The sequence below is a fragment of the Molossus molossus genome, unplaced genomic scaffold (genome assembly GCF_014108415.1).
Source record: "Molossus molossus isolate mMolMol1 unplaced genomic scaffold, mMolMol1.p scaffold_m16_p_20, whole genome shotgun sequence".
Lineage (NCBI taxonomy): Eukaryota > Metazoa > Chordata > Mammalia > Chiroptera > Molossidae > Molossus > Molossus molossus.
The window spans coordinates 14,258,802-14,402,980 of NW_023425356.1; the positions used below are offsets into that span (position 1 = coordinate 14,258,802).

A 144,179-nucleotide genomic window follows, 5' to 3' on the forward strand; every position below is an offset into this window, starting at 1 on the left:
ATTATTATTATTTTTTATCCTCACTCGAGGACATTTTTTGCATTTACCTTCAGGTAGAGTGGGAGAGAGAAAGGGGTGAAGAGAGAGAGAAACATCAATTTGAGAGAGACACATTGACTGGCTGCCACCCACATGACCCCAACCAGGACTGGGGACAAACTGCAACTGAGGTATGTGCCCTTAGCAGGAACTGAACCCGGGACTCTCTGGTCTATGCGCCAATGCTCTAACCACTGAGAAAACTGGCCAGGGCCACTGTACATCTTTTAATTGGAGAATTTCAGCCATTTATATTTTAAATAATTATTGATATGTAAGGACATACTATCACTGTTTTGTTACCTGTTTTCTGATTGTTTTGAAGTTCTTTTTTCCCTCTTCCTCCCCTGCAATCTTTTTTTTTTTTGTATTAACTGATGATCTTTTTTGTAGTGGTTTGCTTTGATACTTTTCTTTTTATTATTTGTTTATCTATTATAGGTGTTTCTTTGTGATTGCCATGAGGCTTATATAAAACATCTCATAGTTATGACAATTTATTTAAGCTAATAACAACTTTATTTGCATAAAAAGTTCCATACATTTACTTAACTCCCCCGTTTTATGTTATTGGCCCCCAACTTACATCTTTTTATATTGTGTTCCATTAACAAAATATTGTAGCTATGGTTATTTTCAACAGTTCTATCTTTTTATTTTTGTATCCTCATCCAAGGATATGTTTGATTTTAGAGAAAGAGAAAGGGAGGAGGAGAGAGAAATCGCAATGTGAGAGAGAAATATTGATTGGTTACCTCCCTTATGCATCCTGACTGGGGATCAAACCTGCAACTTTGACTTCCGGTCAAGATGGCGGGTAGGTAACCGCAGTATCGAGTCCTCCCACAACCACATCAAAGTTACAACTAAACTACAGAACAACCATCATCCAAAACCACCTGACATCAAGCTGAATGGAAGTCCTACAACTACGGGATTAAAGCAGCAGCCACATCCAGACTGGTAGGAGGGGCGGAGGCAGACGGGCTGGTCCCACACCCACGTGTGGTGGATAAAAATCAGGAGGACACCTCGGCTGGGAAGGTCCTCCCTGAGGACTGAGGGGTCCCCGTCCCACACCAGGTGCCCCGCTCAAGGTTCCAGTGCCAGGAGGAGAATCCACATCACTTCTGGCTGGAAAAACCAGCGGGAACTGAGGCTCGGGGAGTCTGAGGGAGGCTGAGGCGGCTGGAGCCCCAGGCAGCTCCTCTTAAAGGGCTCATGCACAAACTTACTCAGACTCGCACCCTCCAGTTTCCAGCATGGGGGAGGCAGCTTGAAAGGCACCAGAGACATGCAGGGAAGAACTGAGATGTTTGGCACTGGAGTGAGGGCTGGAGAGGGGGCTTTCTCCTAGACAGACTTGCTATCAGAGGCCTCTTTGTTCCTTTGGTGAGCCCTTCCCTGTGGCAGCAGAAAGCCGCCATATTGGGGACTCCAGCAACTTGGCTCACGCTGTTTGCCCCTCATTGGTGACTCCCTGAGGCCCCACCCTGCCCAACTTTCAGGCCCGCCCAAGCTGTTGCCAATTGCTTTACCATAGGATTGGCTTGTCTTGGATCCTGCTTCAGGTTTTTCCTAAATTCTTTTAAATAAGCAGCGTCTGGTCTCAGCCCCATACCTCTCCTTAAGTAATACATAGAAACAAACACAGGGAGGCAACCAAAATGAGGAGACAAAAAAACAGGTCCCATATGAAAGAACATAATAAAACTCCAGGAAAAGAACTAAGCGAAATGGAGATAAGAATCCTAACAGATGCAGAGTTCCAAACACTGCTTATAATCTTGAAAAAGAAGGACAAAGTAGGTGGGATCACAATACCAGATATCAGGTTATACTACAAAGTGACTGTAATCAAAACAGCCTGGTATGAGCACAAGAACAGGCATATAGACCAGTGGAACAGAACAGAGAACCCAGAAATGGACCCAAGGCAATATGCTCAATTACTATTTGACAAAGGTGGCAAGAGCATTCAGTGGAATAAAGACAGCCTCTTTAATAAATGGTGTTGGGAAAATTGGACAACTACATGCAAAAAAATGAAACTAGACTATCAACTTACACCATACACAAAAATAAACTCAAAATGGATAAAAGACTTAAATGTGATCCATGAATCCATAAAAATTCTAGAAAAAAATGCAGGCAACAAAATTTCGGACATCATGCACAGCAGAATTTTCACTGATACATCACCTAAGGCAACAGAAACAAAGAAAAAAATGAACACATGGGACTACATCAAACTCAAAAGCTTCTGCACAGCAAAAAAAAACAATCATCAAAATGGAAAGGCAACCCACTGTATGGGAGAACATCATTGCCAATGATACATCAGATAAGGGGTTAATTTCCAAAATATATAGAGTACTCATACAACTCAACAAAAGGAAGAAAAAGAACTCAATTAAAAAATGGGCAGAGGAGCTGAATAGACACCTCTCCAAAAAAGGACATACAAATGGCCAAGAGACAGATGAAGAAATGCTCAACATCACTAATCATCAGAGAGATGCAAACTAAAACAACAATGAGGTATCACCTCACACCTGTCAGAATGGCTGCCATCAACAAATCATCAAACAACAAGTGTTGGCGAGGGTGTGGAGAAAAGGGGACTCTAGTACACTGCTGGTGGGAATGCAGACTGGTGCAGCCACTATGGAAAACACTATGGTGTTACCTCAAAAAATTAAAAATTGAACTTCCATTTGACCCAGTGATCCCGCTTCTAGGAATATACCCTAAGAAGCCTGAAACACCAATCAGGAAGAATATATGTACCCCCATGTTCATAGCAGCACTGTTTACAATAGCTAAGATCTGGAAACAGCCCAAGTATCCATCAGTAGACTAATGGATAAAAAAGCAGTGGTACATATACACAATGGAGCACTATGCAGCTGTAAGAAAGAAAGATCTCTTATCCTTTGAGATGACATGGAGGGATCTGGAAAGTATTATCCTAAGTGAAATAAGCCAAGCAGAAAAAGACAAATACCACATGATTTTACTTATATACGGAATATAATGAACATAACAGTCTGAGGAATACGGTAGACCCAGAAACGTGGAAGTAGGGCACAGATTGACATCCCTCAGAAGAGGGGGTGGGGGTTGGGAAGAGATAAACCACAGAACTTATATGCATGTATGCATGACCAATGGACATAGACAACAAAGCTGGGGACGGGGCGGGGAGGATCGAGAGGGGGGTGCCAATGGGGTAAAAAAGGAGAAACATCTGTAACAACAACAAAAAAAGAAGATGGCAGGAAGTTAAAAAAAAAAAAAGAAATAATTAGAGTGTTTTTAGGTTATTCACATTTCTATTTCTTTGGGATCAATTAGTAGGAAATTATTGTGTTCCTTTGGTGGTATCATGTTTTGATGTCCTTTGTCTACTAATTCTATTATCTATACCAGTTCTGGGTCAGTTTCAATGGATTAATTTTCTCTTTATTATGAATTATATTTTCCTGCTTCTTTGCATGCCCAGTAATTTTTTTTATTGAATGCCACATATTGTGGATTACACATTGTTGGGGGTCAGATACTGTATACCTATAAATATTCTTCACATTGTTCTCTGAGTCAGGTCTGTTACTCGCAAATAGTTGATCCTTTTGGGTCTTGCTTTAAAGATTTGTTAGGCAGGGTTAGAGCAGCATTTAGGGCAGATTTCTCCCCACAATTGAGGCAATACCCTTCTAAATATACTACCTTATATCCCACGAATTAGGACATTTTCTACTGTTGTTGATTGGAATAAGCACATTGCCTATCTCTATGTGAATCCCAGGACTGTTCTCTTTAATCCTTTCAGATAATCCTTTCCTCATCTAGTTTCTTCACATGCATGAGTTGATCAGTTTTCAGCTGAATATTCAGAGTTTATCTGCAAATCTCCAGAATTCTCTCTGTGCAGTTGTCTCCTCTCCAATGTGTTTCCCTGTGAACTCCAAGTGCCTTGGGCTCCATGGTCTCCCAGGTCCTTCTCCTCTATTTGAGGATACTTCTTGCCTCTGCCTTGATACCCCTCCCTGCACCATAGGCCAGAAATTTTCTTCCAGCAGTAAGCTGCAGTACTTTTGCTTATTTATTGTCTCTTTGGGAACTTTTTGCTTTGCTGCCTAATAGTCCATGGGTATAGAACCAGTGTTTCATATATTTTGTCCTATTTATAGTTATTTGAAATGGGAGAATAAATCCAATCTGGAAGTGAAAGTTCAATCTGCCTGGATTCTTTTAACACAGATCATATACATTAGAGTCCCTTTGAAAATAAAATTATTACCAAATGTATTATATTTTTTATAGTTTTCTAGTAGTAGGCCAAGAGTATATCAGTTACCTATTTTGTGTATATGTATGTTTCCAGGGATATGTATATAAATCTGCTAGAAACTGAGTATGTGAATCAATACTTTATACAACAGAGGCACTACTTCCATTAGAAACAAACATCTAACATTCTCATAGTCACTGTACTCTTACCATCTTGCGTGGAATTAAATTTGGCATCCTCATACTCACTTTACCTGTTTTCAGTTTCTTCTCTTACTACATAGTAGTTCACATTCCCTAGATTTAGGGATCCCTTAATGGCTAATTTTGGTACATATCCCAGATATTGCCTTAACCTCTCCATTCCCCCCTCCAGGTAGACTTGCCTGTACCAGGCCCCATTTTTTTCATTTTCTTTTATTATCTATAAACATGAGGACAAGTGAAGACTAGTGAAGTTGTCAATAATCTATAATAATATCTATGATTTACTGAGCATCTACCACGTGCTAGATGCCCTATATATTTTTTGTAATTCTATTAAAACAACTAACCATAAGGGAGGCCGTACAGACTCAGAGAAGGCTTTGCAGAAAGGGTGCTTTCTCAGTTAAGTCCTGAAGGATGAGTAGGAGTTAGGTGAGAGGAGGCATGGAGTGGTGGATCAGGCAGATGTTCCAGATGGAGGGAATGGCATAGGAAAAGGCTTAGAGGGAAGAGAGTGTGACTAATTTGAGGAACTCAGTTCACTTAGGCTGAGGAACATAGAAAGTGGAGAAAGGGTGGAGAAGTTAGGGGGAGAGGTTGGAACTGGCGAAAAATGGAATTAGCGATATGAAGGACTTTATAAATTTTACTAAGAAGTTTGGACTTTTTTCTGAGTATGAGGGAAAATTCTCATTGAACTCTAGTCATATTATAGTGAGGCAAATAGATTGAAAGGGGGTAAACTTGAGTTGTAGCTATGGAAATGGATAAAAGTGATTTTAAAAATTCAACAATTACAACTGGCCAGGTTGGGTCAGCAGTTAAAACATCAGCCTGCGGACCAAGGAGTCTCGGGTTTGATTCCAGTCAAGGGCATGTACCTACCTTGGTTGTGGTTCGGTCCCGGCCCTGGTTGGGGTCATGTGGGCGAAAACCAATTGATATTTCTCTCTCATGTCAATGTTTCTCTCTCTCTCTCTCCTTCCCTTCTTTTCACTCTATCTGAAGATAAATGGAAAAGTATCCTTGGGTGAAAATTAAAATTCACTTATTCATGCACTCCCTTAGCCATTTATGCATTCAACAAATATGGCTGCCTACTATATACTAGGCACTGTGGCTAAATATTTGTTAAGTAAATAGATGTTGAATTATTATAAATTAGTTATCAGTTATTGAACACTTAGTATATGCCAGACACAGTGTTAGGTGTTCTCCATAAACAAATAAAAGAAGGAACTGAAGTAAGGAGAGCTCAAGCATGCCAATGTCATATAGCTAGTAAATGGTAGAGCCAGGATTTTATATCAGATCAGTTGATATTGTGTCAGATTTGGTCATTTACTTAAATGACTTTTATTTCACATAAATTTTATGAACTTCCCTCTTAGGACTGCTTTTGCTGTGTCCCATAGATTTGGGGTGGTTGTATCTTTTGATTTCTTCCTTGATCTCATTGTTAACCCATTCTTGTTTAGTATCATGTTCTTTAACTGCCATGTGTTTATGTGTTTTTCAGTTTTTTTCTTGTAATTTATTTCTATTGTGGTTAGAGAATATGCTTGATGTGATTTCAGTCTTCTTAAATTTATTGAGACTTGTTTTGTGCCCTAACATGTGGTCTATACTGGAAAATGTTCCATGTGACCTTGAGAAGAATGTATATTCTGCTGCTTTGGGGTGAAATGCTCTGAAGAAATTAATTAAATCCATCAGATCTAGTGTATCGTTTAAGGCTGTTGATTCCTTGTTAATTTTCTGTCTGGAAGCTCTATCCATTGATGCCAGTGGGGTGTTAAAATCCCCTACCATCACTGTATTATTGTCAATCTCTCCCTTTATGTCCATCAAGATTTGCTTTATATATTTAGGTGCTCCTGTGTTAAGTGCAGAAATATTTACAAGGGTTATATCCTCTTGGACTGACCCCTTTATGATTATGCAATGTCCTTCTTTGTCTCTTATTATAGCTTTTGTTTTAAAGTCTATTTTGTCTGATATGAGTATTGCTACCCCAGCTTTTTTCATTAACATTTGCATGAAATATTTTTTTCCATCCTTTTACTTTCAGTTCATGTCACATGTAAACTTTACTTATTATTATTTTAAACACAAAGAGAAAACAAAATATATTGAACTAATGTTTTTTGTTTTAGTCAGAAATGTATATGCCAATTGTCCTGGATTTCCATTAAAAAGTTGCCTTTACTTTGTAGATAAGCAATAATTTTATTTATGTCTAAATGAGTGCTTTGGTAAAATTTGGGGCACTCAAGTCCCAAGGAAATTTTCATTCCCATGTTTTTCTTAGATGAAGTTAAGGTTTTCTCCCCCTCTTTCTGTGTATATCCTTTGGAATATTAATAAATATTAATAAAGGATGTATTTAAAAGGGTAATTTTATTTTGAAACAGGAGAAAGAAATATTTATGCTGCCATAATGTCAGAGTTTCCAGAGGAAGGTGTTGTGAAATTATTTATCTAAACATATTTTATTTGGGGTTCAGTATGAATTTTCAATAGATGTTTTTCAGATAAGGAAGCAGTAATTTAAACGCAGTTATATAAACAAGAAGATCAGAGAGGAATTATCCCAAAGAGTATAAAATGAACCAAGAGATTTTAGTCTGAGTCATTACAGCATCAGCTCACCAATGCAAAGTAAGGTAGGTGTATACACTGAGCAGGCTTTGCAAAATGAAATGTTCTTTTTCTTTTTTCACTTTCACCATTTTAGCATTGATTAAAAAATGGCAAACACTAAGTGATAGTTTGCTTGGATCAACTCTAAGAATTGTAATCATTGCTCCAGAACTCTTCAATGCTGGGTGAATTTCGTGAACTACATAGATAAGGATAACAAAAAATTGCATTAACTTGAAGAGGAACAACTGGTTAATTCCCTGACTGATGTTCATGGCTTTTCTTATTTACATTTCAATTTAAATATTTTTGTTAATTGAGTAATCTGTTTGTTAAATTATGTCAATTACTAATTGTTATCTTTGATGATAATATACCTCTGGGAAAACTTAAATTCAATTTTGAGTACCTGCGGGGGTAATTTACTTTCTCATTTTAGTTATTTAATAGCTAAACCTTGGATAGTGTCCAGGGCACACACTGCTTTATAGTACATTTTATTCTCTAGAAAAATGTGTTGCTTTAGTAAAGTTCCTAGATTGTTGATAGGGTGGGCAATTGATTCTTTTCATAGTGTAGTAAGGGATTTGGAGAGAAAAGATTGGTGAAGGAAATTAGCAGAGCAGAGAGAAATGTGCTTATTGAGAAGGAAGGTAGGGAGAGAACAGAAAAGGAAAGAAAAAGTGGAGTAAGAAGCAGAAGAAAGAAGATATCTTAGAATAAGGATAAACATTGGCAGTGTAGACATATATGGTTATGCCACTGAAAAAAGCATCGCTTATTATCTAGGGCCTGAAATCATGCCTTCTATGTGTAGCTGCTCAGTAAAAGTTATGATGATGTTAAAAGAGACAATTAGGTTGCCAAGATGAGAATTCAGGTGATAAAAACAGAAACTGTGGCAGATCATATAGGGTGGTATTAACTAACACTGATTCATATAGTGATACGTATGTACATTTATGTACATTATATATATTATGTACATTATATAGTCTTCTGTAGCATTCCAAGTTCATCACATGCATTGTTTTATTCTTTTTTTATGAGTTTAGGATGGATCATATGGAAAAATGAGGGCACAAAGATATTAAATTGCTCAGTTACACGCATTGCAATGATATTTGGAAGCAGAAGTCTAGGTCACTAACAATTAGACCAGGAGTCTGGCACTAATTTATCATATAGAATCACTGTTTATGCTGAAAAGAACTTCCTGATCATCTTCTGGTTCTAAGCTTTCCTTTTCTAGATAAAGAAATTGAGGCTTAGAAAGATTTTGTGGGTCGAGTTTTACTATTTGAAAGAATAATTTTTATTTTCTTTACATCCACAAAGTTATACAGCTACTTTGCTGAAAGTGCAGTACTTGTACATTTCCCTTTTGTTAGTTTAGAATTTTACATTAAGAGGAACTTTGAAAAAAGTATAGTGTTCATAATGAATATGAGCTTGGGTAAAAGTTCCAAAATAGTTTTTGTTTATCCTATAATTTATAAAAGGGCTGGGTGTACTTGTCTTTTTCTGTTTTCCAATTGGAGAGATAAGGCCCAGGCAGATTAAATATTTTAGTCAATTTCTCATAGATCCATGGGAGATCTTAAAATACAATTGTGTTCCTTAATCCAGAACTGATATTTTCACCACTAGGTTACCATACATCTATTTTACATAGAATCGTAGAGCTAAAAGTTAAAAAACATGCAGTTAATGATTTCCTATGGCAAAAATTCAGTAGCTGTCTGGTTAGACAGGCAAGAACATATGATCATGACAGTTGAGTATTTTATGTGATTTACTCAGTTAATATTTGTAAGATTCTGCAGAGAATCCTTCAAACCTGTGGCTCTAATTAAGAGAACCAATTCTATATTGGAGGGAGCTCACATTTGTGAAGCACTCGAGAAAACCAGATTCCATGAGCAACAGGTTTTTATATTTTCCATCCCTAGTTGAAATACCAACAAACTTCCAAGGAATGCTTGAATGTGCGGCATTTTATTTAAAAGAGTTTGCTAGAAAACCCTTCTTAATGGGTTAGTTTACTTCCTTGTCTATACAGAAGAAATCTTTGATACTTGTGGGTTTCAGAGTCATAATGTAGATTCTTTCAGAGCACTTAGAACACTATGTTTGTTGTTTTGTAATCCTCACCCGAGGATACTGTCTTTCTATTTATCTTCAGACAGAGTCGGGGGAGGGGGGAAGAGATTGATGTGAGAGAGACACATCAATTGATTGCCTCCTGCAAAACCCTGGACCAAGGCTGGGGACTGAACTGCAACCAAAGCATGTGCCCTTGACCAGAATCAAACCTGCGACTCTGGTCTGTGAGCCAATGCTCCAACCACTAAGCCAAACCAGCCAGGGCTGTATTTTTATTATTAGTGTTCATACTTACCTCCTCCATTAGACTGTCAGCACTTGAGGTCAAGGACCATAGCTTATGCCTTTTGTATTTCTCAGTGCCTGGTTCAAATGCTCAATATATATTTATCTAAGTTTCTAAGTTATCTGAAATTCTCATTCTGGGAATAGGAGACTGGTTAGAATGACCACTAATATCTGGAAGCTGACATTTATAATATATCTCTGGTAGCTTGTTGAATACGGTTTCAATTTTTTTCTTAAAAGCTAATTGAAGACATCCAGTGTGGCTTAGTGGTTGAGCTTCGACCCATGCATCAAGAGTTCGCCAGTTTGATTACCAGTCAGGACACATGCCCAGGTTGTGGGCCTGATCCTCAATGGGGGGCATGCAGGAGGCGGCCAATAGATGTTCTCTCTCATCGATGTTTCTGTCTCTCTCTCTCTCTCCCTTCCTCTCTCTTTAAAATCAACAAAGGAAAAAAAAATAGAAAAGAAAAAGTTAGTTGAAGACAAAATTCTGGTTAACTGAAACTGAATTTCTGAGATTTCAGTTAATGGAAGGTTTAGTGTATGCAACTTAAAGAGACTATTGGGATATAATGGACACGTTTGAGAAAATCTTGATACATTTTTGATGATTAAATAAAAATGTTTAGTGAATTATACCTTATCTAAAAGGTAAAAGGAAAAGCAAAGTTTGTGTTTAAAGATAACGCTACTTCATTAAGATGTATATTTTCTTTTCTCACAATACTTGAGAAGGGAAAAAAAAACCCAAATATACCTAGGTAACTGTACCATATTTGTAAGGTAAAACAATATTCTCAACCTTTGAAGTGATCAATTTAACATTCAAAAGTCTGGATTACCCGCTCTCACTAACAGAACTGAAATAATTGTGTCAACATTATCCAGCTCATTATGATGCCAACTGATGTTGAGCACTCTTCCAGCAGACAGGTTTTCTTGAGATGCACATTCTCTTTCTGCCTGAGGAGACCCTTTGCTGTCTTCCATGCAGCCAAACATATTTTACTTCCTGGCTAACCCACAATGGATCTGCTGTCCTTGATTGTATTAGTTCATGTGTCAACCTATATTTTTTGCACCTGAAATCTTCTTTTTAATCCTCACCTGAAGACATGTTTCCATTTATTTTGAGAGAGAGAGGGAGGGAGAGAAAGAGAAAGAAACATTGATGTGAGAGAGAAACATTCATCAGTTTCTTCCTTTACCAGGATCAAACCTGCACCGTAGGTTTGTGCCCTAAGAATTGAACTCTCAAACTTTTGGTGTATGGGACAATGCTCCAACCAACTGAGCCATCTGGCCAGGGCTGCATCTGTAATCTTTTTAAGAGAATGAATTTCATACATCTCTTGAGCAACATAATTTTTTATTTGTCCAAGTCTACTTTCAACCTTAGAGGAACATCCTAAGGATGGAGAAGCAGAGTATTTAGATTCTGGGTTAGCTCTTTAACAGCAGTGGTAATTTTACTTAATCTTGTCTGGACTTTCTGTAGTCTCATCTTGTCTTTCTTGACAGGCAATCGATAAAATTATATACAAGATTGCTTGCACTGAGATGGTACTCATGTCTGATTATGCATTTTCTTGGTTTCTTTGCCCTTTCTGATTATGACCCATTTGTTGGCCTTATTTTATTTTATCCTCACCCAAGGATATTTTTTCCCCTCATTTATCTTCAGGTAGAGTGGGAGGGGGGGAGAGAAAAAGAGAGAGGGAGGAAAGGGGAGAGAGAGAGAGAGAGAGAGAGAGAGAGAGAGAAACATTGATGTGCGAGAAATCGACTAGCTGCCTCCCGCACGACCCCCACCAGGGCCGGGGATGAATCACAACCGAGGTACGTGCCCTTGACTGGAATCAAACCTGTGACTCTTTGGTTTGCGTGCTGATGCTCTAATCACTGAGCCAAACTGGCTAGGACCATTTGTTGACCTTTTAACCAAAACTTTTTGAAAACTGCAGTTCTGGGAAAGCCCTTACTGAAGCCTAACTGTTAATTCACTTCTTCTAATCATCCAGGCAGGTATTTGGATTAGTTTCCATTGAATGAATTGTTTTACACTTAGTTGGTGTGTGTCTCTCTGCCATTTTTCTGCCATAGTGGTGTTTCAGGTGTGCCATTTCACTGCCCAGTGGAGCTAAGCAGCACTTGCAAACAGGACCTTCACTATATGATCTCATACATCGTGTGGTATGTGGATCACAGCCACATCTAAGTGTATACAGAAAAGTTATTGAGAGTATTAGCTATGTAAAAACATTTAACATAGGGTCTAGGACAAAGTAGGCATTGTGTTAAAAAATATATATATATATATTTTAGCTCTTTCCAAATGTCCCTTCTGAATGTCCTAAAGATACAGCTAATAGATTCTTTAATTTTATCTTTGATTTAGCATGACTGCTATCTTCCTGGTGTCCATGCTTTTTGGCCTTGCTTGTGGACAAGCAACATCTTTTTGTATTCCAACTGAGTATATGATGCATGTCGAAAGGAAAGAATGTGATTATTGCCTAACCATCAACACTACCATCTGTGCTGGATATTGTATGACACGGGTATGTAGTTTATCTCACTTCTTTGAGCTGTACATTAGGTAAACCTGGACTTAGTCCATTTCTATGCAGAAAGGAAATGCGATAAAGCACAACCTCATTTTCTAAATCTAATGGTCATTGGCTCCTTAGAGGTCGAATGCACAGGTTTCAATATTATATGTATGTACTCAGCACAACAGGTACAAGCAATTTTATAACAGTTTACTTCAAAACTTTATTTAAATCTTATTGTGTTCCCATGATCAAAGATTAAAGGGGGTGTGTGCCACAATTGTCTCTGTGGGATACAGTGAGGATGTGCTGAGGATGTGTACTGGGGAATGGGACTAAGGAGTGCTCCCCCAGTCCTATTTGTAACCGAGGAATATAAGTGAATTAGTTTGTGTTTATATTATCTACAAGTATCCTAAAGTCCTAGTATACTGATCCTTTTTCTGTTCTCTCCTCAGGATATCAATGGCAAGCTGTTTCTTCCCAAATATGCTCTGTCCCAGGATATTTGTACATATAGAGACTTCACGTATAAGACTGTAGAAATACCAGGATGCCCACGCCATGTTAGTCCTTATTTCTCCTATCCTATAGCTGTAAGCTGTAAGTGTGGCAAGTGCAATACTGACTATAGTGACTGTATACATGAGGTCATCAAGACAAACTATTGTACCAAACCTCAGCAGTCCTACATGGTGGGATTTTCTATCTAACTTCAATAGCAATGTAATTTGCAATTCAGTTCAATGTGTTTGCTTGGAATAAAACTCATACTATATCAATATATTTCACAACACACTGTGTACATTTTGAGTATTGTTTTATCCATACCTATAACCATGCGTGCATCAGAGACCTTGTGGGTGTTAGAAGAAAAGGTGACTGAGCTCATGTGAAGGATGGTTTCCACATGGAAGGGCAGAGCAGAGGTAAAATGGAGAACAGGGACATGAAATACTAACGCAAGTCAGTCTTGAGCAAGCTCTTTTAACAGTAAGTCACAAATTTTGTCTTGACATAGAAAATGAATGTTGGAATGCGACAGAGTTATAAGGAAAGGGTAATGTGATTAGAGGCTGAAGGAACATGTGGCATTAGGGTACCAGTTAGGTTTAAACATTAGACTCTTAACTCATTAATCACATATCTGTATTTGATATACAGTTATCAGAGGGGATGTTATAACCCGGCAGCTTTAAGCGTCCATGTTATCAAGTGACATGAGAACCCAAAGCCCCAGATTAGTATTTGGAAACCATGTTAATATCAACTTCCAAAGGCCTGGAGTGGAGGTGGACAGTGAGGAGTATGGGAAAGCTGCAATATAGTACGTTATCCCACTCATCCAAATGCACAAGGTAAAACTTACCCAAACTCATTAAACAGTGCATTCTATTTGAAGAACTATTCTCTTTCATTTAATTTAATTACTCTGGTGGGCTAACTGACTTATGAGAGTTATACCCCCAAAGCCTAGAAAAGAGGCCACGATCATTTTACATGTGAACGTCTAAATCCTTTGTAGTCTTTCAAGTAATAAGAGACAGTTTCCAACATTTATACCAAAAGCAACTTGTGCTGTTTTGGCTTTTGATTTCATGAAAACCTAATATGGTTAAGAAAGATTTTAGAGACTGGGGGAGAGTGCTAAGGGATTTAATAGAGTAGAATCGTCCTAAATTCTACTGTCTGTTTTCCTTTTCCTTCCGTAGGTACTCTTTCACGAGGGTTTGGTTTCAGTTAGATGCGTGAAGTGAGGCTGACCTAGTGCCCTGCAGACCTGACCCCCAAAATATGATTTATCCTGTATTTGTCCATTTCTCTCCATCCAAACTGCTATGATCAGGGTTACAATCAACTGTTAGCAGGGCCAGTTGGCTTTGCTGAACCCCACAGTCACTGGTTGCATCCAGCTGGGTATCTTGCAAATGCCCGCCTGCTGACAGAGTGGGGATGGTGACAGGGTGTGGCTGGCTAGCACTGAGCCCATGCTCTTCCAGTGGGGAAGGAATAGTGGTATACTTATATACAAAGTCAGGGATTCATAAATTATTTTTACCTTAATATCTGAAATTGATATTAGCATGGTCTCCAGATATTAATCCAGAGTTTTGGGTTTTCATGTCACTTGATAACATGGACACTTAAAGCTGCAGGATTATATAACATCCCCTCTGAAAATTGTCTGTCAAATACAGATATTTGCCCTGGCCAGTTTGGTTCAGCGGTTAGAGCGTCGGCCTGCGGTACAGAGAGACCTGGGTTCGGTTCCCGCTAAGGGCACGTACCTCGGTTGCAGTTTGTCCCCGGCCCTGGTTGGTCGTGCGGGTGGCAACCACTCGATGTGTCCCTTCACATCGATGTTTCTCTCTCTCTCTCTTCCTCTCTCTCCCTCCCGCTCTGTCTGAACAAAAAAATGCAAAAATGTCCTCGGGTGAGGATTTAAAAAAAAAAAAATACAGATATTTGATTAATGAATAAAAAATCTAATGTTCACAACTAACTGGCACTAATCACATATGACTTTCATGGAAACTGAGAAATATTTTCCAAGAACTTAACTGTGGAAAGACTGGAGGGTTTAGGGAGGCTACTTGTAAATAGTCCAGCTTAGAAGACTTTACTTAAGTGGGCTTCCTCAATCTAAAAGGGGGGAGGCTAGACATCATAACAGATGTGGTGGGCCTGTGCCAGTGTGGGCCACAGAACCCTAGAGTGGGCACCTCAGAGACACCTTATTCCCTTCTGATGGAGTACAATCCATTTGGGATAGATGCACATACAAATTATATTAAACTATACTTGACAGTGGAGTTGTCCACGACAAAGATTCCTAGGAGAGAGCTTAGGGACAGGCATGACCAACAATTTGCCCCAACTGGATCCAGAAACTTAGACATGGAAATGCTGTTTTAGAGGGTAGGGGATTCTTTGGGTTTAAGAGACATAGAAGGAGGAAAGAGCTTAGAAATGGGAAAGTAAAGTATCATTGCTCATGTAACAAGAGAAAGAAGGAAAGGTTGGAATATCTTCTGAAGTGGTCTTTAAATTCAACCTGAAGTTTAAAGGAGTCAGTTCTTGAAGTAAATTGAAGTCAGTAAATTGAAGACTCAGTGCTTTAAAAAAAAGTCTCTCTTGTTCCTCACTTGAATTTGAAATATAAAGAGTTCTTTTATAACTAAATGGACTGGTGATGAGTGCAACAGCGGGCCCTGCTTTTATAATGGCCCAACTCTTTAGGAGTAAGTGAATGTACCCGGATAGATATATTGACAGGTAACAGCATAATTCTTCCTGATAATGGAAAATTCAAGTAATAAAAGTTCTTTATTATATAAAAATTGCCCCTCTCCCTGTTTTGAACAGCCAGTCTAAGTGCAATAAAAATTCTTTTATTGTGGTAGCTTCTTTTCTAACTATTGTTCAATGTTGGTTTTTACCTACTCTTTTATCTGGTTAATTCATATTTATCTTTTAAAACAATACTGTATCATTTCTTCTACTTCTGTTACTTTCCTTCCTCCTGCTATTTTTGTCTTCCTAGCATCCATGTCCCTTCTTCTGGTAGCTGCGCTTTGATTTTCTTTTGGGGGCCTCCCTACCCCTGTCTTCATTCAAATGGTTCGAGTGGGGCTAACCACTGAGGTGGGCATGCTACTTAAGCTCAACTAAGCCTAATTGATGAGGGGTTAGGCATGTGACCCAATCTCTTCCAGTAGGAGTCAGTCCTGGGGCTTTTATGGTAACTTTTGAACAAAGAGGAGTCCTTGGCCTGTTGATGTTCCTAAGCTGATAGAAAGTGAGCATAGACTTCTGTCCATCTTTGGCATCTCCTGGAGATAACCTGCCTGAGAACAGAGCCAACCCCGAGGAGAGCAAGGAAGAGTGAGAAGGAGAGACCTACTGATATTATTTGAGCCTATTCTGAAGCCAGCATCAACCCTTAAAGAATCATAAGTTTTCTTTTTTGCTTAAGCTAAAAAGACACTTGCAACTTGCAAGTTTCTGACACTTGCAACTTAAAAGTACTGACTGATTTAGCATCTTTACCACTAGTTTCAAAAGATACTCCTGATTCCACCCTACATTTCCTCCAGAACCTTGCTGTTTCCTCTCGTATCTTCTCTCGCTTCCTTCTAATTGACTCCTCCTCCTCAGTATGGAGCAGCCTTCAATCTCTTCTCATCCTTAAAAAAAGCAAAAGCAAAAACAAGCAAACAGCCCTCTTTAGACCCTGTAAACGTTCTATTTATTTGCCCCTCTCCCCTCGAACTCTTAGTTCGGCTTCTTTGTGAAGGGACACTGGATAGTCCACTTGGGCTGCTGGACAGAATGCCATAGCCTGGGCAGCCTGTAAGCCACAGAAATCTGTTTCTCATGGCCCTGGAGGCTGGGAAGGCCACGGTCATGGTGCCAGCATGGCCATATTCTGGTGAGGGTCCTTTTCCTACTTCACAGCTGGCTCTTTCTTGCTGTGTCCTCACTTGGTGGAAGGAGAAGGAATCTCCGCGGGGTTTCTTTTATAAGAACCCTAATCCCATTATGAAGTGCCCACCCTGGTGACATAGGCAACTGCCAGAGGCCCTGCCTCCTGATAACATCATATTGGGCATTAGGATTTCAACATATGGATTTTCAGGTGAACACAAATATTCAGACCATAGCAAGCTCCCTACACTAATCATTTACTTTCTCACTTCTCATTCTCTCCTCAGTTCACTACCATTTGACCTACACTCCCATTTCCCCTTGGAACTGTTTTCTGTAAGGTCAGTAATGACTTGCTAATGGTCTAATATACAGGACACTTTTTAGTTCCGATCTTCCCTGCTCTCTCTGCTTCCCCAGAGTGCTCAATGGAGGTCACATATCTAAAAGGTCTGAGCCGGCGGGAGATCACATCCACAACCCACGGCCAATGTAGAGCAAAATGGCTTTATTGCATGTGCCTGGGTGCAGGCGGGCTGAGCCGAGAAGGGTTCAGCATTGACTAACAGTTGGGGTGTAGGTTGTACACTCTACTTTTAGCTTCCGGCAGTTCCTGCTGATGTTCTCTGCCCAGCTCATTGTCCACCTCGCAGTTGGACTGGTCTGGTATCTGGTCCTGCATCTGCTGGGTGATTCATTGTCTTGTGGGTAACCCAATAATCCTTATCAGTACTCAACAGAAGGCTGAGCACAGGTCATGCAAGCAACACAGTTTTTCACAGTTTCCACCTTTTGCAAGTTTTTACCCTTGCCCTTTAAAACATTACGAACCCTTTCAATATCTGGACTCCCAATGTAGTACATCCATGGAATTTATAATCAGTCCTAATAAGGCCAAAGTCAACATTTTTCTTTTTTCATGCTTTTTCTTTCTACCCCTCTTCTCCAGGATGACATAAAACCTATGCTATTGTCATTGGCAGGAACAATACTGTGTTCCAGACTGTACTTGTACTTCCTTTTGTGAATGTAATTTCGCCTGCTGATATAGGGGTGAAGATTATAAACTTTGTGAAAGAAGAGTTAGTGGTATGCTAATCTTGTGTGCTCTGTTGACCATTTGGACATTGTTAAATGTAGAGCATCTGAGACATGGATTTTACTAGTTCAACAGTGGATGTCCTAAGGAATTACACCCATTTCAGTAAGTGTTTAGATGGCAGTTACTGAAAGAATGCAGGTAGCTAAGAGAGACTCTAGTTTGAAATTAAGAAACGAATGGAGAGTAAAGAATTGTTTTGGGCTTTTAACTTAGAAGAGGATTAAATTTTTTTAAATTAAATTTATTGGGGTGACATTGGTTAATAAAATTATATGGGTTTCAAGTGTACAACTCTATAATATAGCATCTGTATATTGCATTGTTTACCACCCAGAGTCAAATCTTCTGCCATCATATGTTTGACTCCCTTTGTCCTTTACTACTCCCTCTTTTCTTCGGGTAACCACCATACTATTGTCTGTGTCTATGAGTGTTTGTCTTGTTCGTTTGAATTTTTTAAACCTTAATTTCTCACTGGGGTCCTAAACATCAGAGGTAGCTCAGAGTTCTGAGATCTGGGCATTACTACTTTTATGTTGCAGATTCCTAGACTCTAGTTCTAGTCCAGGCTGCTTTCCTGAGCTTCAGGCCATACATCCAGGGTCTGTGTCTGTCTTTCTGGATGTCCTGCAGTCAGCTCCAACATGGTCACTGCAATCTGCTTTTCCTCCTGTGCTCCACTCTTCCAGCCGCCAAGAAACGTGGGAACCATTCCAGGCTCCTCTTTTCCTCTAACATTTGTCTACTTCTTGGTAGGATTTCTAGTACATCAGTTAGAAATCCTCATGACTCTGGTCTCTGCCCTCAAATCGTTATTCATACTGAAGCCAAGAAATGTTTAAAATGTTCAAAACCGATTTTGTAACTCGTTTAAAATTTTCCCCTTGACCTCTGTACAAAGATAAGACTCCTTCGTGCAGTTTAACAGCCGTTTATCTCCCCAGTTCTTGACCTGCCCTCTTTCTCTGTTCCGGTCTTCTTGCATGTTGCCCCCCAGTACTCTCCTTTTCTTCCCTACCCCTGATATCACCTTTTATTTGGCTAATTTGTATGGGTTCTTCAGCACTCCATTTAGAGACCTCAAAATTTAGGAAAGCTCTCTCCCATGACCATCCTCCCCAAGGCTGAGTGGGTCTACTCGGGGTTAATGATGATCACAGCACTTACTTGATGATAATGAAACTTGCCAGCTCTTACCCACTCTAAGCTTCTTGAGGGCAGAGATTATTTTGTTCATCCTAGCATATCGGTGTTGTTATAAAGAATTTTTCCCAAATGTACAAAATAGTAGCCCCAAAACAAAGAAAAATACTTCTATCATTAGTGTGGGTTGCATTTTACAAGGCAGAGCAGGCCCAGAGAAAAATATAGGGATTTTAGCTGGGGCTATTAATACCAAGTCTTTTAATTAAAATAGAATTGGGAATATGTCGGAAGCTATTTCTTAATTCACCAAATGAATGTGTTCAAGTAGGTATTTGTGGAAGTATGTTTAGTTACACATGATTATGTATATTTGGTTTATAATTAACGAAAACCGTCCCTATCAACATAATTATAAAAATGCATACTATTCATTAGTTGCCAGGTATGCTAAGTATCTTGTTGGTTACTTTTTTAAATTTAAATTTCTTCTATTTAATATAAGTAAAACCATCAAAATTATACAGGAAAAAACAAAACCAAAAAATACCAAAGCTTTGGAAGGGTTTCTGGCACATGAGCTGAAAACTTTCTGGATATATTACGTGTATTCTTCATGCTTTCCATGTCTCCAGGACATAGTCATCTGAACACTGGATTCTTGGAATGCATTTAGCCTCCATTGTTATAATAAGGACATCACCAAAGTGATGAATGACATTTTACATTGGTGTAGTCTTTTTACCTCTGAAAGGATATCTACAAATACCTTACAGATCTATTTTATAAGAAAAGACAAGTAACAAAAATTAATTAATTAATTAAAAGACAATAAATCATTCTGAAAGAAAATAGAAAAATCTTTGTATTTCTTAGAATATGCCTTAACACAATTTGATTTTGATGAGTCTAAACTAAGATGATGTAGTTAATTAATTGACTAGCTTCAAGGGCCCATGAGTGCTTCCTCTAGGGATGGGGTAAATGGTTGCTAAAATTGAGGGGCTCGTGGTCAAAGCAGATATCAAGGGAGCAGGGATTCAGGAAAGTTGGGTTGTACTTCCTGAATTCCCAATTGCTGTCCTTGGAGCCATGGAAACCACATTTTTCCTTATAACCTCTGATAAACTTACTTCAGAAGGGAACATATGCTGTTATCTCCCCACAAGTCTCGTTCTCACCAAGCAAACTATTAGTATTCCTCACAGGGGAAAGGAGAGCAACCTCCATTCCTGGGGGCCACGTTAGACTCCAAACCAGTGTGCGATTTTACAGACTGAACCACACACAACAAAGGAGCTGTTCTGGGAAGAGGTCTACCTTGGGTGAAACAGTATTAATGGAAATATAACTGTATGCAATGAAAGTCCTTAGGTTCTTGCTTTTAGTTTTTATTTATTTATTTTTTTGTATATGCCCCTAGTGGGAACCGAACCTGGGAATCTCTGGTCCTTAGGCCGATGTTCCAACTGCTGAGCCAAACCGGCCAGGGGTTCTTGCTTTTAAGTTCAGCAGTTCAGCTCCCAACAGTTATCACTATAGAAGGGTTACCACTATTTTCTTTTCACATCATGTTTTTTCTGGTGGATTGGTAGTTGGACCTTGGATAAGTTGTGTGAAGGTGTGTATAAAGATATGACAGGATTTTAAGATAAACCAAACAAGCAACTCTAGTACATAGAAAATTTAATTTGAAATAATTTAAAATATTTCATCAAGAAGTTTCAATTTAGTGCTTTGGCACCAGATGCTTAAGAAAATGTTTGGGTCTGACCTCAGATTAATTCTGGTAAACAGATATAACCAACATTTATATGTGTATATGTGTGTATATATATATGTACACATATATGTGTACATGCATGTATACACATACACACATGTATACACATATTCAAGTTATATATGTATATATATTCAAGAGATACATATTTAAGAGCTATATATAGATTCAAGATATATAGGAATTCATCCTGTATACAGATTCAAGATATATATAAATCTACCCTCACTCAGAGGTTCTATTCTCTAATTTTACTCATGGCACATATTTTGGAAAAATTACTCCTCAAAGGGGCACATTAATCATATATGGAACAGATCTCTACTCTTCTACTTTTAACTGTTGTAGTCTTTTTTAAGGTTGTTAATCCAGGTATACAATGAATTTCACTTTGTTGAATCAGAGATGAATCTGCGCTGAAAGAAACCTGAGTATACACTAGGGTCTGTTTCCTGTCTTCAGGCAGACGGATGAACTAAAGCTACCGAGAGAGATGGACTGTTTGTTCTTTGCTTAAAAGGTTGTGTTTCTCATCTGGCCGGTGTGGCTCAGTGGTTGAGCCTTGACCCGTGCAGCAAGAGGTTGCTAGTTTGATTCCCCGTCAGGCACATGCCCAGGTTTCGGGCTCGATCCCTAGTAGGGGATGTGCAGGAGGTGGCCAATTGATATTTCTGTCTCACATCCATGTTTCTATCTCTCTCCCTTTCTCTCTCTCTAAAATCAATAAAAAAAATTATTTTTGTTTTAAAAAAAGTTGTATCTCTCAGCTACTGGGGTACAAACCACTATTGCATGAAGCAATTTTCTTAAGATAATATTTTCATTAGCTATAGATACAGTAAAGTAGCCATGCATAGTTCAATTTTTAGCTTGCTTCCAATCTGACTTTTTTCCTAGAAAAGCCTGGTAGCAGTAGCATGTAGGGCAGAAGAGGAAATGTGGTTCTCTGCGGGAGGGAGACGATTCAATCAGCTAAGCCTTCTCGGTAAAATGATTTGTAAAAGGTTCTTGGACGAGCACACCCAGACTGTGTTCTCTCTCACAGGTGCACAGATTACTTGGGAGTTTCCAAAGTCCCCAGTACTTTCACTTTTGTGTGACTTGAAAAAATATAATAATAATAATAACTAATGAAAATATTAAAAACTCCATGATTTACTAAATGTGCCAAGTTGTTACAAATATGTCCATTTAGATCCTAAATTTAGGTTTACATACTTAGAATGAAGCATCAAGACCATAGATTCAGCGGTTCTTAACTGTGGGTCGCAACCCCTTTGGGGGTCGAACGACCCTTTCACAGGGGTCGCCTAGGACATAATAGTAGCAAAATTATAGTTATGAAGTAGCAACAAAAATAACTTTATGGCTGGGGGGGGTCACCACAACGTGAGGAACTGTATTAAAGGGTCATGGCATCAGGAAGGTTGAGAACAACTACCATAGAAGAACATGCAATTTTTATTTTTATATTTTGATTTGCACTGGTCAAACCAATTTCTGCTGTGCGTGTGGAGATGTTTTTGTTTCCTTAGGTTGTGTCCCTTGGGCACACACAACCAGAAGATGCTTCGCTTTCTTTATGTTGGGTTGGCCAAGGATGCTCATGATAAAATATTTGACATAAAGGATTTTGTTTTATTTATTTTAAGTGGTGAAAACTATAGTTCTTAATCTATAAAGAAGGATTCTCTAGGTGAATAAATAAGAAAAATACAGAAAATTAGGAAAATATGTAAACTCAAGTTATGAGGTATTTTAAAGATACAGTGCCAGTGAAACTTCTCTTTCCACAATGTACAGGTCTCTTCCGCTAGTCTTCCTAGCCTTGCCTTTGGAGAAATACAGAAAAGCTAGAGGTAAAAGCCCTTTGGATGTGAGGCTCGTAGTAGTACAGAGCAGCGTCAGAAAAAGAAAGTAATAAAGCGGTATTTAAACATCTTTATATAATGACAAAAATATTTCCTTAAAAAGTCTTTAAAAGGCTTTTTTTTTTTAGTCCTTAAAACACTCGCTTTTATAGGACACATGATTGTCTGTGTGACCACTCTTTCCAGAGGGAAGTTTTTTTGTTTTTAAATACTAGGAAAAGATGACTTATTCAAATTAGATTTTCCATGCTATATTTAGTTTTACAGATGTATTTAGTTCTAAAACTGTGGTTTACTGTATTCTGGGGAGAGTTATGTATATAAAAAAATCCCAGGAACCCTTACAGTCTCCTCAGACAGTCAATTTTAACACTACACTGTGATGTCCATTCCCGTAGCTTATTGCTTCTGTTAACTAGAAATCCCTGAACTCTCTGTACCTAACTTTCTGCGGCTAGCCTCTGAGAAACCAATCCATTACCTTTTTTTTTTTTGAATAGCCAAGTTTTTAAAGTTTCTCAAAGTTATTTTTATATTTTTCTGAGAGTTAAATAGGTTATTTCTCTCACTGTATAACAAGAATCAGGAATTCCCAGCAAACCAATTTCATTCTGTATAATGCATATGCCGGAAGCACACAGATCACACACGAATGTGCTCTCAGGCAACGTACACAGGCATTCACTCGAGGGGTAAATCAGTAATGAGCCAAGCATACATACATGTGCAAATGTACAATCAACAGCAAATTATTTTAGATCCTAATGTCCTTTGAATCTTAAAAATGCACCAGGAAACAGCTCATGACATTTACATGAAAGCTCTAGAGAGCAATTTTCATGTAGAAGTAGCTTCATATCACATCTCGTGAATTTCGTATGGCACAGCAGAGGACCATGCTGAATATCATGCCGAAGATCTGAAACAGAAGAAAGCACTTATTAATGACTTTCAAATGACAAAAATTGATGGGAAGGTCAGCAAACTGCCTATGTGTCCGACTCAAGTTAACAATATAACCAACAATTACTAGTTATAAATGGCATTTTTATATATCTGCTTAATTATGACTACTGGTTAAAGTCTTCCGTATTAACTCTGCTTAAGATGCATTTGTATTTTATTATTGTTAAAAGAACAACAGGGCTCTGATTTAACAAAAGGGCCTAGTTCTAGCCTCTGGAGCAGTTTAACTGTAAAACACCAATAATACACTATTGGGTTGGGAGTTTTATATTTCAGGTTAATTTCAGAACTCATATATTTACTTTAAAAAGTGTATATAACAACTAGTTGTTTATTTATTTATTTTTATTTTTGCATTTATCTTCAGATAGAGCAGGAGGGAGAAAGGGAAGAAGAGAGAGAGAAACACATCGATGTGAGACACACTGACTAGTCGCGACCCATATGATTCCAACAGGAGCCGGGGACAAACCGCAACTGAGGCATGTGCCCTTAGTGGGAACCAAACCTGGGCCTCTCTGGTCCACAGGCCAACGCTCTAACCACTGAGCAACCGGCCAGGGCACAACTAGTTGTTTAAATATGCTTGTGGTTTAAGTAGTTTTCTATTGTTGGAAACGCTTCAAATTTTTTGCACCAGTGACTGCATATTAAAAAGTGCACCATCTTATTTCCTGTTCATTTTTAAGTATAAATGATGCTTCCCTATTTAACTTAGTAGTTTTACCAAAGCATAAATGAAGGTGTTTGAGCTATGATACTACTGATGTCTTCTATGTCTTGGATACTTCTCGGAGAAGCCTATTACTTGGCAACATCATAGCCACTTGTATGGTTTGAACAGAAGGGGCCACACAATCCTCCTGTTCTCAGTCATTCCCCTGCAGTTCCGCAGAGCGGAGGGAAAGCCCTGTGGGCACAGTGTTTATGAAGTACAGTCAGGGTTTGTTTAAAGAAGTCAGCATAGCTCTCTCGTTCTCTCTCAACCCCATCAGACTAGGATCTGTAAATGCTACGTTAAAGAAGACGTGTTGATCGGTTATTTCAGAAGGAAGGGGGTGGATTTAAGTAAGGGAATGGCCTCCAAACTTGGGCAGGGCTCCAAGCTTCTGCCTGACAGAACTTGGTACAAGTGTGTGGCAGGGGAGACACCTAATGGACATTTGGTTAACTGACTACACTGTGCAACTTAAAAAAAAATTTTTTAATCCTCACCCGAGGACTTTTGCATTTATCTTCAGATAGAGGGGGAGGGAAGGAGGAGAGAAGAGAGAGAGAGAAACATCGATGTGAGAGAGACCCATCAACTGGTTGCCACCCACATGACCCCAACCTGGGCCGGGGACAAACTGCAACCGAGGTACGTGCCCTAGCGGGAACCGAACCCAGGTCTCTCTGGTCCACAGGCCGATGCTCTAACCACTGAGCCAAACCGGCCAGGGCACAGTGTGCAACTCTTCATGAAGAAAAGAGTTAAAGGAGAAACTTTCAGGGTATTGATTCAAGATGGCCAACAGAGGGCATCCCCCCGGACCGTAGTTGTTGGGTTGGATGCGATCCCTAACGTTTATGGGTTGCACTCTAAAGAGATACCCCCAGAAAGAAACTTTACCAGCCTCCTCCTGACGCTGTCATGGGTCGGGTGACTGTTTCTAGGATGCTCATTCATGGAGACTGCTGAGTTGTGAGGAGGGGCTATCTGATGCCTCTATTATACAGAACATTTTCCACTATTCCGCCCCAGAGTGGCGGTCAGGCCAGCCCCAGAGCAGCCGGGGAGGTGTCCCTGGACTGGGCGGTCCTCAGCACAGTATATTCACCACTCCCCCACTCCCCGGGCTCTAGATGCAGAAAAGAGGACAGATGCTTCTGTGTCCCCTGAGAACTGCCAATTCATCGATTTCCTTGCAGTTCCCATTGCCCCTGTTTAGCTTAGGCCAGGAATGAATCTACATAGAAGGGTCGGAGGGTAAGCAGTATGTCAACATTAGCTGTTAGCACTCAACCCCTGGACAATGGAAATCAGCTCTTCACTGGCCCCACCTGATCCCCACTCTTGCTTCCCTTTGACTTTATCTTCATGCTGCACCACAAGTCCTTCTAATCATGGGTGGCTCCCCCTTTCTACCCAGCCTCTGATCAGGACACACAAAGACCTCAATGATGTGGCCCTCACACCCACTCCTTATCATCTCTCGCTTGCTGCTCCTACCATACCCTCTGTCCCTGTCAATTCGTGCACTTTGTCCTTCACCAGCGCCGAGCCGCCTGCAGGTCTGGAGGCACTCCACGCCCAAGTCACACACACTGTTCCCTTCGCCCGGACTCTGGGTTTGGGAAACAGACTGTAGGAAGATCCAGCACTTAGGAAGTGCTATGTTTCAGATACTGTATGAATTAATTTCTAATAATACTTTGTAAGTATTATCACACTCAATCGTCACAACAATCTTATGAGGTTGGTGCATTAAAATCCTCATTTTACAGGGACTTGAGGCATAGAGAAATTAAGAAACTTTCCCATAATCCTAGGGCTTGTAAGTAGTAAAACTAGGAGTTGAAACCAGACAGTGTGATCACACTATTAATCACCACACTGTGCTGACTCTGCAAATCACAGGTGAGAGGGGTTAACCTTATGTTATTTTAAATTCTAACAGTACAGCCCTGGGCAGTTTTGCTCAGTGGTTGGAGCGTCAGCCCCCGGACCTAAGGATCTCAGGTTTGATTCCCAGTCAAGGGCATGTACCTGGGTTGCAGGTTCCATCCCTAGCCCTGGTTGGGGTAGTGGGGGAGTCAACCAATGGATGTGTCTCTCTCACTTCGATGTTTCTCTCTCTCTCTCTCTCTCCCCCTCCCCCTCCTTCCCTCCCTTCTACTCTATCTAAAAATCAACCTTGGGTGAGGATTAACAAAAATAAAATTCCAACAGAAGGAAAGACCCAGAGTTGAAAAGCACTTGTCTAATTTAGGTTTGGTGGCTTTAAAATAGGAAGTTATTATAATAATAAACTCAAGGTCATCATTAGGTTATAGTATTTGCATCATATTTTAGAGAACTTAGTGTCAATGTATTTAATCAGCTTTGTTCTTAGATGTCCTGTCAACAAATGTCTTTGTTTTTTAGAAGACATCTCTCCTTAGACACTGCCATTCCATTTGAAGAGAAGTAAGATGCAAAGGTTCAGACTTCTTCTTTTTATCCTCACCCGAGGACATTTTTGCACTTATTTTCAGATAGAGCAGAAGGGAGAGAGGGAGGAAGAGAGAGAGAGAAACATCGATGCAAGAGAGACACATTGACTGGTTGTCACCCAAACGACCCCAACCGGGGCCGGGGACAAACCGCAACCAAGGTATGTGCCCTTAGCAGGAACCAAACCCAGGAGACTCTGGTCCACAGGCTGGTGCTCTAACCACTGAGAAAAACTGGCCATGGTAGGTTCAAGCTTCTTAGAGGACAAGAAGGTATGTTCTGAAACTCTCACCGTGAGGCCTGCAATTCCAATACCGACCATTCCGATGAGCTGAAGCTTAACACTGATTACGGTCTCAATTTCATCAATGCAATTCTGTTGTGGAAAAAAAGAGTCAGGAATAACAACTGATGGTACAGTAGTCCCCCCTTATCCATGGGGGATATATCCCAAGACCCCATTGGATGCCTGAAACCGCGGATAGTACCGAACCCTGTACATACACACCTTTGCACTTAGAAAAAGCACTTTACGACTTCTCTTTGGCATATTTGAATTCCCAGCATCACTACTCTTGTGATTTGGGGCCTTAAATGAGTAAAATAAGGGTGACTTGAACACAAGCACTGTGATGCCTATGACAGTCAGTCTGATAACAGAGGCTACTGAGTGACTAACGGGCGGGTAGCGTGTACAGCGTGAACACGCTGGACCAAGGGATGATTCACGTCCTGGGCAAGACAGAGGGGGACAGCTCAGGATTCATTATGCTGCTCAGAGCAGCACACAATTTTAAACATATAAATTGGGTTATTTCTGCAAGAGTCCATTTAATATTTTTGGACCACGGTTGCCCGCAGGTACTGAGATCTGTGGAGTGAAATCTCGGATCGAGGGGACTACTACTGCACGTGTGGATGACCGCCCTGCCCTTCTCTGCAGATCATGCTGGGAGAGTCATCCGTGTCAGCCTCTGCTTCTGTTAGGGCCATTCTCTTAGCTTCATTCTGACAAACCTAGAGAAAAGGTAGTTTGAGGAAAAAAATACAATTCTCTCCTTTTGCTGGAATTTTTCTATTTAGGCCAATGGCTACGTCAGAGTCTTGAAACCTGGTGGGAGGAAGCTATTCTGGGACCTGAAGGATTTAAAAATACTGGGAACTCTTCTTGCTTTCAGCAAATAAAAGTAAGCAAACTATCCCCCCCAAAATAGCCCCATGTTTTTCTTATTTTTAAAAATTTTTATTTATTTATTTTTTTGTTACAGATGTTTCTCCTTTTTTCCCCATTGACACCCTCCTCCCAATCCTGTCCCCTCCACCCCCCGACATTATTGTCTATGTCTATTGGTTACCCATACATGCATATAAGTTCTGTAGCCTATCTCTTCCCTCACCCCATCTCCTTCTGAGGTTTGTCAGTCTGTACCCTACTTCTATGTCTCTGGGTCTGTTTTGTTAATCAGCTTGTTTTGTTCTTTATATTCCACAAACAACTGAGATCATGTGATATTTGTCTTTCTCTGATTGGCTTATTTCGCTTAGGATAATACTCTCCAGGTCTCTCCACGTTGTCTCAAAGGATAAGAGATCTTTCTTTCTTACGGCTGCATAGTATTCCATTGTGTATATGTACCATGGCTTTTTAATCCACTCATCTATTGATGGACACTTGGGCTGTTTCCAGATCTTAGCAATTGTAAATAGTGCTGCTATGAAGATAAGGGTACATATATTCTTCCTGATTGGTTTCAGGCTTCTTAGGGTATATTCCTAGAAGTGGGATCACTGGGTCAAATGGCAGATCAATTTTTAATTTTTTAAGAAAATACCATATTGTTTTCCATAGTGGCTACACCAGTCTACATTCCCATCAGCATGTACTAGAGTCCCCTTTTCTCCACACCCTCGCCAGCACTTGTTTGATGATTTGTTGATGGCAGCCATTCTGGCAGGTATAAAATTTTAATTTGCATCTCTCTGATGATTAGTGACATTGAACATTTTTTCATCAGTCTCTTGGCCATTTGTATGTTTTTTTTTTTGGAGAGGTGTCTATTTAGGTCCTCTGCCCATTTTTTAATTGTTTTTTTCTGTCTTCCTTTTGTTGAGTTGTATGAGTACTCTATGTATTTTGGTAATTAACCCCTTGTCTGATGTATCATTCGCAATTATGCTCTCCCATACAGTGGGTTCCTTTTCTATTTTGATGGTTGTTTCTTTTGCTGTGCAGAAGCTTTTTAGTAAGAAAAATACAGGTCAATACTCCTGATGAACACAGATGCCAAAATCCTTAACAAAATATTAGCAAATTGAATCCAGCAATACATCAAAAAGATTATTCACCATGACCAAGTGGGATTCATCCCAGGGATGCAAGGCTGATACAATATTTGCAAATCAATAAATGTGATACACCAAATAAACAAAATGAAAGATAAAACCATATGATCATGTCAATAGATGCTGAAAAAGCATTCAACAGAATCCAGCACCCATTTCTTATAAAAACACTCAGCAATGTGGGAATAGAGGAATTATATCTTGAAATAATAAAGGCCATATATGAAAAACCGACAGCCAACATCATACTCAATGGGCAAAAACCTAAAAGCGTTTCCCTTAAGAACAGGAACAAGACAGGGATGCCCACTTTCGCCACTCTTATTTAACTTAGTACTAGAAGTCTTAACCACAACAATTAGACATGAAGAAAACATAAAAGAAATCCAAATGGGAAAGGAGGAAGTGAAATTGTCATTATTTGCAGATGACATGATATTGTACATAGAAAACCCTAAATACTCCATCAAAAATCTACTGGATTTAATAAATGAATTTGGCAAAGTAGCAGGATAAAAATCAACATCAAGAAATCGACGGCATTCTTATACACCAATGATGAACTCACAGAAAGAGAAACTAAAAAAGCAATCCCATTTACCATTGTGGCAAAAAAATTAAGATACCTAGGAATAAACTTAACCAAAGAAGTAAAGGACCTATTCACGGAAAACTACAGGTCATTGAAAAAAAAAAATAGAAGAGGAAGATATAAAAAAGTGGAAGCACATACCTTGTTCATGGATTGGAAGAATTAACATCATTAAAATGTCCATATTACCCAAAGCAATCTATAGATTCAATGCAATCCCCATCAAAATACCAACGACATATTTCACAAAACTAGAGCAAATACTCCAAAAGTTTATATGGAACCAAAAAGATCCTGAATAGCCACAGCAATATTGAAAAAGAAGATCAAAATAGGAGGGATCACAATACCAGATATCAGGTTATACTACAAAGCCATAGTAGTCAGAACAGTCTGGTACTGTCACAAGAACAGGCATTTAGACCAATGGAACAGAATAGAGAACCTAGAAATTGACTCAAGTCATTATGCTCGATTAATATTTGACAAAGGTAGCAAGAGCCTTTGTCAAATGGTGTTGGGAAAATTGGACAGCTACATGCAAAAAAATGAAGATAGACCATCAACTTACACCATACACAAGAATAAACTCAAAATGGATAAAAGACTTAAATGTGATTTGTGAATCCATAAAAATTCTAGAAGAAAATGTAGGCAACAAAATTTCAGACATTATACGCAGCAGAATTTTCACTGATGCAACGCCTAAAGCAAGAGAGACAAAGGAAAAAATGAGCCCCTTGTTTTTGTATTTTCATTTATTGTTTAAAGGACTTTCTATATACTTGATCCAATTTACTATACAACGTAGGCATTACCTAGTAAAAAGCTAGAAAGTCTATACGGGTTCAAGTTAAAGGAAAGCCAAATATTGGGAGCTAAAGGGCCATTCTTTTCTCTGGTACCTGGGCTTGGTGGGTCACTAGCCTTTCATATGTGTCCCATAGAGACATGGCAGGGCAGGTTCAAAGACCCCTCATGGATGAGGGAAAACTGAACAGGGAGCAGAATAGATCACTTATAATTGAAATTACTTTCTCCAGCTTCTATTTGAAGTCCCCTTATACAGAGAGGTTGGCTTTTAATCCAATCTTGTGTCTAGTCTGTCCAACTTATCACTTTGATACCCACAAAAGCTATATGAAACCCTTACCACTATCTTATCACACTTCATTCATTCATCATTCACATGTGTCCTATCATACCTCATTCATTCATCATTCACATGTGTCCTATCATACCTCATTCATTCATCATTCACATGTGTCCTATCATACCTCATTCATTCATCATTCACATGTGTCCTATCATACCTCATTCATTCATCATTGCCTCGTCTGTCTCCTCACTGGTGTCTGCCTACTCCTCCTAGTTTCCTTATTTGGCAGCTCTTCGTGGGCCCATTCTTACACGTTGTTGTTTCCAGAGTTCTGTCCTTGTTTTTTTCTCCAAACCTAATGCAGCAGATACAGTCTACAGCTTTAAGTCCCCAAACCTCTCTCCTGAGCTGCAAACCAGGTTTTCCAATGGCTTGCTGGGTGTTTCCACTTGGAAGTCCCACTGGCTCCTCCAAATCTCTGGGTGAAATACTAAACTCACTTTTTCTTTTCCCTCCAAAATTTGCTTCTTCTTCTCTATTCCTCATCTCATTCGATTATACCATCATCGCTGCAGATGGTGAAGCCAGAGCCCAGCAGGAGATCTGTCTTCTCTCAGGTCTAACTGGTCACCCGGTCCCACAGATTTCACTTTCTAACAGGCTTTTTCTCTCCATTCCTGCTCCTCTGTCCAGCTTGTTACCAGTTAGCATCTCCCGCCTTCCCAGCTGGTGTCCTCGGCTCCAGGTTGTTCATCTCCCATCAGTTCTCCATATGCTACTGCAGCAAACTCCTGGAAACGCCAAGGCCATCCCGGAGCCCACCTTCCGGTTTCCTAAGCAGACAGCGTGAAGTCCGGACTCTGGCTTCAACGAGGAGTCGAGGCTCTTCCAGAACAGGTCCCTCTTCTTCTAAGGACTCATCTCTGCAGGCACTGGGACTTCCAGCCCTCCGCGCTGCCTGCACCTTCCTGGGTGCAACTACCTTCTCTTGCCTCCATGCTTTTGCCCCGTGTCCTTTACCTGGAACACTCATTCTCTTGTTTACTGAACTATTCACCCTTCAAAGTTCATCGTGAGCGTCGGGCCAGGGGAGCCTCCCGTGCGCCCCCAGGTCCCTGCCCCCGGCTGAGTCTCACGTGCTGTCTGTGGGGTGATGCTCCCTGCACGTCTCCTCAGCCACCGGGGCACTTGAGGGCAGCGGGTGTGTCTTCTTCACTTCATCCGACTCGGAAGGACGCAGTCAGTGTTTGGTGGACGATTCACAACACACGCTGGGACGGAAATCTCATCCCGCCCTTCACGGCTGAAAGCCTCAGGCATCACCGTCGTGGTTCCCACATCCTCACATTCCCTCGTTCCCACACTACCTGCGTTTTCCCTCCGCTGTCCTGCACGTGCGGCCAACGCCATCAGCGATCTTCAAGCACCAAATCCACCCGCTTACTTCCAGCCTTCCTCTTCTTGTCCTCTTCCCAGCATTTGACTTTGTGGACAAGCCAGCTCCTCCCTCGTGTCCCAGGCGCGATTGTCGCTGGGCTCTCCCTGACTGCGACTCCTCCTTCAGTCTCGCTCCGGCTCCTTGTCCTCAGCTTACCCCTTGATCGACACTGTCTCACCCACTCTTTCCTTATTCCACACTCTCTCCCTGGGTCCCTGTCCATGCCCACGGCTTTAGCCACCACCAATGTGCTGGGGTTCCTCTACCTGTCTTCAGTGCAGATTACTGGCAAGTCCCCCAGCACCTGGAGTGCAAGCTTGACCAAGGCTGAAGCTGTCACCTGCACCCAGGACCTGCTCCTTTCCCTACACTCGCCTCACTCAGTGGTGGAGGCCCGCCCTCCCCTGCCCCCCCGCCCCCCCCCCCTCCAGCAGCCTGAGGTCTGGCCTTCGGCCCTCCCTCCCGCGCAGGCCCGATTCATTGCCCAGGCCTGTGGTTCGCCCCCGAACATCTCTCAGTCTGTTGCTCCCTCTCCTTCCCACTGTTGTGACTTGCTCTAAGCCCTCATCCCCTCTTACCAGGGTGACCACAGGTGTCACCTAAGTGGCCTCCGTTAATCTCGAACCTTCTACTCTACCAGGCACACCCAGCAGCCTAAGTACTCTTTCTTCAATACACAACTGATGTTAATCCTCTGCGTGTCCCAAGCTTCCAGGTGTGAAATCATGCTGTTGCCCGCTTCTCCAAAAATGTTCCTCACCATCCCCGCTGGACTCCTGTTCTGCAGTCCTGGAGTGTCATACTGCCGCGCCTCTCCCCTGCTGCTCGCTGGGCCTAGAGTGACCTTCCTGTCAAAACTCAGCTCAAGGAGCCCATCCTCTGGGCCGCTGTCCTAACCCCACCCTGCACCGCACTCCACGCAGAGATCAGGACAGCGCCATCGCTCCCGACCGGTCTGCGAGGCCACTGAGGAAGGGACCATGTGTTTTTCAGAGTTCTCAGAAGCTGGCACAATGCCCGACACACAGCACTTAATAGTCGCATGTGTCAGCGCTGTGCCTGCTGTGGAGTGGCGTGGCCAGCATTCCTGGGTGGCACCCCTGGTCCCGGTGAGCTTCATTAATGCCACAGCATCTTCATTGTGCCGCAGGGTCCCGGGACACTGGCACTCACACTGATTCCCTTATCTCACAAAGAATAAAGCGAAGGCCCAGAGGCACTGGGAGAGGGCCTCCCAGAATGACAGGCTCCATCCAGAAGGCAAAACCCAGCTTACACTACAGGCAGGAGAGGACCCTGCGGGACAAGCTTACCTTGTGTCCTGGAAGCTCCTTTGGGCACGTGGGCTGGACTTGTTCAGAACTTTCTTTTCCACAGCACTGAAACTAGAGAGTCAGAAAAGAGTTTTTAGGACACGGGAGAGAGAAGCTGCAGCTGCAAGTCTGGGAGCCACTGCTAAGGACCGGGTGTCGCGGTAGCAAAGCAGCTACAAGGCCCAGTCCTGCCACCCAGACCGCCATTTCTGGAAAGAGAGCAGAGTCACATAATTGTGCAGGCAGAACAAGAAAATGCCTTCTCCGAAGCTGTCTGCGCTCTCTGATGGGAAGTGACTCAAGGCAACCCAAACAAGGCAAGAAGTTAATTTCAGTGTCTGTGTAAACTGCTGCTTTTTAGACAGGAATTGGGCCTTTAGATTGTTTTCTTTCAGCCTGGGAGTAATTTAACCTGCTGAGTAGCTCAAGTTTTATGAGTTTCGGTAAGGGCTCGTTAACTGGGGACAGTCTGGGATGGAGTGGAGGAATGGCCACAGTCAACTCCAGGGTTAAAAGATCAGGGCTTGGAGACGGGCCAGCAAACAGGTGTCCTGCCTGCGGGCTGGTCCTTCAAAGACAAAGGAACCTGTGTGCAGCTTGATCTCCTTGGGGTGGCCGAGGCTGCACAGGATAAATGGTTGGCACCTTCCAGGACATCCCCGTGACAGACAAGAACTGGGCTACCTGAGAACACCTGGCCCAGAGGCTCACACTTGCTTCTCTGTGTCACAGTGGTTAAGAGGTCAACACGACTCTGTGAGCCTTCCTTGATCAGCTGCATACAGCTCTGAGCTGTGCACCGATGGCAGGACTTCCCAGAAGAAAAGGAGCCGCTGACCCAGGCGCCCCTTTATTTCACGAATAAGCGAGCCCAGCATCCAGGGTCAGAGAACTTACTCGAGGTTACAAAACTGTCCAGAGGCCCAGCTGCAGCTAAGAATGAGCTTTTCTGACTTGAAGGTCATGGTTGTCTGTGTTACTCCACAACGCCACCCTTGGAGAGAAGCTGATGTGTATTTGGGCTGCTTCCTGGGCGTTCTTGTTTGTGCTCTTTTGTCTCTTTGGGGCACCTGTCCTGACTTCCTCGTGTGAACCCTGTGTGTTGGGCCTCTGCCTCTTCCAGGTTCCATGTACTGTGTGAGCTTGGCTCCCACGGGGGCAGACCCGCTGTGCTGCGGCTGGGCCTCGCTGGATTTATTTATTTATGTGTTTGTTTTCAAAATTGACCAAAAAGAACATTTTATTTCTTCCTTAGTGTTTTGAAAAGTAGGCTTATACAATTATAGAACCCTCTATATAAAAGCCAAATAAAAATTACAACTCTGGAAAACATAAAACAATATAGTTTTGTATTATTATATTTGTTAGTCTTTGTGAATTAAAGCTGTTGCTTAAATATCATGGCAAATAATTAATAAATATGCAAATAATATATATAATGATATGAATCCCTGAACATCTCTTTAGGGTGGGAAAATAGCATGAACAAAATTTAGTAAGAAACTCTTGAATAGGAAAATTCCTTTTTTTTTTTTGTTTAGTCCTCACCTGAGGATACTTTTTCCAGTGATTAAAAAAATTTTTTTTTCTTTATTGATTTTAGAGAGAAAAGAAGAGGGGGGGGGAGAGAGAGAGAGAGAGAGAAACATTGATGAGAGAGAAAATCAACTGGCCGCCTCCTTCATGCCTCCCACTGGGGATTTGGCCCACAATCTGGGCATGCGCCCCTACTGGGAACTGAACTCGCAACCTCTTGGTGCATGGGTCAATGCTCAACCACTGAGCCACACTGGCCGGGCTCCAGTGATTTTTTAGAGACAGTGTAAGGGAAGGGAGAGTAGGAGAGTAAGAGAGAGAGAAACATTAATGTGAGAGAGACATATCAATCAGTTGCCTCCTGCACACATCTGGACCGGGGTCAGGAATCAAACCTGAAACCCAGGTATGTGCCCTTGACTGGGAATCAAACTGGTAACCGATCCTTCTAGCCACTGAACTATGCAGCCCAGGGCATGATACAGGAAAATTCTTTACAGGTGTTTTTCAATAGTAAACTTACTATATTAGTAGATGTGTATATATATGCACATAGAAATACATGTACACATATGTATATATACACATATATACACTATAACATATACTTTATAAAAGTTATGCAATATCACATGCATTTTATTTTTAATCCAGGTGATCAGAGGTCTTCTTTAGAAGATGCGATTTGAAGGAAAAAGTAAAGTTACTCACTGTTGAGTGGAAGGTGATGAGAGTCCCATTTCCCATTCCCTTGTCTTTAAGGTAATCATTATAAGCCTCTTCATACAAGGTCTGGACATGTCGTATAGCCTGAAAAATGCCAGGAATACCGAGAGGACAGTGAGCAGGAAGTTTCACGAGTCCTCCTATCATCAAAAAAAAAAAACCCCTCTTCCTTACCCTTCAAAAATACAGCCTTTCCTTATGTTTATCCATATTTTAAAATAGTTCTGCATATATGCAACAGATCATTGGTTCTAAGAAACTTCTGAAGCTGGAACGATAGACTAACCATGAATAATTCTGTAGACTAGAAAGACTTCTTAGAGTGGTGGTTCTGGAACCTGAATGGACATCAGCATCAGCTGGACCCCAGGCTTCTGGGAGACCCAGGTGACTGATGCCCAGCTGGAGTCGGGACCTCTGCTGCGTGGTACCCCTGGTTACAAGTTCTCAGGTCTTTTCATAACATAGTATCAAAGGTTCATGACCAGGGAAAACTGTTTCAGCATTCAAATATCACACGAAGTGTGGAGAATTATTTTTCTAGTATAAAGGCATGAGACCCCAAATCCATAGAAATCTCAAACAATTATAAGAACAATTCGTCTAACCTACAAATATAATCAGCCACTTTAGGAAAATTCCAAATGAGGTGATATTTACATATTCTACATGGTTGCCATTTTAAAAAATCTAAAATAATTTCATGAACACAATATTGACAGCACGTGAATGTATGTGAAATACAGTAAACTTAAGATTCTATTCTTCTGCCTGTTCCTTTTCACCCTCCTTTCTCACAGTGTGCTTTAACCTCCAAAAGACCATTTCCTCTGTGGGTTCTCCTGATGGTCTAGTCTGGGCACCTACAGTTTGAGCACAAATATATATAAACTGGCTTTACCAGCTCACAGAGGTGACGGCTTTAGCCTTCGAGGGTGACAGGGCCTCTGTCTTTGCCAAGCCCTAAGGACAAATGATGATCTCAGGTATGAGAATTTGTGTTCTTCCACAACCTTCTTTCTTATGTCTATAATCTGACCTCTGTTCTATTTCAAACAAGATAATCTTACTAGAGATCCTTTAAAAAGAAACACAGACCGCCCGGCCGGTGTGGCTCAGTGGTTGAGCATTGACACATGCACCAAGAGGTCGCCAGTTTGATTCCCGGTCGGGGCACATGCCCAGGTTGTGGGCCTGACCCCAGTGTGGGGCATGCAGGAGGCGGCCATTCAATGTTCTCTCTCATCAATGTTTCTATCTCTCTCTCTCTCCCTTCTTCTCTCTCTAAAGTCAATTAAAATGAAAAAATAAATAAATAAAAAGAAACACAGACCCTTTATATATCTAATGAAAGCTAGGCACTACCCCCTGAAAAGTGTAAGCTCGTATGTGCACACTCACATGCTCAGTTCCATACACCGCTTCTAGGCCAAAGAGTTCTACGTGAACAATCTTTGTGGGGGTCATTTGGATTTGTAATATCACTGTGGGTATCAATATCCTCATATCCTTTGCCATAATGAGAACATTTTAACCATTCTAAAAAGAAATTGTAAGTCATTTTTACTTACCACACCCTTGCCTATGAAAGCAAACACTCCAGTGGTTACTTCAGCAGCAAATATCACTAGTAGGCAAGTGAAAAACTGCAGAGAAGATACTAACATCATTAATTCAATACCTTTTCAATTTATTTAGCCTCTTTGATTCTGGTTCCACTTGAAAGCCATTAGGCAAAGTTGTAACTTTGAATTGATCTAGCAGGAAGGATTTGTCCCTCAGTTCCCTTAGTTTGTTCATTCATTCACTCATTAATTCATTGAGTAATTGTTTATTGAACATTTACTCTGTGCCAGGTACTGTTCTTAGTGCTGGGTGTACAGTGATGAATAAGATAAGATCCCCATGCCTCATAGGAGAAGATATGATAAATAAAGCAATAAAAAAGTTGAGTAAGATAATTTCAGATAGTGATATAGAAATCCCACCATCTCGAACAGTGCCTGGCACCTGTGTTCAGTGAACATTTGATGAATAAAAGAGGCTCTATAAAAATATAAAATAAGGGCAGGTAGTGGAGAGTGACTGTTGGGACCTGGCTTTGGGAGAGTGGGACCCGAGACTGTGCAGTCTGGAAGCGTCTCTGAGGAGGCGGCAATGCAGGTGAAGGTGTCCTGGACAGACTTCTGCTCTGGTCTGCTCTGATCTAACTAAGCTCAATGATAAACAAATCCGAGAGACGTTCAGCAGGGGAAAGAGGATGGAGGGCGAGGAAATGAGTTACAGTCATCCCTCGTTCATCGCGGTTAATCGGTTCCAGACTCTAGCGGTTGCACCTGGCGTTGAAGGATTCCTGGGGTGCTCGAATACTTAGGCCTACAGTCCATACGTGCAGTGATTTTAATTGCAATTGTAATGCAGGGGTGTATAATTGACTCAGACAACTGAGCGCGCGCTGTATCATTTTCACTGTCTCCATCCACTTTTTAATGAATATATTTGAAAAAAACACAAAAGAGTGAAGCGGCAAAGTCGAAGCGGGCAGCGGCGAGGACGACAGTGGATGTTTTACAGTGAAACCCAAAGGCCGCACTGAGCAGGGCCAGGCTGCCCAGCAGGCCTGCTGTCTCTGCCTCCTGTGGGGAGATCAAAACGTCCTCTCGTCCTGCCCTCCTCCCTTCTCCTCTTAGGTCACACTGGCCCTGGGTGTACAGCAGGTAACAGAAAGACCCCCCCCCCCCCTTTTAAAGAGGCTGCTTGTTAAAACGAGCCTCCAGAGGGAGGGCGGCGGATGCTGCTGAACAGCGGTGCCTTTCCCGCAGACGACCGCGCCCGGGCTGTAGGAACTTCCACCCGCTCATATATATTTTAAAGAACAATTACTTTTGGCCCTGTCAATTATTAGGCACTTTTCCTCCAAAGCATCTTCATACTAAGACCTCATCCCCGCGGACTTTCCATATGAGGCAGGGACAAAGATAACACTGTCCTTATGCAGGGGACGAGGAACGAGACTCCCGCAGAGGGGTGACTGCCCAGGTCCCAGTGGGTCGGAAAGAGCTGGCGCTGGAGCCAGGCGTGGGGCTCCCTTCGGGCCAGCCTCCTTCTCCTCTCGCCCCTGGCGCCACTTACGGATCCGAGCACACACTGCGACTCCCGCATGGCTCCGCAGCACCCGAAGAAGCCCACAGCCATCATCAGGGCGCCGGCTCCGACCAGCACGTACAGCCCTGCGGGGAAGAGGGCGGAGGGGACGCTGAGCCCCGGCGGCCCTGCCACCGCGCTCCCCGTGTCCCCGTGTCCGCAGGGCAGGACCCCGGACTGTTAGTAATATAATGGGCACCTGCGGAAGGCTTGCTGCGCCCTCACTCACCCGAGTTAACCGCGCAAGGCTCCTGGGGGTGGGCTCCGGTTATTCCCAGCGCGTAAAGACAGCCGCGCAGAGGTGAGGGGCCCGCTCAGGCACAGGCCCAGCAAGGACTGGACACTGGCTCTGTCCCATCCCCATGGCGCCTGCTCTTAACCATCCCACAGTCCTCCTAGATGCCAGGCACTTCACCTTTCAGGTCCCCACCACCCCTGGAAAGGGGGTATTGCTACCATTGGTGTGAAATTGATGACACAGAGTCAGGAGCCAGGGTCACCAGAGCTGGGACACCACCCAAACCTCCCTAGGCCCCTTGCCTCCCACGCAGTCTGGAATTAATGGCTGTCTCCATCCCGTGAGAGGCCCCAGGACACAGTGTCTGGGAGGGAAGGGGGCTGATGGTCTGCCCAGGCGCAGATGAGGAAGCAGGGACAGGATGGGACAAAAGAGGGGGCTTTTGGGTAAGGGGAGTGGGGGGGACACGGCAATGAGATTTTGTATGAATTATAAACTTTGGAGGGCAACACCATATACACTGGACTAGTGGAAGGTCGTGTTACAAGAATAGCCATAGAGCCATGGCCAATTTGACTCAGTGGTTAGAGTGTGGCCTGTGGTCCAGAGAGACCGGGGTTCGGTTCCCGCTCAGGGCATGAACCTCGAATGCAATTTGTCCCATGAACCTCGAATGCAATTTGTCCCTGGCCCTGGTTGGGGTTGTGTGGGTGGCAGCCACTTGATGTGTATCTCTCACATCAATGTTTCTCTCTCTCTTCTTCCCTCTCTCCCTCCGGCTCTATCTGAAGATAAATGCAAAAATGTCCTCAGGTGAGGATAAAAAATAAATAAATAAGAAAAGAAAAGAATAGCCACAGAGGGGAGGCGAGAAGGTAATATCACCAAACAATGCTATTATTAACATAACACTAGCTACCTATGAAGGGCTCATTTTCTCCAGGCACTGTTCTGAGCACTTAGCAGGTGTATTCATTTAATCTTCACAAAGCAGATACACCATTATTATCTCCATTTTTTAGACAGAGGAACTGGTCTCCAAAAGGTTAAGCAATTTGCCCAAGATCATCGAGCTGGGATAAAAATATCCATCTCGTGGCCGACTTCCTAGCCTGCCTCTCCAGCATAATAGCAGCCTTAACGCGGGTGGGAGTTTCACTGACTACCAGAGTCAGGCCACAGGAACAGTTGTTCTCCCAGAGAAAGAAAAGGGCAGAGATGTTCTTGTTCTGAGAGAAATGAAGCCAAGTCTTTTCTTATTTCCTCCTCTGATCCTGCGATAAGTTAGAACACAATACAAGGCTGGGCACTTGACTTGCTTAAAAAAAATGCCGTTCACCTCTTCATTATTTTTTGCATTTTATTCATATGAGTCACCTGGAAACCACTCCCATTCACAGAAAGGGTGGGGAGCTGGGTGTCACCTCTGGGGAAACCCTCAGCCTGGCCTGCAGGGCACCTCTGGAGGCCCCTTGGGTGCTAACAGTGGTTTGTGGGCAGATCTGCACCCTGACATAGAGGGAACAGCAGGTCAAGATGCTCTGCTTCCTGCTGGCCCTGGGTGGGGGCGGGGGTACTTCTGGGCGGGGGAAGCCCTGTGTTCTGCAGCCCTAAGGCAGGCGGTGGTTATTGCTGGCTCTGCCACGCCCCTCCCTCCTCCTTCCCTGTAAGAGAGCCATTGCAGGGGGAATGGGTGTGGTAATGAGAGAAATGATTTCATATTTAAACAATACTATTGCTGGTCCCACTGCCTAAACACCTTACTGTCTTTAAAATTTTAGTTTCCAGGGCTCTTTCATTTCTATCATGTCATTGGCTCCTCAAAACAACCCCACAGGTAAGGCAAGTGTTACATTTCTATTTTACTAATGAGGGTCAGGAAAGCAGGATGGCTCCAGGCAGGACACACAGGCCTGGAGCCTGTCCCCGCCCCACCCGAACAGGCTGCAGGGCAGCCACAACACCGCCTTAGTCAGTTTCCTCACAGAACGGGCTCATGGGTGGGCCACTTTATTGTACCAATTTCCTGCTTACAAGTTGGTTGCCTCCCCACAACTACAAGACAGTCTATAGATTCTGCTCCGGGACACAGCTTAGGGGCCGGGCCCCTGGATCTTACCCATCCTGCACTCCAGCCACAGGGCAATTCACCAGGATATAAGCTAGCCTGCTCTTGTCCATTTTGTGCATTTGCAGGTTCTCATATATATCTTTCTCTGTAGATGTTAAGTCCACAGAGAAACCTTATTCATCTGACCTAGAATATGCCCAGCACATGGCAAAATTCTCAGTCAGTGTTGTTGGATGTGAGGACTGAGAGAGAGCAAGTCAGATCTGTTCTGGACTGGCTGCCTGCCATCGCTTATGGTGGTTTAGAGACACACTGGAAAAACCCAGCAGATGTCCAAGAAGCCCCACAGGGCTGGGTTCTCCCAAGGTCACAAAGGTGAGGTCAGGGCTGCACACACTGAGTCTAAAATATAGAAAAGAGGGGTGTTCCTGAGGAGGCTGGGGTGCAATAGACAGAGGCACCAGGGCCTGAGGACAGAGCTGCTCCCCAATGGGAACAAGCCTGCTCAGTCCCTCAGGAACTGTACTTGCTTTCTGAAATAATGAGCTTGCCAAGAAAATGTGCTTATTTGTACAACAGGCCACTCTTAGGCTATCAGAATCCCAGAATTCACAGCAAATGCCTCAAACTGCCCTAGAAGCTCCAGTCCCTGAGGCCTCTGTCTAGCCAAGCCCTGTGTGTATCTGGGCACATCACTCAGCCCAATGCCAGTGGGCCCTGCCGTCAGAGCTGAGGGGAAAACCAGAAGAAACTCAACAAGTGGCGAAACCCCTCGGGCCTGCTGAACCCAGGTCCAGGTCTAGTTGTAATGCTCGGCACACCACGGGGCTTCCAAGGCTCCTCATCCTTGTCTGATCTGGCCCCCCAAATACAAGTCGAATGAATACATTAATTGAGTCACATTTCAATTCCCAGACAGCTTCTGTAGAGCCCTCTTCTCCCGCAGCAGCCTGTGTGACAAGTGTCTGACCTACTTCCCAATTCCCCATGCTTCCCGAGTCCTATTTCCCTTGACTTGAAAAAAGAGAAACAACTTTGAAGTTGCACTTCTATCACAGCTGGGCCTTGAGATGCCAATAATCCCAGGTGACATGCCACCAGATAGTCCCTGACCACTCCCTCTCGTTTCTTAGGTTTCAGATTCTTCTTTTCAGTTAACAGGGGAAGGAGCCACAGCGACCTCCTCAAAGCCTTGTCTGCATCGGCTCGGTTTTAAATGGCTCTCCCTGCCCTGGCCGGTTTGGCTCCCCGGTTAGAGCACTGGCCCTCGGACCAATGAGTCGCAGGTTGAAGCCAAGGGCACATACCTCCGTTGGGATTCGTCCCCAGCTCTGGTTGGGGTCGTGCAGGAAGCAGCCACTTGATGTGTCCCTTTCACATGAATGTTTCTCTCTCTCTCTCCCTTCCACTGTATCTGAACAAAAATGGAAAAATGTCCTTGGGTGAAGATAAATAAATAAATAAATAAATAAATAAATGGCTCCCTCATTTTAGGGACTGGATAGTGGTGTGGCACAGTCATCAATTTCAGTGGCTTTGTGGCAGCAGATGGTTTTCCCCAGCTAATGACTATTTTTCATCTAAAAATATTTTTCTATGGCTCTGCCACTCTCCAGCCGCCCTCCCAGCTTGCCCTGGACGCACACAATGCTACGGGTCTAGAATACTGGCTAGGACTTAGTTTATGGGGCAGGGAAGGTCTTGGTTCTCCTAAGTGACAACTGCAATCGGTGACTGAGCACTGCTCTAACGTGTCAGTCACGGGGTCATTCAACACGAAGCGGAGCCACGCCGCTGGCCGCTGGCGTCTGGACAGGAGCCGCCCAGGAGACAGGCAGGGGTTTCAGCCTTTTGCTCCTTCCGACTACCTGGCAGCCGAACCCTCCCTTCGTCCTTGCTCTGTTCCCTCCTGGTCCTCGGGCTGGCTCTCTCTCAGCCGGCCCTTGTTACAGGAGTAACCACGGCAAATAGGTATTCAGGGCTGGTGACCCCACTGCCCTGCTTGAGCACGGTCCTATGTCAGCCACCTCCTGGCCGCTCTGTGAGGTACTAGAGGAATTGACAGCCGAGGCACCTGAGCCGCAGAGAACTTAAGTCATTTCCCGTAGACTGCACAGCCAGCGAGGGGCAAGCTGGACCTGGGCCAGGGGTCTACTCCCAGGGGCACACCCGAGCTCCTTTCGGTAGGAACTCGGAACAGTGACTCTCAGCTCCAAATCTGTGCGTTTTGCAGTTTATAAATGGCAGGTTTCTTTTTCTTCTTCCCTGAGAAAAGTCCTTGGGGCGGGGCAGGGTGGTCTGCCCTCGATGATTCGTGAGTTTTCTTGTAAACGTACAGAGCTGGGAGCCACAAATGCAGCCTTTAGGTGAATCCTCTCTTCCTCAGTTTTTCCGAAATATGGCTGTAATGATCTACTCTAACTTCTCATAAAAATGCTTTGGAGAAACTGTCTCAACAATGTAAGCTACAGCCTGTCTCTGTTATGCAGCTACCATGACTCTCGGGTACAACCCAGAAGTAAAAAAATAACCAGAGTGAGTCAGTGTTTAAAACGGCAAGCCAGCCCGTCTGCATTCAGCACTGGACTGCGTTCCTCACACCAACACCCAGCCACAGTCCAGGCCAGGCCGGCCACTGGATCAGCAGAGGAGCTGGGCGCTGGGGTCCTGGAGCAGCCAGTGGCCGATTGTGTGGGCACCCCTCCCCGGAGCAAGCCGGCTCGGCCTCTGCTCAGACATGACTCCACGCGCTGGAGCGCAGTCTCTCCAGCCCTCGAAGGGCCGCGGGACTGCTCCCCAGAGCACTCCTGGAAAGAAGACCCCTCTGAGGGGTCCGTCCCTCCAAGAGGCGGCCCCAGACAAGGGCTGAAACAGGAAGCCAGAGGGGCAGGTTGGTGGAATTTGGAGATGCTGGGGGCTCCTCCTGAGTTCCCTGGAAGACCAAAGTGGAGGTCTAGGGAACACCGGGTCACCCAAAGCTTTCTTGCTGCCAACTCCACGTTGCCAGGTTCTCCTTTCTCCACGTTAGCAACCGGTGGACACAGGCATGGGGTTGGCCGCCAGGCCTCGCCTGGACGCACAGACCCCAGAGAAGGGCCGCAAGCAGCTGTGAGTCCACCTCCTCCCTGGCCTCATCCCCTGCTCCCCTCTCCCTCCGCCGGATCATCTCACCCTGTCCGGCGGAGGTGAAGTCATGCCCACATCTTTGTCCCAACAAGGACCTTCTCTCCATCACCAAGGTTCCCAGGAAAGCGTCCCCCAAAGGTGGGAGGCTTTCTCCTACAACGGGCGGCAGGTACCCTCCCAGAGCAGGGAGTGGGCTCTCCGGGGACTCCAGGCTGTGGGCACTATTTCTTTAAGAGCCACTGGCCTGCCGCCTGTCCACGGCGCTCTGACAAGGGGCAGAGAGTTTAATGGGCTGATTTTTTGGAACCTATTCTGAAGAGAAAATACACAGATCAGTGAACAGCACCCTGTGACTTGAAGTGAGGTTTTCCAAAAACTGGGCCTGCTTCTTTTTAAGCATTTTTTTTTTAAAAATCCTCACCGGAGAACATTTTTGCATTTATCTTCAGAAAGAGCAGGAGGGGGAGAAGGAAACATCAATGTATATAGAGAGACACATCGAGTGGTTGCCACCCACACGACCCCACCCGGGCGGGGCCAAACTGCGACCGAGGTACGTGCCCTTACTGGAACCGAACCTGGGACTCTCCGGTCCATGGGCCGAGGCTCTAACCTGGGCCAAACTGGCCAGGGCTTCTTTTTAAAAGTCCTGTAACCTCACCTCATTGCTCTGCAAGTCTATAAATGGTATCCTGGCATATTTTCCTTCTCGTTTTATTGCTAGAGAGCAGCCATCTTTCCATTTGGAAAATTATTTATGGAAGAAATAAAGAATACTTTCTATGAACATGTATATTGTTCATTTTATTTATAAGAAGTAGTTTTTTAATCCTCACCTGAGAATATTTTTCTATTTATTTTCAGTTAGAGTGGGAGGGAGAGAGAGAGAGAGAAACATCGACGTTAAAGGGACACATCACATAAGGAACGAACAGCAACCGAGGTATGTGCCCTTGACCGGAATCGAACCTGTGACTATTTGGTCTGAAGGCTGATGCTCTACTATGGAGTCAAACCAGGCAGGGATATAAGAAGTATCTGAAGTGGGGAAAAGGTCCCTGACTTCTTGGCACGAGCAGAGGCCCGGCCGTCAGCAGACCTGGGCTGTGGGCTGAGCCCACACTCAGAGCCGGAGAGCCGGGCTGACTGCGGGCTTCCTCTGGCTTCCCTGCCTGGTCCTTGGTTTCCTCGTTCTGCCTGGTGCTGAGATCCTACCATCACCCAGCTCCCTGAACTCAAGCACTGACCACAGGCGTCTTCACCATCAGCATTCAAGAGCTGACTTGCAGAGGGGAGGTGTGGCTGACCCTGGTACTGAGGGTGGGCACAACCACACCTTGCCCCAGGCCACCAGGGATTCAGGCCTGCTGTGTGGACTGCTGTTTTCCCACCTGGAATCCACATTCCTGTCTTCTCTATCCGAAAAGCCAACCTCCCCGACTCTCAGGAGAGGGCCGGTGCCTCAGCGCCAAGGCAGGTGTGAAGCCCCGGCTTCAGCCAACAGCGCATCCCGACTGGCTGGCCACAATGACTGGCTTGGGAATGGGCCCAAGATGGTCAAGGAGCACGGGGCTCAGGACTTTGGTTGGACTCTGTTGTCAGAGTTGCCTAGGAGATGGCTGCTGGGGCTGTGGGCAGCCACTTGCTTGCGTGTAGAGGAAACCTGCCCAGATGGAGCCAAAGGAAAGCAGAGCTAAGAGCTGGCTACAGACTGATTCAATGACATCACTTGTGTCCCGAGACCAGTGCTAACCCTAGACTTCTCGATTATGTGAGTCAAGGAATGTCTGCTTTGCTCAAGGTTTGAGTCCAGTTTCTGTGATTTGCAGTGAAAAGAATCCTTAAAGGTATGTCCGTGAAGGCACAATGCGTCTTGCCTCTCGAGCAGTTCGCTTTGCTTGAGATTAGAAAACACGATCAGAATGTTTGCACAGAGCTAGTTGACCCTCTTACTCCCTGAATGGATACACGCCCCATTCCGATTTCGCCACATTAGTGGTGTATTACATACCGTTGTGGAGGTGAGTTCACTTTCATCTGCGGAAGTCTGCTCGGCTTCTCTGACTTATCAAATCCTTAGAAGGTTTTCTTGTGCTGGACCCCAATCTACACCTGTGGTATTGCTGTCAGCACTTTGTGCCTATAGCAGAGCAGACAGGCTGCTCCCCGGGCGGACGTGGGGGCTCCCACCCCCATTCACACACCTACCCTCTCTGACTGAGCAGGACCCCTTATTTCTGAAATCCGGGTTCCCATCTAAAAATCATGACTATTCTGGTCTTGTTTCTATTACTGATATCATTTGTTGTTTTGATTCCTTCTGTCCCTGAATTTAATGAAGCTTGATAATATTGTTTAATAATACTTAATAATGTTTAATAATGTTTCCTGTTCCTTTCTTCACAATTCCTCCTACAACCATCATGGGTTATGCTCTTATGTCTGACTGTATCTACACTCTAGCATGTTCTTTTTTTCTTTTTTCTTGAATTTATTGGGCTGACACTGGTTAATAAAATTATGTATGTAGGTTTCAGGGGTACAATTCTATAACACATCAACTGTATATTATAGTGTGTGTTCACCACCCAAGTCAAGTCTCCTTCTATCACCATTTATCCCCCGGTACCCTCTTCTACCCAAGTTAGCTTATTTTTTCTGTCCGGTGACTCCCCTCTCATTCCATTGCTGCTCAAACAATCTCTTTAAAATTGCAGTAAGATCATACCTCCCCCAAACCGTAAATTAGTCTTCTACTCCTTACCCAATTAACTAACCCGAACATTCACAGCCCTCAGCTTGCCCTTCTCCTTCCCCAACAGCTGTAATCCCACCTCCCACCATGCCTCAGCTCTTTACCCTCCACCAAGAGCCCTGTCCAGCCCGGGCTTGGTAATCACTGTCCCACAGACGTGCCTTGGGTCATCTTACCCTATAACCTCTGCAGTCCTGATTCTTCATCCTCTCCATTGATTACAGTCTGGTCTTTCGAACCTAACTCAACTCCTCGTTGCCTCACCAGCCTAGAATGTCCCTGGTGCACCCTCTGCAAATACCACTTAGTTGGCATTTAGTCATACAGTAGTTTCTATTATAATTTAAATGGTCGCCTCTGAGAGCCTTTTCAAATGGATGGCAAGTTACATGGGGCAAGTCCAGTGTTCTCACTTTTTTGTGTGACTGCAGAACCCAGGACTCTAGATGCTGGCTGATGTACCCATAGGTAGGTTTTATTTTTTCCCAAACAAAGGAGCCTACAAAACCCCAGAAAGAACAGAGGCACCCCTGCTTGAATGCATAACCACGTTTGCATAAAACCAAATATTTTATGAAATCCCCAAATTAAAATAACCATGGAGAGATTTTTAGATAGCCAGATGTTGATCAGTGTTGAAAGGGAGACACTCTCGCCCTGGTCGGTTGCTCAGTGGTTAGAGCGTCGGCCCGCAGACCAGAGAGACCTGAGTTTGGTTCCTGCTAAGGGCACCTCGGTTGTAGTTTGTCCCTGGCCCTGGTTGGGGGTGTGTGGGTGGCAACCTCTTGACGTTTCTCTCTCACATCGATGTTTCTCTCTCTCTCTTCCTCCCTTTCTCCCTCCTGCTCTATCTGAAAATAAATGCAAAAAAAAAAAAGAAAGAAAGTGAGACACTTTCTTATGTTTTTCATACCACCTGAGTCTTTTTAAACGGGTTTTCTCGACCGTGGCTGAAACGTTCCAGCCCAAGCTCAGAAATGACATCATGTCACAGATCTAAGTCTTTCAACCTCAAACCTGGTGGTGTGGTGGCTGGTGTTCCGCAGTTATTCCAACAACCTGAAGGAGAATGTCTGACTGAAACTGAACCAGATGTTTCTCATGTTTTCGTTCTAAATGAGGTGGAATCCTCCCCATCTACCTGAGGGCACACATGCAGCTTTTTTTAAAAATTGTCTTTATTGTAGCTTTTGATGGAAAATCCAGAGAGTCACACCTGAGGACGGTGGGGTAACTGGGGCTGCGGAGCGTGAAGAGCAGACGGGCTGAATGCCAACACCCTGGATGCCGACACCCTGGATGCCAACGTGCCTGCATTTTAGGAGCAGAGGACTTCCCTGTTTCACGGTGGCTGACCTCATGTCAGGGCATCATTCAGGGCAGGGAGAGGAAATGATGCTCACCCCACGCAGCAGCTGTAGATGGCTGGGAGGAGCGAGGTTGAGACTCCCCTGTACGTGTGTCCTGAACAATCAGCCAGCCCAGCCCAGACCAGGGCAAGGCTGGCAGCTGCCTGCCATGCGCTTGCCGCTGCTAATTCCGAGTCCTGAATCAGGCTCTCCGAACTCGGCTACCTGGAACCTCTCTCCGAGCCCCATTCAAGCCCCCTCCACCCCAGGCTTACCCAGCTGCAGTGTTCTCTCTCCTGCTAAACTCAGTGGTCTCGTGTCTGTAGCACTTCACATGTGCTTGAGATTCTGGTCTGCTACTGGTTATTGTATATGTCGTATACACCCGCAGAGGCATGAATCCCCTGAAAACTGGATTACACTTTGCGGCGGTTAATGCAACGGGCAGAGTTGTGACCATGCCAAAACGGAGTTAGACATCGCAGAACCGTTATGAAACGAGCAGGTCCTGGAATATCAGTCTAATGAGGGAAGAGGCATTCCTTCTGCCCTTCCCTGACTGCTCCTCTGTGTCCCTGGGGTGAACGCGAAGGTTCCTGGAGGTGGTACAGGCCAAGGACAAAGCTGAGCTTGTTCTGGGGCACGTGGGGTCTGCTCGGGGAGAGGGGAACACTTCTGAGGAGGTTTTCAGAGACAGGGGTTCCTCCAGGAAGAAAGAATATGCTAAATGTGTTAGATTTTGGATGGAGGGTGGGGGCCACGTGGAAACTGTGTGGCAGGAGCATTGCAGTGTCAAGCAGGATGGCAGATTCCTCTGCTTCTTTCTTGTAGAAAAACACTCTGATTCTGTCTAAGTGTCAGAGGCCCTCTGGGGAGCCCGGGCCCCTTTCCAGGCCCAGGGTGACTCCGATTAGTCACAGCAATTCTCCTCTTGGCCACGATGGTTCAGGCATGAACACACAGTGCAACTCTGGCCAATGAGCTGCAAGAAGTCTGCTGGGGGACTCCTGACAAAGGTTTTATTCATTCCTAGGAAGGGCCACATGAGGTGAAACTTCCTCTTTTCTCCTTCGGATGCTGTGTACGAGGACATGCTGTTTGGAGCCACAGCAGCTGTCTTGCAATCTGAGGGGTCATGTCTGAGGTCCTGAGGGTGGCAAGGAGAAAGGTGAAAAATAGCCCTGGCCGGTTTGGCTCAGCGGTTGGAGCATTGGCCTGTGGACCAGAGAGTCCTGGGTTCGGTTCCCGCTAAGGGCACGTACCAAAAAAAAAAAAGAAAGGTGAAAAAATCTGGGTCCTTGATGACGCTGTTGAACCCTTAGCTAAATCTGGAGAGTCCCCACCTCCGCACTTCTACCACATTTCATCAATTTTACATTTGAATGTTTCTGACATTAGGATGCATATTTTATGGTATGTTAGTTAAAAGGGCAGCATTTCTTCTTTTCTTAGTGGAACCTAAGATAATTGGGTGTTTACAAAAGATCATCTAAGATGTGATGAAACGGATTCCTTATTGCTCTCCATCTTTTAGTAGGTTTTTTTGTTACTTTCCTCTTAGAAGTCTGCTCTGCAATCTGTTGCTCTCCCAGGGGAGGGATGGCTTGGGGATGGTGTGGAAGAGGAGGGAACACTGCTGAGAGGGCCCTGGTGACCACAGTCCCTGGCTGAGCGGGGCCTGGATGCTGGTCCCTCCCAGGAAGCGCTCTGCTCTATTTGGGGTTTGGAGCAAAGGACCTCTGCAGAATTCTGCTTCACCCCAAGCACAGAGGTCACCACAGGCAGCTGGAGTGTACCTGCGGCAGCAGGTCACATAGGGCCCTCACCCCTACTGACAGTGGTCTTGGGCGCTTTGAAATCTAGAATCCAGGTGCACTCAGCTGCAGGAGAAAAGGGACAGAGGACTGGAAGCAGAGAGAGAGAGAGAGAGAGAGAGAGAGAGAGAGAGAGAGAGAGAGGGCTCTAATCCCAGGGGGGATGCTCAAGCCCACTTATGGCATCTGGGAGGCTACACCCTACTCCACACCCCTCACACCCTTCCTACAGCTGGAGGGTGGTGGTGAGTGCCCGTCCCCTGCCCTTTCCTCCCCTCCCTCTCTGCCCTTTCTCCCTGCCCTCCCTCTCCTCCCTCCCTCCCCTGCCTTCTCTCTTTGCCTTCCCTCACCTGCCCTCCCTCCTACCCTCCGTCCCTCCCCTCCCTCCCTTCTCTCCCTCTCCTGCCCTCCCTCCCTCCCCTCCCTCCTCTTCTCCCCCTCCCCTGCCCTCCCTCCCTGCCCTCCCTCCCTTCCCTTCTCCCCCTCCCCTGCCCTCCCTCCCTTCCCTCCCTCCCCTTCTCCCCCTCCCCTGCCCTCCCTCCCTGCCCTCCCTCCCCTCCCCCCCGCCCTCTACAGTCCCTTGTCACAGAAGGACTGACATCAGCACCTCCGAACCCTGTGATGTCTCCTCATTTTGAATTCTGTTTCTCTCATAGACAATTAAAAAATACAAGACCACAAATTAAAACCCTGGCTCTGCAGGGCCCTGTCGCCCGATGGACGAGTAACGGGCTGTGGGCGCCCACTTCACTCAGGGCAGCAGGGAGTTGCTAATTCTTTGGAAACAGACTGCAGTTACATTCTGGGCTTTTTTCCTTGAAGTGGCTGAAAGAAGTACTAGTCTTATGCACCGGTCTCCCTGATTCTGGAGAGCAGAGGGACCAACGGCGGGGGTGGCCGGCCCCTCCCCCGCCTGGACCACAGTGCCCCCCCCATAGGCCCTGTGAAGTCTCAGGGCACAGGCTTCTCCTTCCCTCTGTCCCTTCCTGTCCCCAGGAGTCCAGGGACAGGGCTGCTCCAGGCCCCTCGGGCAGCCCTCACTAAAGCGTAGGGACGCTGATGTCACTCACCCATGTAGAAATACTCTGGGGACTTGTCTCCTGATGAGAAATCCTTCATGGTGCCTCCGAACCGAAACCATAGTCCAAAGGCAATGACTGCGGACCCGGCCAGCTGGAAAAGTAAACAAGGGAGCTTGACAAAGAGCAGAGGGGGTGTGTGTGCCCCAGGAGAGAGCAGAGGCCCAGGATACTGGGGGCTGGAGGTGCATCTCCCGTCTCACGGGTGGGGGGGGTGGGGGATGGGGGTGGGAGGGTGCGGGGGGGGGGGGTCGGGGGTGGGGGGGACACATGAAGTGCTAGGGGCCCGGAACTGGAGTTCTCCCCGTTCTGCCAGGCGCTGTGGGCTGCCCTGGCGCGTGGGGCACGCCCGGCACTGTGCTGCCTGGGGGCACCTCAGCAAGCACTTGCTAGTAACGGCCCCTGGAAGGCATCTGTGCCCTGCCCTCCTGTCCCTATGGGCACTTTGGACCTCCTGACCAGCACCACACAGAGAGGGGACTGTGTTTCAGATGCTGGGTCACCAGGAGCCAGATGAACTCCACGACCTGAGGGAAACCCGCTTCTCTCCATGGGAAGAAAGCACACCACCCAGCCTCCCTCCTGTGTTCCAGGTGCCCAGGGAGAGCGGTTTGAGGCCGCTGGGCCCTCCCCCCGGGCCCCCCTCACGTCACTGCCTGTGGATGGTTTGGCAGGCAGGGAGGGAGCTTGACCGTTTTTTTTTTTTTTGGTTGCTATTTTGAGTTTCCATGGAAAGTGAGAAAGGAAAAAATAATTTTCTGAAAAAGCACGGTCTGTGTGCCATGCAGCTCATGGAGAGGCTGAGTGGCTGGCGTGGGCAGCGGAGGGGCAGGCGGGCAGCTGGCAGAGTCATCGCCTGCGCCCTCTCGGCCCTGCGTGAGGCTCTGCACCACGCTGGGAGTCCTTCCTGCCACCGCGGGACTGCCACTGAAGGGCTGCCACCACGGGACTGCCACCGAGGGACTGCCAGGACAGGACGGCCACTGCGGGACTGCCACCGCGGGACTGCCAGGACAGGACGGCCACCGTGGGACTGCCACCGCGGGACTGCCAGGACAGGACGGCCACTGTGGGACTGTCACTCAAGAACTGCCACGACAGGACTGCCACCGCGGGACGGCCACCGCGGGACTGCCACCGCGGGACTGCCAGGACAGGACGGCCACTGTGGGACTGCCACAGCGGGACTGCCACTCAAGAACTGCCACGACAGGACTGCCACCGCGGGACGGCCACCGCGGGACTGCCAGGACAGGACGGCCACTGTGGGACTGCCACCGCGGGACGGCCACCGCAGGATTGCCACCGCGGGACTGCCACTGCAGCCCCGGCCAGTTGGGCTTAGCGGTTAGAGCATTGACATGTGGTCCGGAGAGACCCGGATTCAGTTCCCGCTAAGGGCATGTACCTCGGTTGCAGTTTGTCCCTGGCCCTGGTTGGGTCGTGTGGGTGGCAGCCACTCGATGTGTCCCTTTCACGTTGATGTTTCTCTCTCTATCCCGCCCACTCTATCTGAACAAAATATCAAAAAATGTCCTCGGGTGAGGATTAAAAAAAAAAAAAGACTGCCACTGTGGGTCTGCCACCACAGGACTGCCCCAACTGCCTCCAGCAGCCTCCAGCCCCAGCATCCTCTCTGTTCACAAACACCCATCTCGAATTTCCTCGTATCAGTCTATTATCCACAGAGGTTCCCTGGGCACCCTCAGGACTCCAAGCACCAAGGGAAAGGAAGCAGTGATGTAAAAATAGACCCTTGGTTTTGCCAACCCCTCCAGTTAGTGTTGGGCTGCCCTGGCCTGTCACCAGGCAACAGGGTAGAGCCTGCCCTTGCCCCAACAGGGAGACAGCAGGACATAGTCAGCGAGGTAGAGGTTTACTAAGGAAAAATGATATCCAAGGCAGGGGTCGGCAGAGACACGGGATCCTTCTATCTCGGGGGCTATTTGTAAGATCTGGCACTACCCTTTGGGCTATCTGGCTGGATTTATATGAGGACTTTATCCTGTCCCCTTGTCCCCTCAAGGCAGTTCCCTCTGTGGCCAGGTCCTTCAGAAGTGTGGGGTGACTTCAGGGGCTCGAGGGCAGAGTGCTCCCAGCTGGCGTCTCTGATGTGGAACAACTCAAAGTTTCCAGTACTGGAGGAAAGCGCTAATTGGATAATGTGAGGGGCAGCCGAAGGAACCGGCTCAACCAGCATGAAAACGTTTCGCATTTTTAAAAAGAGTAGCATGGCGTGGAAAAACCATGCTAGAACATTAGCGATCTTTACCTGTGAAGGGTGGCATTTCAGGTGACTTTTTGTTTTCACTGTATTTTCTAATTTTTCTGCATTCAGCACATATTACTTTTATAAGTTTAAAAATGTTGTTTTTTAAAAGCATGATGTGGTAGTTTGCTCGATGAAGACAAAGTGGGAGAACAAAACAACAAAGCGGGGAGAGCTTTTTTGGGCTGTGCTTTAGTTTAGGAGGAAACCAGCTTCAAGGTCATTGCTGTTTCAGGTACAGGAGAGCGTGATGCCCTTGGGAGAGCATCATCCCCGGAGCCGCCGAGGCTGCCCAGGACTGCCGTGCCCACGGAGCTCAGAGACTCCCCAGCCCGCCCGCCCCGTGGCGACTTGATGGCAGGAGAGTTTCCAAACACAAGGCCGAAATCTACTGACAGAGAAGTCGGGCCAGGGCCTGCAGCCACCCAGCAGACTGTGGAAGAGGCGACTGGTCCCAGGGACACCCTACCACGCGGCCACATTTTTGGCATCTCTGTACACAAACTCTAATTTATAGCTGTCTGGATCATCCTCCCAGATGGAATACATTTGTCCACTGCTGGCACAGATGTGTTTGATGCATAATGGAAAATTAAAAGAGAGGTTGCAATTTAAAGCCACGGGACAATGAGAAAATATCTGCACTTTGCTCATCCACGCCCGCCAACCCCAAACCACACGGGTTTCCTCCCGAGTCAAGGAAACTGTGGCTTAGCTGAATGTCATCACTGTGTGGAGGGAATCCTCCGCCTGCAGCTGCTCCCAGAGGCAGGGACACTGGGGAGGGCCCCGCAGGTCCCAGGCTGCTTGCGACACAGCGATCGCTGTCTGGGAAGTGGCAACGACTGAGACCATGTGGCCAAAAGGGTTCATTTCAACTGGCTGTTCCTGTAAGGACAGAAAGCAGGGTTTTCTTTCTTTCAAGAAGCAACTGGTGATTAAACACAGAGCTGGCGGGTGTCTGCACCTTCAAACCGCCTTTCTACCCAACTGAAAGGGGCCGGAAGGAATGTTAGAATTAACAGAAAATATTAGAAGAGTAAGAAAACTAATCCTAGTGGGGCACTAGCCATAATTAGAAAAATGTTAATCATCCTTTACAATGTTGACCGTGGCTGCTTTGTTCTGACGAAAGAAAAGCACATTCTGCCCTGGCCGGGAGGTGTGCGCCTCAGCTTACCTCGGGAACGCTGTCCATTCCCCCGACCTGAGGACAAGGGGGACCCCTGACATCTGCAAAGATGAACAACACTGGACCCGTGGCTGTGACTCACTGGTGACCAGACTCTGCAGTCCCCACCCACATTCCTTCTCCTTCTCCCAGGCCAAAGAAGAGATAAGAAGCCCCCCCCCCCCCCGCCCCCGGCACATCTGCCCTGTCCTCCCAAAGCTCCCAATAAAAGAGCAACTCACTCTCTCTACTTGGCCCTGGTATTGCCAGTTAGTGCCTGGATCCCGTCCCTGTCTATGGGGAAAGACAAAATACATGTCCTCCCTTTCCTCTTCTTCCCGTTGTGCATTCTTTCACAAGTCCGTGCCACTGGGCCAGACACAGCCCTGACAGCTCCTGCGGCTCTGAGTGACTCTGTGTTCGCCGGACTTCGGTGGCTCTACTAGAAATGCTTGAAAAAATTCACACCAAGTCTAGCCCAGTCAGGAACAAAGTGAGCAGGACACTGTCATTGAGTCCCATCACTCTGTGGCCCATCCCCTGGAAGAAAAGGCCCCTGAATGACCCGTGGGAAGCCTGCAGCCCCCTCAAACCCTACATTTTAACCTTTCTAGATCAAAGCCCCCAGCCCCCACCAGTGCTTCTTTTTAATCTCAGCCACAACACTGCCCCTCAGCCAGTGTCAGAACAAGCAAGGAACGACAGGCTACCTCTTTTTTGTCCCTTTCCTTCTCTTGTCTCCATCTGTATCTCCTCTCCCTCCCTCCCTGTCATCAGGGGATCATCCGTGGTCCCTGAGGGACCATGCTAGGCATCAGGGAACAGTGATGACAAGGACACGCCTCTGGGCCTGACTCGGAAGGTGTGCTCACGCTGTCCAGGGACAACCGCGGTCCACGCAAGACTGTCCATTTTGATTTATAACTTGAAGAATAAGTTGGAAGTCCCTGTGCAGGGAAGGGCGGGGAAGGAGTGGACAGTGTGAGGAGGGACTTGGCTTCCTTACCTGGAACACTGTTGGGGAAAGAGGACTCTGGGGGAGGCCAGGCCTGGGCTTGAAGGGTGAGTTGGGGCAACCGTGGTTCACGGCTTCTACACGTAGCTGGGTCTTGGAGCCCAGGGCTGAGCCTGGAAGGGAGGGGAGGTGGGAGCCACTCATTCTGTGGGGACAGTCAGGAGTGCGACCTGATGCCAGGCACAGTGAGGAGCCCAAGGTAAAGCCCTGAGTGGCTGAAGGCCGCGGGGGGACGTCAGGGGCGGTGAGCGGGGGGACACTAGTGGCTGACAAGGGGGATGCTAGGGGGTGATAGCAGTGAGGACCATGAAGGACCCGCTCCTGTGCCTGAAGAACTTTGCTGAGGGCTGCCGAGCTGCCAGTCCCAATCCCCACAGCTTTGGGGTAATTATCACCAGAAATATTTTCGTTGTTCTAGGAATGGGCTTTTTCATACAGCAGCCTAAGCTGGCCTCCGATGTCACTTAATGAACATGTATTGTGAACCAGGAGCCATGCATCCAGAGGTCAGGAAGACCCCGGTCCTCCTCCGGAGGGTCTCGGCCCGTGGAGAAGCTGACCCCGCTGGGTAGTCCAGAGGGACACTGACCCTGCAGGTGAGAATCAGTCACAGTACCCGCCAGGAAGTCAGATGGTGCTCTGTGTCATCACTTCTTTTCCCAGCACCCACTGCGTGCTAGGCTCTCAGAGAACGGGATGAGCCAGGACGCTGAGGGCAAAGCTGTGCCCGCTATTTAAAAAGAGGAAAGAAGTAAAATAGAAAGAAAAAAAGATGAAGAGATAGCAACGACAGGGACAATGACATATAAATCCACGTCATTAAACAGGGGCTCACCAGATACAGGTACATCCTGCATTTTCACTGACAAGTTATTTCAGTAGCTAACTTTTTACTCCAGAGAGTTCGCAGGACATAATGTTGCAAATTGTAAGCACATGTTTGTAGAGAAGACAGTTTGTGTTCTAAGACTATAGGAGCAGAAGAGAGGACACAGACCTGATTAGAAAGCATTTAAAGCAACGAGGTGGACAGAAAGTTTCCTCTGAGAAATGGCTACCTGCCAGACACAAGTCATCCAGCAAGAAGCAGAACTTGTTAACATTTCAATTTTATTTTACTGCATTTATTTCTACTTTCCTGGGATTGCTAATGAAATGTTCTATCTTAAGGGCATGTTTTTTTCACTTTAAAGAAGTTTGAGAAATCACAAACATGGCTCTTAGGATGGCGCTAAGTTGGAGGGAAAGGAGTGTAAAGAGACAAACATGCAAATATCACTTCAGAGACCTCTAGTCTGCCCAGCTCCCACCCACCCCCACCGCCCTGCACCAGGAGGCTGGCCAACCCTGACCACAAAGAGCAAACATGCTGCTCTGCTCTCCGATGACTAAGCACGGCAGAAAGCTCCCCTTTGGGTAAAAAGCATCACTTGGGGAGGTTCTCAGACAGCATGTGCTTTTACCTTGATGGGAACACAGTTCATTGTCCTGAGATGCGCTACCAGTTTCAGGTCTCTCTCCCGCGTGGGGCCCCTGCTCCCGCTAAGGAAGCTCCCCCTGTCCACCTGGTTCACACGGACACACAGCTCTCAGCTCCGATGTCTCTTCCTCTGGGAAGCCCGCCTGGTTTCCTGTCTTCCTGTCTCCTATAACCAGTGTGCACCTGTCTTCATGTCTCCTATAACCAGTTCTATTTAAATATTTCTGTAATTATTTAATTATTTTATTTATTTATTTGGGTATGTGCCCCTAGTGGGAACCGAACCAGGGACTCTCTGGTCCATAGGCCGACGTTCCAACTGCTGAGCCAAACTGGCCAGGGCTTATTTTATTTTATTTAGTAAGCCCTGAGCTGCATGAAGGCAGGGTCAGGGTCTATGTTGCTGTGTCCTGAGCATCTACCCCTCTGCCTTGGAGAGAAGGCTCCCAACAGACCTCTGTTGAAGGAGTGAATGGAAGGTACCAGACTGAACCGTGCCCCTCCCCTCAAATCCCTATGTTGAAGTCATAACCCCCCAATGCGGTGGTGTTTGGAGATGGGCTTTGGGGAGGTGACTGGTTTAGATGAGGCCAGGAGGGTGGAGCCCTCGTGATGGGATTAGTGCTGTATTTCTCTCCCTCCCCAGCTCCCTCCATCTGACAGACAGGGGGCACCATCTGCAGGCCAAGAAGAGAGCTCCCACCGGGAACCAAACCGCCAGCACCTTGATCTTGGACTTAAAGCCTCCAGGACTGAGAAATTCCTGTTGTTTAAGCCACCCGACGAATGGCATTTATGTTTTATTTATTTTATGGCAACCTGACCAAAGGCAGGCTGACAGCAGCGATTTCGAACAACTTCCCTCACAGCCCCTTCAAAGGAATACCTCCAATGTACTGGTTTCAAATTCATTTGCACCCGGAACACACTGTGCAGACAGCCCGGAAGGCACGGTGTGGACACGTGTAGAATATACTCAGCACACTTTCCCACAGAAAAACAAAATGGAACCAGAGTGTGCAGTGTCGGTTCTGTGTCTCCTGTTGGCAGGGATGTGCTTCAGATCACACAGGGACACGAAGAATCAATCCATACATGCCTTTTACAGGCAGAAGCATGCGCACATTTAGTATAATTATAGCAATACACACGCTGCACCCGGGAGAAAGGATGAATAGTTAATACTGGATTCTTGCTTCTCCAGGGGGAATACCATGTGTTTACAAGACCCAATTCATTTGCAGTTCTCTTCTTTGGGATGAAGTCACACAGAGTTGTAAATGACACTGCAACCCTACAATTTCCATTACAAACTTTTAAGCTAATACGTGCTCTTGGTGGCAATTCCATCCCGATGGACCCTATAACGAGCTCTCACGAGTCTTGATGTGCTTGCACCCCACGGTCTGACACCACGAGGGCAGCAGAGCCTCACCCTGCCAGCAGGAGTAAGGTAGCAGCACATTTGCTCTGGAAGATGATACGGATTTTCTCAAAGAGCAAAGCCGGCTCCCAACATTTCCATCCTAGCCTGCAGCAAGAGTAAGGCAAGGATTCAGATGGCTTGTTCTCAAAATTAAGGATCTTGTAAAAAAAATACAGCAGCTGAATGCCACAGGACATCCATGCAAAACCAGCTCCGGGGAAGCTGGCTGCCCTGGTCTCAACAGCAGGACCAGGCGAGGTGGAACTGGGGGAGGACCCTGGCAGCCTGTGAGGAGACGGCTGGTCACGTGGAAATGCACTGGTGAGATACCTGTGGTTCTGATTCCCCCTATGATTTTCCTCCTAATGATTTTCTAAGAACAGCTCATGCTAAGAAATTCCTGAAAGACTTCCTGCAGGTAAGGATCTAGTTTTAAATCAACCAGTGCTTAATTCTCTGCACTGATGGAAGGGTTCTGCACTCTAAACCACGACAGAACCAGGAGTGTTCTACGCATCTCAGAAAGAACACGAGGCTGTACATTTGCGCTAAACACACCTTCTTCTGGTTAGGTTGTTATAAAGTTAACTTGCCTGGGTCAAGCGACATTGCCAGGAGGCGGTCTCGAGGTGCTGGGGGATACCCAGCTCAGGGGAGGAACTAACCTGATGAAAAGCTTGAGTGAATGAGCAAGCTGACAGCCTAAATATAAACAGTGGAAAGTGTGTGTATTTATTCCATGGTTACGGAGAATGCCTTTTCCTAAAGAAACATAGGGAAAGGAGGAGGAGAGGAGAGATCAGCAAGAATTAGGAGAAAGATGGTAGCTGTATAGTTTTCTTTATACAGCAAAATAAACGTCACAGACTACTGGCTAATAATTCCAGTGAATTATTAGCAGATGGCTTAATCCAGTGAAGATCAAATATACGGAGGACTAAAATCTAATCTGCCAAGTCACTCAGGTTGCTTTCCCTCACCTGGGGGGACTGACGGAGGGCCACAGATCCCCGTGTTTCCTGGATTCCTCCTGGCAGCTTCCAGCTGCCTCTCATCCCAGGCTCCCCACTGAGTAAACACTTACCTGAGGGCTACTGACTACGGTGACGTCTCATCTATCTCGAGCTTATATCAACAAAGACAGGACATTTAACAATATTTATCTAATAGCCTAATATCTTTCTTCTTTTAAAATATGTTTTATTGATTTTTAGAGAGTTAGGGAGAGGGAGAAAGAGAGAGAGAGATAAAAACATCATGAGAGAGAAACAACCATCAGCTGCCTCCTGCACTCCCTGTGCTGGGGATCGAACCTGCAACCCAGGCATGTGCCTGACCTGGAATTGAACCAGTGACCTCTTGGTGCTTGGGTCGATGCTGAGCCACTGAACCACACCAGCTGGGCTTCGCCTAATATCTTTCAAGGTAGTTTGAGAGCCCTGGCTGGGTGGCCAGGTAGCTCAGTTGATTGGAGTGTCGTCCCATACACCAAAAGGTTGAGGGTTTGATTCCTGGTCAGGACACATACACAGGTTTCAGGTTCGATCCCCGCATTCGAGAGGCAGCCAATTGAGGTTTCTCTCTCACATTGATGTTTCTCTCTCTCTCTCTCTCTCACACACACACACACACACACACTCTCTCTCTCTCTCTCTCTCTCTCACTCTTCTTGCCTCTCTAAAATCAATAAAAACATATCCTTGGGTAAGGATTAAAAAAAAGTTTAAGAGAACTACCCTTAAGCAGATAAGCAGGATTCTTAAATGTCTATCAGTAACAATGATTGTCACCGCAGAGAGACAATGGGAGAAAAAAATGTTTTAGTAGAACTCAGGTTAGATTGAAACAAGCCAAACCACTTTGTTTATTTAAAAGTTAGCTTGGATAGAATCCAGTAGAAATCATGCAAGTCTTGTGGGTGTTCCAAAGAGATTTTTCTTAACAGCAATTTTACCAGAAACCATTGTGGTCATGAAGTTAGGGAGCGCCAGGCCATTGACGGCGGACTGGACAGATTCGAGCATGCACAGGGAACGCAAGGGGGCTTCCTTGGGTGAGTGGCAGCAGCTTCCAAGGTCCCTGTCCCTGCCCCACTGGGGGACTCTGCCAGCCCTGCCTCATTCTCCAGTTTATCAGCTGACTCTTTCCCAATCACTGTTATGTTGGGGAGGACAGGGCTTGGCACATACTTTGGAACATCTGCCAACTGCTCTTCTAGAAAAATATTACCTCTTGTGAGTGTTGCACTGAATACTGGTGCCCTTAGACAGGATAACAAAACATGCACCTGTTCCCTGATGTGTGCTGAGTGGTTGTAGCAGATGAACACGGGGCGCTGGGCAATCCTGGGTTTGCATCAGGCTCTCCACTCACCAGTCTGTGATCTTGGGCAAGTCACTTAAGCTCTCCCACCCTCAGCTTCCTCAGCTGCAAAGTGAAGGTAATAACAGTGCCGCCCTGAGAGATTAAATGAGTTCACGTTACTCAGAACACTGAGCGCTGGCTGCTTAGTGTTACTATGCTGGTAGGGTCGCTAGGGTTACACTCAAACTGAAACTTAATCCTACTCAAGAAAGGAAACACCACTCCCATGGTACCAACAGCTTAGTCCTCCTGCCTCCCCCTGCGAATGCTGGTGTCAGCCCCACACTCTCCACGACAGGTGGAGTTCCCCGAGCTTCCTCAGCCGGCCTGGCCACTGCCCCTTTCCAGAAACGGTTTCCTCTCTCCCTTCGGTTTTAGTTTTCCCAAGACCCAATAAGATAAAAACAGGAAAAAATAACTTATTAGAGAAATAACTATATTTAAGCAAGAGCTATCCCATAGAACTTTCTCAATGATATAAACAGAAACGTTCTCTCTCTGGGCTGTCCAGTACTGTGGCCACTAGCCACCGATGATTTTGAGCACCTGAGATGTGGCCAGTGAAACTTAGGAGCTGAATATTAAATTTCTTTTAATACTAATTAGTTTTAATAGCCTCATGTGATTGATAGCATAGCCCCCATATTGGAGAGTCTAGAATTCACACGCAGCCCAGCTTCAACCTTCTCTCCCGGGAGCTGCAGGCTTGGAGCGGTTAAAAGCACAGTCTGGGGCCACACACGGAAGCCCAGCTCTGTCACTGGCTGGCTCTGAGTCCCTGGGCAAGTTTCCCTGTTTTGTCACATGTAAAGTGGGGGTGACAACAACTCGGGGTCACTGAGAGGATTAAAGATACAAAATGTAGAGCAGCCAGCACACAGCTTATCTGAATATAATGGTAACTACTCTTCAAGTGTTTGTTAGTGAAATTAAGTGGAAATGGCCGTCTCGCCTTTCCTGGGCCGTAAGCTGCTCCGGCGTGTCTCACGCATCTCTCTGCACCTGCGTTTCTGGAATGCATCAAGGCTAAATCCACACTGGATATGCCTCCCTGGTCACACGCTTCACATTTTCCAAGCTGGGAGCACTTCTCATACCTGTATTCCCCGGGCCCTCAGAAGTGAACACACTGAAAACAACACAGGGTTTAAATCAGAAGACCTGGGTGTGAATCCTGGCTCGCTTCTCTCTAGCTCTCTGATCTTAGACATACCACCTACTGTGCCCGATTTTCAGCTTCCACGTCTGTAAAATGGGGATAATTATGTTATTTCAAGGGATTATTGTGATTCATGATCAAGTGGACTAATGCATATGAAAGCACTTGGTCCACTAAAATATCATATGGATTTTATTAGCATTATTACTTTTGTTAGCAATGAAATCCAAAGAGGATGAAGAAGGCAGGCCCAGGTACCCCCTACTCATCTGTAAGATACACTCTCAGCCCATCTGATTCTCTCACCTGACTGGCCTTTCTCAGTTCCTTCTCTTTAATTCCCTAGTGACTATGACACGAGTTCCCTCAGTAGTCAGTATAGAGAACAGCCCTGTTGTGATAGTAGCTGTCCATTTTAAGGTGGCAGATGGAGGTTATGTTCTCGTTTGTCACACATGGTTGGAGACCTAAAGCTCCTGCATGGGTGATATTCTAGAATTACACAGTGAAATGCAATGGTCAATGGACAGGTGGCCACCTGGTATCTCTAGAAACCATCAAGTGTTAATGTAAAAAAAAAGTCTCAAAACAATAATGGAAAATGGTAACTGGGATGAAGGGAAGCCAGGTGAGCCAGCCAAGAGAAAGGGCGCTCCCTGTCCCACTCAGAAACGGAGCCACCAGCGGGTCTTCGACCTCTTCAGGCCACACCGCAACCAGTGTTCTCAAAGTGTGTTCCCCAGACTGGCAGCACGTGCCACCTGGGGGGTGTCAGCAACGCAGACCTGTGGACTCAGAATATTTGTGTGAACAAGATTCCTAGGTGATCTGTGTCCACAGGAAAGGCTGCGAGGCGCTGGTCACCGAAGGGTTTCCCACTGCCTCCCACTGGCTTCCCCTTGGCAGCATGGAGCAGGGCAGGGGGCAGCAAGCAGTTCCTGTGCTGGGCTCAGTGCGCAGCCCTGTTGGCAGGGGCCATGCCGGTAACCGCTGAACCTCTCCTGGGCGCTGAGGGACGGGAGGAGGTGACCAGCACAGGCACTCCGTGCCCTCAGGGAGCCAAGACTTGACAGACAGAAAGGCACAAGTGTCTCAAGATTAAGAACTGTGTCTCGCCCTGGCCGGTTTGGCTCAGCGGTTAGAGCGTCGGCCTGCGGTCCAGAGAACTGTGTCTTAATCATTTTTGAGCGCCTAGCACTTGGCAGAGTGGCGAGCACGTAGTAGGTGGTCAGCGCACGCTTGCTGAGTGACAACTGCTGAGGAAGGAATCTCTCCTTTTGACTCCATGCCCCTGATGAGCTGCGAGGTTCTTGCCAGTTAGTTTGGTTGGTTAGAACCAGGATACCTGTTCCCCACTCCTCTCTACCTATATGAACCTCTCGGATTCTGGATTGTACTTTCCCACTTGTACTTCTAGTGTTTAAATACGACCTCCACTAATACCTTATGTTACTGAGTTTTCACTATGCGCATGTACCTACTTGCAGCTTTACATAGATTTACTCATTGTAGCTGCACAAAGACCATAGATTGATGTTGGTACTCGATCATGTCCATTTTATGGATGAGAAAACTGAGGCTCAGAGGCTAAACAACTTACTAACCAAGTTTCCCTAGCAAGTAAATAGTACAGCCAGGAACAACCCCAGGCAGTGCGCTGCCATGTCACCCGCCAGGCTCTGAAGTCCTGGATGTGAATTGCCATGCTGCCTAGACCGGCCCCAGGTCTGCCGGATGACTGACTGGAGCTCCAGCCCCTGCAGACACTCCTATCAGTGGGTCCTTGCCCTCCCAACACTAGGCCCTCTCACCCACATTAGGGCAGCCTTGGCCACTGCCACCCTCTTCCCGCCTTGGCAGAAACCAGAAATAAAGATTATCCTACAGCAAGGCTGAGGAAATTCCTATCTGCCTTCCAGGGTGATGTAGCTTTTGGGTGGACTCCAAAGAGTACTTTCTTCAGGTGTTAAAACCAGTCTTCCTTACAGGTCAGAGCCCTGCAGTTACTGTTTGACAGAAGTCTGGAAAGAGGAGGAAGCAACCTCTGTAAGCTTCAGCAGACTCCAGCATCTTCCACGCCCAAGGCCACGTGACGCCGTCTTTCCTAACGGCACCTGTCAGGCTCACTGAGCGTCAGCCCAAAGCTGCATTAATCATGGTAAGAAGGAAAGAAAGCAACTTCAAACAAGCCATATATGGCATCTGACTTTCAACAATGAACGGTCCTGCTTCCTGTTGGTGGGTAACCCCGAGCAGCTCGCACAGCACAATGATAGGAAAACGCTAAGCGTACAACAACAAACCAAGGAATAAACAGTGCCCAGGTTTTTCTTTAAACCAACCTATGTGGCTCGGTGGCCTGTGGTGTGTTACTTACATTGCTATGCAACGGAGGAAAAAATAATGGTGATTTCAGTGCGAGGCATGGGACTGTGCTGTGCAGTTTGATTCTAGTGTCCGGACTGAGACCTGACAAATGTTGGGAAGGGTTTCTTTCATGTTAGACACCAACCACGAGAACAGATATTAAGTTAGCGGGGTTCCTGGCTAGGCTTTACTTTTGGTTTTTAAAATTCAGCGGTGATTATAGCCGGTGGCCCTGTGCCAGGGAGTGTGGTGCGGGCCCTGGCAGGGTCGAGTTGAGTGTTTATAAAATCAGGAGCACAGCTTAAGGAAACTTAAACCAACCTGCCAGAGGAGGTTGCACATCGACTTGTTAAAATGAAGAATGCAAAACCTATCCCAGCCCGGCTCTGTGCCTGCCTCCTGGTGAGCTCCTGACAGGAAGGGTGCTGTCACAGAGGGGACCTCAGGCCTCAGAAGGGCAGGTGCACAGCATCTAAGGTATGTGTAAACATTACACTGAAGTCACAGCTGACATCTCTCTTTCCAGGAAAACTGCCTCCCACCCTCTGCCCCTTCCCCAAACTACCCACAAAACTCTCCAACCAGGAAAAAACAACTTCAGAAACTGGGGTGGGGCTCTTCTGGAATCAGGCTCCCTCAGTTACAGTGGAGGCAGATACCCAGACAGTTTACCCCAAACGATCGCTTTCCCCTAAGTCCTCAGGCACCTGCTTCAGTTCGCCTCTTTCCCTCGGCTGCGCGAGTACAGATGTGCGAGTACAGATGTGCGAAGGCTGCCTGTGAGGGCTGTTGTTCCAAGATGCTGTTCCCCTCTCCCACGACCACCATGGAATCGGGAGACAGAAAGCCCCTTATTCCCCTCCTGGGCTCAGTCTGTGCGAACACAGAACAAATCAGTAGGAAATAAGCAGGAAGAGAGGGTCGCAGTCCTCCAGATACAGATGAGAACTGATGATCCATGCGAACTGGGAAGACCATTTGACCAGGCCCCTCACCTGCACATTCTACTCATTCTGCAGAGTGCCTGAGTGCACTGTGCTGAGTGCCTCCTGTGTTCTGGCTACTTTTCTAGACATGGATACAACCATGAACAGAAAAAAACATTCCTGCTCTCAGAGAGCTCTAAGTTCCAGTGGGGAAAGTCCACAGTACAGATTGAGAAGATAATGTACAGCTATCCTCAAGTGAAAACAAGCGACAAGTCGCTTGGCAAATATACACTATTCCCCAACACTGAGGGAAAGAGAGTTAACTTTTACTGAATGCTTCCTATGTGCCAGGCACTCAATAATAACATTTTTTTTTAGCACTTACTGTGTACTAGGCTCATAGGAAGGTGAGCTCAGATACTTCCCTTATTTCCTTTTAATCCTCTCAACAACTCTGTTACCTAATTGTACAGATGAGAAAACAGAGGACTAGAAGTCAGAATTAATCGCTCAAGCACACCCTGCGTGGGATCTTCAGACAGTGGTCACGCACAGCCTTGCTCTGTTCCTCAGCTGAAAGGCGGTGGTCACCCCCTCATCTCTGTCCACCTCCATTCCTCCCGTCCTTCTGTTCAGCTTAGAAACCCCTTCTTTAGGAGAACTTTCCTGACCCCTCACTTGCTGTGAACCTTTTGCTAATCTCCTCAATTAGATGACATATATGAAAGGTCACATCTGACCCCACTAGGCACTCAGACGCTGCTTTCTTCCTACTTCCTTACTGAATTTCTGGTCAGAAGTGTGAAATTTGTCACTTGATTTTATACTGTCCCTTTGGTTTGTTGCTATTCTGTATGCATTGGTCTCACTTCCTCAACTAGATTGGCAGCTTAGAGAACAGTGTTTTATATTTATAAATTACATGTATACTTATTCATATTTATATATGTATAAATTATCTTTATAATGCTTATTTAATAACTGCTTAACAGAGTGGCTTTCAAACTTGAGCATGAATCAGAATTGTGTGGAGGGCTTGTTAAAATAGCTTTCTGAGTCCCTCCCCTAGAGTTTCTGATTCAGCAGGCCTGGAATGGGTTGAAAATGTGTATTTCCAATAAGTTCCCAGGAGCTGCTGATGCTGCTGGTCCAGGAAACACACTTGGAGAACCACAGGTTAGGAATGTAATGTACCACAGGGATGAGCAGCAAGTAGGTGGATTTTGAATCGCCACTCAACAGCCGTGTGACCTTGGGCAAGCTAACTTATTTAAGCCTCTGTTTCCTCATCTGTAAAAATGGGGTTAATAATAGCATGCACGTTAGGACTGTTGTGAGAATTCGGTGTAATAATGAATGCAATGTGCACAGTACTGTCCCTGACACACTGAAAACATTTAACACTGCCTCCTATTATCCCTGGAAAGGCTGGCACAGTGTCAGGCACTAAACAGGCATCAAACTCAGCCTCAGAATTCTTTCTCAGGCTCATATACAACTTTTTTTTAATTGTAAGGAGTGAGAGTGAAGGGTGTCACTGAAGCATGACATTTATAACGAACAGTTGAACCCTTAAGACAGACTATTCAAAAGCACAGCATAAAGACCTTTAGAAATATTGCTCCTTCCTCTAGTATGCTGGGTGGAAATGCCCCGGTGCACAAAGCCATGTGTATTTTTAAAATTCAGGGCTGTCTCCAGGCCACCTCCTTCACACCTTCCCCTGATGAAGGATGCTGAGTGAGGATGGCAACTTGGCCTCTAAGAGCTTGGGTTGCTGGAGTCATCCAGGCACCTGGGATAATGGGTTGGCAGACACAAGTAGAGCCCATTATTCAATAATTAATTAGCTGAAGGCAAAGGAAGACAACCTCCCCAGAGCAGTTAGGACAACCACCACCTCCTCCATTCCAGTTGTTTCAAAACACCCAGGCCCCTGCCACTCCCTCCTGGCTCTAAGAACGTCTTCACCCAAAATAAGACCTCTATTTTCCTTCTAGGTCTATCTGAGCAGTTATTCTGGCTAACATTCTTTTCAGAAAGTCCATGAGGGAATTTGCAGACAAGACAATTTTCAGATCTTGTCTCACAGTCCTTTAGGGCCTGAGATAGGGTATCCAGGGATCTAGGGATGGTCTAGCCCTAGTCTTGTCTCAATAATATAGAAGACAAGGGTCATGGCCCTGGCTCTCTGTGGACCACTAATCCCCAGAATATTATTCATTCAATGCAAAGTTGAATGAGATCATCCCTGGGAGCATTAGTATGTAGCAGAGGCTGCGGGTTGGGGTGGGGGGAGATGATGCTGCCCCTCCCTTCTCTCTTCACACAAGAGCATCACCACCTCCCCTGATCCAGCTGGACCCCTCCTTAATACTCAGAAAAAGGACGACCCTCCCTTCTCCCCCATGTGAGTCCACACACTCAGATGGGGCACCAGCCCCCGGCAGCCCCGGTGCAGGGGCTCCTCTCCAACGCCCTGGCCAGGCCTAGGCTCCAGTGGGAAGAAGAGTGAGAAGGGGGTGTGCATCGCTGGAGGGGAGCCGACCCCTCAGGATGTGAAGAGAGGCTAGAGTCCCCGCACCTGGAGTCATCAGCTGCGAGATGAAAACCCAGGCGGAGAGGTTCCTCAAAGGGCAGAGCCAACGGTGTCTCCCCTCTTCTCATCATTGCTCGTTGCTCAATCTCTCTCTTTCCTTCTCCATCCCTCCTCTCCCTCTTTGTCTGTCTTTTTCTTACCTCCTCCGTTTGGAACACCCTGCCTTTTCCTGGAGCCTGGCTCTGACGCGCCACAGGGATCAGTTCCCGGGGGACCCCGGCCCCATGCCCCCGCCTGGTCCCAAACCGTGCCCGGCCCTCTCGGCCCCGGGTCTCACCCAGAAGAGCAGGTTGAAGCCGAGCAGCAGGTACTTGATGCACCGCAGGCCCCCGCGGAAGCGCCCCATGCTGCGGCCCGGGCGGCTGGATCCGGAGTCCCCAGGCTGGCGATTGAGCGCCGGGAGCAGCGGGAGCCGGCGGGGAGGGGGCGGAGCGCTAGGGAGGGAGGCGGGGCCCTGGGCGGGGCCTTTGGGGGCGGGGCAGGAGCCCGGCAGGGGGCGAGAGAGGGCTCAGGAAGACCCAGAGCTGTAAGGCTGGCGAGGGGTGGGGGCACCGTCGCAGCCAGTAGGAGCACATTCGTCGCTCTCCCCGAAAGAGGGGACCGCCTCCTTCTCTCTCGATGCTAAGCGACGCACCCCGCAGGCGCCCCGCTCCCTGTGGCTATCCGAGCATCTGCCAGGAAGAAGCGACCACTGGGGACCGGAGACCCACTTAATCAGCGCCCTGTGCAAAGATACATTTGAGGCCTGCGGTGATGGAACGTGCCCCGGTGGCTATGGAAACCTAGGAAGGTGGCCTAGGGTGGAGAGATAAGTAGAACCCGAGGAAGCCCTGAAGCTGGGCGCCCGGCTGCGGGCTGTGGTTCTCCGGCGCTAGACGAGCACACTGGCCGAGGCCGCTTCCAAAGGACCCTCTCCCGGCCCTCCCGCGCTCCTGCGAGGACTCTTACCTTAATAGGCAAGAACTGGGAGAAGGCGCGGGGTGCAGCTGTCCTGCCTGGATCTCTGCTTCCCACCCTGCTCGGCCTGGCCAGCGGAGGGGGCGTCAGACTCCCAGTTCCTGCTGGATTCAACGGATGAGAGGGCTTGGGAAAGGGATCCAATCCCTCGGGGATTAGCTGTGCTGTGCAGATGGGAGTTAAAAGGGGGAGGGTTTTGTTTTGCTTTGTTTTATTAAGTTAGGCTGCTGGTGGGGAAATCAGGCTCCCACTCTGGTTGACTAAGTGTCTACAATATGTGGTGCTAGACAGTGTGGGGGCGACAAGAACGTGTGAAATGCAGGGAGCCTATGCATTAATTCAGCAAAACTTTCTGTGCCTATTAGAGGCCAGGCCGCGTAGCAGCAAGCCCCAGGGACTCAACAATGCCAAGACTGCCTAGCCTGGGAGCACCTGCTCTGGTGGCAGAGACAGATTGGTAGGCAGATAATTACTGCAAGGTGAGGCGGTCTGGCAAGTGCTGGCCAGCGGGACCTGGCCTCACCGCCTGCGCAGGGAAGGCTTTGTGAGCAGGCTGGGCCTATTCAGGCCTTGAAGGACGAGTCTGAGAAGAGAACAGTCCCCGCAGGTAGGACAGCATGCGCAAATGGGACAGCGCCGGAGCCAACAAGGGCTCCTGGGGGGCTGAAAGCTGTAGTTAGCTCGAGTGGAGCAGAGAAGGAGGTAAGAAAGATGCCAGGGCACAACTGTCAGTCAACTGACAAAAGCACAAAACTATCTCCAGGCCTCAGTTTCCTCATCTGCAACATGGAGATAATAGTACATACCTCATAGAGTTGTGGAGATTAATGAGTTAATATTGGTCAGTGCCTAGAACAGTGCCTGGCTCAGAGTAAGTACTATATAAGGAGTGGCTATTACTGTATGGTATCAGGTGACCAATCACTTTCTACCATATTGCCATTTTTGCCTGCATCTCTGTCTTTGGACATTTGTTTGAGTATCCAAAGTGAACTTTATTTATGAAAAATGAGTAGAAGACAGAAAAATGAAAGTGCTGATTCTGATAATAAGCATATGTTTCAAGTAGTGAAATAGAGACAGAGATGGAAGTCGTTAGGTATGCAGAAAGAGGCAAATCTTTAGCTTCAGTCAAACATTGTTCTATATTTGTCATTTCTGTTCTGTTATAAAGGAAACAACTAAATGTAAGAGTAGTGTCTAGTACATAGTAGGCATTCAATAAATCTCTAAGCTGAATGAACAATAAAGATATACTTCAAGTATATTTTTGAATTTTAGGTCTCTAGGACAAAATATATTTAGCAATTCCATACTCTCTGGGAACAGAATGCCTATTATAACATATAAATCTGTTGTTCTTTCACACTACAAGTTTAGCACACATGTATTAGAGAGAGAGACGGTTGCCTGTGTACCGTAACAGATTTCGATTTTGAGTATAGGCTTCCCCAGTTTCCCTCTGCAACGTTGTGTCTTAGGGGAGCTGACCCTTGACAGGACTAGGATATCCTAACTGATAACACATTTTCAAGAGCACATTATTATGAAGCAGGGAACCACGTTGAATGACAAAATAAGGAAGTTAGCCTTTAAACTAGATGGTCTGCAAAGCCACAGACAAGATCTAAGCAGGAGATATGATAGTTAGATTTCTATTTTTAGAATGGTCAAGCTGGGGCCTCAGGGAGGATGGTTCAAAGTTAAGACTTGAGACTAATTGCAGTAGTTTGGGTAGAAATGAGAAGCTGAACCCAGACAGCGGCAGTAGGTGTAGGGAAGAGCTGAGATTTGAGAGATATTCAATGACCGATAAAAGATCAAGACAAAGTGGACGTGAGGAATAAAAGGGGAAAGAGGGGAAAGAGAGGAAAGGATGACTCCTGGGTTTCTTACTTGGGTAACTAGGCAGATCATGTAATTGTTAACAGAGATATAGAGTATAGAAGATGGAGCAGGTTTTGGAGAGAATGTTCCAAATACTGTAGATGAGCTCACCAGTCACCCAATCTTACATCTAATTTAGAGGATAGGAAAGCTAAGTATTTGCTTTCTGATCTCCTTTGCAGCTAGGGGTCACCATATGACACAAAATTGATTAATGGGATTTATGTGGAAGTCTGCTGAGAGGCTTCTGGAAAATCTGAAATTGTGTGTGTGCGCACGCGCGTGTGTGTTTTTAAATATGTTTTTATTGATTTTTTTAGAGAGAGGAAAAGAGAGAGATAGAAACATCGATGTGAGATAGAAACATCCATCAGCTGCCTCCTGCACGCCCTCTACTGGGGATCAAGCCCACAACCTGAGCATGTGCCCTGACCGGCAATCAAACCAGGACCTCTCAGTACATGGGATAACACGCTCAATCGACTGAGCCACACTTGCCAGGCTGAATTGTCCTAGTAAAAGGTTCATTTGTCACTGGCATTGCTCCCTTGCCCCCCCCCCCCCATCTTGAACTCAGACATGATGCTTGGAGCTATAGAACATTTTGTGACTATGAGCAAAGGCCAAGAGAATTGCAGACCTGCTAGCCAGGAGACTGTTGAACTGCTGAACCGATACCCGCAGCCACGTACCTCCAGATTTCTTGTTATGTAAGAAAAATAATCCCTGTTTTGTTTTAATCTTATATTCCTTTACTTGTAGCTGATGATTTTCCTAACTGACACAGAAGACAATAAATTTATATTTAGATCTGTTGGATGTTAGATCTGATGGGAAATCCAGATGGAATGGTCCAGGAGACAGATGGAAATATGATTGGGATTCTGGAGAGAGGATTGAGCTGTAAATTTAGGTTAAAAATTCATCAGCAAATGGTGATAACAAAAACCATTGGTCTTCAAACTTTTGTGCACACATTCCCTAAAAGAATTATGAAAAAATATATTCTCCTTATGAAAAATATATCCCCTCTTGCACATTTTCCCCAATATTTTATTGTGAATATTTTCAAATATACAGAAAAATGGAAATAATTGAGCAGTGAACACCATATACTCACCACCTAGATTCTGCTATAACCACTTTGCTTTAGTTGTGTTACTTATCTCTACATTTGTCCATCTGTCAATCTATTTGTATGCATTTACAAATACATTTTAGAAATCAATGTTTTACCCTAAACTCTTTAGCATGCCTACCATTAACTAGTGTTCAAATATTTGTTTACAGATTTTTTTAGATAAAATTTATTTAAATAAAATATACACATTTTAAGTATACTGTTTAATGATTTTGATCAATGCTTTGCTTTTCTAACCCCAAACCCTATTAAAGTATAAAACATTACTATCACCCCAAAAGTTCCCTTGTACCCTTTCCCAGTCCATCCATACCCCTACTCCTCTTAAAGGTAACCACTGTTCTGATATCTTTCACTATACTGTAGATTAATTTTCTCTCTTCTAAAATGTCATACAAATGGAATCTACATATTTATCTTAATATATTTTTAGTTTTTTCTTTATTGATTTTTTTTAATAGAGAGAGGAAGGGAGAGGGAGAGAGAGAGACAGAAACATTGATGAGAGAGAACATCAATTGGCCACCTCCTACATGCCCCCCACTGGGGTTCCTGCTACAACCTGGTCGACACTCAACCACTGAGCCACCCGGCCAGGCTATCTTTCTATGTATTTAACTTGACATATCAACTTCTTTATTATAAGTTTGAGTATTTGCAAAAGATGTCATTTTTGATGTCTTTTAAATGTTGATGTTTTATTTTTATTATTTAAAAAAAATCCTAACCTGAAAATATTTTTCCATTTATTTTCAGGTAGAGTGGGAGGAGGAAGGGAGAGAGAGAGAGAGGGAGAGAAACATCTATGTGAGAGAGACACATCAATTGGTTGCCTCCTGCACGACCCCAACCACGGCCAGGGACCAAACCACAACCAAGGTACAAGCCCTTGACCAGAATTGAACCCACGACTCTTTGGTCCATGCATCGACGCTCTAACTGCTGAGCCAAACCTGCCAGGGCTAAATATTGACATTTTAAAAGAATATTGTCACGTCACTCATTTTAATGAGTCAAATAGAAACTGAGTGCCAGTGTAATCTGCTACCAACCACCATCTATTTAAAAATTATGTGGACAAACTTTGTTTTAACATTGAAAGTTTTACATCTTTCCTTTTTCTTCTTGAACCTGTATTTCCACAAAATGTAATCCTAAATTAATGTATTTTTATGCTTGAAAGATTTTTCTTGAATGTCCTTTTATACTTGTCTAAACAAATATTACTCTATGTTTATTAAAAGAAACAAAAAATTTCCCCCTGAGACCATAAGGCTCTGTATGAACTTATTCTAGATTGTTATAATTAAAATTAGTCTTAGTACACAATTGATTAAAATAAAAATATAATAAGAAACACTCATTAAACATAAAAGTAAAATATTACTGGAAATGCATCTCTTAATGAGATTGGTGAGGTTGGAATTTTTTCCTACTAGTTTGTATATCCGTGAATGAATATAATTCATTGCTAGAACAAGACAGGCTCAGCATAAATTCTCCTAATATTAATGCTGAGAAACTTTGTTTAGACAAAGTAGATGAGAAATGAAAAAGTGGTTATAGCAGTGCCCTTTCTGAACTCTATGCCCCAGTTCACATACTGATCTTTCAAAAACTATTTCTAATGAGAATCAGCTGACAATTCCATTTGGTCTTCCTTCAATTTTATTGAAAGTAGACTTGGAACCCAGATAACCTACAAGAGCATATATATCACAGGCATATTCTCAGGCAGATTGATCCTAGGAAACAATGCACATGGAAATCGAGTGTCTGGACACTGATTCTCTCTTAAAACTATTTATCTTGAAGTGCCCTTTGGAAAGATTCTCACATTGCCAGGATACACATGCTCCAGGGATATACAGCTGTTTTTAAGTTACGAGAATGGATGATGTAGGAGAAGGTATATATCTGTCAAGAAGGTTAACTGGGCGTAAATTAATATCCAGAGCCTAGCAGCCATCGCTGACAGAGGACACACACACACACACACACACACACACACACACACACACACATCCCCCAGGAGTTCTTGGTATTGTATTTCCACCAATGGGCTGAGACCTGCCTCATCCAATCGGAACTGTGCAGGTCTATAGTCATTCATATATACTGACCAATCAGAGCAATTCCATAATAACCAGTCAGATTACATAAAACCAACCAATCAGGATACTGCTATTTGGACCAATCAGAGTGTGCAAATTTGGATTTCTTATTTGCATAAAAACGGACCAATCAGGACCCAGGGCAGGAATTTGATTTAAAAAAAAGGCAGCCCGGGCTTTGTGTCCAGAGAGCGCACTCCGCATTTCGCACTTGGGGTTTCCTCCTGAGGCTATGTCCCTCGGGTTTGCAAATTGTTCCCTTGCATAAAGTTTCTCCTTTCTCAGCACTGGAGATTGGAGATGCCTGTCGATATTAGCTTGGGGGCAGCAGACTTTCGTTGACATCAGAGAGAATGTGAAAAGTGTTGAGAACAGAAACTTTAGAGCGACGACATTCTAAGAAGAGGCCTGACAAGACATAACACTCAAAGGACACTGGGTAGAATTGACCAGGGAGATCAGAAAAAATTCGAAAAAACTGATGTCACAGAGGCCAGGGGAAAAAAAAAGTTTCTAAAAGGAGGGAATGGCCATAGTGCAGATACCTCAGCAGTAACAGGTGGCTTATAGTTTGATAATATGGTAATCAGGACACCCGCGGCCTGCGTGCGGGCACTTTCCGGAGAGTGGTGCGGGTGAAGCTGGAGGGCAGCTGAGGGGTTCACGGGCGGTGCCTGAGCGGAGAGCTCCACAGAAGCTTCGCTCTCAGAGAGGTGGAGCGAGAGGGGGGAAGCAGGTTCCCTTTTTTCTTTCCTTCCTTCCTTAGTGGGAAAGATTTGGACATGTTCATAGGGGTTGGGGAAGGTGCCCGTGGAGAACAAGGGGTTGAAAAAGAAGAAAACCAAGAGCAGAGTCTCTGAGGAAATAGAAGGGGGCCCTAGAGTAGGACGTTGCTGGGGCTTTACATTAGGAAACAGGAGGAAACAGGCAAGGATGAAGTTGTGGGGAAAAAATGTTTTTTCTTTCTCATATTGCCAGTATTTGAGCTCGCTATGGTCCGGGTTGCTGCCTGTGGAATGTTCTGCCTGTTGGTTTCAGTGTCTTGTTTCCTTGTGTATTGTGTGAGCTCTCTCTCCCTCTCAAAACTAAGCTGCTCATTTTCCTTGGAAAATTGTGGCACTTGAGTCGTCAGTTGAGGTTTTATTCCTTCAGAGAGGATTTACTTGAATTTTTGTAAAGCATCTCGAGGCACTACCACAGAGTATTAATTTAGACAACAAACTCATTCAGAGGCTGGCTTGTGGGTACAAGTTCCCAGGGAAGATTTCCGCTACCCCAGCACCAAGATCAAAACATGTACATTTCTTTGTTGTCCTCTTTTGCATGAAGGCTTATTTCCTGTCTACTCTTACCTTGAGGGTGTGGCCCTTAGGAGGGGCACCAGCTTGGGCTGGAGTCTCCTGATAGACTCTCTACCTTAGTGGGATTTCAGGCTTTATCTAATGGACCCAAGTCTTTGCAGCTGTTGAAACAGTAGCTCAAGGCAAAGGGTGACTTTGGCACTTGCCTCCTCCCCAGGGTTTCTGCTTTCACTTCATTTTGGTCTCTGTGGAGTGTCTTCCTTTTGTGCTGGTGAGCAGTGTGTTTTTTAAGGAGATGTTTATAAATTTTATCCAGTGTTTTAGTTTCAGTGGAGCAAGCGGTTTAGGATATCAAGTCTGCCCTACAGCTGGAAAAAGAAGCCTTGTGTCCTATCGTAATTCTGGTTTTGATAAGCAGGACACGAGCAGTTTTTTGATTGCTAAGTTTACAGCATATTAATCCTGTTGCTATGCAATTGTTGCTGGAAAATAGTCTGTGGGCTCAGGGTTTCTAAACCAACCATTTCTTGGATGCCCAGAGAAGGAAGGAAGGCGAGGGCCTTGGTTTGCTGATTACAAACCATCTCCATGGTCACAGGTTGCTGGGCTCGCGCTCTTCGTTCAATGTTTTCCCAGCAGCATTTAGGCATCAATAGTTTCCTTTCACCATTTTTCAGCTTCTGGTGTTTGCTGGTGAGAGCAAGGAGTGTATACCTGCTTGTGCAGACATGTATGAAGCAGGAGAAGGGACTATGAAACAGGAGAGGAGAGCAAATTCAAAGGATCATTTGTTTTCATAGGACCCTATGAAATAACCTACTCATTTTTGTTTTCATGTTTACAGGGGTTTGAAGGAAGGAGAGGAACATAACCCATTTAGGTCAAAGTTCTAAGTCTGAAGATTTATGATGTCTTATGGATGCTCCCCATTTGAGACACTGGAATTAGGAAAGACTTTAAATACTATTACCAAATAATAATCTGGCATAATTTTAATGTGACTTTCTTGTTTCTAAGTTTCAACAGAGGCCTCAAAGACTGAGGGCAAAAGCATAGATACTTTAGGACCTTTACATTCTAAAACAAGGTGTAAGATTGTCTGCATTAGTCAAGGTTCTCTAGAGAAACAGAACCAGTAAGATGTATTTGTATATGTGTTGTAGGGACTTGGCTTGTGTGATTGCGGAGGCTGAGAAGTCCTGAGATCTACAGTCAGCATGCTTGAGACCCAGGAGAACCAGTCTGAAAACTGGCAGGCTCAAGGTCCTAGAAGATGGAGTCCGAAGGCAGGAAAAGATTAATTCATTTCTTAGCTCAAGGCAGTTAGACAGGAGTTCTCTCTTACTGGACTTTTTGTTCTATTCTGGCTTTCAACTGATTGGTTGGGGCCCACCCACATTAGGGCCAGCAATCTGCTTTACTCAGTCTAGTAATTCACATGTTAATCTCATCCAGAATTACCCTCACAGACATACACAGAATAATGTTCAGCCAGATGTCTAGGCACCGCATGGCTCAGTCACGCTGACACATAAAATGAACCATCATGCTGTCTGTGTGGAATTGCAAAGGGATTAAATGGAACCTTGTTCTGCCAGCCAAGGGCATCCCATATCGTCTGGCTTTATTTTTTATTTGTATTTTTTTTTAAGGTAACATCATCTGCTTTTATTTATTTTTAATTAATTAATTAATTAATTAATTAATTATCATTACAGATGTTTCTCTTTCCCCCCATTGACACCTTTCTCCCAATCCTGTCCCCCCCCCAGCATTATTGTCTATGTCCTTGTTTACACATACATGCGTAAAAGTTCTGTGGTTTATTTCTTCCCTCCCCCCACATCCACCTCTTCTGAGGTTTGTCAGTCTGCACCCCATGTCCATGTCTCTGGGTCTATTTCATCTGGCTTTATAAGAGAAGGCTAAGGATACACTGACAAATGGAGAGGGTCAGTCTTGCCACTCTGGGATAGACTGGGATAGAGGGCATGCTTCCAAGTCCCCACTTCAAGCCAGCTGAGAGGGGCTTCAAGAAAACCCTTGGAGGGCTTGACATGTTACCTGGAATTTAGGGACCAGAAGAACTAGTATTAGACTGAAGTCAGTACTGTCCCTGCCTGAAGCAAGGTACAGATAGGGCTACGGTGAGAAAGGCAGGACAAGGATTCAAGTGATTCCTTCGGAGACATGGGCCCTTTGGAGGGACCCGGGCTCTGGGGGTTCTAAAAGGGACTCTGTCCAAGAGATGTCCGTAGCAGAGAGGTGGACTGTTGGAAGCCAGGAGCTTGAGGGATAGTTATGACTGCCTGGCTGGAAAGGCCTAAATCAAGAGAACTAAGGATGGAGAAGGGGCTCCAGAAACCTCACAAAATGACACTTGAGAGAAAACAATTAGCCTAGATATGTGCTACGTCTAGAGGCCAAGTAAGAGCATCAAGTATAAAAATGGAAGGAGCTTACCATGATCCCTTCCTCCTCAGGCTTCTATGCCTCAAAAAGGCCCAAGTTAGGTACTGGGAAGTCTTACATGGAATGAGAAGCTGGAGCTGTGAATTAGTCTGGGCTGGGATTCTTATTAACTGAAAGGGACCAGAAAAGCTGTGGGAACTGCCTGATATTTCATGTAGGGATGGAGAAGATGAGGGCTGCAGAGCAAATTTCCTGGGTAAGTGGTAAGAAAGAACAAAGTTGTTTGCATCCTTCTGGTAATGGAATAATACCTTCAATGTCCCGAAAAACAACAAAAAACCGTGCCATTCTAGAAATTTGTACCCAGCAAAAATATCCTTTATGAATATAAATAACAAAAATGTTTTCAGACCAGTAAAAACAGTGTTTGACACCCAAAGACCTGCACAGAAGAAAACACTAAAAGTTTTACTTCAGGCAGAAGGAAAATGATCCCAGACAGACAGTCAGAGGGTATGGAAGAAATGAGGAGCAAAGAAAACAGAAAATATATGAGTATATCTAAATAGATAGGCAACCACAGGTTTTCCCACTAAACATGGAATGCAAGCTTAATCAGTTTGAAAATAACATTAAGAGGAAGATTGGGGAACTCTGAGGCAAATGATACTTGGCTCACACCTATGATATCTAGTAGTTTAGTGAAGTCGAGGGGTGATGCCTTGAGGGATCTAAACAGAAAGTCTTTAAAGACTCTTATTTTATTTATTTATTTATTTATTATTTTATTTTTGTTACAGATGTTTCTCCTTTTTTACCCCATTGATACCCTCCTCCCCATCCCCCCCCCCCCCCCGATCCCCGGCTTTGTTGTCCATGTCCATTGGTTATTAAAGACTCTTTTAAGGAGAACATAAAGGCTACAAGGCACCTCAACATTCTTTTTTTTTTAATCCTCACCTGAGGACATTTTTTTTGCATTTATCTTCAGATAGAGTGGGAGGAAGAAAGGGAAGAAGAGAGAGAAACATCAATGTGAGAGAGACACATTGACTGGTTGCCACCTGCCCGACCCAACCAGGGCCGGGGGCAAACTGCAACCGGGGTACGTGCCCTTAGCGGGAACCACACCTGGGTCTCTCTGGACCACGGGTTGACGCTTTAACCGCTGAGCCAAACCGGCCAGGTTGGCACCTCAATATTTTAATCTTATTGTATAGCTAGGGAAACTGAGGCCCAGGGAAGTCATGTGACTGGTTGGTACAGCAGGGCAGATTCAGGTGCCCAGATTCCCCACTAGGGTGCTTTGAACTCATGAAAGCTCGGCGCCCTCAGCATGCATCCTGAGATGTGTCCATCTTCATGCGCTCACGTGGAGTCCCACTCAGCCTGTTTTTCTTCCTCATCCAACGTCTAATCATCTTTTAGAGTTTAGCAGCAACAATTTATCATTATTACAAATGTGGAGAATTCATGGAGCACTGCATGTCCTGTTCAGTTATGCAAGCATTAAATGACACTGGTCATAAAACCTTTGACAGGAATATAGTAAATAATAGACTTTAATGAGCACTTAATATGCAGAGCTCTGTCCTAAGCTCATTATAGTTAGTAACTCATTTAATCCTCCAAACAACTCTGAGTTATTACCATTTTAAAAATGAAGAAACTGAGGTACAGAAGAGTTAAGTAATCTGCCCAAGATAAACAATGAGAATGCTTGGTTTCAAATCCGGGAGGTCTGGCTAGAGAACCTATACTCTTAACCCCACGCTGGTCATTCACCAAATATTTAGTACCTATTATGTGCCAGACACTGTGCTAAGCACTGGGGATATTGAATAAGATACATGCTCATGGGAAATTTATGTGCTAGTGGAAGGGACAGTGATTTAAACAAGAAATTATAATGTCATTGACAAGGGCGTCAATAAAAAGTGTGTAGAATGATGTGGGATACAGGAAGGAACCTAGAGGAGCTGGGAAAGGCTTCAAGGAAGACCTGCCGTTTTAACTAACACGTAAGGACTGAATTAGAGTTTAATTAACAGAGTGGGAGTGTGTTTAATGAGAGTCTGGAACCTGGACAAGCCCAAGAGATAGGCTGTCCTATTCAGGGAATGCCAAGGAGTTGGGTGTGGCTAGAGCTCGGAGTGCGTGTTGGGGTGGGGGAGGAGAAACGGGGTGGGTAAGATGACATGGAGAATAAAACGGCATTTGGGGCCAAATTGTGAAGGACTTGTCTTTTTATGTCTGTTAATTACTGGGGCTTGATTTTGTGGGGATCAGGAGAATGACATGATCAGATTTGTGTTTTACCAAAGCACTGGACAGTGAAGAGGACATATTCATTCAACAGGTGTTACCTGAGCAAGACCCTGTGCAAAACAACCAGGTATGACCTCTGGTCTCGGGAAGCCTGCAGAGGTTTTGAAATAGGTGAAGGTGTCTAGCAAAACCTCGTATTTCAAGGAGACCAATGTTGAGTCCTTCAGGCTGGGGGAGTTGGAGAAGGCCTCACGAGGAAGGAGGTGGCATCTGAATGCCGGGTCTGGAATGATTTGTGTGATTTGAAAGACAGAGTTTGGGTGGTGGGACAAACATCAGAGGGAGCGGTGTGTGTGTGGGATGGTGAATTGTTCTCTGACCAGAGTGCAGATGCATGAAGGGCACTTAGTGGGAGCCAACGGAAGGCCTTGAGCATGTTTCCCAAGTGCAATGCCACTAAGCGATGAAGGAGATGGTTTTGGGTGATATATGATGGACATCTTGCATTTTATTAGTTGGGTGTTTATATTAATGTACATTGAAAATATTTAAATGATGATGATATTGCTTACAATGAGGCAAAGTTAAGAAAAGGAGCAATTTAATCAATATTCAGGAAGTGATAATATGAATGGTGCACAGATATGACAGAAATCATCAAGGAAATATGCAAATAACTGAAAATTCTGGGACATTGGGCTAAGAAGTTTAGAATGAATAGAAGGGTGGGCACTGTAGTTTTTAGAGTGGTACATGGTTAGAAAGATCAGACTGATGAAGTACCATTAAGTTGGAAAACCACCTGAACTGGAGAGACCAGTAAGGAAACTTGTAATGGATTAGTATGAGTGTCCTCTTTCAGGACCCTGTGCTGCTTGTCCCTCACATACTCTTGTATTCGCGTGTTCTTACTCTAAATTCATCAGCTTCCTGCACAGTGCTGTTGGAAATGGCCACAATCTCTCCTACTGACTCTCTGCAAAAATAGACATCTCTTAGTTTTGACAGTGGCGTTGTGGAGATTTGACACATTACACATCAGTTTAATCTCTCAGCTCCTTCCCTTAGACTCAGTGCCACTGTTTTGTCCCCCAAATGTCCATCTAAATGCAGTGGAAGGAGACTTGGTGAAAAGGGAGGAAAAATAAGACGTTCAGAACTGTTGAGTCAATGCCTTGAAAAGGCACAAAGAACACTGAGCTCTCTTCCAATGAAACAAAATAGCACAGAGTCAACCAGGGGCGTCCTGTCTCACCTCAATATCCAATTCTTGTGCAATTTTTATGTTTTGCAATGTCTACTTACTTTGAAGCATTGTGGGTTTCTTAAGATACTGTGACCCACATTTGAAATGTTCTTCCTGTGAAAAATTATGCATTGAATTAGCATATTGTGAGCAAAACCTGCCTGTCTGGGAAGGAACGCATGATGTTATTCCAGTGGATGGCTCTTCAGGAGCAGAGGTGGCCCTGGCCCACCTTAGGTGCTCTCTGACTGCAGGTCTGTGGCAGGCCCCTGACTTATTTCCCTGGCTTTTTGTTCCGTGCATCCCAGAGCTCATCTCTAGGTAACACTTATCCCTTCCTTCATCCTCCCTAGGCAGGGGAACATGTCAGAGTCAGCCTTCACCCTCGGATGAACGCGTATGTGCAGTCCTGGTGGAATGAAGGAATTCCTTCTCAGCTTCCTCTGCCACCTCGCGCTGCACTTGGCGGCTTATTTATTTAGTGGTTACCTTATCTGTCGGGATGCTACAGATGAGTCAGAGAATGAGGCCTGCGGGAGGGCTATATGATGTGTGACCTTATATGAGGTGCCATCTGGTAGCTCTTTCCTCTACTTCCCATCTCCCGAACCTCCTGTATGGCCTACGCCCTTGACACCGAGTTTGTTTCCTAGGCAACCCACTGGTAAATCCAGTTGGTCCTTATGATCCTCCAGCCTTTCTTTCAGAATCTGTAGTAGACATCTGATGGGTTTCTTCTTTTTTTTTGGTCCAGAATCCCTTCCCACTTCTTTGGGAACATCACCCCAATTTCTTTGTGATTTTCCTTTGGGGAACACCCTTCCCCCTTGGAAGCTGTCTTGTTGAGAGTCTGCCAGTCTAGATGTGTTGTCTTCTGGTCCAGAGGTGAGCGTGTGACCAAGCCCAGCCCCTCAGAGTCTGTGTCTGGGGAGCTGGAGTCCTGAGAGGAGAAACACAAGGGCTGGAAGTGGCCAGGGCAGGTTCATCCTGACTGGTGATTGTTCCTTCACCCCCACTGCCTGGATCTGTGGCGCTTCCTCCGTCCCTTCCCTTCTCCAGTCCCAGGTGTTCAGACTTCCTTCTGATGCTATGACATCTGCTTCCAATAACTTCATTTTTTTTCCTGAAGTAAGCCAGACTCTGTCCCTGTTGTTTATGATCAAAGACCCCTGAAAGGCCACCCCCCTGCTTCCTCTTCTCGGCCCTCTCCCCGTTCCCCCTGCTCAGTGCTCCGGGGGCTGCACGTTTCTGTGAGATGAGAGTCGGGTCCCAGCCACAGCCGGCAGCCCCACTGGTCCAGCCTCTGTGTCTCTCCAGCCCCCTTCTCCCTTCCGCTTCAGTCACCTCCTTTCCTTCCTCGGTGTTCCACATGCTGTCCCCTGCGGAGTTCACACGTGATCCCCGGCCTGCAGGGTCTGAGTTCTTTCCATGACCTTCCCTTTGGTTAGGGGCTCCCTCGACAGGCCTGGTCCATCACAAGACTTAGCTCAGTTTGCGATGCCACATCTACGTGTGGCTTACTGGATCGCTGTTCGTCTCCTTCACTAGACTGTAAGTCCGCGAGCATAAGAACACATTTTTGCCCCCGATATATTGCAGGATCTACCACAGCACCTACTAAGTCATAAGAATCCAAAACATTTTTGTGGAATGAAAACTTTTTAAAAAATGCAGTCTGACTTGTTAGGCCACCCGAGATAGAAGATGGGCTCCCAGACTTCGTCTCATCAGAATTTCTGGGCTTCATCCGTTGTCTCAGGACTCGGGGCTGTACTGGGCGACGAGACTGAAGAGGTTTAATCAAACACATCAGCACAGTCTTTGCTGACAGGCTTCCCCACAGCCCTCCTTTCCCTGCCTGATGCCCACCTTATACCCTGATTATACTCACCCGGGGATGCCCATTTCACGTAGGGTTATAGCCTTGACGGCAGGCACCTAGGGTGTGAGGCAGGTTCTTATTCTGGTTCTGCACCGGAGTAGCTAGGTGGACATGAGCGAATTCATTTCATCTAGTTAAATCTTACTTTCCTCATCTTTCAAGTGGGGATAATATCGGTTCCACTATATAATATCTGGTGGTGGTGAGAATGTGAGGAGATAATGAATGTCCAAGCACTTGGGGAAATTGCTAAATGGATATAAAGTGTAAGAAATACTTATCATTACCTTATACATATCTGATACCCATTATAACATTTGGTTTTTTATAGGCACTCACCAAATACTATAATGCCTTAATCTAACTGCTTTTATTTCATCTAGTAAATGAAATAAGATGTACTACTAGTTACTACTGAGTCCTACCAAGAGCCGGGCACAGAGCTAAGGGCTTCAAGTGTGGTATTTCATTGCATATTTGTAAGACAGACATTAATTTTCCTCATTTGACTAAGAACTGAGGGTAGCAGAGGTTAAACAATTTATTCAAGGTCACACAGTTTACAAAAATCCAGGAGGTAGGATTCAAATCTGAGCCCACTTTCTCCATGGCCAGGGCTTCTTACCAGGCCTCACAGGGTCCCCACCACAAATCCCTTAGGTGGCTGACCAAAGGTCATACTGTGTGCAGTGTCTGCCATGTTCTGGGCACCCTATTGGCTGATTGACATACTCCCTTCCATTTACTGTTTACAGTGTCATCAGCATTTCACAAATGAGGAAGCAGGGGTAGAGAGAACCTGAGTAGACTCTAGAAAGTTGCAACAGGCCACCACTACTATTGTAATAACACAGTAACTAGAAGAAAACTGGATACATTGTACAAATCATATCTTGAAAGACAATGGAGAGTAGTGGACACAATGAGTAGGAGGGGAACTAAACTAGAGAAGGAAGACCCTTTCCCAGGCCAGCCTATCCCTACGCATTTCCTTCCCTGGGGACATTTGCTTTTTTTGAGCGTGGATGTGGACCTGACCTGGGGAAATGGAAACCACAGAGGTAGTGGCCATCTCCAGGGGCTGGCAGGGCAGGTGAGAAACCAGAGGAGCCCCCGAGGCAAGGCTGATTTTCCCCACAGGACACTTACTGAGCTCTGGGGAAGCTGGTAAGAATGCTCACTAGGGATCTAACACTCACTAAATCTGGGCCTGCTTTGCTGGTATCATGGGCCAGTATTGTTTTGAGTTTCTTTTCTGGGACATGTGGGGCCCTAGGGATCATCTCCACTTCTCTCTTGGTATCTGTAGTCCCTCTGTGGGAACGGTGTCTAGATTTTCTGCAGCAAGTAGCTTTTTGCAGACATTGGCGCCCCCTGCTGTCGAAGAGCGGCTTTGCAAGCACTGGAGCCTGTCTTTAGTTTCGCCAGTCCTGATACTGTTCTCTGAAGAATCAGGGATTTAACCCTGATGATCAATTCCAAAGTCTGAGATTTTGTTTTTCTCTTCGCTTCTATCCCTGAGTGTTGATTGTCTAGATCTGTAGATGCCTGTGGCTGTCAGGTCCTCATCTGTAAAACAGGGTCAATGGAATTGTTTGTGCATTAAGTAAGGGGGTGTATAAAGTTGTCAGCGCTGCCTGGTATACAGTCAGTGCTTGGTAAACAGTAATGCGAGTGGTGAGGATTGTTAAGGCTGCCCAGATCCTCTTGAAAGCTCCTCCGTGCAGCGCGGGGTCCTCTCAGCGGCGGGGGAGCCGCTCTGACTCCGGTGTCCTGGGATGTCCAGAAGTGCTCAGCCCTCCTCACAGCAGGACATCAGGGACCAGGGGAGGAGGAGAGGAAGCGGAAGGCCTGGGTTGGGCAAATGCCAGGAAGTTAAGTGGTTAATGTTGGCAATTCTCAAGCCTCAGGCCTGTGGGAGCTGAGGTTGCTCAAATTGTCCCCCCAAACCTGCCTTTCTGAAGGTTGCATCTTGGTCCCCTCGTAGAAGACGAAACCTCTCGGGCTCCCTGAGACGGAGGAGCTGCGTTAGCTGACCTGCAGCTCTAATGCTGGACAGTGGTTAGATGTTTCAGAACAGTTCCTGGCTTAGCGAACTGCTTTCCTGACACACTCTATGGGCCTCATGTGGTGGGTGCTGGGGGTCCTGGGTGTGGGGGGCTGGAAACCTGCGTGGGAGCGTCCTGATGCCCGGCTCCAGGGGAGAGGCAGCCGCTCTGGGCCTCAGTCGTCCAGCCTCGCGGGAGCTGAGACCTTGAGTCTGTGGCTGCAGCTCTGGATCGTACCGTTTCCTGTTTTTCAGTTTCCCCAGCTCTGAGGTTCCGGTGTTACCAGCACTCCTAGCAGCGGCCTCACGGAGGTTTCTTTCCTGGCAACAAAAGAGCCATCCCATCAGTCTTCATTCTGAAAGCACACACTGTCCCTTGGGCATCCATCTGCATTCCCCCAGATCTTGGCACTGCTGTGGGCCCGCCCATGAGCCTGGCTCCCAGTGTGCTTTGCCGCAGCTCTGGCTTGAGTGGATGCAGCTGGACTTCTCTCCCTGGGTCCCGAGCTGCCTACCGCACAGGACGCGCCAGCAGCGGCCTGGGTGATGGGTCGGAGGCTGGCATTCCAGATGACCTGCGCAGCCCGCAGGATCCTGCTCGCTCTGAGCCACTCTCTGTTTTCTGTCCCCCTCAACATTATGACTGTGTGACTTAAATTTCTACCTGCTCACACATTGCCACATACATGGACTTAGGTTCGGGCCTTGTGATTTTGTTCTGTTCTAGGGTTGCCGGATAAAATGTAAGATGTCCAGTTAAATTTCTATCTCAGATAGACAAGGGATGTTTTTTGTAGTTTAAGTATGCCTCAACTGAAAAAGAGGAACTGAAGTTTAACGGGATGTTCTATGTTGTTTTTTTTTTTCCTCACCCGAGGACATTTTCCCATTTTTTGTTCAGGTAGAGTGGGAGGGAGAGAGAGGAACAGAGAGAGAGAGAGAGAGAGAGAGAGAGAGAGAGAGAGAGAGGAACATCGACGTGAAAGGAACACATCGAGTGGCTGCCACCCGCACGACTGACTAGGGCCGGGGACAAACTGCAACCGAGGTACGCGCCCTTAGCGGGAACCAAACCCGGGTCTCTCAGGACCGCAGGCCGACGCTCTAACCGCTGAGCCAAACCAGCCAGGGCTGTTCTATGTTTTTATTTGTTAAATCGGTAACCCTATTCTGATCTGCCCATCAGGGCCCACCCCCTGAGCTGAGGAACTTTTGGGGGGAGGCTTCTTACCTGACCACAGGGATTGCACGATCCTTACATTAGGAGAATTGTCGCTGATTTCTTCTTTAGACTGGGAGCCCCTTGAAAGCAGACCCCCCCCCCCCGCCCCCCGCCCCGGACTTCAGGTGCTCTGAGTAAGCCCTGCCAGGGCCCAGGACTCGGCACATTGTGAGCAACTGGGCGGTGGGCTCCCTTTCCCGAAGAGTTACCCAGCAGGGCTAAACCCACAGGTGTCCTGATGCTGTCGCCTGCTCCAGGGACCCCGTTTCCTGAAATGCTGCCAGGCTGGTGAGCAGCTGGGAAACCTTGAGAGCAAAGCCACAGGAGTACAAGCCGGGACGCCTGTGGGCGGGGGGCTTCGCCCTAAGCTAAGTGGCTTCCTCTGGGTGCCTCACATCATTTTGCAGGACGTGGAGGTTCATTTAATACTTTTTCCCGGCATGTGATATGGGATAAAGGGCAGGCCAGGACAGCGTCTCTGTCTGATGGCCTTTCAGTGTCCTCTTATGCTCCATTTTAGAACAAGGGGACCAACTACTTTGTCACATAGACGAAGGGAAATAGTATGAGCAAAATCTCTCTTGCTCCCAGTCCAGTGCTCAGCGCCAGGCTGTCTCTTGGGGTGCGGGGAGGGGGCAGAAGAGGACGTGAGGCACGAGGGTTAGCCACGCCCCAAGCCCTGACAGCAGTTCTGGTTATCATTCTCTTCTTAGCAGGGATGACAGAAAGTGTCAAAGCCAAATATTTACTGGAGGCAAAGTCTGAACACTTCAAATAAAATGCAGTCACTCATCCGGTGCAGGGAGGACAAGACCTGAGAATCCCTGGCGGTTACAGAGCGATAACCCAGCTAATCTTAGGAAGACAGACAGGGGCATCTTCTGGCGTTATGTTTTGAAATTTCCTCTTTCCTCCTCCTTATAGGAAAGGTAAGTTTTGTCTCTGGGCTGTGAAGTCAAGGAGGCCCCTGAAGCCTGTGATCAGTGAGTCTGAACATCAAGGTCTGAACACTAGTGATAGAAAGCCTTGGGGTTCAAACAACCCCTTCCCTCCTCCCTCCCCTGGCCTTCGATGTCCGCTCATTTCCAGGAACCCATGCACAGTCCACCGTCCTGGCTCCCCCACAGGCGCAGAGGCTACCCAACTGCACCTGTCTCTGTGGAGCCCATCTGAAAGGGGAGCTCTTTCCTTCTTTCTTTTTGTCAATCTTCACCCGAGGATATTTTTCTATTTATCTTCAGATAGAGTGGAAGGGAGGGAGAGAGAGAGCACAACATTGATGTGAGAGAGACACATAAACTGGTTGCCTCCCGACAACCCCAACCAGGGCTGGGGATGAACCGCAACCGAGGTACGTGCCTTGACCGGAATTGAACCGGTGCTTATTGGTCCGTGGGCCAGTGCTCTAACCGCTGAGCACACCGGCCAGGGTGGGGTGCTCTTTCTTTAAAAGAGCAGCTACTTCTGCTTTAGCCTGAACTCACCTTAGTACATTACCCCCTCCCCCAATATTATCATCCTTTTGCTGCATTTCAAATCCCTAAGTGCCCCTTAGAATCTTCTGTTGGGACTTGCCTGGTTCCTCTGGCAGGGGGAGGGCTACTCCTGCTGGTTGGTATTTCCAACTGGAGCCCCTTCCCTTGGGCTCTTTTCTGCTTTCCCACCTCTTGCCCACCTGGCAGTTCTTAGAGAGTGATTGATGGCATCTCCCATTACACTGCTGGAGGGGAGATACAGAGGCTGGATGAAAGCGAGGGGCCTGGGCCTGTGGTGGGTGGGCTTGTCTCTCTGGAGGGGCCCGGGGTCCTTTGTATATCTTGAATTTTATGCACAAGTCCTGCTGTGGTCAATAAAGTAAGTTTTTAGTTAAAAGAATGTTTTAGAAAGGACTGGTCCCCCAGCATTGATACTCTGAAGTGAGAAGAATGGTTTATTCTTAAAGAAGACATAAAAAGAATTTGCCATAACAGTGATTATATTAAAACAAAGAATTTCTGTTTATTAGACATCTTAAAGACAAGTTGCACACCCGTAGAAGATATTTGGGATGCATATAACTTGCAAAGGGTCAGTATCAAGATTTACATACAGAACTCCTAAAATTTAATAAGAAGAGAGCAACCCAATGGAAATATGGATAAATGGTACAAACAGATATTTCATAGAAAAGGAAATATATAGCTAATAAGCACACAAAGAGGTACTGAACCTTTTCAGTTATCAAGAAAAAATAAATTCAGACAAGTTAATATTTATCTGTTTAATTGGTAAAAATTACAAAGTCTGTTAATATAGGGAATTGGAAAAGATATAGCCATTCATTCATTTACTTAATAAAAATTCATCCAGCCCTACTTTGCAGTAGGTACTCTTTTCGGTGCTCAGGATATAGCAGTGAATAAAAAGACTAAAAACAAACAAACAAACAAACAACAGTTCTTGTGGTGGTTTGCATTCTTCCAGGAGGAGATGGACAATAAGCAATAAATATGAATCACTAGTTATATAGTATGCTGGGATGGGAGATATAGAGTAGGGGAAGGATAATTGAGCATGATGGTAGGGATGGTGGGGTAGTTTTCAATTAAATGGAGCAAGTTGGGATATGCCTCATTGAGAAAGTGACATCTGAGAAAGATTTGAAGGGCATGTATTGTGCAATGCCTGGGGGAAGGTCATTCCAGGCAGAGGGAACAGCCAGTATAAGAGCCTCAAGGGCAATAAGATTTCTTATATCTTGTTGATGGGATGTGAAGTACCACTTCTTTGAAAACACTCTGGCATTATCTCATAAATCTGCACAGCAATTCTACTCCTTAATATGTAACCAAAAGACACTCTTAGATGCGCCCTAATAGAAATATATAAGAATGTTCATAGCAGCAATATTTATAATAGCAATGAATTTAAATAACTCAAATGTCCAGGTGTAGGGTTCTAAACCATGTTGTCTTGACATATGTTGCAGTTATCTCTTGCTGTATAACAAATCATCACAAACTCAGTGGCGTCCAACAGGAAGAATCCTTTTATTATGTTTCATGGTTTCTGTGGGTCAGAAGTTTGGATTGGTCATGGAAGGGATGGCTTGTCTCTCCTCTGCAAATCTGGGGACGTGGCTGGGAAGACTTGAAGAATGGGAGGTAACTCAACAGCTGGGGTCTAGAAGCATCTGGAGATATCAGAAGTTACATGGTTTGTGGTTGATGCTGGCTATTGGCTAGGGTCTCAACTGAGCTGTTGGCCAGAAAACCTTCACCTCACTTCTCCATGTGACCTCCTCATGTGGGGTAGTTTGGGCTTTCTCATAGCATGGTGGCTGGGTTTGAGCATGTGTCTTTGAGAGCAAGGCAATGGAGCATGGAATTTTTATGATTTAACCTTGGAAATATCAGTGTCACTTCTGTCTTACTGTATTAGTGGAAGGTCCACTAAATTCAAGGGGAAGGACATAGATACCGCCTCTCAATGGGAAGAATATCAAGATAACATTGTAGGAAAAGCATATGGGATGTGAGATATTGTTGTGACTGTCTTTGAAAAATACAATCTGCTACAGTCCACCTTCTGGCCATAACAAATTGTATCCCTCTTATATGCAAACCACTCATTCCTTTCCCCAAGACTTCCAGGTCTTATTCCATCAGCTTAAAGTTCAAGATCTCATGGTTTAAATCAGGTTGAAATGTGAATGAGGCTACTCAAGTGTCATCCTGGAGATCCACTTGAGTATATCTTCTTGATCTGAAGAACTGTGAACTAAAGGTGTAAGGTTGGGGTTTGGTGGATAAACAAAATGTAACCTTGAGGTATGCATTCTCTCGGCCTGGCCAGCCAAGGACCAAAGTATGCGTGTGAACAGATAAGGTATGCATGATAAAGGGTTGGAATGCCACCCTGAGTGTAAAGTATATGCATGAATAGATAAGGAATGCACGATATGGGTTCGGAAAGCCACACTGAAAACGCCAATGGGCTTATTGCCCAAGTGTGAATGTATTTGTTATGTTTCTCAGCTGAAAACAGGAAGTATGCTGGGCTTGGCTGTAAGGTCAGCAGAGACGTGATCTCAAGGACTTAATTACCTAAATCCCCATGTAACCGGGGGGACCACTTTGCAAATAAATTGGGCTGCATCCAGAGATCTGGAGCATTTGCTCCCTTGTGATGCTCCCCCTCACTCCAAGTAGTGTCTGCTTGTAGTTCATTGCATTGCGACGACCCCCGGCAGGCTGAGAGAGCCGGCAAAAGGGATAAGGTTTATGCTCTCCACATAGCCAACATACATTGGTGGGTTCATAAAGAGAAAAAAAGGAGGCATATAGCAGTCATTGGTCTACAGTAATTCTAAAATCTGTCTAGACTTATATTGCAAATTTGTTCCATAATTGGGCTAAATTCTACTCTTTGGAAATTGTTCTGTGTGTCTCTTGGTTCTCCCCTCTGGGCTCTTGGAATTTTGGTTTTACCTTCTGGAAAAAAGGGGTAGGATGTTATGAGTCTGAGAGGATGGGCAGAGTTGTGAGTAGGTGATCAGTAAGCCTCTCTGAGGAAGGGACATGGACAGTAAGACCAAGATGGTGAAGAAGGCAGCCAAATTAAGAATGAATTAAGTTGCATTCTAGGTGGAGGGAGCAGCATGTGAGAAGAAAATAATAATGACAATACACTATGAGCCATGTATTTCTAAAAGTACTCTTCACAGCAGTCCTGTGAGGTAGGTACAGTCATTGCAGGGTTGCACTTCTCACCAGGGAGAGGTCACCGAGGGTGCAGCTGTGCGGAAGGACGAGAATGCAGGGGATCGGGCTGGAGCCACATGGAGGACCTGGGTCACGTCCAGCCTTGTAGCCCAAAGAAAAGGAGTTGGAATTTTTTTCTATGTGCCATGAGAAACTACTAAAAATATTCTAGCAGGAGAGTACATGATATAATGTGTGTGTGTGTGCGCGTGTGTGTGTGTAAAAAACAGTGCTAAGCTTTGTGTTTAGAAAAAATTATATATTTGTCCTGGCCAGTTTTGCGCAGTGGTTAGAGCGTCAGCCCACAGACCAGTGAGTTGCAGGTTTGATTCCTGTCAAGGGCACGTGCCTCGGTTGCGGTTTGTCCCTGGCCCTGGTTGGGGTCATGCAGGAGGCAACTAGTCCATGTGTCCCTTTCACATCGATATTGCTCTCTCTCTCCCTCTCTCACTCCTTCCCACTCTATCTGAAAATAAATAGAAAAATACCTTCCAGTGAGGATTAAAAAAAATTATATTTTATAATTAGGTTTTTATTTTATTAAATTATTTAATTAAATTTTATTTTCTAAAGCTTACATATTGTTCATTTGAAAAACACTGAAGGAGAAAATAAAGATCACTTCTAATCCCACCCCTCTGCAGACAATAATCATTGTTAACCTTGGAATATAGTAACTTTGACATATAGTTTTCTAATCGTTGATAAATATTTGTATGATAGCACAACTGGAATGATCCCACTGGACACGTTATTTAGTTCACCAGTACCTAAGAAAAACACAGTGTTCCACGGTAGTTTTGGGCCAAGGTTTGTAGGAAGGGATGGACGCTGGTGGGGGAAGGGAACCAGAGGCGCAGGGCGGGGCTGTAAGGAAGCCATGGTGCTCCAGGGCAGTCAGCCAGCAGAATGGGTCACGTCTGGGCCATGGGTTTAGGTTGTCACTTCGAAAGGCTGCTTTTGAGCCACATGTGGGCTTGCTGAAGATCCCATTTTCTCCGAATTCAAGGAACCAGCATCTCCCCTTTCCTGCAGGCCTTCGCCACAAAACCCAGCTCTCCTGTGCTGCTCCGTGGGCCTCCCTCCTCTTCTTCCACCTTCCCTGGGCCATAATCCAGGCGTGAGAGGGTGGGCAAGTCGTGTGCCCAGCCCACCTCGGCTGTTCACAATCACCAACGCACCAGCCAGTACTGCAGTGAGCACTCTTTGTAGGTACCATTTTAATTCGTCCTGCTCCGGTCCCCTGAGGGGGTCGTGTTGCCCCTTTTCCTGGCGAGGAAATGGAAGCTTCGAGCAGAAACAACAGCTAGACAGCAGCAGCGCCAGTGGAATCCAAATGTCAGACCCTGAAACCCTGGGCCCCTCAAGGCCCTCTGTTGTCATTCTGGTTTGCTGGTGGCAGAGATTCGGGTCCGTACAGTAGATAAGGAATCCACTTCGCGGACATTCGTCCATCACGGTAGAGTCGGGGCTGATGAACTGCGTAATCGAGGCCCGGCTGTATTTGAGAAACTGCGGTAGGGTGAGGCCGCGGAAAGTGGGGAGACACGCCTGTGTTCTCCATCCGACCCTAGGCTTGGACTGGCTGGGGATGGGCACCGGTCAGCGGCGAGGACAGCCGGCGAGAGGTCAGTCTCGGAGGCAGAGCCATCAGGGAGAGAAGCTGGTTTGAGGGGAGCAGGGCCACCCCCTGCTTCAAGGTCCGGGCTGAACGCCTGATCCTCACACCCGCTTGGGCCCCGCCAGCGCTGGGTCAGGTGGGGGTGACTTCCCTAACGCAGCCGGGCCACCAGCAGCCGCCCTCCTCCCACACGTGGAAAAGTACAGGCTGCGCTGTGCCCTGGAGCCTCCAGGCAGAGGCCCGGCTGCCCTCTGGGCTCGAACGGCAGGCGGACTGTTTGTCCTTGGTCCAGGATGGAGGAAAATCGTTTCCCAAAAAAGCAGTTTTAAAAAATGTGGAAAATATCCACAACCCAAGTGTCTGCAAAGAGGGGGGGTGGGAAGTCTTCTAGACGGCTCGCAGCCTAAGATTCCAGAGTCCCTCTTGCGAAGAGGCAGGGAAGGAATGTGGAGCCCAGCGCCCCGGGGAGAAATGCGTGTTCCCCTTTCGCAACTCCCCCCCCCCCCCGAGCGGCGGGGACTGTCTTGCTGGGAAGTCCCAGCTTCCGGCAGGCAGAGGTTCAGCAGCAAGCCCTGCTCCTCCACGTGTAACACACATCTGTCCTCCTGGGTGCTGGGTGCCCAGGCTCCCGGTGCTAACCTACTCTCCACTGTCCCTCACTTCCTACCTCATGTCACCGTTCAGTTTGACATACGCTCTCATTTGACACGTGCAGCAAATGAGGCCATGAGGTATAGGCGGTGGATACTAATGGGCTATTGTACGGAAGGGGGACTCAGGTTCAGGGAGGGAAGTTGTCTGCCTAGGGCCACTGAGACCTGTCTTCTGTGAATCCAGTGTCCTCACAGCCTGCCCCGCAACCCAACCGTGTGCCCCAGGTGCTCCGTGAGCCCCTGCCGCGGGCATCTCAGACGCAGGAAGCACTGGGGGTGCGTGCTCTGGGCCAGGAGCCTGCCTTTCTGGGGCACTGTGCCCGGGCGAAGCTGCTTCTTGATTGTGTAAAAGAACGAACGCATGACCTTGGGCAAGTCACTTCCCCTCCCCTGTGCCTCAGTTTCCCCATCTGCACAATGCAAGTGTGGAGTTGGATGATCTCTGAAGTCTAAGCCCTTACCCATTCCAAAGTTTTGAAGGCCAGACTTTCTGATCAAACTCAAACTTCCTCGCGCCTAACAATGAGGCTGTCACATTCTTCACAGTCCATTCGGCACGGTTCTCGGCAGACTCTTTGCCATGACCTTTCTTGTACCTGCCTTGCCCCGGTGCGGTGGGCTGAGCACGCAGTCAGGAAGGCAAAGGCTTTGCCTCTGCATGTCTGCACAGAGCCCAGGCCAGATGCCCACACTGGACACTTTGCCAGCCTCGATCCCCTGCAGGGCCAGCCCTGGGAGGGCAGGGTGAGGCTGGAATTGGGGTGAGAGAGTGAAAAGTGTGGGAGAAAGTCACGTGTGTAGGAAAATCATGGTCTCAGTGTTGGGGTGAGGGTGTGAGGCTTTTGGCTGAGGGTCAGGGTGAGGGGTGAGGTTTTTTACCAGGACAAGGGAAATGCCACCCTGGGCCAATTGTCTTTGGACCTGTGTTTGGGGGGGAGGATATGGTAGTGTATCCTTTTTATGGTCTTAGAGGGCTGGGTGTCCCTTGATTGGACTAACGGTATGGGGCATAAAAGAGGCAGGAGGGCAGCTCTGACCATGTCAAGGAGCTGGGTGTGCTCAAGGGGTCAGAGGGCTTGCTTTGCACCCCTGGGAGCGGCTGTAGCGATGGCTCCCCCGCATGCCTGGCTTAGCTGGTCCGGCGACGCTGGTGCTGTGGGGGGACATGGAGAGCTGACTTGGGAACGGGAGGCCTGGCACTGGGCTTCGGGTGGGGCCGTGTTTCTGCTGAACAGCCTACTTCTCGGTGTACGGCGATGGCGGAGGGCGGAGGGTGGTGGTGTGTCTCCAGGCTTCCCCGGCCCAGCACCGTGTTTGAATTTCAGTTGACTGAGTTTGCAGTAAAGGTTTTATGGGGCTTTCCTGGAAGCTTCTCATTGTGGAAACTCTCGTGCTGGCAGCTTGGTGCTGGCGTCTGGTTTGCAGGGGAGAGGTTGAGTCAGGCCCTGTCTCGATGGAAAGTTCCTCCGCTGGGTCACTCAAGGGGAGCAGGCTGGGGGCCCAGTGGGCTGCCAGGTTCTTGGAGGGGACGGCTTGTCCTGCAGCTGGGTCCCGAGTGGACCCCTGCTTGTTTCCTACCTGTCCATCCTCTGTGGGTTCCAAACATCTCAGGTGAAGCTGTGGTTAAAAACTCACCCTACTTATTCAAGCCATTTTCATTATTTTCCCACATATTTGAAAAGCATGAGGCGCTGGTCTACTGAGCCAAAACCAGCCCACTCCACAAAAATGGATTTGCTGAGTATAAACAGCAGGGACACACAATACATGGGCCACATCTGGCCCGAGAGTCCTTCCCCTGGCATGAAGTGCCACTCAGAAGTTCCTGTGTCTGGTTTTTCCAGAATCCTTGGACTCCCACTTCGCGGCTCGCATTCTGACCTCAGGACACCTGATTTCGTGGGGAGGAGAGCAGGGCTTGGCTCGAGATCTTTGAAAAGGCCCAGAAGCCCAGTTTATGAATGAGGGTTGCTCTGTCCCACGAGGCCCTGAAATGGAGACTGACTGCCAGGTCACCAGCCTCCCGTGGCTGCTCACGAAACGGTTAGGTCCTGTAGTGCTGGGTCACTTCTCTCCCATGGGCTTCTTGTTTAAGCATTTATGTTGCTGGTGTTTTCGTTCCTTAAAATGCAGGGATACTCATAAAACAGAACATACAACTTAGTATGTGAATGAAACTTGTGAAAATCAGTTGGGTTGTTAAGGTTTCTCTGGGCACTGATGTGTGTCCCTCTCTACGAGAGTGTTGAGAAAGACTGTCCAGTGCCGCTTCCCTAGAGCGAATGTGGTCCCTCTGCGCTGCTAGTGGACGGCCACCTTTCCAGCGGCCCCAGGAGCCCAAGCCCGGCCTGCTGCCCGCCACCCGCTGGAGGGAGGGAGCTTCCTCACCTGAGGTGCTAGGGGAAGCCAGTTGGAGTAGACAGGTATCAGCTTTCGAGTCCAGCAGACCTGGGTTCAAGCCCCAGTTCTCCCACACACTGGTTTTCTCCTCTGCTGAAAGGGAAAGAACGCTACAGGTGCTCTGGGAATGAATGAAGCGATGCACACAGAACGCCTGGAGCTCGGATGGCTGCTCACTGTTGCTCCTGCCTCTTCATCACAAGTCCACTGTATGCTTAGGGTCTGGGCTCCACACTGTAAACAACCCTGCATTAACAAAAAACAAATAACCACCACTTAGCTTCATGTGACACATGATATATACACACATGACTGTATCTTGTTTCGATTTCTCCCCACTGGATGAGCGTATCTGTCCTGGATGGCAGAGCGTGTGTCTGTCCTGGATGGCGGAGCGTGTGTCTGTCCTGGATGGCGGAGCGTGTGTCTGTCCTGGATGGCGGAGCGTGTGTCTGTCCTGGATGGCGGAGCGTGTGTCTGTCCTGGCTGGCGGAGCGTGTGTCTGTCCTGGCTGGCGGAGCGTGTGTCTGTCCTGGATGGCGGAGCGTGTGTCTGTCCTGGCTGGCGGAGCGTGTGTCTGTCCTGGCTGGCGGAGCGTGTGTCTGTCCTGGCTGGCGGAGCGTGTGTCTGTCCTGGCTGGCGGAGCGTGTGTCTGTCCTGGCTGGCGGAGCGTGTGTCTGTCCTGGATGGCGGAGCGTGTGTCTGTCCTGGATGGGGGAGCTCCAGAGGCCCGAGCCACGCCAGGCCCAGTGATCTGCCTCGCAATGATGCTGAGGACACTGAGCACATCCATCTTAGATGTAGGATTACGTTTGACTTTCACAGTAACCCTGGGAGCAGGAAGGACTAATGAGGTGAGTGGCTACCATTGAGAAACTGCCCAAGGACACATACCTATGTAGCAACAGGACCAGGCCTAGAACACAAGCCCAGCTTATGGCCTGAGCTCAAGACTTCCCGGGACAGAGACTTCCGGTCAGGATGGCGGGTAGGTAAACGCGGTCTCGCCTCCTCCCACAACCACATCAAAATTACAACTAAACTACAGAACAGCCATCCTTCAGAACCGCCTGACATCTAGCTGACTGGAAGTCCTACAACTACGGAATTAAAGAAGTAGCCACATGGAGACTGGTTGGAGGGGCAGCGGCGTGGATGGACTGGTCCCACACCCATGTGTGGCCAATAAAAATCAGGAGGACAGCCCTCACCAGTTTGGCTCAGTGGTTAGAGTGTCGGTCCGCAGACCAAAGAGCCTCGGGTTTGATTCTGGTCAAGGGCAAGTACCTTGGTTGCGGTTCATCCCCAGCCCTGCTCGGGGTCATGTGGCAACAAGTGGCGCTCTCTCTCTCTCTCTCTCTCTCTCTCTCTCTCTCCCCACCTCCATCCCCAGGAAAAAAAATCAGGAGGACACCTCGGCTGGGAAGGTCCTCCCTGAGGAATGAGGGGTCCCCATCCCACACCAGATGCCCCGCTCAGGGTTGCAGTGCCAGGAAGAGACTCCCCATCACTTCTGGCTGGAAAACCAGCGGGAACTGAGGCTGAGGGAGGCTGAGGCTGCTGGGGCCCCAGGCAGTTCCTCTTAAAGGGCCCACACACGGACTTACTTGGACTTGCTCCCTCTAAACTTGGAGGAGAGGCAGCTTGAAAGGCACCAGAGACATACAGGGAAGAACTGAGCTGTTTGACCTCAAAATGAGGGCTGGAGAGGCAGCTTTTTCTCAGACAGATGTGCTGGTGGAGGCCTTTGTTCCTTTGGTGAGCCCTTCCCTGGGGCGGCAGACAGTCACCATATCTGGGACTCCAGCAACCTGGCTCATACTGTTTGCCCCTCCCTGGTGATTCCCTGAGGCCCCGCCCCACCCAACTTTCCAGCCCACCCAAGCTGTTCCCAGTGGCTTTACCATAGGATTGAGCTGTCTTGGATCCTGCTTCATATTTTCCTAAATCTCTCAAACAAGTAGCATCTGTTCTCAGTGAGCCCATACCGCTCATTAAGTGGCCCCAGGCCTGGCACTAGAAGCAGCCAGCCTTGGTTCACAACTTGGCTTTGCCTGGGCACCTCCAAGCTCAGCACAAGAAGCAGCCATCTGCAGTTCACTTTGTAGCTTATGCCTGGTGGCCCTGGATAGAACACAGGCAGAGGCTGACCTTGCCCCACAGCCAGCACACCCAGTGGACAGCTTCAGACCACGACGAAGCACCATCACCCAACCACCTCCACAAGTGACACACTCAATGAGTGGACTCAGTGGGTACCAGAGCCCTGCTGAAGTAAGTCTTGCTCTGTGTGGTGGCCCCCAACACAGCTGATCCTCCAAGGTAGTCAGAGGCCCGTGGTCAGTGGCATAGTTCTTGCAGCTGATCATCCTGACTAAATCTCTCCCATTGATGTGCCAACAGCAATCAAAACTCAACTGCAACAGAATGGTGTACAGTCCACACAAGGGATGCAACTCGAGGGCCCAGCTGGGGTGATCAGGGAGGCTGTGCCACTGGACCCTACAGGACACCTACAACAATAGGCCACCCTACGAAGCCTAGGAGACATAGCAACTCTACCTAATATATAGAAACAATCATAGGGAAGCAGCCAAAATGAGGAGACAAAGAAACATGTCCCAAATGAAAGAAAAGAACAAAACTCCAGGAAAAGAACTAAACAAAATGGAGATAAACAATAAATTAGATGCAGAGTTCAAAACACTGGTTATAAAGATGCTCAAGGAACTTAGTGAGACCTTCAAGGAATGTAAGGAGAACTCCATGGAACTTAGTGAGAACATCAACAACATAAAAAAGAACCAATCAGAAATGAAGGATGCACTAACTGAAATAAAGAATAATTTACAGGAAATCAATAGTAGAGTAGGTAAAGCCAAGAAGCAAACCATTGATTTGGAATATAAGGAAGCAAAAAACACCCAATCAGAACAGCAAAAAGAAAAAAAGAATAATAATAATAAAAAAAAAATGAGGATAGTGTAAGGAGCCTCTGGAACAACTTCAAGTGTACCAACATTCACACCATGGGGTGCCAGAAGGAGAAGAGAGAGAGCAAGAAACTGAAAACTTATTTGAAAAAATAATGACAGAAAACTTTCCTAACTTGGTGAAGAAAACAGACATACAAATCCAGGGAGCACAGAAAGTCCCAAATGAGATAAACCCAAAGAGGCCCACAGTAAGGCACATCATCATCAAAATGCCAAAGGTTAAAGACAAAGAGAATCTTAAAAGCACCAAGAGAAAAGCAGTTAGTTACCTACAAAGGAGCTCCCATAAGACTGTCAGCTGGTTTCTCACAAGAAACTGCAGGCCAGAAAGGAGTGGCAAGAGATATTCAAGGTGATGAAAAGCAAGAACCTACAACCAAGATTACTCCATCCTGCAAAGCTGTCATTGAGAATTGATGGACATATCAAGAGTTTCCCAGACAAGAAAAAGCTAAAGGAGTTCATCCCACCAAACCAGTATTATATGAAATGTTGAAGTGTCTTCTTGAAGGAGAAGAACAAAAATATGAACAATAAAATGGCCATTAATACATATCTATCAATAACTGAATCTACAAACAAAATGAGCAAACAGAACAGAAACAGACTCAGATACAGAAAACTTTTGGTTGCTTACCGATGGATGGGGACTGTGGGGTGGGTGAAAAAGATGAAGGAATTAAGAAGTACAAATTAGTTGTTAGACTGATGAACCTCAAAGGGAAGGGGGGAGGGAGGATGGGATGAGATAAACCAAAGAACTTCTATGCATATATGCATAACCAATGGACGCTGACAATAGTGTGGGGAAGGCAGGAGGGGGCGGGATTGGGAAGAAGGGGGTCAATGGGGAAAAAAACGGGGAACATCTGTAATACATTCAACAATAAAGATAAGTTTTTAAAAAAAGAGACTTCCTGGGATAACTCTCTCTTTGCCTCCCTCCAACTTCTCCCCAGACATTCTTTTTTTTTTAATATATATATATATTTTTTATTGAATTTTAGAGAGGCAGGGAGAGGGAGAGATAGAAACATCGATGATAGAGAACATTGATTGGCCACTGCCTGCATGCCCCTCACTGGGGATTTGGCCCACAACCCGGGCATGTGCCCTGAACAGGAACTGAACTGGTGACTTCTTGGTGCATGGGTCGAACTCAACCAGTGAGCCACACCGGCTGGGCCCCAGACATTCTTTTAATGTGCTGCAGAGCCCCTGTTTTTCTGGACTTGGCTTGAGTTCCAGTAGCACATTAGATGGCTCATTTTCCATGTGGGTTCTAAGGAACATCATCTAAAGACAAGGAGAATGTCTCCTCGGACCCTCTAGGCCAGTGTTGCTGAAGGCTCAGACACCTGCAGCCGGAGGGCCCTGGGGAAGCAGGCAGTGGGCCCGAGGCCATGTGTCTGGGAGTCTTCAGGCTAGCTGGCTTTAGACAGTAGTGGTCAGCAGGTCAATCTCTTTTCCTCCGAATTAACACGTTCATTCATGCCTCTGGCCCACATGGCATATTATACTCAGGGCCTTGTCATGCGCACACAGGAAAGGGGAGACCCTCCCTGGCCTTGAGGGTTGTGCAGTCTGGAGGATGAGTCAACAAGATAGTGGAAGCAAGCAAATGGCAGCACCAGATAATAATCTAAAGGCTGAGAAAAAGAAAAACATACTTGGCAAAACTAGAGTTTAAGTTCTGACTCAGTGCAGGAAGCAGGGATTCAGCTGAGAGACTGGGTGCAAAGTAAGAAGAGCCTGGCCTTGGGGCACCTGTGGAGGGGGAGGGGCAACGAGCCCGAGCAAACTCAAAGCTTTGATTTGTGCACAAGACTGGCCCCTGATCAGACAGGGCATCTGCCGGAAGTGAAACTAACCTACAGCCCCTTCAGTGATCAGGTCTTTTTGGAACGATGAGCCAGGCCAAGTGAGAGTCTCCTGTAACTGCTCTGAATCAGAAAACCTTGAGAGAGCGAGGTGGCTGGACACAGAACAGCCACCGTTGGCGAGGGCCAGCGCTCTGGCGCGCTGACAAGCGGGAGCTGGGAGGTGGAGACGAGCTGCAAAGAGCACTGGGAGTCAGGGAGCCGCTCAGCTGAGAAACGGGGGAAGGCCCTGGAGCGAGCTGTGCTGCGCGGATGGTGGACTCTAGGTAGAAGATGCACCAGCCCCGCTGTCGAGGCCCAGGGCTGCTGCGGATCCAGAACCAGCCTCCAGGGGCCGCTCCTGTCCCAGTGCCAGGCTGCCTGGCTTCCCTGGGTTCCTGTGGCCATGGACCAGATTTGTCAGGAAGCCCCCACGGTGAGAGGAAACACGGGTCAGTCTCAGTCTCATGCAAAGAAAAGATGTATTAGCTTGACAGACTTCTCAGAGACCTGGAGATCAAAGATCAGCGGGATTCTCCCAGGTGCACGCGCACACAGACGTGCACACACACACAGACGTGCACACACATATGTGTATCTCCATTTAAACGTATTTGCAGACTCAGTTGCAATATGGAGCTTCTGTGAGTGTGGGCAGCCGGACTGTGGGGTGCTGAGTGACGGGTCGTGGACGAAGCAGCAGGAGAGCAACCCCTCCCTCCCCGTCAGGGCCGCAGAAACTGCTCATTTCAATTTCCCTTAGGATGTAGGTGTCATTTAGAGTCAAACTATTTCCTCATACTTGTGCCCAGAAAATGATTTATTAGAGAGTGCTAATGTTGTTCTTTGTGACCAATTGGAGCAGCATGATGTTGTCCCGAGAAGGACATGTAGCCTGAAGGGCAGGAACTCAGTGCTGTCCCCAGAGGCCATTCCTGGGCGGTGTTCATCCTGTCCACCCTGAGAAGCTCTGTGGTGGCTGGTTCTACTTCACGCAGTGCTTCAGATGCCTTGAACACGTGTCATCTGTAGACAGCTTTCTGGTTTTGTTTATCACCCTTGGAGTTTCGTGTTTGTGTTGGGGTGCATTCATTCCTTTGCCTCCTGGAACCCGGATCTGGGGTCAGGAGCCCCTGCTCTGGCATTCGGTGCTGTGTGACCTTTGGCAAGCCACCAAATTCTCTGAACCTCTGTATCTTCATCTGTACAGTGGGAACAATGACGTCTGACCAGCCTGTCTGAAAGGGACAGGGACCATGCGCCAATGTTTGAGAAAGCTTTCTAAACTCTGAATTATGGAGCTAAGTGAGGCATCGATATTCTTTCCTTGTCAGGACTTTGCTTTATAGTTTTTAAAAATTTAATCCTCACCCAAGGATACTTTTCCATTTATCTTCAGATAGAGGAGGAGGAGGGAAAGGGAGAAAAAGAGAGAGAGAGAGAGACATCGATGTGAGAGAGACATATGATTGGTTGCCTCCCACACGACCTCGACCAGAGCCGGGGACCAAACCACCACCAAGGTACGTGCCCTTAACTGGAATCGAACCTGGGACTCTGGTCTGAGGGCCAATGCTCTAACCGCTGAGCCAAACCAGCCAGGGTTGCTTTATCGTTTTTAATGGCTCTCTCAGAACCCCAACCCTAATCAAATCAGCACACTGATGAGCAAATAGAAGGAGCTCACCAAATAATTGTTGAATATGATCATCATTTTTGTGTCCACAAATTCCTTCTTAATGCCTGTCAGGTGCTGCGCAGAGAAGTTACTCTCCCTGCAATGCTGAGAGAGAAGCTGGGACACACATGACCAGGGGAGGCATCAGAAAGTTATGTAACTTGCCAGGAGAGTAAACATCAGGCACACATAAAGGTTAAGTGCATTTTGGAGGTTAGAAAAAGCGATGAGTGAATAATTGAATTAAGAAAATAACTTGTGGGAACAGCATTAAGATATGATACAGATTGAGGTAGGGTGAGGCAGGGGACATTGCTTTTATGTGATTAATCTTAAGAAGACCTTCCAGAGGAAGTGGGTTTTCAGGAGAGGTAGACTGAGGAAGGGATTGGCTCTGTGAAGAGGTAGTCAGAAAACATTCCAGGCACATGAGTTAACTTCTGCAGCCCAACGTGCAGAGATGCCTCCAGGGTGGTTCACTCCTTTTGGCAGCTTGGATGGCTACAGGTGTGTATGTGCACGTGTGTGTGAGTATGTGTGCATGTGTGTGTGTAGGTGGAACAGTAAGGGGAGCACAAGGGGCAGGGAGTAGGGGTGGGAGAGAGGACAGAGGGACTTGATGGGAGTGATGAAGAAAATATGAGATTAGTGCATTTTAGGCGTGAGGTGTTTCAGAGGAAGCAGATGGATATTTTCAGAACCCAGTTGAAGGGACCACAAAGCTACGAGTCGGTAAGGCCGTCCTCCCCCCAGCTCCGCATCCTCTTCAGCTCGCTGCAGGACTGGTGGCCTCGGTCGCCTTGGCCAAGGTTAATCACACCTGTCTTGAAGCTCTGTCTGCCGTGGCTTCGGTTCTCTTCTGAACTCAGTTTTTCTTTTTTTTTTTTTTATAAATTTTTTATTTATTTTTTTGTTACAGATATTTTACCTTTTTTACTCCATTGGCACCCCCCTCCCCACCCCCCCTCCACCCTGTCCCCGGCTTAGTTGTCCATGTCCATTGGTCATGCATACATGCATATAAGTTCTGTGGTTTATCTCTTCCCACCCCCCCACCCCCTCTTCTGAGGGATGTCAGTCTGTGCCCTACTTCCATGTTTCTGGGTCTACTGTATTCCTCAGACTGTTATGTTCATTATATTCTGTATATAAGTGAGATCATGTGGTATTTGTCTTTTTCTGCTTGGCTTTTTTCACTTAGGATAATACTTTCCAGGTCCCTCCATGTCGTCTCAAAGGATAAGAGGTCTTTCTTTCTTACCGTTGCATAGTACTCCATTGTGTATATGTACCACAGCTTTTTGATCCATTCGTCTACTGGTGGACACTTGGGCTGTTTCCAGATCTTAGCTATTGTAAACAGTGCTGCTATGAACATGGTGAACTCAGTTTTTCCTTTAATTTCTCTGTGGGGCAGCTCTTCTGCTTTCCCCTTGAAATGAGATTTCCCTCGGGATGTGTCCTCGGTTCTTTGCTCTTTCTGTGTCGACTGTTTACCGTAAGAGACACTTTCCCTTCCAATGTCACAGGTTACTTCCAAACCTCAGGTCAGTGCCAGCGCTACAGACTAAAGGCCAGTGACCATCACCTCCCAGAATTTCCACCTGGTTGCCCCTCAGCACATCCAGTTCTACGTATTCACACTTGAACGCGCCCTCTTTCCTCCTAATCTGCTCTTTTCCTTTATTTCTGATTTGATGAATGACGTCACTATCAAGCTAGCCCCCCGAGCCTGGAGCTGGAAATCAGTGTAGACCCCTCCGTTTTCGTTACCCTCTACGCCTAACCCGCAGCCAGGCCTGAAGAGCCTCCTTCTCCTCTCTTCTTCCTTGACCTCTCTACATCTTGACCCTCCTCAATTCAGGCCCTTGTGTTCTGCTTACAGCTCAGCTTCTGCTCCTTTTCCAAGAGCAATCCTTTTAAAACCGTAAAATTGATTCATGCCTCTCTGGCTCCCATCACCTTTAGGAGGAGGGCTCAACTCTCTGTGATCAGACCCAATGTGTCCCTCTTCAGCTTCCTCTCGGGCAATGACAGCCACCTTCTCTGTCCCAGATGGGACCAGAACACCTCCAGTTTGTGCTACTCTGTCTGGAAGACCTGGATCCCACTTCTCTGTTTGGCAAGCATCTCAGCTTGTGGGTCACCTCTCTGGGGAAGACCTTCCTGGCCCAGCACCCTGCCTCTGTCCTTCGGGCACACCCATCTACCATGGCTTGTCTGACATGCTCAACCAGCCTGAAACCCGCTTGAGAGACAATCATGTCTTATTTACATGGCTCCCCAGTGCCTGCCATTGTGTTTAGCATGTAGTGGGAACTGAACCAATGTTTGTTGAATGAATGACAGAAGAAGGTAATGGAACATTTAAATCTATGCTGATTGGTATAGGCAGACCTGAGGGGTGGTGAGCGCTTGTTCCTTCCGCTAGAGGGCACTCTCGCTGTGTGCGTCACTGGAGGCCTAGTGAAGTGTGGTTCCCCCTCTGACCATCTGGTTATCGGCTACTCCACCCTGCTGTCTGGCAGAACCTGAGTGTGCCTTGTGGGCGCCTGTGAGCTGTGCTGCCCGGAGGCCCTTAGGCCTGGGCCAGTCCTCTCACCAGGCCCGTCACCCCCTTTAGATGCATCCTGTGTTCCTCTCGTTCTTCTCCCGCCCTTACCTCCTGCTCCCCTCACACACAACTTTCAACTCTGGCAAACTCACACTTTCCCTTACTTCCTTTAGCAGTAGCCAATAAAATCTTTTAAAAAAAAAATACCAACCAGCAATTTTTTCTTTCTTACTGAATTTTTTGGGGTGACGTTGGTTAATAAAATTATATAGGTTTCAGGTGTACAGTTTTTAAATAACTTGAACTCAGACACTAATCAATAACAAGCTCTGAGGGGATCATTCTCCTATTGATATGATTGCATATTAACAATTGCTTTTATTACCTTTTGAGTAATGTGTTATGTGTCTTGGTGGTGGGCACGTGGGGATGCCCTCAGAACCCCCAGGTCACGCGGCACGGCGGCCTGGAGTGCTCAGCCCAGACCGACGTGCTGAGACTCCGGCCCCAGACCTCTCCACACGCAGCGCGACAGCGGCAGTGCCCCGCTCTGGAAGGGAGCGTCCAGCTGTGCACTGGGCTGGGGATCCTTTCTACAGAAAGGGTTGTAAAAGCAACGCCTCCTTTAGCTTCATTACTAAAGTTCCTTCTTCATGGGAAGTTCCTCAGTGCTCTGTGTTGTGAAACTACACTTGAATGATTGCACTCAGTTATGAGCACATTTTTTTTTTTTAAGATGATGAGCATTATCCAAGGATAACATCAAAAGAGGGTGACCAGAATGGAGAGGCTCTGGAAACTGTGCCATTTGAGGGTCAGATAAAGGAACGGGGGCTGTGGAGACGGGAGCAGAAAGATGAAGGGAAGTGGGGTGGCTTCTTGTCAGCGATGCTCGTTTCCAACATCATCGAATAGAAGAATAAAAAATGTAAGTGTTTTCAAGGGAGCTCGCGGGCCTTCTGTAGTGCAGAATCTGGGGAGTGGGAGACGAAAGGAAACAGCAGAAAACCAATCTAGAGGGACGAAGGTTATCCACACCAGCTGTGCAGCCACAGGTGTATGTCCTGGGTGCAAGGCTGCAATGGCTTCTTCGCTTCATTCTGAGAGTCGGTAACTTCATGAAAACGTTAAATTGCAGGCAAGTTTGAGGGGCTCAGCTTCTTGTCCGTCCGCCCACAGTCTGATGTGGAGTTTATGAAAAGTTGGTACTATACAAGGAGATGATGAGTGTCCAACCTAAGCTGGACAGTTCCTTTCTGACAGCAAATTCAGCTCTAGGAGACCCTCCTTCCCCAAACCACTGAAGGATTACCCTTCATAATACAGCCATAATATGCAAACAACCATATAGTTAACTAAAAATGCAAGTGGGCAGTTCCACAAACATCTGCTGTGGGCGTTTTGTGTCCACGTACAGTCCTACTTCAGGTGGGCGCCTGAATGTCTGGTGGTCAAGTTTGCGATACCAGACTGTGGAGTTATGAAGGTCTTTCTCTTCCATGCATAGGTGCTTTAACTTAATTCTAGAGGGACTTTGGGTCCCAGAAACATCTTAGTCCCAGCACTTCAGTGAGCAAATGGAGGATGGATTGGAGGGCATGACTGAGTGTACACATGCGAATGCACACATGCGATGTACGTGGCCCAGACGAAGTCAATGGAAAGGCCCAGGGACGTGGGAGGGCCTTCCAGGGACAGCCCTCCAATCTGCTCCTAAACCATGCTTCTCTCCTCAAATCGTGTCACTTGCCTCTTGTGGAATAAAAGAATCATTTAGTTCATTCAATTCTCTCATTTGACAGAGGAGGAAACTGAGGCCCCCGCGTGGAATAGTCCCCGCGTGGAACAGCTAGGAAATGGCCGATCCTTTGGTTTTTTGGCTAATTCAGTGCTCCCTTCGTGCTGGCATTCTGCCTTCCGAGAAGCGCCAATGCCGCGAGGCGGGGCTGGAGCTCTGGCGAGTGGAAAGGGCTGCAGTCTGGACACAGCCACGTTTCCTTCGCAGGTATGTCCCCAGCACATGGCCTGCCCGGCACAACCTGTGCCTCTCTTTAAAAGCTCCCGATTCTCTTCTTCCTAAAGAACTCCAACTACTTCTTTAAGGGCCAGGGCAAATGGTCACCTCCTATCTGAAGCAGTCTGTTACCTCAATGGCCCCTAGGGCAGAACTAATGTGTTTTCTCTCTTTGCACAGCACCTAATTAACTAGCAGGTTTACGGTCCTCCTGCCCCGTGAGTCTTCCAGCTCCTTGAAGGAAGACATCAAATCTGTCTGGTTCTTGTTTGTAGCTCCAATGCCTAGCATGGTACCTGGCACAGGGTAGGTGTCCACAGAATGTCTGTTGAGTGGCTAAATTAATGAATGCATGAATCAGAGTCTGACCCTGAATTCTTGCGTGTGGCTCCTTTGTGAGGTCTGACAGAAGCACAGGTTTTCTTATTTTATGGTGGTTGGTGCTGGTGTTCCAAGTGGAAATGCTCCAGGGCTGGAAAGCTTTCTGTGTGTTTCTTTTTTCTAAGGCAAGGTGGAGTTGATGACTCTGGGTACACTGCTCGGTAATTCCTCTGTATCCCGTTGACCCCGGAAATTAATTTCCCTTGGACACTTTCAGTCTGGAAGATTTTATTTTTTGAGTTTCTAAGAGCTAACACTGTTCTTAGAGTTTAGATTTGTTTTGGGTCTTTTGGGAAGAAAAATCCCCTTGCTTAAAAAAAAAAAAAGTCTTCCTTCTCCCTCTCAAATTCCATGCTTGTTTAATCTTGTTTAAATAATTAAATTCACCTTAAGGAAGCAAAAAATGGAGTCACTTTGAGGAGGGGGCTGGGGGCCAGCTCTCCTGCCCAGCCAGCTTTTCCTCTCTCTTCAAGGAAAACTTTTCCCATCCCTGCTCTTCTGCCAACTGCTAACACCGTGTGATGCTGTACCCAGGCTGTGCTTCTCCGGGGTAGCTCGGCCCAGCGGAGAGCACTTGTTCTTTGTTTAAGGGAGAACTATTTACTTTTTATTTTTGCATTTGATTAAAACTCCTGGGTCTGGTCCAGGCAAAGCTGTCAGAGGGTGCCTCAGGGGCCTGGGTGAACCACATGTGGGAGACTCTGGGCCCTCTTTTGAGGAAACGGCAGGATTTGGTCTGGGCAGGAAAGACCCTCTTCGGCTGTAGGTGCGGATACTTTCCGCTGTGGCTTCATGTTGCCTGAGCCTCAGCTCTGAGCTGCTTGCCGCTGGCGTCAGCTGGTGCCTCTGGCGAGGGGCTTGCCCAGGGCCCTGAAGCCAAGCGGTGCTCAGCAGGGACAGAGCCATCGTCCTGGAGCTCAGCGAGGTCCAAGGGAAGAGAAGCTGGGGTAACAGTCCCCCGGGAAGCTGAAATTCAGAGAGCGATTGCAGGGAAGGAAAAGGAGGGCATTCGTGGGATCATCTTGCAAACGTAGGAACACGGCGAGGCATATTTACAATGGATGTTCATTAGTCCTGGTACTAACAATCACTGACGTGTACTGAGTGCCCACCTCACGCCAGACACACTACATACATGATCACATGGAGTCCTCAGGGTGTTCCCCTGTGTGGTGCTGACTGATGTGGAAACTGAAGCTTTGAGAGGTCAGGTCAGTTAACAAGAACTTGCCAAAGGTGAGGACCAGACTTGGCTTAAAATCCCTGGTCGCGGAGTCTACCCAGGTGCGGGGTGGGGCCTGGAGAGCTGTGAGGCTTTACCCGGTGCCGTGAACTACGACCTATTGAATCCCCCAGATGAGCCAGGAGCAGCTTCCCCAGCAGACAGCTGACCAGATGGAGCACGCACGCGAGCACGAGGCCATGAGAAAGGAAGCTGCAGGATGCACCAGTGTTTGTTTCCGACTTTTCTCATCGGCACTTTCTGCTCATTCATTTATTTTGTCTTAGCTGCTCTGGCTAACAGGCAAGTGGGAACAGGCACTGGGGACAGAACAAAAATTTATGGGCAAAATGCCTACAATTGAGAAAAGTCTCTCTTCACATTTTTGAGTGCATTGGGAAAGCTGCGAGTTTTTGATGTCAGCAGCACCCCCGGGCATGCTTGCACAGCGCCAGCCGTCAGGGACGCGTCCACTCAGCCACGCCGAGGGTAGGTGGCGGACACAGGTGTGTGTGCTAAGGCTCATCCCAAAGTGTGGGTCTGTTCTTTTGAGTTCCGAAAGATGTTTGCTGCCACTTACAGGCAGACAATTCACCTCCATGTCCTTTTTGCCTAGTTTACTAGAAAATGATTCGAAATGCTCAAGCACACTGATGGGCCTACGAACTTGGCCTGAGCGTGCTAGCGTAAGGGTGGGGTGGGGAAGGTGCTGTGCACTGGGAATTTCAGAAACAACTGGGGATGATGCTGTGCGGGGACCACTGCCTTCCAGAAACCACCTCGTTGATTATCCTCTTTTTGGAAAGTCCTCCAACAGGCACAGACTCACAGACCTGAAGGTGTGAACACCGCAGTTCCCAGAGTTCAGAGGGTCGGGCTCTCCGCTTTTGCTGCACTAAGTAATCATTACTGTTATGCATGAGGTCAGCTCTGTTACAAAATCTCACGTGGACTCTGGATAGGAGGACGGGTGAATAAGCAGGGTGGAGGAATGATACCAAGGCCACAACGATGCCAATTTATTTCTCCAACTCACTTCTGTTTCTAGTGTCTGCAGTGAACAGGGACTGGGCCCCACATGATATGATGCTAGTGTAATGATTGTGCTGCACTTCGTGCTTGTAAAGAAAACCCATGTTCAACAACAACGAGAGCAGTCATATGATTTTGGTTTGGGGCTGAAGACGCAGGCTCTCAGGGATGGAGAGCATATGGAATATATCCATTGCTCTGTATAATGTCCTCTAGACTGATTGGGTTCAGATGGAAACATTTGTCAGCAAAGTTCCCATTACTGGGCGTGGTGGGGTCTGGCATGGGCTCTACTGGAGGGTCTGCCTCAGGAGACAAGATGGGATTGTTAGCTGCGGTGGTGGGAAATGCTCTGCAGGGAAATCTTATCTTCATGTCGCTCCAAGCCAAAGAATGGTTGAAATGGCTTAACCTGTTTATTTTAATCTGTACGCAGAAGGTGTGATAGATCAAATAGGAAATGCTCAGGAGTAGGCAGGCGAACTGCTGAAGTCATAGGCCCTGGGAATTTCAGGTTTCAAGTGCATGCCGCACGGCCCTCACTGTCCTGGTATTCATGACGGGAGGTCGCCGGTGATCGTGCTGCAGGGTGGGCGGTGTGGGAGGCTGCGTGGCGAGTTCCAGTTGCTGCTGTTTGTTTGTGGGGAATCGCGGTGCTATGGGGAGCAGCGTGCAGAGGCCCTGCCCTTCCAGGATTTGGGCTGGGCACCTTTTTCATGATAAGATAAACCACCATATGACTGCATTTGTCTTCTGGAAAAGAGGAAGCTAAAGGTTTGTCCAGAGGGCTCTGTCCCTGGATTTTCCTGCTCTTCTGTGGTTTGGTGTCCCCACTTGGGTGGCCTTAGTGGTCTGCTGTTTTTATCCAATTTCCTTGCTTCTATTTTGATCATCATTGCCACCAGTCATTGTTGCATGTTGTAGTGGAAATTTTACAAATATTTAAAATAAGATCGAGTTAGAGGTTCATCAAATAGAGATCCTTGCTGCATTTAGGGAGTAGTTCTAACATACGCAGACTATTTACAGAGCCAAACTCTATTTTAAATAGGTTTCTCTTTTATGCCATAAATCATTTTTTTGAAGTTTTATTTTATAAAGCTCAGTTTTGCTGTAATGTATCAGGGGTATGGGTAGATAAGAGAGCTTCAAGGAGACTGAAGAGCACAGGTTTGGCACTAGGGACTGCGGACGGAGGTAACCACGGAAAATGGGCAGCTAATAGAGGGAAGATGCTCAGATGGATGATGTAGCAACTATCTGTATAATAAGAAAATAAGTATCATTAGGTGTGCCAGCATGCCACTGATAGAAACACGGGGATGACTGATGTTAATGTCTCGTCAAAAAGTGGGGCATTTGGAATGAAGGCTGGGGAGAATGCTGGGGAGTCAAAGGGCAAAGGCCGGGGCAGCCCGTGCGGGCTGCTGGGCTTGTCCTGTTCGTTTTCCTATTTTTACTACCTTTGCCAGTCCTTGGTCAGTTCAAATAATGCTCAGCAGTGGAGAATTACAGCGGAGATGTGTACTAACTTCTAGAAAGGCAAGCTCTGGCTCCGCAGCCTCGACCAGCCCCTCTGCGACCCTGACCTTGACTCGCCTGAGTCCCACTGTGCATTTCACTCTTTCTGTTCTACGTCTTCCCATGCGTGTCCAATTGCCACCTCACATTTGAAATGTGTAAAATATAATTTTCTATCATTCCTTTCCTTTTTTCCTCTCCTGACGTCCAATTTTAGTCTATAATGCATTCCACATTTTCCCTGTGATTTCCATTCCTATCACCACCACCACAGTCCTCTCTCAGGACCAAATTACGTCATGACTAGTGTAATAACACAACCATTTTCCCCGTCACCCTGCCCTACATTCTGTCTTCTCTCAAGTCCGGATGTTACAATGGCCTCCCATGTGTAGCCGAACTTAATAATATTGATTGAGTGCTTAGTATGTGCAAGCCTGTCACTTATAGGCTCTGATAAATGTGTCTTGAATTACACAAAATGGGAATATTTTTAAGATGCATGCAGTTTCTCTCAGGAAGACAAATACAAAGTCATAAAACAGAAGACAAGGACAGAGAAGGACTTTCCAGGCGGTGTGAGCCGTGGACTATGTACTGAAGAAAGATCCAGGAGCCATTGTCGGCCTGGGAAAGACAAGTCAAGGGCACCCCTGTACTTCCTAGTCGTAGCACCGTGGGCCAGTCATTAACTGTCTCTGGGCCACTCCTTTCTCATATTCAGGATGGCAGTTAAAAAACTAGGTCATCACCAAGGTCCCTTCTAAGGGATAATTCTTTGATCATTTTGTTGACTTTTCACTATTTTCCAGTTCTGCCCAATGGCTTAGAGTTAGGGTGATGATTGATGAGTTAGTTCTGAAATAAGTAACTCAGTAACTTATTTGTAACTATGGGTTCTTGAGACAATAAACACCACACAGGCCTGCCAGTTCATGTTGAGCCGACAGACAGACACCTGAGCGATGTGCTCCTGGAGGACTTCAGTGAGCATCGCCATGGTTTCTGGTTCTCCGTGACTGTGGCTGCCCACCAAGATGGGCACGTCTGCGAGTTCCCCAGCCTAGCATGAGACTTAGCCACCACCCTCCTGCTGCAGTAAGAGTTCATCTTATTCTGTACTCGCAAACCCACGTTCCACTACAGTCGTTGTTTATAACGGTCTGCACAGTGCTTCAAAAGACCCAGGCACTGCAACGTGCTGGACCATCAGATAAAGACCAGGACCTTGGAAAGTCAAGGGCACCAAACTGTGTGGGCTGCAGGGAGGCTGCTTTCACCCTGAGCACAGGCTTCTGACGATCTGCTTCCAGAGTATAATTAACTCAATTAACTCAAAGGTCAGGAGAGAAATTATGAGATCAAAACAACTCCAACTTTAAATATTACTTAGTGTTTTTGTTTTGTTTTAAACTGGCTAATGTCAAGTACATGGCCCAACTTCCCTGGATTATTAAATGCTAAAATATTAGTTTTGAGGAGCAGCATAATGGGCCTGGGAATGAACTTAGGAAAATTATATCATGTGCCTTTTAATTCTTCCCAAACCTGAAGAGACTTTTGTCTGGTCAGCTAAAAAGTCTTGGAAAAGGTTAATCTGGCCCAGCCAGTGTTGCTCAATGGATTGAGCGTTGTCCCGCGGACTGAGAGGTCTGGGTTCAATTCCTGGTCAGGGCACATGCCCGGGTTGCCGGCTCAGTCCTCAGTGGAAGGTGTGCAGGAGGCAGCTGATTGATGTTTCTCTCGCACATCAGTGTTTCTCTCTCTATCCCTTCCTCTTTTTCTAAAACAAATCAATAAAAAATATTCAAAAAAAGATTAATCTGAGCCCAAGGATAAGATTAATAAAAGGAAATAGTTTATCATATGCATTATTTGTTCTTCCAGCCGAGCTAATTTGCTGTTGGCATCCTCTCTCTCCATGCATCTTTTTATTCCTTCGCTTCCATCAGGGTTTGACTCCTGCCTATAATGACCTTCACCCTTTCTCCACAGAATTGTGTCACTGGAGTTCTTCCAAAAACATTCCTTCTGGAAGTTTACTGTGATCGAGACATCCAGCTGGAGGGTCACATGGTTGTGTGATAGTGGACAAGACTCCATCCCTGTGCCTCATTAAGTTTTTAATTTTTGAAATGAGAGGATAGAATATTAAGGACCTGTCTAGCCCTGAGATTTATGGCCCAAGGTGCGGAAACCCTGTGCATTTACCTGCTCTGGAAGGACTAGACTGCAGATTCAGATAGAAGGAGAACAGAAGGAAGCCCGTGGTTCTGTTTGAATAGAAATAAAACATAGGGAACACATTTCATCACCCTCGGCAAAGCAGACTTTCCTCCTCTTCAGGTTAATGTTCTCTCCACTCTCCCTGCCATCCGCCCGGTACAGACAGGGTCGTTTTTGGTTCTTTCTGCTCCTGTGGACCCCCTTCCCCATGAAGGGTCATTATCGTCTGAATCCTATTAAGTTGAACCTTATGAAATTACCTTTTTTTTGTATGACAAAAACGGTCGAATATTGGCAATTTCATATGGTCAACCTAATGCAAAAGCTTTGCTGAAGCTGTTCCCTCAGTCTTGCTTCTCTTGTCACCCCCATCCCCTTCAGGACATCCCTTTGCCCAGCTGACTGACTTCTCTTTCAAGGCTTTGCTGACTTCTGAGCTTTATCTCTGCAGCTCCTGAGCACCTGGCCTCACAGTATTCACGTGCTCCGTGAGCTCAGGGTACCGGTAGGAAATACATGGCACATTCACGTGGGGACATTAGGAGAGTTTAAGGAGCGCACCTTTTATAAAGATGTGGGCAGAATGAAGGGACGCCAGAGGGATGTTGAAGCACTTGGGGCTAGAGACAGCAGGGAGCCATCACCCACCCACAGGCCTGAACGGCCAAGACAGTGAGGGATTGCTGCAGCCCAGAGAGCCACAGGAGACCCCAGCGGAGGCCTGCATTTAGGGAATGTGGCCTCGGGAGAGAAATGCAGCCACTTCCAACCTTCAGACCAGCAGGGGAGGAAGCCAGGGAATAAATACCTGTTCTTTCTTCCTGTCCGGCCTTCTCTGCTTCTGCTTCCCATTGCCAACCCAGTCAAAAGCCAGAAGGCAGCGAGCTGGTTGATGGGTGAGCTCCCTGGACGTAGAGCAGGGTTGAGGGGCCTCCTCTCGGGTCAGAGAACGGCCTGGAGAAATGTGGGTGTACCCTGCTGCCAACTGTTGTTTATCATAAATCCATTTGCATCTTGACAAAGGAGGAAAATCTGGCAGAATTAGTTTATTCTTTGTGAGGGAGGTAAGAGCTTAGAGAATGTTTCAAGGGAGATACTTCACATCCATTTTTTGTTGTTGTTAGACAGTATTCCTGACATAAAAAGCACAATAATAATGTAATAGGCACCTGATATACCCACCACCAGATTTAAATGATTGTTAATATTTTACAATATATGTTTCAGATACTTAGTTAAAGAAATAAAATACTAGAGATTCAGCTACAGCCATCTCCCCCAAATTCCATTACCCTCCCTTCTCATAAGTAACTACTTTGCTGCAATATGTCACTTCTCCATGATTTTGTTACATTCATAAGTCACATGCCTTGCATGCTTAAATATATCTAAATATATATATATGTACACCCTACTATGCATATTATTTGCAACTTGTTTTTACCCAGCTGTCTATTTTTGAGATTTATCCATGTTAATAAATTACATCTGGTTCATTCATAATAACAAGTGCTTGTTGTGTGACTATGCCATAATTTACTTACCCATGCCTATGCTGATGGATATTTAGGTTGTTCCAGGATTTTTTTTCCATTTTCTTTTTTTTAACTTATCTTTATTGTTGAATGTATTATAGATGTTCCTTCTTTTTCCCCTATTGACCCCCTCCTCCCCACTCCCACCCCTCTCCTGCCTTTCCCCACACTGTTGTCTGTGTCCATTGGTTATATACATATACATATATGCATCTTCCCACCCCGCCTCCCACTTCCCTTTGAGGTTCATCAGTCTAACAACCAATTTGTACTTCTTAATCTCTTCACCTTTTTCACCCATTCTCCCAATCCCCTCCCATCTGGTAACCAACAAAATGTTCTCTGTATTTTTGAGTCTGTTTCTGTTCTGCTTGTTCATTTTGTTTGTAGATTCAACTGTTGATAGATATGTATTTATTGCCATTTTATTGTTCATGTTTTTGATCTTCTTTTTCTTCAAGAAGACCCTTTAACATTTCATTTAATACTGGTTTGGTGGTGATGATTTCCTTTAGCTTTTCCTTGTCAGGGAAACTCTTTATATGGCCACCGATTCTAAATGATAGCTTGGCAGGATAGAGTAATCTTGGTTGTAGGTTCTTGCTTTTCATCGCTCTGAATATTTTTTGCCCTTCCTTTCTGGCCTGCAAAGTTTCTTTTGAGAAATCAGCTGACAGTCTTATGGGAGCTCCCTTATAGGTAACTAACTGCTTTTCTCTTGCTGCTTTTAAGATTCTCTCTTTGTCTTGAACCTTTGGCATCTTGATGATGGTGTGTCTTTGTGTGGACTTCTTGGGGTTCATCTTGTTTGGGACTCTGTGCTTCCTGGACTTGTATGTCTGATTCCTTCACCAAATTAGGGAAGTTTTCTGTCATTATTTTTTCAAATAGGTTTTCAAGTTCTTGCTCTCTCTCTTCTCCTTCTGGCATCCCCATGATGCAAATGTTGGTATGTTTAAAGTTGTCCCAGAGGCTCCTTACACTATCCTTATTTTTTTGGATTCTTTTTTCTTTTTGCTGTTCTGAATGGGTGTTTTTTGCTTCCTTATATTCCAAATTGATGGTTTGCTTCTTGGCTTTACTTACTCTACTATTGAATTTCTGTAAATTATTCTTTATTTCAGTTAGTGCATCCTTCATTTCTGACAGGCCCTTTTTTATGCTCTTGAGGCCCTCACTAAATTTATTGAGCATTGTTATAAACAGTTTTTTGAACTCTGCATCTGATTGATTGCTTATCTCCATTTCGTTTAGTTCTTTTCCTGGAGTTTTGTTCTGTTCTTTCATTTGGGACCTGTTTTTTTGTCTCCTCATTTTGGCTGCCTCCCTGTGTTTGTCTATGTATTAGGTAGATCTGCTATGTCTCCTGGGCTTTCTAGGGTGGCCTATTATAGTAGGTGTCCTGTAGAAGCCAGTGGCACAGCCTCCCGGGTCACCCAGCTGGGCCCTCGAGGTGCATTCCTCATGTGGACTGTACACCCTTCTGTTGTAATTGAGTCTTGATTGATGTTGGCACGTCAGTGGGAGGGTTTTACTCAGGCTGATCAGCTGCAAGGACTGGCGGTGCCCACTATCCACTGGCTTCTGACTACTTTGGAGGATCAGCTGTGCAGGGGCCCACCACACAGAGCAAGACTTACTTCAGCAGGGCTCTGGCACCCACTGAGTCCATTCATTGAGTGTGTCACTTGTGGAGGTGGTTGAGTGGTGGTGCTTCGTTGTGGTCTGATACTGTCCACAGGGTGTTCTGGATCTTAGGCAAGGTCAGCCACTGCCTGTGTTCTACCTGGAGCCACCAGGCATAAGCTACAAAGTGGTCTGCAGATGGCTGCTTCTTGTGCTGGGCTTGGAAGTGCCCAGGCAAAGCCAAGTTGTGAACCAAGTCTGGCTGCTCCTAGTGCTGGGTCTGGGGCCACTTAGTGAGAGGTATGGGGCTTGCTGAGGCCAGATGCTGCATTTTTGAGAGTATTTAAGAAAATCTGAAACCAGAGCCAAGACAGGCCAATCCTATGGTAAAGCCACTGGGAACAGCTTGGGTGGGCCTGAAAGTTGAATGGGGCGGGGCCTCAGGCAATCATCAGGGCAGGGCAAACAGTGTGAGCCAGGTTGCTGGAGTCCCAGATATAGCACTGTTTTTTGGCCTTGTGAGGGAAGGGCTCGCCAAAGGAACAATGGCCTCTGACAGCACATCTGTCCAGGAGAAAGCTGCCTCTCCAGCTCTCACCCTGATGTCAAACAACTCAGTTCCTCCCTATATGTCTCTGGTGCCCCTTGAGCTGCCTCCTCCATGCTGGTGCTCAGAGGGAGCAAGTCCAAATAAGTCCATAGGTGGGCTTTTTGTTTGTTTGTTTTTTATCCTCACCTGAGGACATTTCTCCATTTTTTTGTTCAGATAGAGTGGGAGGGAGAGAGAGAAAGAGACACAGAGAAACATCAACGTGAAAGGGACACATCGAGTGGTTGCCACCCACACAACCCAACCAGGGCCGGGGACAAACTGCAACCGAAGTACGTGTCCTTAGCGGGAACCGAACCCGGGTCTCTCTAGACCGCAGGCCGATGCTCTAAATGCTGAGCCAAACCGGCCAGGGCCATGGGTGGGCTTTTTAAGCGGAATTGCCTTGGGCTCTAGCAGCCTCAGCCTCCCTCAGCCTCAGTTCCCACTGGTTTTTACAGCCAGAAGTTGTGGGGACTTCTCTTCCTGGCACTGGAACCCTGAGCTGGGCGCCTGGTGAGGGATAGGGACCCCTCAGTCCTCAGGGAGGACCTTCCCAGCCGAGGTGTCCTCCTGATTTTTATCCACCACACGTGGGTGTGGGACCAGCCCGTCCACCTCCGCCCCTCCTACCAGTCTTCATGTGGCTTCTTATTTAATTTTGTTCTCTTTTTCCTTTTTGACTATTACAAATAGTGCTACATTAAACATTTTTGTACCTGTGTACTGTGCAGTAGCACCTCTGAGGAAGGTATCTAGGTGTGGAGTTGGTGGGTCACAGGGCATTTGCATCTTTGACTTGACTAGTAGTGCTAAGTTATCCTCCAAATTGGATACACTAGCTTACAAAGTTATGGAGCAGAAAGTGGGGCATGTAAGGGTGATCATGAGTCCTCCCTTAGTCTGGACTTGGTGCAGCAATGAAAGACTTTCTCCTCCTGGGTCCCTTCCTATCAGCTATAACCTTGGTCCCAAGGGAGAGGGAGAGGAAGGTCATTATTTGCCTGTGACAGCTTGTCATTTTCCTTGGAGAGCCCTTTGGGAGGAGAAAGTCTGCTTTATGTGATCAGGGGTGACAAGGGTGCTGAGAGAATAATAGTGGGAACTATTTTCTGAGTCCTTACTATATGACGGGCACTTTCATTTAGTGAATTTGTTTAGTTTTTAACTTTTTTATTAAGAAATATAATGCATATGCAGAAGTTTTATATACAAATAAATTATATATATATATATATATGTATATATATATATGCTCAATGAATTATAATAAAGCAAATACCTGTGTAACCCCCATACAGGCCAAGAAAGAGAATACTGTTACCACATCTTTTATGTCCACTCCTCAAAGTTAACCATTATTTGATTTCTAATGCTAGAGTTTAATTTTGCCTGTTTTTGAAGGTTATCTAACTAGGACTATTGATTAATTTTTCTTTTCTGTCTAATTTCTGTGGTTCATTAAATGTACCTAGAGTTTATAAAGTCCATTGCTTTTTAGTGTTACATTGTATGCATACACTATAATTCATTTGTACATGGTGGACATTTGGGTTGTTTTGGTTATTTTGGTTATTACAAAGGCTACCATGAACATTCTGGACCAAGTCTCTTGGTACCCATATGCATGCATTTTTGTTGGGTAAGTGCCTGAATTACAGGGTATGATTTAACTTATATGCAGAACCTAAAAAACAAAATAAACGAACAAACAAAAACCTAACTCATAGATACAGAGTACAAATTGATGTTCGCCAGAAAGGGAGTGGTGTTGGGGGAATGGATAAAAAGATGAAAGAAATTAAGATGTACAACCTGCCAGTTATAACAAACAGTCATGGGGCATCGGCCCATGGACCAAAGAGTTTTGGGTTTGATTCCGGCCAAGGGCACATGCCTCGGTTGTGGTTCGGTTTCCGACCCTGGTCAGGGTTATGCGGGACTCTACCAGTCAGTGTGTCTCTCTCACATTGGTGTTTCTCTCCCCTTCCCACTCTATCTGAAGATGAACAAAAAAAACACAAACCTTCAGGTGAGGATTACATAAACAAACAAACAAAAATGACCAAGGGGATGTATCAAGTACAGCATAGGGAATATAGTCAATAATATTGTAATAACTATGTATGGTGTTACATGGGTTCTAGGTTACCAGGGGGATCACTTCGTAAGTTATATAAATGTCTAATCTCTATGTTGTACACCTGAAACTAGTATGATATTGTATGTTGACTATAATTGAAAAATAAATTAAAAAAAATACTTAATGTTAAACTATTTTCCAGGCTGGCTGACCAATTTATGCAACCACCAGCAGTGTATGAGAAATTCTGTTGTTCCAAATCCTATCAACACTCATTATTTTTAGTTCTTAAAATTTTAGCCATGCTGGTGGAAAGGTAGAGCTAGCTATCACTGTGGTTTTATTTTGCCCATTTTTAAATAACTAATGAGGTTAAACAACTTTTCCTAGTTACTGGCCATTTGGGTACTATCCTTGTAAAGTACCTATTCAAACCTCTTTCACATTTTTTTATTGGGATGTTTATCTTTTCCTTATTAATTAGTAATTCTTTAGTTTTTTTTTTTTTAATCTTCACCCGAGGACACTTTTGCATTCATCTTCAGATACAGCGAGAGGGAGAGAGAAAGGAAGAGAGAGAGAGAGAAACATTGATGTGAGAGAAACACATCGAGTGGCCGCAACCCACATGACCCCAACTGGGGCTGGGGACAAATTGCAACCGAGGTACGTGTTCTTAGCAGGAAATCAAACCCAGGTCTCTCCGGACTGCGGGCCGACGCTCTAACCGCTGAGCCAAACCAGCCAGGGCTAATTCTTTAGTTTTTGTGAATGCAAACCCTTTGTCAGTTACATAAATTGCCAGTACCATCTTTTATTTTATGACTTTTCTTTGTTCTCTTAATTATATCTTAGTGAACAGAGGTTCTTTTTAATGCATCCTGTTTTATCAATCTCTTGCTTTATGATTAATGCATTTTTACCTCATCTTTAAGAAATATATCCTTCCTCACAGTCATGAAAATATTCTTGATATTAATGCCTAGAAACTTTATTTTGTCTTTCCCATTTAAAACTACATTTTTCTTGGAGTCTATTTTTGTGTGGTGTAGGAGTTCACCTCATTTTTTCCATATGGATATCCTGTCAGCTCAGTACCATTTATTAAAAATATTATAAAATATTATACTTTCCCCACTTCTTTGCCGTGCCACCTTCGTCACAAATCAAGTGTCCCTACATGTATGGATTTCTGAAATTGCTCTTTTATTCCATTAGTCTGTTTGTCTATCTTTGCACAAAACCTATTCACCGACTTTTTGTGGTTTTAGAATAAGTTTGATATCTGGAAAAAAACTTCTCCCTTATTGTCAGGAGTGTCTCGGCTGTCCTTGCCTTTGTGTTTCCATACACATTTTTGAATCAGCGTACGATACTAGTTTCCACCAAAAGACGCCTATTGGAATTTTTATTGAAACTGTGTGGAATTTATAGATCAGTTACAGAGAACTGAAAAATGTACAATATTGGTTCTTCCAAGCTATGGACACGAATACCCTTCCCTGTGATCTCACGTTTTGGTGTCTTTTTTCCCTCTGTTCTATTTGCCTTGACTGCTCTTCAAGTCCACTCAACACCTGGACGGCTCTTACTCATCTCCAGACTCTTACTCATAGCTGAAGACGCACCTTGCTCACCGTCCTTGCCCTGAGCGGAGTTAATTATACCCTCCTTTCATACCATCATGACAGAGTTTATTTCATCGCATTAGAAATAATTCCCAGCTTAAATATTGACTTTCCTCCCAGCACCTAGCACAGTGTTAGAAAATGTATTTATTAAATGATTGAAATAGAAATATAAAATATTTAAAATATACAGTGTAGCGCCGTAAAGGGTGTTTTAATTTTTACTGGTAATATATTGTGAAAAAGTAAACAGAGTTCTGACCGGGGTAATCCAATTTCCTGCATTTAGAAATCAAAGAAGTTTCCTTGTCTGTTTTACATCCCCTTTCCTTCATGTAAACTTTAGGGATATGAGTTAGCACATCTATTAGGTTATCCTGATTTTCCAAACTGTAAGATGGGACTAAATGACCTCAGGGGTTCCCAACAGACAAGTAAGTAGTGGTGAGAGAGCGTGTCCCGGGGACGCGGGAGGTCAGGAGAAACCCCACTTTCACTTCACTGATCTGACTGACATTCTTTCACAATCTGTAGACGTATGTGTGGCAACACTTGGAGACGGCTCAAAACCGTAGCCATGGAATGATCTAGACATGATTCACTGGCGGCTGTCAGATCATCCTCCCTCATAGCTTTGTGAGGAAGATATCTGGGCCTAAGTGCTTTCTCCTGCCTCGAGAATGCAAACAGGAAGCTTCAGCGAAGAACCTACTTCACATCCAATTAGATAAAGATTTCTCAGACATTTGGAAAAAATCACAGAGAAAATTGTCAGCCCTTCCTGCAGATGAATCCCCAGAATTTCATTTCATGGAATGTCCTCTATTTCAAAACATTTCCCACAGGGAATCCTATCAATGGATGGGAAGCGTCCAGAGGTCAACCGATGAGAGCTGGAGTTGTTCCCCTGGTTTGTAAAAGCTGAGTTCCAGGCAGTCGATCCCTAGACCTGCTTCAGGGTTGCGTGTTTTCGGGCTCTTGGAACGTTGGAGCTGGAAGGGACTTGAGGGAACATCTGGTTCAGCGCCCTCCCTTTGGAAACGGGGTCAGGGAGGTCAGGGGCTTTTTAGGGTCACATAGCTTGTGAGGGTGGAGCTGGGACAAGGACCCGGGTCTTCTAACCCTCAGCCCAGGGTATGTTCTCTATGCCAAATCAGCTACCGGCAAACTCTTGCATGAGAGGAGCGGAGCTTTGAAGGGTTAAATGGGTCTATACGTGCCGAGCATGGGCGCGTCCCACGGCTTCCCCGCGACCTGAGCTCGCTCCAGCCAGCCCGCAGAGGCAGCCCGGCGCGCACGTCCGCGTGGGCCTGCGTGCAGAGGCGCAGTAGATGTTGGTGTTGACGACAGATCGACATTTGTCTTCGATTTTGGGGGTTAATTCATTGGAGTTAACTGGAGTTCCATTAGTATCGGGACTCTAGCTCATGTTCAGCCTTCAGCCTCCTCAGACACTGCCTCCTACCTCCCCGTGATCCAGTCCTGCCTCCTCTTTCTCGGCCCACGCAGGACACCTTTGCTTACCGCCTGGGACTCTCCCACCAGGCCCAGCAGGCCCCACGTGGGCCTCTCCGGAGGCAGCTCCACAGGACAGCTCGTGTCAGCTGAGAGCGGAGTCCTCTGTCTCCTTATCACAACAGAAACTCGTCTTTTCCCTGGATACTGTCTCTGGAACTTTCCACAACAGAGACTGTCCTTCTCCCACTCCCAGTGGCTCACGGGGTGAGGAGTGTGAAGAGAGTGAGGAGAGTGGGCTCCTTCATTTCCTTCCAAAGTATGCTCATTAATCATCTTCTGTCCCTCTCCACCCTGTTATTATTATTTAAACATTCTTACTGACTCACCAAAGCTTCCTCGAGGAGTCTTTCTTCTTGAAACCCTTTCTTCTGTCTTTAAACCTTGACCAATGGCCCTTCTCCTTCCTTCAGCGATGACTGAGGAGACTTTTTTCCTCTCTGTCTCAAACTTTCCATGTCTATTTCCCCATACTTTTGCTCTCCCTGATACTTCAGAGAAGAAGTCAGATGTTCAAGGCCAGCGTCCCCACGGCTCCTGGACTCTCGCCCACCTGCCTGCTCCGGCACATCAGGGTCCACGTCTCTGGACGCATCTCTCAGTATTTGCTTTTCACTGGGACCTTTCCTCCCCACCTGCACCAGAGTCAGCTGAGGTTTTCAAAAAACGCCATTTCTCAGGCCCTTTGCCAAAGAGTGCTAGCCAGTTAGTTCTGTATTCCCACTACCTAATGAAAAATCTTAGGGTCTTGTGCCCACAGTCTGCATTTTGACAGACTCCAAGGTCACCCTTAAGGATGATAAATGTAGATCTAGAATCATGTGCAGGCCTCCCTTATCAAAACTAACCATTCTGTGTTAGCTACGCATTGCTGTATAACAAATTATCTCAGAACTTAGTGGCTAAAACAACATTTCTTCTCACAGTTGTCTGTAGGTCAGAAATCAGGACATGGCTTAGCTGAGCCTCTGCCTCAAGGTCTCTCACAGGCTGCAAAGTGTCGGCTGGGCTGCTGTCCGCTCAGCTCCTCGCGGGCTGTTGGCTGGAGGCCGCCCCAGTTCCTCGCCTTGTGGGCCTCTCCACGAGGCCGCTCAACATGGCAGCTTGTTCATCAGAGTGAACAGCATAGAAAAGCCAAAGACAGAGTGTGAGACAAAAATCAGTCTTTTATAGCCTAATCTCAGACAAGACATCCCCTCACTTTTGCTATATTCTGTTGGATAGGAGTAAATCACTAGTCAAGCCCGTATGCAAGGGGAGGGGATTAAACAAGGTTGTGAATATCAGAAGGGGGCTTACTGGGGACATTTTAGAAGCTGACTGCCATCTACTCCAGCCCCAAGGCCTTTCCCGTAACCCTGCTGCGACCCATTTAAGGTGTCAACCCATTTTTCTCCTTATATTTACCACTCAGCTTCTCAGGGGAGGAGTCCACATTGGTGGCCTTCATTTTCTGGCCACATATTCACCCTTTAACCTATTCCTTTGTGGCTTCTTCTCTTCATACTCTGTACGACTGGTTTCTCGAAGGTTGTAAGTGATGGCCAAGTCGTTCCCCCTCCTCTACCAGGGCCTCTCTTCAGCATCCGAGGTCCCTTCTTTCTTAAGACTCTCTCTTTGGCTTCTATAATTTTCTACTTCCCAGGGTCCTCATGCTTCTCTGCTCACTTTGTTTCCTCTACTGACTCCTGCCCCCCAATTTTGAGCAATGATTACACTATACTAGACATAATAACTTTGTATTTGAATAGAACATATTATTTGAGAGAAACTGAAAATGTTTTGGGGCCAGGTCACGAATTCACTGAGGGACAGAGAAATAACCAGCCCACTAAGCCTTTTTGGAGAGATGGTACAAGGAAAAAAGTTGCTTTGAAATACATGCTATCACCTGTCACAGTCAGGAGGAGCTGAAGAATACATAATGATTAAATGCAGAAAAAAGACATTAGGTAAAAACAAGGAAATCTGGATAAAGTATGGACTTCAGTTAATAGTAATTAATCAGTATTGGTTCATTCATTGTGACACAAATACCATACTAACATAAGATGTTAAAAATGGAGTACTTGGGTATGAGGTGTATGGGAACTTTGTGCTCTGTTCACACTTTTTCTGTAAATCTAAAATATTATAAAATAAAAAGTTTATTTTTGGCAATGTACCCTATCAATCTCTACTTTTCCCACATAGGGTCACATTAATAGTACTCACATTTACATTTACATCTTAAGTCTCCGTAAGACTCCCCTCAGGCTTGTGCTCACCTTTCTACGCCCTTGGGACTAAGCCCAGGGCCCTGTACATTCCACAAGTAATTGTTGAGTGAGTGAATGAGTGAATGAATGATTGTGAAATACCAAAATGAACTCTTGGACAGGCTGGTCTGTAAGGGAACAATGAACCGAGTTGAAGGACAATGGGAACCTTTACTGACCTTCTTCTTCAGTTCATTCGGTTCAACCAAACCTCTAAAGTGGCCTGTTTCCACTTTCTTCTTCAAATTACATGTTCCTGCTTCTGTTTTTATCTCTGTTACTCCCTCCCTTTCTTTTCTCTTTTTCTCTCTATTATTGTTTCTTTTACTGTGGTGCACTTTCCACTCATTTTGACCCAAACAATGGTTGTTCTTCCTAATGTGTTGTGGTCTAGCAGGAAGTTTCTTGAGTGTCGGTGATGAGCTGGGACTAAAGAAACAAGAAAACAAAGATATTTGGTCCTAGGTAACCACAGATCCTGGACAGGAAAGCTTTGTGCCATTTCCCATAGAATTAGTCAAAACTGACTTGTTTTTACTAGCATTAAACAATTAGACTTATTCTCCAAGTTTCATCATTTTGGAACAACTGTTTTGGTTTCCATTAGTTTTAGTTTTAGTAGTGTTTGCATATGGATATGGTTATCAGATAAAGAGCAAAGTCCCCTTTCATGGTCATTCAGAGCTCCCGGCTTACATAACAAACATTTGCATATTTAGAAATATTTGTTGTTATCTGCTCCTCCCACTTCTTCTCCCCTCTCTCTCCCCCTCTTCCTTCTCCTTTTTTTTCCAATCCTCCCTCTTCTTTCTCCTCTTCCTCCTCCTTCACCCATAGATAGATGGCTTGTGTATTCATGGACTTGGATTTTCTTGGGATTTTTGAACTGTTGTCTTTCTGTTCTTTCTTCATGTTTCAAAAATAACATGCCATCCTCTGTAAAGGAAGCTAGTGCTATTGGCTGATCCTCAGAAACAATAGATAGGAGTCAGCTGATTTCTATTCATTTTATTTTATTTTTATTTTTTATCCTAACCAGAGGACATTTTTGCATTTATCTTCAGATAGAGTGGGAGGGAGAGAAGGGGGAAGAGAGAGAGAAACATCGATGTGAGAGAGACACATCGACTGGTTGCCACCCGCGTGACCCCCAACCAAGGTGAGGACAAACTGCAACCAAGGTACATGCCCTTAGCAGGAACTCAACCTGGGACTCTGGGTCCACAGGCCGATGCTCTAACCACTGAGAAAAACTGGCTGATTTCTATTCATTTTAATCAGCTGTTTGGGGTTTAAGTCCAGGATGTGACATGAGAATAAATGCACTTAGTGAGACTACAAAATGTTGACCTCACCAGCACAATTTTCTGATCCTCTGAGCTAACTTGTTATAGATTACAATTATAAGTGCCTTTTACTTTTTCCTGTGTTTTATGATCTTCAAAGTTTATTTTATCTGCCCTGGCCAGGTGGCTCAGTTGGTTAGAGCATTGTCCCATACACCAAAAGTGGTGGGTTTAATTCCCGGTCAGGGCGCATGCAGGAGGCAACCAATTGATGTTTCTCTTTCACATTGATTTTTCTCTCTCTCCCTCACTCTCTCTCTAAAATCAATCAATCTGGCCCTGGCCGGTTTGGCTTAGTGGTTGGAGCGTCGGCCTGCGGTACAGAGAGACCCGGGTTCGGTTCCCGCTAAGGGCATGTACTTCGGTTGCAGTTTGTCCTTGGCCCTGGTTAGTCGTGCAGGTGGCAGCCACTCGATGTGTCCCTTCACATCGATGTTTCTCTCTCTCTCTCTCTCTCCCTCCCACTCTATCTGAACAAAAAATGGAAAAATGTCCTCGGGTGAGGATAAAAAAAATAAAATAAATCAATCTGTCTATCTATCTATAAAGTTTATTTTATCTGATTCTTATAATCTTAAGACATACTTCTTTCAAGAATTGTGTTCTCAGGTTTTCAGAGCAGCATGGCACTGGCTGGAAGTATGAGTATAGGGTCTTGAGTGTTGGGAGGAAGTAAGCTTGGGGTAGACATCCTTGGACTGTGTTTCAGAGTTGTGAAGGCTTAGCGGGGCCTAGAAGGGAATTTTTGGTCCTTCATAGAGGCAGGGACTCTGTCTGTCCTATTAATGCTCTATCCCCAGTGCCTAGAACAGTGCATGGTTTAGGTAGGCACCCAGGGAAAGTTGGCTTAATGTCTCTTTTGCTTGATGGAAATGAGAGAAGGATGCTGAAATGTGCAGAAGGGGTGATTCACTCTCATAATTCATGTCCCCGAATAGAAACTTTAATCAACGATCTTGGGGAGGTTGTGGTTCCCAAATGGTTTCCTTTTATAGGACAGGGATAAGCTTAGCTCTTTTCCTACTTCCCTTTTGTGCCCAACGAGGAAGGTGAACTGTTAGATTAGTCACAATCCAGGACACAGTGGGTAGAATTTGAAGGACAATGGCCTGGTGTGTGGGAGCTCATTTCTTTGGTCTTCTACAACTGGCCAGAAGGTGGTAAGACCCTTCAGCCATTGGACTGGGACACATGTGTCAGCCCAGCTTACCAGGAATATCTGCAGTAGAGTCTCAGGCCCAAACCCAGTTAGATGGTTAGAAACAGGTACATTGGTTTTACATTTAATGTTTTCCCTCGTGCTCCCATCTCTCTTAGAAATTCACAGGGAGGAGATCTGCCTGAGCCCAAGCAGGTCTTGAGTGCTCCTAGACCTGTTGGCAGGCCCCCAACTAAGAACTCCAAACCTCACTTAGATTCCTGATGCTACTGCTAGAGGCATTAGTTTCCCTCAGCTCCGCAGGGGTCCTTTACTCTGAATGGACCCCAGACAGATGCAAACATCAGTCACCGATGAGCCCTCCCATGTGTAGAAGACCTTATAGTCTATTAGTCCTGCTTGTTCCTTCTTTAATCCCTACCTCCAAGCTTGTGCAGTGGCTCTTAGAAATAGCATTGTATTAGTTTCCTGAGATGGCTGTAACAAATCACCACAGACTTGGATTAAAACAACAGAACCTTATTCTCTCACAGTTCCGGAAGCCAGAAGTTAAAAATCAAGATGCCAGCAGGGCCACAGATCCTTCCAGAGGCCCCCTCTTGGCTTCTTCCAGCTTCTGGTGGCCTCTAGCATTCCCTAGCGTGTATCTGCATCGTTCCAGGCCCTGCCTTCGTCTTCACATGGCCTTGTTCTCTTCTCTGTGTGTGAAATCTTCCTCTGCCTCCTTTTTATAAAGATACTTGTGATGGCACTTGGGGCTCCTCTGGATAATCCAGAATTATATCTCCATCTTAAGATCCTTAACTTAATCACCTCTGCGAAGACACTTCCTAAATGAGGTAACGTGATAGGTTCCAGAGATAGGACCTGGCATCTCTCAGGCTAACATTCAGCTCCCTATAAGCAGATTCAAGAAATCTTTCTTCTACCTCTTTTTCTGTAGAAACGCCTTTCTATTTTATTTTATTTTTTTAATCCTCACCCAAGGAAATTTTTTTCCCCATTTATTTTCAGATAGAGTGGGAGGGAGGGAGAGAGAGAGAGAGAAACATCGATGTGAGAGAGACACATGGATTGGTTGCCTCCTGTATGACCCCAACCAGGGCCGGGGACCGAATAGCAACCAGTACGTGCCCTTGACCAGAATCGAACCTGAGACTCTTTGGTCTGTTGGCCGACGCTCTAACTGCTGAGCCAAACTGGCCAGGGTGGAAACGCCTTTTTAAAAAAGAGAGTGGCATGCCCACAGCTACATTTCTTTGAGGTCTTATTTTTGGGTATGGTGCTGAAAAGTGCCTTGCTCACAAAGGACAAACAGCATCTCACTTTTTCTAGTTATTGTGACTTATTCTGAATCATAATAGAAAACACAGCTTCCAGTCAGGGCCTACACGACACCAACATCTGGATGAATAGCAAAAAACAAACAAACCAAAAACCACCAGCCAATTAACCAGATGCTGTTTCCAAGCATCTAGATGTTTGGTCCTTGTATTGGGTGTACAGGGAACACTGTGGAGGCAGTCTTGAGAAGAGGAGGAGCAAGTTTCCCTGCACCCCCCCATGACTGAGGAAGGTCACAGGTGGCAAGGCAGCGTGTTAAGGGTCTGGAGTCGAGGGCCTGCTCTCAGAAAAGGGGTGAGGGGAGAGGGAAGGAGAAGGAACTTCTAAACACAGAGTTACAGAATTGTGTCCAAGAACCTGGGGAGAGGCCGTATTGGTGGAGAGTGAGGACAGAACTAGCTGCAGAATCCTGGGCCTCTGGCCCCTCTGGGCAGCCGTAGTGAACATCAAAGGGACAAAGTCCATGCATTCCAGACGGAATCAGGCAGCAAAGCGCAACTAGGAACGCGCCGTTGGCTGCCATGCCCTTGAGAGCCGTGTGGGGCTCTCTGCACGACACTGCCCTGCGTGCGGCTGAGAATGCGCGCTCGGGCGTGCCGGGATCTTTCCGGTGCGATCAAAACAAGGTGCTTCAGTGCAGTGACTCCGGGTTGCTTCCCTGGGGATGTTTGGGGGCCTCTGGGATAGGAGCGTGAGGGGACCCTGTCTGGTTTCTGGCTTTTCAAGAGCAATTTAACCCATTTACATTTAGGCCCAGGCTTTTGGGCAGTCACCTGGTCGACAGCTCCTTTTCCCTTTGGGACCTTCCTGAGAGCTCAAGATTCCAGGGTCCTGCTAAGAGGAGGCTGCCAAGCTCGGGCCCGACCAGGGTGGGCGTGACAAATGGTGGTACGAAAGTCGCTTGGGTCTGAGCTCCTAGGCCTTGAGTCTGGGGTGGTGATGTGCTTTCTCTCTGTCTCAAATAACAGTGACTCTTTCCCAGCGCTTGGCCTGGATTTTAGATTGGCTAATGGATGCGGGCCCTGTGATTTGGTCAAAGCCCAGCTGAGGACCAACATACAGATGGGCCGCATGAGTCAGTGAAACTGGGAATTGAGGACCCAGACTCTGAGCTTAGTGACTCTGCAACTTTCTAGCTGCATGACCTTGGGCCTCTGGGAAATGTGAGGATAATGCCCAGCTTTTAAGCTGTCTGTGAAGATTACAGGAGATAAGGTCCATGAAGCACCAGCTCAGTGACTGGCCTACAGTAAAAGCTCAATAAATGCTAGCTATTGTTATTGTTACTATAAAAGCACTTCTCAGAGAATGTCCCTCCTCCGCTCTTTCCCTCCCCCTGGCTCCCCTGCTTCTATTTCCTTCTAGGGTTCCACACCTGGGAGCCAGAAATAAGAGAGATGGAGGGAGAGACAGACAGACAGACACACAGAGAGAAAGAGATAGCGTGTAGATTCTTTCAGAGATCTTCTCAACTTGGCTGGGAGCTTATTTGTCTAGAATAAAACAGTTTTGGGGTCACTCATGCTCTGAGGTAATTTTTAAACATATGCAAATTTCAATTAAAGGAAAAAAAGTAAACCACTGTTATGGTTCCTAGTTAGAGTTAAATCCAGTTTAGATTAATATACCTACCAGAACTCATGGTGGGAAGCCATCGCTCTCCACCCTGTCTCCCCATCTCCTTCCTAAGGCCCAGATTTCTAGACTCTCTGGTGTCTCAAGCTTGTTCTTCTTGTATGGTTTATACCTACCTGATTTTGGAAATTCTAATGATAAAATAAAGCAGAACCCTGGGTGCTCAGTAAAATTAGATTGACTGAGTTTGTTTAATAGTTTGATTCACTTTAAAGGCAACTTATTAGCTTTAATAGCACGCTTCTTTCTTCCTCATGTGAGATAAATATACTTAGGACCAACCCAAATGTTAGTCAGTACCTGATTGCTCAGCATGATTTAGAGGTGTGAGAGAAGCTCCCTCAAACTTAGCAGAGTCCCCCCTTCACCTGCCAGGTATAGAGTAGAAGTCAGAACACCCTGATTTCCAAAACTAGCTCTGTGGTGTCCTGTGTGGTCTTACTTATCTCTGGGGACCTTGATCAGCTGTCTATACAATAAAGATAATAATAGTACCTCGAATGGTGCTTGTAAGATTTAAATGAGATAAAGTAATGTGTATGCTCAAATATGAGTGAGGATTTATCCAAATGATTCCATGGGGCACCCTTGTACTGGAGACCACACAAAGGCTCTCATATTATAGGGAGTTCTTGATTACTTTGCTTTGAACAACAGGATAGTGGTTGCTTAAGTCTGAGCCTGAAACAAGTTTAATCAATGCCCTTTTGAAATGTTTAGAATTCTTTAGAGAGAAACCGTAAGGGTAAGACAAAGGCAGATAAATGTGGTATAGGTTAAATGATGCTTCTGGGAGGAAGGGCTTTCCGCTTGGAAGTATGGATGTAACTGCAAACAAACCCTTTGAAGATCATTTTTAGATGATGAATAATCACCTATAAGAAGAATGAAAAACAACATTTCTGATGCTGTAAATTGCTTTTTCAATTCTTCCCTCCCTCATTTCCCACTCCCTTCTTCCCTCTCTCCTTTCCTTCCCTCCTTTTTTCTATGAATTTTGAAAAAATTTCCTAAAACATTATTTTATATATGATGTAATTTTAGATGTTTTTTTGAAGATAAATTTTCTATTGTAAGTGGAGATTTAACTATTTCGTTTATCATGCTCCATGTTTATATATTAAAACTGCAGAAATAACTTTTGGGTAGCACGGGGCCCTGGGGACTGGGGACTGTATGGGACCGGGCACTGCATTTTTCTCCCACCTAAGCTTCTCTCTCATGTCAGCTTCACTGTGGAACTGGTTTTTAAACTTTCCTGGTCACATTGTGGGAAAATGCCCCCCCCCCCCCATCCTGGTTCTTTGTTTTTAAATCTTCACCTGAGGATATGTTTAGAGAGAGGATGAGAGAGAGAGAGAGAGAGAGAGAGAGAGGTGAAAGAGAAACATGGATCGGCTGCCTCTCATACACGACCTGACCAGGGATCGAACCTGCAACCTTTTGCTGTACAGATACGACGCTCCAACCAACTGAACCATCCATCCAGGGCTGATTCTTTACATCTTACTCGAAGTCTTTAGCCCAGATTGAGACTGGAATTTCTGAGCCTCTATGCAGGATTTCCCAGGAGGAGGTTGACCGGCCCAGGTTAGATCAGGGGCTCACCCCCGGACACTCAGCGGTGCTGGGGCCACAGGGTGCAGGAATGACTGCCAGAGCCCCTCCCTTCCACCTGCACGTGGTTGGCAATTAACGTACAGTGTTAGGGAAGAGACTTTTTACTGAATTTGGTCTTGGATGGGAGTTTTTGAGCTACATCTGAGGACGGTTCATCTGGTAATAATGTCAGGAATGATCTCAATGGCAAGAATGATTTACTAGAAATTCTTTTGGCAGGGTGAGGGAGGGGAATTGGGAAGGCTTTGGGGCCTTCAAAAGTTTTCTAATAATAGATTGCAATAGCCCGGGAGTGGGCTGCCTTTTCTGTAATTACCCCCAGGACCCTCTAGTGAAGCAGGCGGCAGTGAGGGGACAGGGGTAGTTGAGGGAGACTTTTGAGGAGGGTGAGTGAGTTCCTGGCAGGGCCTGGGGTGAGGTACCGTGCTGAGCTCTGGGCCTGGGCCTGGGCCTCATCTCACAGGTGTTCCCAGTCTGGAAACACATGGCTCCTGCAGATAGAACCCGGCAGAAGAAGCAAACCGCACGGTCCCTGACACACAGAGGCATGCCAGGCCTCACCTCTGTGGGAAGGCATTTCCCCTGGGGGAGGGCAGGTAAGCAGTGAGTCACCGACAGGACAGCTCATTGACACAGCTTCAGTAAACGTGAGACTCCTGACTCATCTTGGCTGGTAGAGTCTGCTGAGTGTATGGGTACAGATATAAACACATGGCCACACACACAGTCCCACACCCCTCACATGACGGCAGGCCCACGGGTGACTTAGACGGTGACTCAGAAAGTTGCAGCAGAGATAACCCGATGACTCAGGATTTTACATTGCTCCCTCCTCAGACAGGTCCTGGGTTTGAAGGACAGGTGACTCAAAGACTGACCCTCTCTCTGGTCTAGGTTTTCCAAGTGCTCTCCTTACTTCACCAGGTGACCTCAACGTCTGGGCCATCTCTTGTCTGGAGGCCAATCAGCCATAGTAGAGCCTTAGCCTCTGACTTAGTTTGCTCACTGGGATTTCTGTTCCATCAGCCTCTCCATTTCTAATCATTAATTTAGTCAACAAATATTTAATCAGTGTCCACAATGTTCCGGCTCCATGTTGGGTGCTGGGCATCGAGCTGTGCACAGGACGTGACCCCTGTCCTCCTCGGGGGACTGTCCTGACTCACTGTCTGTGGAAGTTGGTTCTGCTGGAAAGAGACAGCTCTTCAAACTCCCCTCCCTCCATGGCCCAGGGTTCTCTAGTCTGGCCCGAGTGGTGGGGTCAATCCCCCTGCACCTACTTCATATTTCCTGTCACGTGGGGAGAGTGAGTCCTCTTCCTTCCAACACGTGTGTGGCGATTTGGGATTATTATTATTTTTTATCCTCACCTGAAGACATTTTTCCATTTTTTGTTCAGGTAGAGTGGAAGGAAGAGAGAGGAACAGAGAGAGAGAGAGAAACATCGACGTGAAAGGGACACATCTAGTGGCTGCCACCCACACGACCAAACCAGGGCTGGGGACAAACTGCAACCAAGGTACACACCCTTAGCAGGAACCAAACCCGGGTCTCTCTGGACCGCAGGCTGATGCTCCAACCTCTGAGCCAAACCGGCCAGGGCAATTTGGGACTATTTTGATAGGCAAAGGGCTGGTTGAGTGTGTTCTGAGCTTTACACATACAGTAGCCCTTAGCCCTGCTCCTAGACCCATGGACTTGCCCTGGGGGGCAGCAATTGCTTTACTTGTCAAGACTTAGAGTTTTATGTGTAATTTGATGATCACAGTGACTCTACGAGATAGACCATTTTTCAATAGGTCATATTATCATCACCATTATTTACATGTCAGGACACAGGCTCAGAGAGATGAGATCACACAACTTGTTGGAGACAGTTCTGGCTCACCCAGAACGCTGTGCTCTGGGTAACTACATATATTATTTCAACCCCAGGGCCAGTTCTCTGCCTTCTGGGGGGCATCTTTATCTTGAGATGGGGGGCTATTCATTTGCTGGCTTCTGTACGTGCTTGACCCTCCCTGGCCCAGTGGGCACAGTCTGGCAGGAGAAGGAAGGGACAGGGTGTGGGTGAGCGCACTCGGGTGCAGATAGGAGGAGAGTGGCGATTTCAGTGTCGTCTGAGTCTGGTGATTGGTCCTGGGCAAGGCTATGATGCGGACAGAATTTATCTTTAGGCTCCAACCCCTTTAGTCATACCTTCTCGTGGTCCTGGTTATGTGGGCTACTCTCTCAGGTGGGCCCTACCTCTGTGGCCCCATCAAGAGTGTGAAGAGAGGGGCATTGGAGTTATAGTCACATGCTCCTAAGCTGAAAGAGGCCTCAGGAGATCATCTCGTCCAATTTCTTTATGTCAAAGACAAAGAAAGTAAGAGACTGAGGCATGGTGGCGAGGCTGGGACTTGAACCTGGTCTCCCTTCTGACTAGTGTGCTTTCTCTGACATCACCTTCCAGCGCTCTGAACAAGATCACAGGCAGCTTGAGAGTTGTACATCTGGGCATGAAATACAACGGAGCTTTCATCAGTACACGTCTACACAGATGGGCTCTTCCTTCTGTGGACTCCCCTCCCTAAGCAAACCGTCCTGCTCTTCCACCCCAGGCCCCTTGAGGTCCATCCTGCCCTGTACGTTATTGATGTTGTCTTATCTTATACAGAATCCACACTGTAAGTTACTTTCCAACAAAGGCATCTGAGAGTGGAAAATTTAACCATTGTTTTGGCTGGGAGAGCAAGCATTGTGTTCATCTGCAGATGTTCCCTTTATCTCCCTTTGGCCCTGATTACTGTCTTGGTTTTTTTCTTTTGTGGAAGAACCTGTGTTTGGCAGAAGAGACATGTCAGCATCCCTGTAAAGTACATTTTCTCTTGGGGAAAGGCATTACGGAGTGGGTCCTTAGCTTTCTTTTTTCTTATCCTCACCTGAGGACATTTTTCCATTTTTTGTTCAGGTAGAGTGGGAGGGAGAGAGAGGAAGAGAGAGAGAGAGAAAAACATCAACGTGAAAGAAACATATCGAGTGGCCGCCACCTGCACGACCAACCAGGGCCGAGGACAAACTGCAACTGAGCCACGTGCCCTTAGTGGGAACCGAACCCGGGTCTCTCTGGACCACAGGCCGACACTCTAACTGCTGAGCCAAACCGGCCAGGGCGGTCCTTAGCTTTCTTTCGCTGGCTGCGGGGCATCTCCTCCTGGGAACGTCCGTGGTTGCGTCCACGGTGCCGGGCCATGGTGGGTGTGATGGAGAGGCTTAGTTCTGAGACAAATAGAACCTGGGTGAGTCCTGGCTTGAGCACTTTGATAGCAGCAAGACTTTGGAAGAGACACTTAACAGCTCTGACTCTTGATTTCTCCATCTGTAAAATGGGCATTTCAGGAAACGTGCAAGAAAAAGTGAGTCACAGTCTTGCGTGCGAGACCACCCAGCTGCCTCATGGGAGAGGCAGCTTCATCTTCCCTAAGCCGAGGAGCGTTGCCTGCGGAGGTGAAGAGGCTGTGACTTCAGATAAACTCCAAAGTAATCTCTTTGGCTCACATTCTTGTGAAATCATCTTTCTCTTGCTGGTCCCCATGTTATTTTCTCTGGCGGCATTGTGGGGAGATGGTTCGGTGACGCTCCTACCTGTCTGTGGGCACAGGGGCCAGAGCGGTGGGAATGTGGCCTGGAGGGTCCTCGTCCTTCCTCCAGCTGCCATTTGCCAACCGTCCTGAGTCTTGGGCAGGATATTTCACTTCAGTTTTCTCATCTGGAAAGTAACAGGAACACTTCCACTGTGGGCTGATTAGAGGACGAAATGAGATGGTGGTTTGGAGCTGTCAGCACATAGTTGATGTTGCTTGTTAAATTGGCATCATTTCTGAGGTCCCTGTTTTGAGGGTATTTTTATATCGTTAATAAGGCAATAACTTGTTAGTGGAACCTCCACAAAGAGGTGATCATTTCTCTGGTTCCTGCGCAAGTGTTTTCAGTGGGCTGGGCTATGGTCTGACTTTGGAAATGCGGGTTGTCCTCAGCAGGATGGTCCCTGTGCGAAGGGACCCGGGCTACAGAAGCAAGTATATTATTGCCAGTTCCCTTCACTTTTTCTGGAGCTTGAGGCTTCGCTGTCTTGACCTTGGTAGGACCGTTTGACACAAAATTTGGTGCATTGGACCCCACCGGATACGAGGAGAAAATAGGGTTAATTTTCAGAGCCAACGTGCTCGTGCGCACACCTTTTCCTCTGCCTGGAACGTGTTCTCATTTCTCCTGGTTGCCTCGTCTTCCTTTAAGAAGCTTTTTTTTTTTTTCTGGCAAAGTGTCTTCTCTAGCCCTCAGCAAATTCCATGGCTTCCTTCTCTGTGCACCTGAAGCACTGCTCTTGTGCCGTTATTAAGCTCTGGTTGTGTGCTATACCAGAGGCTCCGCCCACTGCTCAGCTTACCTTCCACCCCTGCCCCGCATGTTATACTCCTTTAACTGTGCTCCTCCTGGTTCCACAAATGCGCCCTGCCCCCTCTCACTCTGAGCTCTCAATGTCCTAGTCCCTGTGACAGCATTGGGTTCCCCTCCTCTGTACCCCATCATTGGCACCCACCCCCTGTGGTGAGCTCTGCTCATCCTTGGGTCTAGCTGAAGCCCCCCTTCTGGGAAGGTGTTCCTGAGTGCCCATGTCTGGGTGGCCCTGTCGTGGACCTCATGGCACTTCCTCCGAGTCCCTGTCACACTGTCCTCCCTGATAGACTGAGCGTCTCTGGGGAAGGGGCTGTATGTCTGCCCCATCTCTGAACCCAGCACAGGCCTGTTGGCAGCTGTTCGGCACGTTCCACCATCAGATGTGTTTTCATGTTTGTCTCCCGCCACCGCAGGCTGGCCACTGGGGGGGGGGGGGGGGGGCTCATCTTCCTTGTGCGCATGTCTGCAGGGGGGAGTCCAGGGCCTGGCTCACAGGAGCGCCTCATCAAGGCCATGAGGCAGCATCCCCTAAGCCCTGTCCCATGAGCTCCACAGTTCCTTTTTCCTGAGCAATCAATTTCTCTCTCTTGTTTTTGTTAATCCTCACCTGAGGATATTTTTTCCATTGATTTTTTTAGCTGGAGTGGAAGGGAGGGAGGGAAAGAGAGAGAGAAATAATATCAATTGGTTGCCTCCTGCATAACCCTGACGGGCCAGGGACTGAACCTGCAACCCAAACATGTGCCCTTGATCGGGATCAAACCCATGACCCTTCGGTCCTCAGGCTGATGCTCTAACCGCGGAGCCAAACCTGCCAGGGCAAATTTCTCATTTTAGCATCAGAAAACCAAGAAGCTGGAAGGTGTCCCAGAGGGCCAGCCCCTTACAGAAATTCCTGGCTTCCTCTCTTCTCCTGGCAGGTGGTCCTGTGCGCCTTCCCTCCTTCCTCTCCATTTCCACTCCCCCACCCCCCCCTGCCCAGCCGAGCTGTTATTGGCAATCCATGTAATGTTTCTGGGCTTTTCTTCAGGCAGAAACTCACTCTGGTGGGGGTGCTGACTTCCACGTCCTTCGGTGTTCAATGGTACTCTTGGTTCTGCAGCTCTTCTGTTGCAAATATGAACGTTCTGCCAGCATCCAGGGAGCCTGGTTCAGGTGGAGCCCTGCGTGTGGCAGTGTAGGGAGGGGCCCTTGGGACTGAGACTCCCTCTTTCAGTCATTTTTGGTCTTCCCGTCATCCCGGTCCTAATAACAATGACTCAGCAGCAGAGAAAGTGGAGTCATTTCTGAATCCCAGACATGCTGTCTCGGGGGCTCCTCGTGAGTGCTCAGGGCAGGAGGTGGCTGGCGGGAGCTGTCTGGTGGGTAGTGGGAGGGCACCACTTAGAGCAAGGGCCCTGGAAGGCAGTGGCAGGAATGGAAGAAAACCTCATGGTGACAAGGGTGCAGATTTTCAGCCAAGCAATGATGGATAATGAGTATGCTCAGATTTCAGGTTTCACGGTTGGGCTCTGCTCCCTATTCAGACCAAGGCAGACAGACGTACAATAGAAGCTTGCTCCTGGGCCGGGCACTCATTCGGGGTGTTTGCGGACAAATGTCTGCTAGAATCCGGAGCCCGGAGCCAGAGATGCCAACCTCTCTTGGCCAGGCAAGCGGTTTTCTCAACTTTGGAATTGCAGTCCATAAAAGGAGAATTTATGAACAAAGAATCTGATCTCTTTTCTGCAACATTAAAAATATGTTTTCAACGTGAAGTCATCATTGCTACTGTCTTCTGGTAAACCAGTCCGATTTAGTGACTACACTGTAGTTCCATGTTTCTGTCACCTACCACCCCGCTTGCTGAACTCCCTCAACAATGCTGCGTGGACTTCCTGGCAGCCATCCTACACTGCCCGGTGTTTGGGGTATTTATACATAGAGATGGCTGGATGGGAAGAGTTTGAACTTTGGGGCCAGACAGACCCAAATTTAAATCAAAATCCAACTTCTCAGTGGCTTTGTGAGTTAGAAAAATCGGCTTCACTTTTCCTGGCCTGGGTTTCCTTCTCTGCAAAGCACCGTTTCAGGGTGCAGCGAGGGTTCCACGGGGCGATGCGCTACACTCCCAGGGTAGCGGGAGGCCTGGCGGAGAGTAGGCCTTATACCGTGTTAGTGCCCATCTCTCCAGCCAACAGACTGTCATTCCCTTAAAAGTAACATTGTCTCAGATTTATTTCTGTCTCTCTCTCAACACTCATCCCATTGCGTTGTAGATAGTAGGTACTCTATTACTAGACAATGTGCTAATTTTATTTTAAAGTCAAAGTGGAGTGAACCATGGACCAAAGGGAAGATGTAAGGACTATCTAATGGGGGCCAGAGCCTCCTGACTCAACCTGTGGACCAAGGACCAGCCACATCAGCAACCCCAGAGAACTAATAAAAAATGCAGGGTCTTGGGCTGCACCCCAGACCTGCTGAATCAGCATCTGCATTTTACCCAGATGCCCAGGTGATCCATGTGCACAGTAAAATTTGAGAAGCTCTGGGCTAAAATATTGTGCCAATGACCATGTACTAAGTAAATAAACAAAGGAGCAAGGTTAGGAAGCTAGGTGAATAATTTACTGGGACAACACTAGTTTTATCTAAAAGGAAAAGTCTATTGAAAATGAAATATAGCCTTGGCTGGTTTCGCTCAGTGGTTAGAGCATCGGCCTGCAGACCAGTGAGTTTCAGGTTCGATTCCGGTCAAGGGCACGTACTTCGGTTGCAGTTTGTCCCCGGCCCTGGTAGGGGTTGTGCAGGAGGAAACCAGTCAAAGTGTCTCTCTTGCATAGATGTTTCTCTCTCTCTCCCTCCCACTCTATCTGAACAAAAATGGAAAAATCTCCTCGGGTGAGGATTTAAAAAAAAAAGAAATACAGCATGGAGAATTCCCAAGTCCAATGGCAGTGGTCCTCCACTTCCAGCAGACCCCGGGCTGGCTCTCAGTCCACAGCCACAGACGGGGAGAGGCCCTGGGCTCCAGACTCATGTTCTCTCCCCCCTGAGCCATCATGAACTTGTCCCTTGTGCTTACGCTCTTGGGTGGCTGCATTGTCATTGTTGGCCATTTCCTCTCCCATCCCTGCCAGTCTGTTTGCTACTCAGGGTCTCCTGGCATGCCACCATGTCCTAGGGCACCCTCAGTCACCGTGGCTGTCTGTCGGACCCTGAGCGCCAAGGGCAGGGACCGTGCCTGGCTCTCCACAGAACGGTTATTGTTTCTGTTTGGATCACTGTCCTAAATTTGGGTTCACTTGAAAGCACTTGAGAGAGTCTGGCTCTCGCATTCACATTTCAGAGCTGTGTGTACCTGGACAGCAGCATGGGAACCACGTCTTCCAAGACAGAGCAGCTCTTTGCGTCTGTCTGTCCTTCCCACTGGAGCCAGCTCTGGACATGCATGGTCTTTCTGGCCCTCTTCCTTTGGATTCCTTGGCAAATACAGCATCCACTTGAAGTCTAAATCCTGCTGCTGTCTATGTAGCTTGCTTTTTGATGGCGGGGAAAGCAGTTATGAGCACCTCTTGGTTCTACCTCTAAAATACATTTCAAACGTGCTTCATCTCTCCACCTCCATGGCCACCACCTGTCAGGTCACCACCTGCTCCTGCTTGGGTGACAGCAACAGCCTCCTCGCTGGCTCCCTGCAAGCTATTCTTCTCACGGTCTGCAGAGATTTTTTGTTTTGTTTTTTTGGTATGTGGCCTTAGCAGGAACCGAACCCGGGACCCTCAGGTCTGCAGCCTGATGCTCCAACCACTGAGCAAACTGGCCAGTGTAGATTGTTGTTTATATTTTATTTATTTATTTATTTATTTATTTATTTTTTTAAATCCTCACCCGAGGATATTTTTCCATTTTTTGTACAGATAGAATGGGAGGGAGAGAGAGAGAGAAACATCGACGTGAAGGGACACATCGAGTGGCTGCCACCCGCACGACCAACCAGGGCCGGGGACAAACTGCAACCGAAGTACATGCCCTTAGCGGGAACCGAACCCAGGTCTCTCTGGACCGCAGGCCGACGCTCTAACCGCTGAGCCAAACCGGCCAGGGCTATATTTTATTTATTTATTTATTTTTTTAATCCTCACCTGAGGACATTTTTCCATTTTTTGTTCAGATGGAGTGGGAGGGAGAGACAGGAAGAGAGAGAGAGAGAGAGAGAGAGAGAAACATCGATGTGAAAGGGACACATCGAGTGGCCACCCGCACGACCAAGCAGGGCCGGGGACAAACTGCAACCGAGGTACATGCCCTTAGCGGGAACTGAACCCGGGTCTCTCTGGACCACAGGCCGACGCTCGAACCGCTGAACCAAACTGGCCAGGGCATAGAGATTGTTGGTTTTAAACACAAATTGGAGAGTGTCTCTTTTCTACCTAAAGCCCTCAGTGTCTCCCCCCTGCACTCCTGCCTCCTGCGGTGGCCTCAAGGGGCGCTGCCTGTCTCCCCCACCCCCTCCGTCACCTCTTCCTCCTCTAGTGCTCGTGGACTACGCTGGCTTCCACTTTCTTGCACCCACTGGCTCTTGCAGGTCTCAGCTGTGATGATCCCCCCTTACATCAGCCTTCCTATTACCCCAACTGAAGTAATCACCCACGTTACTCTCCAGACCTCTCCTTAATACTGCTCATTACTTTTCTAATATTTTATTCATTTGTTGGCTTTCTTTTTTGCCCGTCTTCCCGCGTGGACTGTAAGCTTTATGAAGGCAGGGGCAGTCTGTTTACTCACCACTGTTTCCTGTGTCTGGAACGGGGCCTGGCACATACCAGACACTCACTCAACAGCCGCTGAATGAAATGAATGGGTGCTAAGTGTTTTCATCTAAAATTCTCTTTCTCCCTGTCTCCATCCGCGCAGAGCTTCTTCGCTCCTCTGGGCTTTCTCCATCGGGAGAGTGGACTTCCTTCATGAAGCCGTCCCAACTCACCCTAGAATCATCTTCCGCCTTAGAATCTGTTGTAGTACCATTCACCAGCAACTCTCTCATCTTATTGGATTATCTCCCCTCCTTCATACACACCACACAGTCACATAGACACACACCTGTTCGTTCCGTGTGGGCCAGACATTGATCTTAGAGAGGAGGTAAGGGGCAGTGGTTAAGTAGGCAGGCTCTGGAGCCAGGCCGCCTGGGTGTGAATCCTTCCTCTGTCAATTACTTGCTGGGCAACAGATTTAGCTGTGCTTCACTTTGCTCATCTGTAAAGCAGGCACAGTAACAGAACCGACTGTAAGTGGTTGCTGTGGGGATTCCACAATGGGGGTGGAGTGAACGTAGCTACACAGACCGTCTCCCAGGACCAAACTGGAATTACAACTAAAACACAGACAAATCGACGGGAAAAAGCAACAGAAAAGCAGCTTGCAAGGACCATATAACCAGGGACACTGACTCCATCCTGGTAGGATTGCGAAGGCGCGAGACGGGGGCTGGGAGCCCACAGAGAGCAGCAGACTTAGCTGTGACCTACGCCCTCGGGTTACACTCCCAGGCAGCTCCACAGCGCAGAGCCAGGACAGAGGCTAAAACAGCCACAGCCACTCACCTTGGGCCCTGGCAGAGGGAGGGCAGACTGGACTGGAACTGTGTGGGGACACTCAGGATTTGGAGGGCACTCAGAGCTTTTGCTGAGTTGCAGCCACGCAGGACGGTGGCCATATTGCTCCTTCTCAGGGCTCTGGGGAGAGGCAGCAGCCGCTCCCTCGGAGATCCAACCCCACCCTGTGGGCCATTGAAGTGCTAATTGAAGCTCATTAACAACCAGCATCTGCCCCACCCTCAGGAAATCCCCTTATGCTAAGCACCTGAGGGAGTTTTTCAATCAACTGACAACCCAAAACTCTTCAAGTAACCTGGAATGCTAGCCTTCAGGCAAAAAGCTAGAGGATAACAGTACCATTCCTGGGCTAGCAACTCTAACCAGTAAAGTAAGACTTGACAGTGGTGTTTAACGTGGGTCCTCCCTCGCTCATCTAAACCCAGGAGAGGGAGCCACAAACAGCAGAACACCAACACCCACAGGGAAAACTTGGCAAGCTCCAAAGCCCACTGTGATAGCCAGAATGATGAAACACAGAAACAAAAGCCAAATGAAAGAACAAGAGACCTCCACCGAAGATGATATCAATGTGGAGCAGTTAGGCCAGTTAACAGAGCTAGAATTCAGAGCCATGATCTTGAGGAAGCTCAACAGCATGAGTAAGGACATAGAGATGCTGAAAATAAACCAATTGGAAATTAAAAATCACCAAGAAGAGATCAAGAGTGACATATCAGAAATAAAGAACACATTGGAAGGTCTAAAGAGAAGAGTAGAGGAAGCTGAGGACCAGATCAGCGAATTAGAAGACAGGGTAGAAAAAAATCAACCAATCAGAAAACCAAAAGGTAAAAATGATTAAAAAACAGGAAGACAGCTTAAGAGAACTATGGGACAACTGGAAACATAATAATATTTGCATCATAGGAGTCCCCGAAGAAGAAGATAATGAGCAAGGAATAGAGAATATATTCCAAAAAATAGTGACAGAACACTTCCCTAATTTGGTAAAGGAAGAAGGCATTCAAGTTCAAGAAGCACAGAGAGCCCCAAGTAAGAAGAACCCAAACAGGCCCACACCAAGACACATAGTAATTTAATGCCAAAAATTAAAGAAAAAGAGAGAATCCTAAAAGCAGCAAGAGATAAGCAACAGGTTACCTACAAAGGAAACCCCATAAGGCTCTCAGCTGACTTCTCATAAGAAACACTACAGGCCAGAAGGGAATGGCATAAAGTAATCAAGGTCATGAAAAACAAGGATCTGAATCCAAGACTACTCTACCCAGCAAGGCTGTCATTCAAAATAGAAGGTCAAATAAAGAGCTTCCCAGACAAAAAAAGGATAAGGGAATACATTAGCACCAAACCAGCACTACAAGAAATATTAAAAGGACTGCTGTAATTAGTAGAGGAAATAGGAAGAAAAATATAACCAAACTAAACAAAAATGACAATAAATAAGTACATATCAATAATCACCTTAAATGTAAATGGACTGAATGCTCACATAAAAAGACACACAGTAGCTGATTGGATAGGAAAGCATGACTCATCTATATGTTGTTTACAAGAGATCCACTCACATAGGTTGAAAGTGAAGGAATGGAAAAAAATTTTCCAAGCAAACGGAAAGGAAAAAAAAGCTGGAGTAGCAATACTCATATCTGATAAAATAGATTTCAAAATGAAGGCCATAAACTACAGACAAAGAAGGCCACTGCATAATACTGAAAGGATCTATCCAACAGGAAGATATAACCTTGATAAACATATATGCACCCAATATAGGAGCACCAAAATATATTTAAAATCTTCCGGAGGACTTCAAAGTAGTAATTGACAGCAATACAATTATAGCAGGGGACTTCAGCACCTTGTTGACACCACTGGAAAGATCCTCTAGACAAAAAATTAGCAAGGAAACAGAGACTCTAAATGAAGTACTAGACTAAATGGATTTAATAGATATCTACAGAGAATTACACCCCAAAACTACAGAATTCACATTCTTCTCAAGTGCTAAATAGCATGTTTTTAAACAATGAATGGGTTACCGAGGAGATCAAAAAAGAAATTAAAAACTTCCTGAAACCAGTGAAAGTGAAAACACAACAACACAAAATCTATGGGATGCAGCAAAAGCAGTTCTGAGAGGGAAGTTCATAGCACTTCAGGCTTACCTCAAGAAACAAGAAAAATTTCTAATTGACTGTCTAACCTCACAACTTAAAGAATTAGAAAACAAACTAAAACAAAACCCCAGAGCAAGTAGAAGGAAGGAAATAGTAAAAATCAGAGCAGAAATAAATGACATAGAGACCAAAAAAAACAATTCAAAGGATCAATAAAACAAAGAGCTGGTTTTTTGAAAAGATAAACAAGATTGATGGACCCTTAGCTAGACTCACCAAGAAACAA

At 46.3% G+C, this 144,179-nt stretch overlaps 2 protein-coding genes across 2 annotated transcripts; one reads left to right on the forward strand and one right to left on the reverse strand.

Annotated features, from left to right (window-relative positions):
• The first annotated feature begins 7,176 nt into the window (after positions 1-7,176).
• TSHB (thyroid stimulating hormone subunit beta) lies at positions 7,177-12,924 on the forward strand. Its single transcript, XM_036273464.1, has 3 exons — positions 7,177-7,205; positions 11,978-12,140; positions 12,590-12,924. Exons 2-3 carry the CDS (start codon positions 11,979-11,981, stop codon positions 12,842-12,844), a joined length of 417 nt encoding a protein of 138 aa, XP_036129357.1. The 5' UTR covers positions 7,177-7,205; position 11,978; the 3' UTR covers positions 12,845-12,924.
• A 9,973-nt stretch (positions 12,925-22,897) lies between these two features.
• Positions 22,898-68,410, reverse strand: TSPAN2 (tetraspanin 2). Its single transcript, XM_036273363.1, has 8 exons — positions 68,300-68,410; positions 51,235-51,337; positions 38,800-38,897; positions 37,239-37,313; positions 35,653-35,751; positions 33,406-33,477; positions 26,913-26,996; positions 22,898-23,377 (listed from the first exon to the last, which is right to left on the reverse strand). The coding sequence occupies exons 1-8, from the start codon at positions 68,366-68,368 to the stop codon at positions 23,312-23,314; spliced, it is 666 nt and encodes a 221-aa protein (XP_036129256.1). The 5' UTR covers positions 68,369-68,410; the 3' UTR covers positions 22,898-23,311.
• Positions 68,411-144,179: the final 75,769 nt, after the last annotated feature.

Excerpts from the sequence above, each read along its gene's own strand:
- TSHB (XM_036273464.1), top strand. The coding sequence starts at position 11,979 with ATGACTGCTATCTTCCTGGTGTCCATGCTTTTTGGCCTTGCTTGTGGA. Across the intron at positions 12,141-12,589 it reads CTGGATATTGTATGACACGG|GATATCAATGGCAAGCTGTT; the intron begins GTATGTAGTTTA and ends TTCTCTCCTCAG.
- TSPAN2 (XM_036273363.1), bottom strand. The coding sequence starts at position 68,368 with ATGGGGCGCTTCCGCGGGGGCCTGCGGTGCATCAAGTACCTGCTGCTC. Across the intron at positions 35,752-37,238 it reads CTTTCATAGGCAAGGGTGTG|GCTATACGACATGTCCAGAC; the intron begins GTAAGTAAAAAT and ends GGCATTTTTCAG. Across the intron at positions 33,478-35,652 it reads TCATCACCTTCCACTCAACA|TTTCAGTGCTGTGGAAAAGA; the intron begins GTGAGTAACTTT and ends CTGACTCTCTAG.